The sequence below is a fragment of the Mesoplodon densirostris genome, chromosome 16, assembly GCF_025265405.1.
Source record: "Mesoplodon densirostris isolate mMesDen1 chromosome 16, mMesDen1 primary haplotype, whole genome shotgun sequence".
NCBI lineage: Eukaryota > Metazoa > Chordata > Mammalia > Artiodactyla > Ziphiidae > Mesoplodon > Mesoplodon densirostris.
Genome location: NC_082676.1, coordinates 15,408,182 through 15,550,058, shown reverse-complemented (window position 1 = coordinate 15,550,058; position 141,877 = coordinate 15,408,182). Strand labels below are relative to the sequence as shown.

General features: G+C 48.1%; 6 protein-coding genes and 1 pseudogene across 6 annotated transcripts; 5 read left to right on the top strand and 2 right to left on the bottom strand.

Annotated features, from left to right (window-relative positions):
• The first annotated feature begins 1,190 nt into the window (after positions 1-1,190).
• On the top strand, positions 1,191-5,564 carry LOC132476647 (serum basic protease inhibitor-like). Its single transcript, XM_060078744.1, has 3 exons — positions 1,191-1,284; positions 4,656-4,847; positions 5,536-5,564. Exons 1-3 carry the CDS (start codon positions 1,191-1,193, stop codon positions 5,562-5,564), a joined length of 315 nt encoding a protein of 104 aa, XP_059934727.1.
• Positions 5,565-11,881: 6,317 nt separating this feature from the next.
• On the top strand, positions 11,882-16,255 carry LOC132476646 (serum basic protease inhibitor-like). Its single transcript, XM_060078743.1, has 3 exons — positions 11,882-11,975; positions 15,347-15,538; positions 16,227-16,255. The coding sequence occupies exons 1-3, from the start codon at positions 11,882-11,884 to the stop codon at positions 16,253-16,255; spliced, it is 315 nt and encodes a 104-aa protein (XP_059934726.1).
• A 6,313-nt stretch (positions 16,256-22,568) lies between these two features.
• LOC132476605 (serum basic protease inhibitor-like) lies at positions 22,569-26,943 on the top strand. Its single transcript, XM_060078658.1, has 3 exons — positions 22,569-22,662; positions 26,035-26,226; positions 26,915-26,943. Exons 1-3 carry the CDS (start codon positions 22,569-22,571, stop codon positions 26,941-26,943), a joined length of 315 nt encoding a protein of 104 aa, XP_059934641.1.
• A 6,347-nt stretch (positions 26,944-33,290) lies between these two features.
• On the top strand, positions 33,291-37,694 carry LOC132476528 (serum basic protease inhibitor-like). The gene is made up of 3 exons (XM_060078525.1): positions 33,291-33,384; positions 36,786-36,977; positions 37,666-37,694. The coding sequence occupies exons 1-3, from the start codon at positions 33,291-33,293 to the stop codon at positions 37,692-37,694; spliced, it is 315 nt and encodes a 104-aa protein (XP_059934508.1).
• Positions 37,695-38,538: 844 nt separating this feature from the next.
• On the top strand, positions 38,539-98,595 carry LOC132476897 (WAP four-disulfide core domain protein 2-like; annotated as a pseudogene).
• Positions 43,322-58,103, bottom strand: LOC132476011 (spleen trypsin inhibitor I-like). The gene is made up of 4 exons (XM_060077717.1): positions 58,010-58,103; positions 53,698-53,890; positions 44,205-44,223; positions 43,322-43,417 (listed from the first exon to the last, which is right to left on the bottom strand). The coding sequence occupies exons 1-4, from the start codon at positions 58,101-58,103 to the stop codon at positions 43,322-43,324; spliced, it is 402 nt and encodes a 133-aa protein (XP_059933700.1).
• On the bottom strand, positions 80,736-84,602 carry LOC132476010 (serum basic protease inhibitor-like). Its single transcript, XM_060077716.1, has 3 exons — positions 84,509-84,602; positions 80,995-81,187; positions 80,736-80,748 (listed from the first exon to the last, which is right to left on the bottom strand). Exons 1-3 carry the CDS (start codon positions 84,600-84,602, stop codon positions 80,736-80,738), a joined length of 300 nt encoding a protein of 99 aa, XP_059933699.1.
• Positions 98,596-141,877: the final 43,282 nt, after the last annotated feature.

Below are 141,877 nucleotides of genomic sequence, written 5' to 3'. Positions count from 1 at the left end.
CTAGACGTGCGGGCTTCAGTAGTTGCAGCATGCGGGCTCAATAGTTGTGGTGCATGAGCTTAGTTGCTCTGTGGCATGTTTGAGTCCGGACCAGGGCTCGTATCCGTGTCCCCTGCATTGGCAGGTGGGTTCTTAACCGCTGCGCCACCAGGGAAGCCCCTATTATTCTTATTACAAGGACTGACTTTGCAGGGAGAAGGAATATATGTCTGTTGACTCCACTGCTTCCATAGCAACCCCACGACATGGGCAGCAGGGATCTCAGATGACACCTGACAACACAGGACGGTGGGAGATTTCTGGCCACAGGTCACAGAGTTAGGGAAAGGGAGAGCTGGGATGCAAATTGACATCCTCCGACCCCAAAACCACAGATGGAGAGACCCGAGAAGGGCAGTTGTTGCAGGCGATCTTTGCAGCCTCCCACAGATCACTCCAGCCCCTGAGGTCCGCTCAGGCAGGTAGCTCTCCTGTTGGTGTTACCAGGTGCGGGGTGGTAAGTGGTCGTGCTGTGGAGACGTGTTCAGCTCCCTGTTTCCCCTCTGCCCACGCCCCTTACTCTTTTTTCTACCCAGAAAATCAGGGTTTGTCTCCCAGGAGAACATTGCCTTCCCCCAGCTCAGCTTCTGCTTGGACCAGTGCCAGGTAAATAGCAAGTTCCATCCAGCTGAGAAGCTGTGGCAGTGGTTGCCGGAAGGTGTCCTGTGTCACGCCTGTCTTCTGAGGTTAGTGAATTTGGGGTGGGGGGTGAAGGGCATTGATGCCCAGACGTGATGACGTCAGCAGGAGGCTGAAAAGGAGGACCAGAGCTAATGCACTCCCGTTCATTTATCTGTCCTTTGATTTGCTCTCATCCACTCACTGACCATCCATCACCTGCCACGCGCTGCTCTAGGTGCTGGGATGCTCCCTGAGTCAACCTATTGGACAAAATTCCACCCGTGGAATCACAATCTGTGTTTCCACGAGACCCACAGTCACAGTCAGGTCTGAGAAGTGCTGTTACTGGGCATTTGGCTCCAGCAGGCAGAAGCAGGTTAGGTGGGGAGGTTATGCAATAAACAGGACTGAGCCCAGCTCCACCCCTTCCTCACTCCCCTCCTCATTGCCTGTCCCACCCCTCAGCTGGGATATGAAAAGCTCCGTCAGTCCCCAGCTTCCCTCAGAAGCCCTCCTGCAAGGCCACGAACATGAGCCGGCTCGGCCTCTCCACCGCTCTTCTCGTCCTCCTGGGCACCCTGGTGGCCTGCACCCCAGTGGGTAAACACAAGCGCCATATTAGAGGTAAGTCCCGGCTCACCTCTCCTGTACAGGCTGGGGAGGGATGAGGGGAGTCCATGGAAGGGGCTGGGGAGCAGGGGTGGGGTGGGTGCTGACAGCCTCTCTGGATGTCTCCTGGGAAGTTGGGCATTTGTAACTCCAGGGACATTTCATGACTCTCAAAAGGAATCATTATGTCTCAGCTTTTAATAAAAGTATCCCACCGAACTCCACCTGACCAGGGACCCCATCTCTGAGACTATTCCTGGTCACTGCCTTGTCCCTGACCCTCACTGTAGTGTAATGAAAAGATCCATATTTGATCCTTGTCCTGGCTCCTGGCCCAGATGTCCTGCAACCCTTGGAATTTACTGTCTTCTGTATGGTAATACGATGAGTCAAGGAAGGGGACCCAGGATAGCTTAAGGATGGGGCCCGTCTCCAAAAAGTCTCATCAGGTGCTTAGAGAATTAGAACTTTCAACCTGTAGTACTTCTGGGGAGAGGCTGAGTTCAATCATCAGTGACCAATGATTCAATCAATTTGCTGACCTATTGAAACCTCAATAAAAAACCCTAAACTTCGGGGTTTTGGAGAACGTCCAGAGTGGTGAACTTTCGAGGTGATGTGGGGGAGAGTGTCCTGAGAGGGCACGGAGGCTCTGCACCCCTCAACCCCCCTTTGCCCTATGCGTCTCCTCCATTCAGCCGTCCCTGAGCTTCAACCTTTGTAATAAACTGGGAGCAGTAAGTAAGGGGCTTTCCTGAGTTCTGTGGGTGGTTCTAATAAATTACTGAAAATGGGAAGTGGGGTCATGGAACCTCCGAATTTATAGCAAGGTGGTCACATGTATGGGTGACCCCAGGACTTGTGACTGGCATTTGAAATGGGGGCTGTCTTGTGGAACTGAGCCCTCATATTGTTGAATCTGCACTAACTCTGTGGTTTTAGTGTCAGAAGTGAATTGACTCGTGGGACGCCCAGTTGGCGTTGCAGAATTGGTTGGTGTCAGTAGGGACACCACATATTTGCTCTCAGGGACAAAACCCGGAGTCACTCTCCCCTTTAATTTGGTGACTGTGGCTCGGGGGGCAGGGTTGTGTTTAGTATGCGTCGGTGCTCCCAGAAACTCTTAGCAGTTATCTGTATTTTCAGAATTCCTGGCAGAATCAGGTAGTTTATCAAATGGGTTGTGACATGATAGTATCACGGTGACCTAAATACTTACCTGCTGTGTGTGCTGGGGCAAGTCGTCTGTGGTTTCCTCACCTGACTGGGGACACGTGTTACACAGGTTCTCTGAAGGGATAACCAACCAATCATGAATTTCATAACCAATGATGTCCATTTCCCCCCAAGAGGTATTTATCTGGAAGACTTAGTCTACTTATCTTCCCCTTCTCAGACCAAAATATTTAGGTGTCAAATAATGATTATTTCTCTATTATTAAAATTAATCAGAAAAGTGCGGGGCAGCTGAACTTCTGCTCTGCCTGAGGCAACTACAGGGAGGGCAAGAAATCTAGCACTGCTGTGAGTCTGTTCGTGGACCTAAGGCTGTTTTTCTTCCAGGCGGGAACAATATTAGTCAAAACTCAATGCCCTTCCCCTTGCCCCCCTGTCTATCACTTTACTATCCTCTCAAGATATAGAATGTTAGAGCTAGATTCATAGTTGTATAGACTTGCCTCATCATTAAATAGACTTTTCACTAACAGCAATTCAGTGATATCCATTCTATTCAATGAACGTACACTTAGCATGAGCATGAACTGAGAGGTCAATTCCATTAACAATATTTCTCAAGTCCTTACAAGCATTGTTCTTGATGTGGGGAAACAGCTGTACACAAAATAGCAAACTAACTTGCCTCCTAAGAGGGAGACAGATCACAGAGAAAGGGGAAAATAATATGCCAGGTCGTGATGAATATTTTGAAAAGAGTGATGGGGATAAAGGAGGCTGTGCTCTTTCCACAGACTGGTCGGCAAACCTTCTATGATAAGGAGGTGCTGGAACAGAGGCTTCAGTAAAATGGGCCTGGTGTGTTTGAGCAGCAGCCAGGACCAGGGTGGCTGGAGCTGAGTGGGTGAAGGGGGGCTGGTGCGGAAGGGGATGAGGCAGAGGGGCCATGGGGCAGGTCGTGTAAGATAAGAGTCAGAATTTGACTGAGAGGGATGAGGGCTTGGTCATGGGAGCAATGGGATAGGATTCAAGTTGTCACAGGGTCCCTGCGGCTGCAGTGTGGAGAGTGGCCTCTAGGGGGCCAAGGGCAAAGACAGAAGCCCATGGGCAGGCTGCTGCAGTGGTCCAGGTGAGCCATGACGGAGTGTGTACCTATGTTGTTCCCTGGGTCCATCCCAGTTCTTCTGAAAAACATGAATGCCTTGGTCTGTTGAGGGGTTTATGCAGGTTTCACTACCTAGTCATGGCCACTGGTGATTGTTCAACCTCCAGCCCCTTTCCCCTCCCTGAGCGGGGCTGGGGGAGGCCATGGAGGAGGGTGGGAATGAAAGTTCCAACCCTCTGGTCAGGCAGTTAGTTCCTGTGGTAACCAGCGCCCACCCTCGGGTTACTAGGGGCTTCCCAATAGTCAGTCACCTCCGTCCCATAACAAAAGACAACTTATAGCTCTATTCACTTTGGCAATTCCAGGGGTTTTAGGAGTCTGTTACCAGAAATGGGATGAAGGACAAATATATATTTATTATAAATCACAATATCAATATTACCTCAATATTCCATTATTCCAGTCCCCATGAGGTAACCAAAGCTAACACACTGTTGTGTTTTCTTTCATGCCTTTCTTCATTACATCGTGATTCCTTCACACTTTTTTTTTTTTTTTTTTTTTTTTGGCTGCACCACTCAGCTTGTGGGATCTTAGTTCCCTGACCAGGGATCGAACCTGGGCCCCCTGCAGTGGAAAAACGGAGTCCTAACCACAGGACCACCAGGGGATTCTCTTCACACTTTTTTTTTTTAACACTGGAAACTTTCAACCATTCAATTAACTACAGAGAATAGTGTTACAAACCCCATTTAACCATCATCCAGCTTCAACAACTATCAACATGTGGAGAATATTATTGATGTGGGTCCTCTTTTTTTTGTAGACTGTTTCAAAACTAATCTAAAGTATTATGGCAATTAATCCATAAATACTTCATGAAGAAGATATAATTTTTTAAGGTGATTACCATATCGTGGTCACACCACAATACTAATAGTAATGTGTCGGAGCACAGGCCCTCTACTGGCCTTTTGACACTTCACACCCCTGCACCCCAACATTCTCTATTGCAAACAAGCTGGGTGTTGCTGTTGTTGACCTTATAGACCAAGCTTTGATGACCATCCTCATAACTGACCTAGAGTCCCTCCCATCCTTGCAGACCCACGGCCTGCCTTCTGCCTGGACCCTCCCTACATTGGTCGCTGCCAGGCCATATTTATGAGGTACTTCTACAATGCCAGCTCCGGGCTCTGCGAGATCTTCCAATATGGCGGCTGTGACGGCAGGCAAAACAACTTCCTGACATTAGGGGACTGCATGAAGACCTGTGGTTTTTCCAGTTGGCCCTCGAGTAAGACAGGGGCAGGGCAGGGTGGGAGGGGAAGGGCTGGGGAAAGAGAAGGGGCTCAGGGGACCACCCACCATTCACAGCTGCGCAGTGTCTTTCCTCCTCGCTGCCTCCCAGGAGAAGTGGCTGCAGTGTCCTGTGAAACCACACACTGAGCAGATCTTCCATGGCCCAGCTTGGCAGAAGGTCACCCTAGAAGCCCCGTCATGAGAATCTGAGCCTCCTCACATGCTCCCCTTTTTCAGATGGGAACACTGAGTCAGCCCCCCTACAGAGCAGGTCTGCAGAGTTCCTGAGCACCCCACCTAGGCTTGGAAAACTCACTTCCTTCTTGTTGGTCATCCTGGTTCTGGGAGGACTGTGGTTGCTCATTTCTGGGATGGTCTAGGACCCAACAGAGGGTACCGTGTCCAAGTCTGGGGCTTCAGAGATGTCATTCAGCCAGTCCCTTTCTTTTTGCAGAGGACCAGTGAACTGTGCTCCCTCAACATGCTGAAGTCCAAGGAGGACCCACGCAGGGCTGGCTGTGGCTGCTTCTGAAACAGTTCAGCCTCCCTGGCTTCCTTCTCAACCCCACCCTCCTCAGCAGAACCCTGGCTCTCTCCTTCCCCCCATGGGTCTACTTGCTTTAGCTTTGTCTCATCCAGTCAGCTCTAAGCGCCATGAGAGAAAGTCTTCCCTTTATCCCTAGCACTTAGCACGGTTCCTGTCACAAAGTAGACCGTCCATAAGTATTTGAGGAAGGAAGGAATGAATGCAGGAGCACATTCCTAATGACTGGAGTGACTACAGGGCCTGGGATTTGAAGCAAGTATTCTAGTCCTAACCCTCATCCTCACTGCATCCTCACCTTCATCCCCCTCCCCACCATCACTATTCTCCTTGTGGGTATCGTTGGTATAATTTCTGGAATCGAGTTCTGAGAATCAGTGATGGCAGAAGTCTTTTCATTAAAGAAGTCCCTTTCCCCCACCGTGATGTTGAACATTTTCCTATCTGTCATTTAAAATTCTACATCCTTATAATCAATAAAATAATTTCCTAATTAAGCTAACTTGCGTGGAATCTGATTTTTGCACCTAAGAACCTTATCCAACACTGTCCATGGAGATGGTGGTCCTTCTCATTATTCTGCAGAGCAGTGGACACCTCCCCTCTTTCTGCCCTCAGACTGGGCCCTACCAAGTATTGGAAGAAAACCTATTACAATACCATCTACCTCTTAGTGGGCACCCCAAGCTACAAAAATATCTGGGAGACACCTCAACATGAAAGCTTTCTTTCTTTACTTCTTGGGCCAGGTCAAATTTGGGGGCAAGTTGTTCTCCTGGACTCTTAGAAGGACAGAAGAAGAAGCATGAGGCTCAATAGTCCATTTTTCCAAGGAACTCCCTTTCACAAGGTCATTTGTATGGAGAGGGGGCTTCTTACTTCTGTTAAAGAAGGGCAACTACCCTTTTTTGTGAGACTGGCCATGTGCCAGGCTCTGTGCTTGTCATTTTCCCCAAATTATATCTTTGTATTTTCCAAATGATACTGCGAGGGAGGAAATGGGAGCACGGAGATGTCAGTTAGCTGGAGGATTAGTTTCCTGGGGCTACTGAGGGAGCCGAGGTGAAGGCCCTGGCTGTCACCTGAAGAGGTCAAGGCCAGCCTTCTTGAAGAGGTCAAGGCCAGCTTCTCTGAAGAGATCAAGGCCAGCCTCCCTGAAGAGGTCAAGGCCAGTTTCCCAGAAGAGGCGATGACTGAGCTGAGTTTGGAAGGGTGAGTGGGATTCTGTCAGGTAGAGAGAAGAGGGCAAACAGGAGCTTTGGGGCAAGACAAAGAGGCAGAGATGAGAACAGAGATTGTACATCCATCCATTTCCCAGGTCGGAGTCTGTATTGGTTTCCAAGTAGACTTTAAGCATCACGAGGAGACCCCAACTTGTTCCTCAGAGTCCACCCAGCCCTGAATACAATGAACCTGGGAGTCCCCCTGTACAGAGTAGGGGAACAGAAGTTACCTACGAGAAGTGGGGGAACCACCGTATTTGCATGAGAGCCCTGGTTCCACAGCTTGAGTTTTCTGCTCCCTTCTGCTAGTCCCAGCTCCTGAGGGGAGTGAGGCAGCCGCTTTTATCATCTCTAAGAAGCAGACCCGTTAGAGCTGAGCCATATGGGTGTGTAGAGGTACCAGTGGAAGAGAAATTCGGTTTTGGAAAAACACTGGAGAAGGCTTCTGAATAATTAAATGTTAAAATTTCATAGAAGGTAGCTAGTCAACCAACCTCAGTGTTTTTTACCTCCTGCTAGGGGGAGCTCACTTTCTCTTGGGCAGCAGGTGCCAGCTGGTAGCATTCATGAATAGAACACTCTTCTGTCCTATTGAACCAACAAGAGTCCCCCTCCTCTCTGGCCCTGTGTTTCCACATTGGTCCTGACTCTCTTCCTAAGAACCCTACAGACAAATTCTGCTGTCTTTGTTAGTTCTACAGACATTGGGAGATGGCCGTCAGGGCAGTATCCCTCCACCACCACCCAAGTCTCTTTTAGTTTCTTAACATTTGCTAAGTCCCTTTCACCATCTTTCAGATTCTCAGGACTCAGAGTTAAGGGAATGACTCTTTAGAGCTCCATACAATTTATGCTGCTAGGATGGTTGGCACCTTCCTGAGGTGCCCCCTCACTGGGCTGGAGATGAGGTTAGTGTAAGAATAAGAGGATGGTCAGTAGGATCACAGCTCCCAGGTCACCCTCCAGTCTTTTTTTGTTGTTGTTGTAATTTATTTAATTAATTAATTTTTGTCTGCGTTGGGTCTTTGTTGCTGCGCGGGGGCTTTCTCTAGTTGCAGTGAGCGGGGGCTACTCTTCGTTGCAGAGCACGGGCTTCTCATCGCGGTGACTTCTCTTGTTGCAGAGCATGGGCTCTAGAGCACAGGCTCAGTAGTTGTGGCGCATGGGCTTAGTTGCTCCGCGGCATGTGGGATCTTCCCGGACCAGGGCTCGAATCCGCGTCCCCTGCATTGACAGGCGGGGTCTTAACCACTGCGCCACCAGGGAAGCCCCACCCTCCAGTCTTGCTTTCCCCAGTAGGTCAAGAGCTGTGGCAATCAGATACTGTGGAAATATGAACACCTAAGTGAGGGTGGCTGAGAGGAGCGGGTAGGATGTAGGTGGGGCAGGAATCCAAGGCTTATGGAGGTATTTCCCAGGATGCACCACACTTCAAGTTCATTATTAGACCGTCCCAGCTGCAAGGCATTGTGGGAATGACTTGTTTAGAATCCACTGGGTTCTCAGTCAAAAGGAGGTCCCAGCTCTCCCAAGCCAAGCCACTTTGACAATGTTTTCATGCCCCTGCCTCTAGGAAGACGTGAGCTGGAGAGACCTTTGGAGAACAGTGTCTAACTGCATCACTACAGATAAGGAAACGGATGCATAGAGACTCACATAGCAGGGTCTTTAAATATGAGAAAATAGAAAGAGCTGATTCTGTCACTTACTACCTTATAGTCTTGGGAATATCTCTCCAAATCTCTGAGTTTCTCTTTCCTCTTTTACAAAATAAGACTAATGATTCCACCTGTCAATGTCTCTAGCCACACACCTCCAGAAACACTCCTGTTGCCGGTTGAACCAGTTGGGTTTATTACTCACTACAGCAAGGAGAACACACACCTTGGGGAACCACCTAGCATCTCATTAAGAGGATGTTAGAAAAGACCTAAAGAAATGTGCTATGGTTAGGTGATTTGAGGAAGGTTTCATAAGCTGGCTTTGCTTTGGATGGATGCTGTCAGGAAGTGGGGCAGTTCTCTGACTATGTATCGTAATCTTAACTCTAAGAAGAGAGGACAAGATAGAGTTTAGAGCTGTATTTGGTAAAGCAGCATCAGTCACTCATATGAGGCAGAATAGGGAGATGCTTGGTCATTTTGGTGGCTTGTTAACTTAGCTTGTTTTGTCTGTGTTCAACCATGATTACAGGGTGTCCATTTATTTATTTGTTTATTTATTTATTTATTTATTTATTTATTTATTTATTTCTGGCTGTGTTGGGTCTTCATTGCGGCACGCGGGCTTTCTCTAGTTGAGGTGAGCATGGGCTACTCTTCATTGTGGAGCATGGGCTTCTCATTGCGGTGGCTTCTCTTGTTGTGGAGCATGGGCTCTAGGCATACGGGCTTCAGTAGTTGTGGCTCACGGGCTCTAGAGTGCAGGCTCAGTAGTTGTGGCACACAGGCTTAGTTGCTCCACGGCATGTGGGATCTTCCCGAAACAGGGCTCGAACCCATGTCCCCTGCATTGGCAGGCAGATTCTTAACCACTGTGCCACCAGTGAACTCCCCAGACTAAGACATCGTGCTGGAAATGGATAGCATTGGCCATGGAATGTGAAAATAGTCTTTATGTGATGATGGGTAATCCCTTCCTAGAACCTGCGTGGCAGGTGTCACCTGTCTACATGGGGAAACTGCAGATACGTGAGTGGCCCCTGGTCACTTCGTGGTGAGTGGTAAGTTCAAGTCAAGATACTATTCTGTCAAAATCCAGTCAGTGAAGCACCTGACATCTGCAGGGACTTGGTAACATGCAGATAATGGGTAAGAGTTTCTGGATGCACTGCCCCACACTCATTCCTCCCCTGTCCCGAAGCCGCATCTCAGCCACCAAAGCCCAGCGACGAGTGGGTCTGGGGTTTTTTCCCCCAGACACCAAATCCATGGTGTCTCTACCAACACCAACCAACTCTCCGACACCCACTGGGCATCCCCCAAGTCAATTCCCTTCTGACATTAAATCCCCAGAGTTAGACTAAAGCCCACAGGTGGAAGACTCTGTGCCACAAAACTGCCCCACTTCAAGGGCCAGCCACAAACCCGTCCCGTCCTCTGCAGCTCATCACCCAGCTGTGTGCCTCTGTGACACTTGGCTGGGCTTGCTCCTGGGGCTTCTGGGCATTGAGCCAGCTCCCTTCTCCTTGACCCTGGAAGTGGAGCACAGGGTGTGTGTGTGTGTGAGAGAGAGAGAGAGAGAGTGTGTGTGTGTGTGAGAGTGTGTGTGCGTGTGTGTATGAATGCCTAGAAGGTTAGACTGTGGTCTTGTTTCTACTGCTGATTAGCAGTTTGGTGCTGGGTGATGCCTTCACCTCTGTGTGCTGCATTTCTTCTCCTCTGTGATAGGTGGTAAGGTAGAAATATACCCTAGAGAGGAGAGATTTGATGTGATCATGAAAGGAGATAAAAGATTTACACTGAGGGAATTGTAATCAGCACATCTCGGCAGTGTTAGCTGTTAGTGTGTGTGCGTGTGTGTTAGTGGGAGGATGCTTGTCTGTGTGTGGATGAGTGAGTGTGTATGGGGGGGCCTTGCTGTACATGGTTGTAATTGGGAGTGAATAGATGGGACAAGTGAAGAGGGGAGGGTATGTAAGCCTTCACACGTGCCTGCACTTTATACCTTACAAAGCAGCCGAGTGCATGGTGCGCAGACTCTGAAGCCGGTTTCCTGGGTTCAGGTCCTGTTCCTACCCAGCATGACCTTGGGCAAATTACAGATTTCCTGTGGCCTCAATTTTCTCCTCTGTATTGTTAGGAAATATTAAGATTTCCTCGCCCTCTGTTAGGATTATCGTGAGGATGAGATGGGTTAATATACGTCCAATGCTTAGGATAACGCCTGGCACGTGGAAGGAGCTACTCGTTTACTGCTGTCTTTACTCATTCTTCTTCTTCTTTTTTAAAATAAATAATTAATTAATTAATTTTCAGCTGTGTTGGGTCTTCGTTGCTGCACGCGGGCTTTCTCTAGTTGCGGTGCGCGGGCTTCTCATTGCGGTGGCTTCTCTTGTTACAGAGCATGGGCTCTAGGCGTGCGGGCTTCAGTAGTTGCAGCACGCGGGCTCAATAGTTGTGGTGCATGAGCTTAGTTGCTCTGTGGCATGTTTGAGTCCGGACCAGGGCTCGTATCCGTGTCCCCTGCATTGGCAGGTGGGTTCTTAACCGCTGCGCCACCAGGGAAGCCCCTATTATTCTTATTACAAGGACTGACTTTGCAGGGAGAAGGAATATATGTCTGTTGACTCCACTGCTTCCATAGCAACCCCACGACATGGGCAGCAGGGATCTCAGATGACACCTGACAACACAGGACGGTGGGAGATTTCTGGCCACAGGTCACAGAGTTAGGGAAAGGGAGAGCTGGGATGCAAATTGACATCCTCCGACCCCAAAACCACAGATGGAGAGACCCGAGAAGGGCAGTTGTTGCAGGCGATCTTTGCAGCCTCCCACAGATCACTCCAGCCCCTGAGGTCCGCTCAGGCAGGCAGCTCTCCTGTTGGTGTTACCAGGTGCGGGGTGGTAAGTGGTCGTGCTGTGGAGACGTGTTCAGCTCCCTGTTTCCCCTCTGCCCACGCCCCTTACTCTTTTTTCTACCCAGAAAATCAGGGTTTGTCTCCCAGGAGAACATTGCCTTCCCCCAGCTCAGCTTCTGCTTGGACCAGTGCCAGGTAAATAGCAAGTTCCATCCAGCTGAGAAGCTGTGGCAGTGGTTGCCGGAAGGTGTCCTGTGTCACGCCTGTCTTCTGAGGTTAGTGAATTTGGGGTGGGGGGTGAAGGGCATTGATGCCCAGACGTGATGACGTCAGCAGGAGGCTGAAAAGGAGGACCAGAGCTAATGCACTCCCGTTCATTTATCTGTCCTTTGATTTGCTCTCATCCACTCACTGACCATCCATCACCTGCCACGCGCTGCTCTAGGTGCTGGGATGCTCCCTGAGTCAACCTATTGGACAAAATTCCACCCGTGGAATCACAATCTGTGTTTCCACGAGACCCACAGTCACAGTCAGGTCTGAGAAGTGCTGTTACTGGGCATTTGGCTCCAGCAGGCAGAAGCAGGTTAGGTGGGGAGGTTATGCAATAAACAGGACTGAGCCCAGCTCCACCCCTTCCTCACTCCCCTCCTCATTGCCTGTCCCACCCCTCAGCTGGGATATGAAAAGCTCCGTCAGCCCCCAGCTTCCCTCAGAAGCCCTCCTGCAAGGCCACGAACATGAGCCGGCTCGGCCTCTCCACCGCTCTTCTCGTCCTCCTGGGCACCCTGGTGGCCTGCACCCCAGTGGGTAAACACAAGCGCCATATTAGAGGTAAGTCCCGGCTCACCTCTCCTGTACAGGCTGGGGAGGGATGAGGGGAGTCCATGGAAGGGGCTGGGGAGCAGGGGTGGGGTGGGTGCTGACAGCCTCTCTGGATGTCTCCTGGGAAGTTGGGCATTTGTAACTCCAGGGACATTTCATGACTCTCAAAAGGAATCATTATGTCTCAGCTTTTAATAAAAGTATCCCACCGAACTCCACCTGACCAGGGACCCCATCTCTGAGACTATTCCTGGTCACTGCCTTGTCCCTGACCCTCACTGTAGTGTAATGAAAAGATCCATATTTGATCCTTGTCCTGGCTCCTGGCCCAGATGTCCTGCAACCCTTGGAATTTACTGTCTTCTGTATGGTAATACGATGAGTCAAGGAAGGGGACCCAGGATAGCTTAAGGATGGGGCCCGTCTCCAAAAAGTCTCATCAGGTGCTTAGAGAATTAGAACTTTCAACCTGTAGTACTTCTGGGGAGAGGCTGAGTTCAATCATCAGTGACCAATGATTCAATCAATTTGCTGACCTATTGAAACCTCAATAAAAAACCCTAAACTTCGGGGTTTTGGAGAACGTCCAGAGTGGTGAACTTTCGAGGTGATGTGGGGGAGAGTGTCCTGAGAGGGCACGGAGGCTCTGCACCCCTCAACCCCCCTTTGCCCTATGCGTCTCCTCCATTCAGCCGTCCCTGAGCTTCAACCTTTGTAATAAACTGGGAGCAGTAAGTAAGGGGCTTTCCTGAGTTCTGTGGGTGGTTCTAATAAATTACTGAAAATGGGAAGTGGGGTCATGGAACCTCCGAATTTATAGCAAGGTGGTCACATGTATGGGTGACCCCAGGACTTGTGACTGGCATTTGAAATGGGGGCTGTCTTGTGGAACTGAGCCCTCATATTGTTGAATCTGCACTAACTCTGTGGTTTTAGTGTCAGAAGTGAATTGACTCGTGGGACGCCCAGTTGGCGTTGCAGAATTGGTTGGTGTCAGTAGGGACACCACATATTTGCTCTCAGGGACAAAACCCGGAGTCACTCTCCCCTTTAATTTGGTGACTGTGGCTCGGGGGGCAGGGTTGTGTTTAGTATGCGTCGGTGCTCCCAGAAACTCTTAGCAGTTATCTGTATTTTCAGAATTCCTGGCAGAATCAGGTAGTTTATCAAATGGGTTGTGACATGATAGTATCACGGTGACCTAAATACTTACCTGCTGTGTGTGCTGGGGCAAGTCGTCTGTGGTTTCCTCACCTGACTGGGGACACGTGTTACACAGGTTCTCTGAAGGGATAACCAACCAATCATGAATTTCATAACCAATGATGTCCATTTCCCCCCAAGAGGTATTTATCTGGAAGACTTAGTCTACTTATCTTCCCCTTCTCAGACCAAAATATTTAGGTGTCAAATAATGATTATTTCTCTATTATTAAAATTAATCAGAAAAGTGCGGGGCAGCTGAACTTCTGCTCTGCCTGAGGCAACTACAGGGAGGGCAAGAAATCTAGCACTGCTGTGAGTCTGTTCGTGGACCTAAGGCTGTTTTTCTTCCAGGCGGAACAATATTAGTCAAAACTCAATGCCCTTCCCCTTGCCCCCCTGTCTATCACTTTACTATCCTCTCAAGATATAGAATGTTAGAGCTAGATTCATAGTTGTATAGACTTGCCTCATCATTAAATAGACTTTTCACTAACAGCAATTCAGTGATATCCATTCTATTCAATGAACGTACACTTAGCATGAGCATGAACTGAGAGGTCAATTCCATTAACAATATTTCTCAAGTCCTTACAAGCATTGTTCTTGATGTGGGGAAACAGCTGTACACAAAATAGCAAACTAACTTGCCTCCTAAGAGGGAGACAGATCACAGAGAAAGGGGAAAATAATATGCCAGGTCGTGATGAATATTTTGAAAAGAGTGATGGGGATAAAGGAGGCTGTGCTCTTTCCACAGACTGGTCGGCAAACCTTCTATGATAAGGAGGTGCTGGAACAGAGGCTTCAGTAAAATGGGCCTGGTGTGTTTGAGCAGCAGCCAGGACCAGGGTGGCTGGAGCTGAGTGGGTGAAGGGGGGCTGGTGCGGAAGGGGATGAGGCAGAGGGGCCATGGGGCAGGTCGTGTAAGATAAGAGTCAGAATTTGACTGAGAGGGATGAGGGCTTGGTCATGGGAGCAATGGGATAGGATTCAAGTTGTCACAGGGTCCCTGCGGCTGCAGTGTGGAGAGTGGCCTCTAGGGGGCCAAGGGCAAAGACAGAAGCCCATGGGCAGGCTGCTGCAGTGGTCCAGGTGAGCCATGACGGAGTGTGTACCTATGTTGTTCCCTGGGTCCATCCCAGTTCTTCTGAAAAACATGAATGCCTTGGTCTGTTGAGGGGTTTATGCAGGTTTCACTACCTAGTCATGGCCACTGGTGATTGTTCAACCTCCAGCCCCTTTCCCCTCCCTGAGCGGGGCTGGGGGAGGCCATGGAGGAGGGTGGGAATGAAAGTTCCAACCCTCTGGTCAGGCAGTTAGTTCCTGTGGTAACCAGCGCCCACCCTCGGGTTACTAGGGGCTTCCCAATAGTCAGTCACCTCCGTCCCATAACAAAAGACAACTTATAGCTCTATTCACTTTGGCAATTCCAGGGGTTTTAGGAGTCTGTTACCAGAAATGGGATGAAGGACAAATATATATTTATTATAAATCACAATATCAATATTACCTCAATATTCCATTATTCCAGTCCCCATGAGGTAACCAAAGCTAACACACTGTTGTGTTTTCTTTCATGCCTTTCTTCATTACATCGTGATTCCTTCACACTTTTTTTTTTTTTTTTTTTTTTTTGGCTGCACCACTCAGCTTGTGGGATCTTAGTTCCCTGACCAGGGATCGAACCTGGGCCCCCTGCAGTGGAAAAACGGAGTCCTAACCACAGGACCACCAGGGGATTCTCTTCACACTTTTTTTTTTTTAACACTGGAAACTTTCAACCATTCAATTAACTACAGAGAATAGTGTTACAAACCCCATTTAACCATCATCCAGCTTCAACAACTATCAACATGTGGAGAATATTATTGATGTGGGTCCTCTTTTTTTTGTAGACTGTTTCAAAACTAATCTAAAGTATTATGGCAATTAATCCATAAATACTTCATGAAGAAGATATAATTTTTTAAGGTGATTACCATATCGTGGTCACACCACAATACTAATAGTAATGTGTCGGAGCACAGGCCCTCTACTGGCCTTTTGACACTTCACACCCCTGCACCCCAACATTCTCTATTGCAAACAAGCTGGGTGTTGCTGTTGTTGACCTTATAGACCAAGCTTTGATGACCATCCTCATAACTGACCTAGAGTCCCTCCCATCCTTGCAGACCCACGGCCTGCCTTCTGCCTGGACCCTCCCTACATTGGTCGCTGCCAGGCCATATTTATGAGGTACTTCTACAATGCCAGCTCCGGGCTCTGCGAGATCTTCCAATATGGCGGCTGTGACGGCAGGCAAAACAACTTCCTGACATTAGGGGACTGCATGAAGACCTGTGGTTTTTCCAGTTGGCCCTCGAGTAAGACAGGGGCAGGGCAGGGTGGGAGGGGAAGGGCTGGGGAAAGAGAAGGGGCTCAGGGGACCACCCACCATTCACAGCTGCGCAGTGTCTTTCCTCCTCGCTGCCTCCCAGGAGAAGTGGCTGCAGTGTCCTGTGAAACCACACACTGAGCAGATCTTCCATGGCCCAGCTTGGCAGAAGGTCACCCTAGAAGCCCCGTCATGAGAATCTGAGCCTCCTCACATGCTCCCCTTTTTCAGATGGGAACACTGAGTCAGCCCCCCTACAGAGCAGGTCTGCAGAGTTCCTGAGCACCCCACCTAGGCTTGGAAAACTCACTTCCTTCTTGTTGGTCATCCTGGTTCTGGGAGGACTGTGGTTGCTCATTTCTGGGATGGTCTAGGACCCAACAGAGGGTACCGTGTCCAAGTCTGGGGCTTCAGAGATGTCATTCAGCCAGTCCCTTTCTTTTTGCAGAGGACCAGTGAACTGTGCTCCCTCAACATGCTGAAGTCCAAGGAGGACCCACGCAGGGCTGGCTGTGGCTGCTTCTGAAACAGTTCAGCCTCCCTGGCTTCCTTCTCAACCCCACCCTCCTCAGCAGAACCCTGGCTCTCTCCTTCCCCCCATGGGTCTACTTGCTTTAGCTTTGTCTCATCCAGTCAGCTCTAAGCGCCATGAGAGAAAGTCTTCCCTTTATCCCTAGCACTTAGCACGGTTCCTGTCACAAAGTAGACCGTCCATAAGTATTTGAGGAAGGAAGGAATGAATGCAGGAGCACATTCCTAATGACTGGAGTGACTACAGGGCCTGGGATTTGAAGCAAGTATTCTAGTCCTAACCCTCATCCTCACTGCATCCTCACCTTCATCCCCCTCCCCACCATCACTATTCTCCTTGTGGGTATCGTTGGTATAATTTCTGGAATCGAGTTCTGAGAATCAGTGATGGCAGAAGTCTTTTCATTAAAGAAGTCCCTTTCCCCCACCGTGATGTTGAACATTTTCCTATCTGTCATTTAAAATTCTACATCCTTATAATCAATAAAATAATTTCCTAATTAAGCTAACTTGCGTGGAATCTGATTTTTGCACCTAAGAACCTTATCCAACACTGTCCATGGAGATGGTGGTCCTTCTCATTATTCTGCAGAGCAGTGGACACCTCCCCTCTTTCTGCCCTCAGACTGGGCCCTACCAAGTATTGGAAGAAAACCTATTACAATACCATCTACCTCTTAGTGGGCACCCCAAGCTACAAAAATATCTGGGAGACACCTCAACATGAAAGCTTTCTTTCTTTACTTCTTGGGCCAGGTCAAATTTGGGGGCAAGTTGTTCTCCTGGACTCTTAGAAGGACAGAAGAAGAAGCATGAGGCTCAATAGTCCATTTTTCCAAGGAACTCCCTTTCACAAGGTCATTTGTATGGAGAGGGGGCTTCTTACTTCTGTTAAAGAAGGGCAACTACCCTTTTTTGTGAGACTGGCCATGTGCCAGGCTCTGTGCTTGTCATTTTCCCCAAATTATATCTTTGTATTTTCCAAATGATACTGCGAGGGAGGAAATGGGAGCACGGAGATGTCAGTTAGCTGGAGGATTAGTTTCCTGGGGCTACTGAGGGAGCCGAGGTGAAGGCCCTGGCTGTCACCTGAAGAGGTCAAGGCCAGCCTTCTTGAAGAGGTCAAGGCCAGCTTCTCTGAAGAGATCAAGGCCAGCCTCCCTGAAGAGGTCAAGGCCAGTTTCCCAGAAGAGGCGATGACTGAGCTGAGTTTGGAAGGGTGAGTGGGATTCTGTCAGGTAGAGAGAAGAGGGCAAACAGGAGCTTTGGGGCAAGACAAAGAGGCAGAGATGAGAACAGAGATTGTACATCCATCCATTTCCCAGGTCGGAGTCTGTATTGGTTTCCAAGTAGACTTTAAGCATCACGAGGAGACCCCAACTTGTTCCTCAGAGTCCACCCAGCCCTGAATACAATGAACCTGGGAGTCCCCCTGTACAGAGTAGGGGAACAGAAGTTACCTACGAGAAGTGGGGGAACCACCGTATTTGCATGAGAGCCCTGGTTCCACAGCTTGAGTTTTCTGCTCCCTTCTGCTAGTCCCAGCTCCTGAGGGGAGTGAGGCAGCCGCTTTTATCATCTCTAAGAAGCAGACCCGTTAGAGCTGAGCCATATGGGTGTGTAGAGGTACCAGTGGAAGAGAAATTCGGTTTTGGAAAAACACTGGAGAAGGCTTCTGAATAATTAAATGTTAAAATTTCATAGAAGGTAGCTAGTCAACCAACCTCAGTGTTTTTTACCTCCTGCTAGGGGGAGCTCACTTTCTCTTGGGCAGCAGGTGCCAGCTGGTAGCATTCATGAATAGAACACTCTTCTGTCCTATTGAACCAACAAGAGTCCCCCTCCTCTCTGGCCCTGTGTTTCCACATTGGTCCTGACTCTCTTCCTAAGAACCCTACAGACAAATTCTGCTGTCTTTGTTAGTTCTACAGACATTGGGAGATGGCCGTCAGGGCAGTATCCCTCCACCACCACCCAAGTCTCTTTTAGTTTCTTAACATTTGCTAAGTCCCTTTCACCATCTTTCAGATTCTCAGGACTCAGAGTTAAGGGAATGACTCTTTAGAGCTCCATACAATTTATGCTGCTAGGATGGTTGGCACCTTCCTGAGGTGCCCCCTCACTGGGCTGGAGATGAGGTTAGTGTAAGAATAAGAGGATGGTCAGTAGGATCACAGCTCCCAGGTCACCCTCCAGTCTTTTTTTGTTGTTGTTGTAATTTATTTAATTAATTAATTTTTGTCTGCGTTGGGTCTTTGTTGCTGCGCGGGGGCTTTCTCTAGTTGCAGTGAGCGGGGGCTACTCTTCGTTGCAGAGCACGGGCTTCTCATCGCGGTGACTTCTCTTGTTGCAGAGCATGGGCTCTAGAGCACAGGCTCAGTAGTTGTGGCGCATGGGCTTAGTTGCTCCGCGGCATGTGGGATCTTCCCGGACCAGGGCTCGAATCCGCGTCCCCTGCATTGACAGGCGGGGTCTTAACCACTGCGCCACCAGGGAAGCCCCACCCTCCAGTCTTGCTTTCCCCAGTAGGTCAAGAGCTGTGGCAATCAGATACTGTGGAAATATGAACACCTAAGTGAGGGTGGCTGAGAGGAGCGGGTAGGATGTAGGTGGGGCAGGAATCCAAGGCTTATGGAGGTATTTCCCAGGATGCACCACACTTCAAGTTCATTATTAGACCGTCCCAGCTGCAAGGCATTGTGGGAATGACTTGTTTAGAATCCACTGGGTTCTCAGTCAAAAGGAGGTCCCAGCTCTCCCAAGCCAAGCCACTTTGACAATGTTTTCATGCCCCTGCCTCTAGGAAGACGTGAGCTGGAGAGACCTTTGGAGAACAGTGTCTAACTGCATCACTACAGATAAGGAAACGGATGCATAGAGACTCACATAGCAGGGTCTTTAAATATGAGAAAATAGAAAGAGCTGATTCTGTCACTTACTACCTTATAGTCTTGGGAATATCTCTCCAAATCTCTGAGTTTCTCTTTCCTCTTTTACAAAATAAGACTAATGATTCCACCTGTCAATGTCTCTAGCCACACACCTCCAGAAACACTCCTGTTGCCGGTTGAACCAGTTGGGTTTATTACTCACTACAGCAAGGAGAACACACACCTTGGGGAACCACCTAGCATCTCATTAAGAGGATGTTAGAAAAGACCTAAAGAAATGTGCTATGGTTAGGTGATTTGAGGAAGGTTTCATAAGCTGGCTTTGCTTTGGATGGATGCTGTCAGGAAGTGGGGCAGTTCTCTGACTATGTATCGTAATCTTAACTCTAAGAAGAGAGGACAAGATAGAGTTTAGAGCTGTATTTGGTAAAGCAGCATCAGTCACTCATATGAGGCAGAATAGGGAGATGCTTGGTCATTTTGGTGGCTTGTTAACTTAGCTTGTTTTGTCTGTGTTCAACCATGATTACAGGGTGTCCATTTATTTATTTGTTTATTTATTTATTTATTTATTTATTTATTTATTTCTGGCTGTGTTGGGTCTTCATTGCGGCACGCGGGCTTTCTCTAGTTGAGGTGAGCATGGGCTACTCTTCATTGTGGAGCATGGGCTTCTCATTGCGGTGGCTTCTCTTGTTGTGGAGCATGGGCTCTAGGCATACGGGCTTCAGTAGTTGTGGCTCACGGGCTCTAGAGTGCAGGCTCAGTAGTTGTGGCACACAGGCTTAGTTGCTCCACGGCATGTGGGATCTTCCCGAAACAGGGCTCGAACCCATGTCCCCTGCATTGGCAGGCAGATTCTTAACCACTGTGCCACCAGTGAACTCCCCAGACTAAGACATCGTGCTGGAAATGGATAGCATTGGCCATGGAATGTGAAAATAGTCTTTATGTGATGATGGGTAATCCCTTCCTAGAACCTGCGTGGCAGGTGTCACCTGTCTACATGGGGAAACTGCAGATACGTGAGTGGCCCCTGGTCACTTCGTGGTGAGTGGTAAGTTCAAGTCAAGATACTATTCTGTCAAAATCCAGTCAGTGAAGCACCTGACATCTGCAGGGACTTGGTAACATGCAGATAATGGGTAAGAGTTTCTGGATGCACTGCCCCACACTCATTCCTCCCCTGTCCCGAAGCCGCATCTCAGCCACCAAAGCCCAGCGACGAGTGGGTCTGGGGTTTTTTCCCCCAGACACCAAATCCATGGTGTCTCTACCAACACCAACCAACTCTCCGACACCCACTGGGCATCCCCCAAGTCAATTCCCTTCTGACATTAAATCCCCAGAGTTAGACTAAAGCCCACAGGTGGAAGACTCTGTGCCACAAAACTGCCCCACTTCAAGGGCCAGCCACAAACCCGTCCCGTCCTCTGCAGCTCATCACCCAGCTGTGTGCCTCTGTGACACTTGGCTGGGCTTGCTCCTGGGGCTTCTGGGCATTGAGCCAGCTCCCTTCTCCTTGACCCTGGAAGTGGAGCACAGGGTGTGTGTGTGTGTGAGAGAGAGAGAGAGAGAGTGTGTGTGTGTGTGAGAGTGTGTGTGTGTGTGTGTATGAATGCCTAGAAGGTTAGACTGTGGTCTTGTTTCTACTGCTGATTAGCAGTTTGGTGCTGGGTGATGCCTTCACCTCTGTGTGCTGCATTTCTTCTCCTCTGTGATAGGTGGTAAGGTAGAAATATACCCTAGAGAGGAGAGATTTGATGTGATCATGAAAGGAGATAAAAGATTTACACTGAGGGAATTGTAATCAGCACATCTCGGCAGTGTTAGCTGTTAGTGTGTGTGCGTGTGTGTTAGTGGGAGGATGCTTGTCTGTGTGTGGATGAGTGAGTGTGTATGGGGGGGCCTTGCTGTACATGGTTGTAATTGGGAGTGAATAGATGGGACAAGTGAAGAGGGGAGGGTATGTAAGCCTTCACACGTGCCTGCACTTTATACCTTACAAAGCAGCCGAGTGCATGGTGCGCAGACTCTGAAGCCGGTTTCCTGGGTTCAGGTCCTGTTCCTACCCAGCATGACCTTGGGCAAATTACAGATTTCCTGTGGCCTCAATTTTCTCCTCTGTATTGTTAGGAAATATTAAGATTTCCTCGCCCTCTGTTAGGATTATCGTGAGGATGAGATGGGTTAATATACGTCCAATGCTTAGGATAACGCCTGGCACGTGGAAGGAGCTACTCGTTTACTGCTGTCTTTACTCATTCTTCTTCTTCTTTTTTAAAATAAATAATTAATTAATTAATTTTCAGCTGTGTTGGGTCTTCGTTGCTGCACGCGGGCTTTCTCTAGTTGCGGTGCGCGGGCTTCTCATTGCGGTGGCTTCTCTTGTTACAGAGCATGGGCTCTAGGCGTGCGGGCTTCAGTAGTTGCAGCACGCGGGCTCAATAGTTGTGGTGCATGAGCTTAGTTGCTCTGTGGCATGTTTGAGTCCGGACCAGGGCTCGTATCCGTGTCCCCTGCATTGGCAGGTGGGTTCTTAACCGCTGCGCCACCAGGGAAGCCCCTATTATTCTTATTACAAGGACTGACTTTGCAGGGAGAAGGAATATATGTCTGTTGACTCCACTGCTTCCATAGCAACCCCACGACATGGGCAGCAGGGATCTCAGATGACACCTGACAACACAGGACGGTGGGAGATTTCTGGCCACAGGTCACAGAGTTAGGGAAAGGGAGAGCTGGGATGCAAATTGACATCCTCCGACCCCAAAACCACAGATGGAGAGACCCGAGAAGGGCAGTTGTTGCAGGCGATCTTTGCAGCCTCCCACAGATCACTCCAGCCCCTGAGGTCCGCTCAGGCAGGTAGCTCTCCTGTTGGTGTTACCAGGTGCGGGGTGGTAAGTGGTCGTGCTGTGGAGACGTGTTCAGTTCCCTGCTTCCCCTCTGCCCACGCCCCTTACTCTTTTTTCTACCCAGAAAATCAGGGTTTGTCTCCCAGGAGAACATTGCCTTCCCCCAGCTCAGCTTCTGCTTGGACCAGTGCCAGGTAAATAGCAAGTTCCATCCAGCTGAGAAGCTGTGGCAGTGGTTGCCGGAAGGTGTCCTGTGTCACGCCTGTCTTCTGAGGTTAGTGAATTTGGGGTGGGGGGTGAAGGGCATTGATGCCCAGACGTGATGACGTCAGCAGGAGGCTGAAAAGGAGGACCAGAGCTAATGCACTCCCGTTCATTTATCTGTCCTTTGATTTGCTCTCATCCACTCACTGACCATCCATCACCTGCCACGCGCTGCTCTAGGTGCTGGGATGCTCCCTGAGTCAACCTATTGGACAAAATTCCACCCGTGGAATCACAATCTGTGTTTCCACGAGACCCACAGTCACAGTCAGGTCTGAGAAGTGCTGTTACTGGGCATTTGGCTCCAGCAGGCAGAAGCAGGTTAGGTGGGGAGGTTATGCAATAAACAGGACTGAGCCCAGCTCCACCCCTTCCTCACTCCCCTCCTCATTGCCTGTCCCACCCCTCAGCTGGGATATGAAAAGCTCCGTCAGTCCCCAGCTTCCCTCAGAAGCCCTCCTGCAAGGCCACGAACATGAGCCGGCTCGGCCTCTCCACCGCTCTTCTCGTCCTCCTGGGCACCCTGGTGGCCTGCACCCCAGTGGGTAAACACAAGCGCCATATTAGAGGTAAGTCCCGGCTCACCTCTCCTGTACAGGCTGGGGAGGGATGAGGGGAGTCCATGGAAGGGGCTGGGGAGCAGGGGTGGGGTGGGTGCTGACAGCCTCTCTGGATGTCTCCTGGGAAGTTGGGCATTTGTAACTCCAGGGACATTTCATGACTCTCAAAAGGAATCATTATGTCTCAGCTTTTAATAAAAGTATCCCACCGAACTCCACCTGACCAGGGACCCCATCTCTGAGACTATTCCTGGTCACTGCCTTGTCCCTGACCCTCACTGTAGTGTAATGAAAAGATCCATATTTGATCCTTGTCCTGGCTCCTGGCCCAGATGTCCTGCAACCCTTGGAATTTACTGTCTTCTGTATGGTAATACGATGAGTCAAGGAAGGGGACCCAGGATAGCTTAAGGATGGGGCCCGTCTCCAAAAAGTCTCATCAGGTGCTTAGAGAATTAGAACTTTCAACCTGTAGTACTTCTGGGGAGAGGCTGAGTTCAATCATCAGTGACCAATGATTCAATCAATTTGCTGACCTATTGAAACCTCAATAAAAAACCCTAAACTTCGGGGTTTTGGAGAACGTCCAGAGTGGTGAACTTTCGAGGTGATGTGGGGGAGAGTGTCCTGAGAGGGCACGGAGGCTCTGCACCCCTCAACCCCCCTTTGCCCTATGCGTCTCCTCCATTCAGCCGTCCCTGAGCTTCAACCTTTGTAATAAACTGGGAGCAGTAAGTAAGGGGCTTTCCTGAGTTCTGTGGGTGGTTCTAATAAATTACTGAAAATGGGAAGTGGGGTCATGGAACCTCCGAATTTATAGCAAGGTGGTCACATGTATGGGTGACCCCAGGACTTGTGACTGGCATTTGAAATGGGGGCTGTCTTGTGGAACTGAGCCCTCATATTGTTGAATCTGCACTAACTCTGTGGTTTTAGTGTCAGAAGTGAATTGACTCGTGGGACGCCCAGTTGGCGTTGCAGAATTGGTTGGTGTCAGTAGGGACACCACATATTTGCTCTCAGGGACAAAACCCGGAGTCACTCTCCCCTTTAATTTGGTGACTGTGGCTCGGGGGGCAGGGTTGTGTTTAGTATGCGTCGGTGCTCCCAGAAACTCTTAGCAGTTATCTGTATTTTCAGAATTCCTGGCAGAATCAGGTAGTTTATCAAATGGGTTGTGACATGATAGTATCACGGTGACCTAAATACTTACCTGCTGTGTGTGCTGGGGCAAGTCGTCTGTGGTTTCCTCACCTGACTGGGGACACGTGTTACACAGGTTCTCTGAAGGGATAACCAACCAATCATGAATTTCATAACCAATGATGTCCATTTCCCCCCAAGAGGTATTTATCTGGAAGACTTAGTCTACTTATCTTCCCCTTCTCAGACCAAAATATTTAGGTGTCAAATAATGATTATTTCTCTATTATTAAAATTAATCAGAAAAGTGCGGGGCAGCTGAACTTCTGCTCTGCCTGAGGCAACTACAGGGAGGGCAAGAAATCTAGCACTGCTGTGAGTCTGTTCGTGGACCTAAGGCTGTTTTTCTTCCAGGCGGGAACAATATTAGTCAAAACTCAATGCCCTTCCCCTTGCCCCCCTGTCTATCACTTTACTATCCTCTCAAGATATAGAATGTTAGAGCTAGATTCATAGTTGTATAGACTTGCCTCATCATTAAATAGACTTTTCACTAACAGCAATTCAGTGATATCCATTCTATTCAATGAACGTACACTTAGCATGAGCATGAACTGAGAGGTCAATTCCATTAACAATATTTCTCAAGTCCTTACAAGCATTGTTCTTGATGTGGGGAAACAGCTGTACACAAAATAGCAAACTAACTTGCCTCCTAAGAGGGAGACAGATCACAGAGAAAGGGGAAAATAATATGCCAGGTCGTGATGAATATTTTGAAAAGAGTGATGGGGATAAAGGAGGCTGTGCTCTTTCCACAGACTGGTCGGCAAACCTTCTATGATAAGGAGGTGCTGGAACAGAGGCTTCAGTAAAATGGGCCTGGTGTGTTTGAGCAGCAGCCAGGACCAGGGTGGCTGGAGCTGAGTGGGTGAAGGGGGGCTGGTGCGGAAGGGGATGAGGCAGAGGGGCCATGGGGCAGGTCGTGTAAGATAAGAGTCAGAATTTGACTGAGAGGGATGAGGGCTTGGTCATGGGAGCAATGGGATAGGATTCAAGTTGTCACAGGGTCCCTGCGGCTGCAGTGTGGAGAGTGGCCTCTAGGGGGCCAAGGGCAAAGACAGAAGCCCATGGGCAGGCTGCTGCAGTGGTCCAGGTGAGCCATGACGGAGTGTGTACCTATGTTGTTCCCTGGGTCCATCCCAGTTCTTCTGAAAAACATGAATGCCTTGGTCTGTTGAGGGGTTTATGCAGGTTTCACTACCTAGTCATGGCCACTGGTGATTGTTCAACCTCCAGCCCCTTTCCCCTCCCTGAGCGGGGCTGGGGGAGGCCATGGAGGAGGGTGGGAATGAAAGTTCCAACCCTCTGGTCAGGCAGTTAGTTCCTGTGGTAACCAGCGCCCACCCTCGGGTTACTAGGGGCTTCCCAATAGTCAGTCACCTCCGTCCCATAACAAAAGACAACTTATAGCTCTATTCACTTTGGCAATTCCAGGGGTTTTAGGAGTCTGTTACCAGAAATGGGATGAAGGACAAATATATATTTATTATAAATCACAATATCAATATTACCTCAATATTCCATTATTCCAGTCCCCATGAGGTAACCAAAGCTAACACACTGTTGTGTTTTCTTTCATGCCTTTCTTCATTACATCGTGATTCCTTCACACTTTTTTTTTTTTTTTTTTTTTTTTGGCTGCACCACTCAGCTTGTGGGATCTTAGTTCCCTGACCAGGGATCGAACCTGGGCCCCCTGCAGTGGAAAAACGGAGTCCTAACCACAGGACCACCAGGGGATTCTCTTCACACTTTTTTTTTTTTAACACTGGAAACTTTCAACCATTCAATTAACTACAGAGAATAGTGTTACAAACCCCATTTAACCATCATCCAGCTTCAACAACTATCAACATGTGGAGAATATTATTGATGTGGGTCCTCTTTTTTTTGTAGACTGTTTCAAAACTAATCTAAAGTATTATGGCAATTAATCCATAAATACTTCATGAAGAAGATATAATTTTTTAAGGTGATTACCATATCGTGGTCACACCACAATACTAATAGTAATGTGTCGGAGCACAGGCCCTCTACTGGCCTTTTGACACTTCACACCCCTGCACCCCAACATTCTCTATTGCAAACAAGCTGGGTGTTGCTGTTGTTGACCTTATAGACCAAGCTTTGATGACCATCCTCATAACTGACCTAGAGTCCCTCCCATCCTTGCAGACCCACGGCCTGCCTTCTGCCTGGACCCTCCCTACATTGGTCGCTGCCAGGCCATATTTATGAGGTACTTCTACAATGCCAGCTCCGGGCTCTGCGAGATCTTCCAATATGGCGGCTGTGACGGCAGGCAAAACAACTTCCTGACATTAGGGGACTGCATGAAGACCTGTGGTTTTTCCAGTTGGCCCTCGAGTAAGACAGGGGCAGGGCAGGGTGGGAGGGGAAGGGCTGGGGAAAGAGAAGGGGCTCAGGGGACCACCCACCATTCACAGCTGCGCAGTGTCTTTCCTCCTCGCTGCCTCCCAGGAGAAGTGGCTGCAGTGTCCTGTGAAACCACACACTGAGCAGATCTTCCATGGCCCAGCTTGGCAGAAGGTCACCCTAGAAGCCCCGTCATGAGAATCTGAGCCTCCTCACATGCTCCCCTTTTTCAGATGGGAACACTGAGTCAGCCCCCCTACAGAGCAGGTCTGCAGAGTTCCTGAGCACCCCACCTAGGCTTGGAAAACTCACTTCCTTCTTGTTGGTCATCCTGGTTCTGGGAGGACTGTGGTTGCTCATTTCTGGGATGGTCTAGGACCCAACAGAGGGTACCGTGTCCAAGTCTGGGGCTTCAGAGATGTCATTCAGCCAGTCCCTTTCTTTTTGCAGAGGACCAGTGAACTGTGCTCCCTCAACATGCTGAAGTCCAAGGAGGACCCACGCAGGGCTGGCTGTGGCTGCTTCTGAAACAGTTCAGCCTCCCTGGCTTCCTTCTCAACCCCACCCTCCTCAGCAGAACCCTGGCTCTCTCCTTCCCCCCATGGGTCTACTTGCTTTAGCTTTGTCTCATCCAGTCAGCTCTAAGCGCCATGAGAGAAAGTCTTCCCTTTATCCCTAGCACTTAGCACGGTTCCTGTCACAAAGTAGACCGTCCATAAGTATTTGAGGAAGGAAGGAATGAATGCAGGAGCACATTCCTAATGACTGGAGTGACTACAGGGCCTGGGATTTGAAGCAAGTATTCTAGTCCTAACCCTCATCCTCACTGCATCCTCACCTTCATCCCCCTCCCCACCATCACTATTCTCCTTGTGGGTATCGTTGGTATAATTTCTGGAATCGAGTTCTGAGAATCAGTGATGGCAGAAGTCTTTTCATTAAAGAAGTCCCTTTCCCCCACCGTGATGTTGAACATTTTCCTATCTGTCATTTAAAATTCTACATCCTTATAATCAATAAAATAATTTCCTAATTAAGCTAACTTGCGTGGAATCTGATTTTTGCACCTAAGAACCTTATCCAACACTGTCCATGGAGATGGTGGTCCTTCTCATTATTCTGCAGAGCAGTGGACACCTCCCCTCTTTCTGCCCTCAGACTGGGCCCTACCAAGTATTGGAAGAAAACCTATTACAATACCATCTACCTCTTAGTGGGCACCCCAAGCTACAAAAATATCTGGGAGACACCTCAACATGAAAGCTTTCTTTCTTTACTTCTTGGGCCAGGTCAAATTTGGGGGCAAGTTGTTCTCCTGGACTCTTAGAAGGACAGAAGAAGAAGCATGAGGCTCAATAGTCCATTTTTCCAAGGAACTCCCTTTCACAAGGTCATTTGTATGGAGAGGGGGCTTCTTACTTCTGTTAAAGAAGGGCAACTACCCTTTTTTGTGAGACTGGCCATGTGCCAGGCTCTGTGCTTGTCATTTTCCCCAAATTATATCTTTGTATTTTCCAAATGATACTGCGAGGGAGGAAATGGGAGCACGGAGATGTCAGTTAGCTGGAGGATTAGTTTCCTGGGGCTACTGAGGGAGCCGAGGTGAAGGCCCTGGCTGTCACCTGAAGAGGTCAAGGCCAGCCTTCTTGAAGAGGTCAAGGCCAGCTTCTCTGAAGAGATCAAGGCCAGCCTCCCTGAAGAGGTCAAGGCCAGTTTCCCAGAAGAGGCGATGACTGAGCTGAGTTTGGAAGGGTGAGTGGGATTCTGTCAGGTAGAGAGAAGAGGGCAAACAGGAGCTTTGGGGCAAGACAAAGAGGCAGAGATGAGAACAGAGATTGTACATCCATCCATTTCCCAGGTCGGAGTCTGTATTGGTTTCCAAGTAGACTTTAAGCATCACGAGGAGACCCCAACTTGTTCCTCAGAGTCCACCCAGCCCTGAATACAATGAACCTGGGAGTCCCCCTGTACAGAGTAGGGGAACAGAAGTTACCTACGAGAAGTGGGGGAACCACCGTATTTGCATGAGAGCCCTGGTTCCACAGCTTGAGTTTTCTGCTCCCTTCTGCTAGTCCCAGCTCCTGAGGGGAGTGAGGCAGCCGCTTTTATCATCTCTAAGAAGCAGACCCGTTAGAGCTGAGCCATATGGGTGTGTAGAGGTACCAGTGGAAGAGAAATTCGGTTTTGGAAAAACACTGGAGAAGGCTTCTGAATAATTAAATGTTAAAATTTCATAGAAGGTAGCTAGTCAACCAACCTCAGTGTTTTTTACCTCCTGCTAGGGGGAGCTCACTTTCTCTTGGGCAGCAGGTGCCAGCTGGTAGCATTCATGAATAGAACACTCTTCTGTCCTATTGAACCAACAAGAGTCCCCCTCCTCTCTGGCCCTGTGTTTCCACATTGGTCCTGACTCTCTTCCTAAGAACCCTACAGACAAATTCTGCTGTCTTTGTTAGTTCTACAGACATTGGGAGATGGCCGTCAGGGCAGTATCCCTCCACCACCACCCAAGTCTCTTTTAGTTTCTTAACATTTGCTAAGTCCCTTTCACCATCTTTCAGATTCTCAGGACTCAGAGTTAAGGGAATGACTCTTTAGAGCTCCATACAATTTATGCTGCTAGGATGGTTGGCACCTTCCTGAGGTGCCCCCTCACTGGGCTGGAGATGAGGTTAGTGTAAGAATAAGAGGATGGTCAGTAGGATCACAGCTCCCAGGTCACCCTCCAGTCTTTTTTTGTTGTTGTTGTAATTTATTTAATTAATTAATTTTTGTCTGCGTTGGGTCTTTGTTGCTGCGCGGGGGCTTTCTCTAGTTGCAGTGAGCGGGGGCTACTCTTCGTTGCAGAGCACGGGCTTCTCATCGCGGTGACTTCTCTTGTTGCAGAGCATGGGCTCTAGAGCACAGGCTCAGTAGTTGTGGCGCATGGGCTTAGTTGCTCCGCGGCATGTGGGATCTTCCCGGACCAGGGCTCGAATCCGCGTCCCCTGCATTGACAGGCGGGGTCTTAACCACTGCGCCACCAGGGAAGCCCCACCCTCCAGTCTTGCTTTCCCCAGTAGGTCAAGAGCTGTGGCAATCAGATACTGTGGAAATATGAACACCTAAGTGAGGGTGGCTGAGAGGAGCGGGTAGGATGTAGGTGGGGCAGGAATCCAAGGCTTATGGAGGTATTTCCCAGGATGCACCACACTTCAAGTTCATTATTAGACCGTCCCAGCTGCAAGGCATTGTGGGAATGACTTGTTTAGAATCCACTGGGTTCTCAGTCAAAAGGAGGTCCCAGCTCTCCCAAGCCAAGCCACTTTGACAATGTTTTCATGCCCCTGCCTCTAGGAAGACGTGAGCTGGAGAGACCTTTGGAGAACAGTGTCTAACTGCATCACTACAGATAAGGAAACGGATGCATAGAGACTCACATAGCAGGGTCTTTAAATATGAGAAAATAGAAAGAGCTGATTCTGTCACTTACTACCTTATAGTCTTGGGAATATCTCTCCAAATCTCTGAGTTTCTCTTTCCTCTTTTACAAAATAAGACTAATGATTCCACCTGTCAATGTCTCTAGCCACACACCTCCAGAAACACTCCTGTTGCCGGTTGAACCAGTTGGGTTTATTACTCACTACAGCAAGGAGAACACACACCTTGGGGAACCACCTAGCATCTCATTAAGAGGATGTTAGAAAAGACCTAAAGAAATGTGCTATGGTTAGGTGATTTGAGGAAGGTTTCATAAGCTGGCTTTGCTTTGGATGGATGCTGTCAGGAAGTGGGGCAGTTCTCTGACTATGTATCGTAATCTTAACTCTAAGAAGAGAGGACAAGATAGAGTTTAGAGCTGTATTTGGTAAAGCAGCATCAGTCACTCATATGAGGCAGAATAGGGAGATGCTTGGTCATTTTGGTGGCTTGTTAACTTAGCTTGTTTTGTCTGTGTTCAACCATGATTACAGGGTGTCCATTTATTTATTTGTTTATTTATTTATTTATTTATTTATTTATTTATTTATTTCTGGCTGTGTTGGGTCTTCATTGCGGCACGCGGGCTTTCTCTAGTTGAGGTGAGCATGGGCTACTCTTCATTGTGGAGCATGGGCTTCTCATTGCGGTGGCTTCTCTTGTTGTGGAGCATGGGCTCTAGGCATACGGGCTTCAGTAGTTGTGGCTCACGGGCTCTAGAGTGCAGGCTCAGTAGTTGTGGCACACAGGCTTAGTTGCTCCACGGCATGTGGGATCTTCCCGAAACAGGGCTCGAACCCATGTCCCCTGCATTGGCAGGCAGATTCTTAACCACTGTGCCACCAGTGAACTCCCCAGACTAAGACATCGTGCTGGAAATGGATAGCATTGGCCATGGAATGTGAAAATAGTCTTTATGTGATGATGGGTAATCCCTTCCTAGAACCTGCGTGGCAGGTGTCACCTGTCTACATGGGGAAACTGCAGATACGTGAGTGGCCCCTGGTCACTTCGTGGTGAGTGGTAAGTTCAAGTCAAGATACTATTCTGTCAAAATCCAGTCAGTGAAGCACCTGACATCTGCAGGGACTTGGTAACATGCAGATAATGGGTAAGAGTTTCTGGATGCACTGCCCCACACTCATTCCTCCCCTGTCCCGAAGCCGCATCTCAGCCACCAAAGCCCAGCGACGAGTGGGTCTGGGGTTTTTTCCCCCAGACACCAAATCCATGGTGTCTCTACCAACACCAACCAACTCTCCGACACCCACTGGGCATCCCCCAAGTCAATTCCCTTCTGACATTAAATCCCCAGAGTTAGACTAAAGCCCACAGGTGGAAGACTCTGTGCCACAAAACTGCCCCACTTCAAGGGCCAGCCACAAACCCGTCCCGTCCTCTGCAGCTCATCACCCAGCTGTGTGCCTCTGTGACACTTGGCTGGGCTTGCTCCTGGGGCTTCTGGGCATTGAGCCAGCTCCCTTCTCATTGACCCTGGAAGTGGAGCACAGGGTGTGTGTGTGTGTGTGTGTGTGTGTGTGTGTGAGAGAGAGAGAGAGAGAGAGTGTGTGTGTGTGTGTGCGTGAGAGTGTGTGTGTGTGTGTGTATGAATGCCTAGAAGGTTAGACTGTGGTCTTGTTTCTACTGCTGATTAGCAGTTTGGTGCTGGGTGATGCCTTCACCTCTGTGTGCTGCATTTCTTCTCCTCTGTGATAGGTGGTAAGATAGAAATATACCCTAGAGAGGAGAGATTTGATGTGATCATGGAAGGAGATAAAAGATTTACACAGAGGGAATTGTAATCAGCACATCTCGGCAGTGTTAGCTGTTAGTGTGTGTGTGTGTGTGTGTGTTAGTGGGAGGATGCTTGTCTGTGTGTGGATGAGTGAGTGTGTATGGGGGGGCCTTGCTGTACATGGTTGTAATTGGGAGTGAATAGATGGGACAAGTGAAGAGGGGAGGGTATGTAAGCCTTCACACGTGCCTGCACTTTATACCTTACAAAGCAGCCGAGTGCATGGTGCGCAGACTCTGAAGCCGGTTTCCTGGGTTCAGGTCCTGTTCCTACCCAGCATGACCTTGGGCAAATTACAGATTTCCTGTGGCCTCAATTTTCTCCTCTGTATTGTTAGGAAATATTAAGATTTCCTCGCCCTCTGTTAGGATTATCGTGAGGATGAGATGGGTTAATATACGTCCAATGCTTAGGATAACGCCTGGCACGTGGAAGGAGCTACTCGTTTACTGCTGTCTTTACTCATTCTTCTTCTTCTTTTTTAAAATAAATAATTAATTAATTAATTTTCAGCTGTGTTGGGTCTTCGTTGCTGCACGCGGGCTTTCTCTAGTTGCGGTGCGCGGGCTTCTCATTGCGGTGGCTTCTCTTGTTACAGAGCATGGGCTCTAGGCGTGCGGGCTTCAGTAGTTGCAGCACGCGGGCTCAATAGTTGTGGTGCACGAGCTTAGTTGCTCTGTGGCATGTTTGAGTCCAGACCAGGGCTCGTATCCGTGTCCCCTGCATTGGCAGGCGGGTTCTTAACCGCTGCGCCACCAGGGAAGCCCCTATTATTCTTATTACAAGGACTGACTTTGCAGGGAGAAGGAATATATGTCTGTTGACTCCACTGCTTCCATAGCAACCCCACGACATGGGCAGCAGGGATCTCAGATGACACCTGACAACACAGGGCTGTGGGAGATTTCTGGCCACAGGTCACAGAGTTAGGGAAAGGGAGAGCTGGGATGCAAATTGACATCCTCCGACCCCAAAACCACAGATGGAGAGACCCGAGAAGGGGAGATGTTGCAGGCGATCTTTGCAGCCTCCCACAGATCACTCCAGCCCCTGAGGTCCGCTCAGGCAGGCAGCTCTCCTGTTGGTGTTACCAGGTGCGGGGTGGTAAGTGGTCGTGCTGTGGAGACGTGTTCAGCTCCCTGTTTCCCCTCTGCCCACGCCCCTTACTCTTTTTTCTACCCAGAAAATCAGGGTTTGTCTCCCAGGAGAACATTGCCTTCCCCCAGCTCAGCTTCTGCTTGGACCAGTGCCAGGTAAATAGCAAGTTCCATCCAGCTGAGAAGCTGTGGCAGTGGTTGCCGGAAGGTGTCCTGTGTCACGCCTGTCTTCTGAGGTTAGTGAATTTGGGGTGGGGGGTGAAGGGCATTGATGCCCAGACGTGATGACGTCAGCAGGAGGCTGAAAAGGAGGACCAGAGCTAATGCACTCCCGTTCATTTATCTGTCCTTTGATTTGCTCTCATCCACTCACTGACCATCCATCACCTGCCACGCGCTGCTCTAGGTGCTGGGATGCTCCCTGAGTCAACCTATTGGACAAAATTCCACCCGTGGAATCACAATCTGTGTTTCCACGAGACCCACAGTCAGAGTCAGGTCTGAGAAGTGCTGTTACTGGGCATTTGGCTCCAGCAGGCAGAAGCAGGTTAAGTGGGGAGGTTATGCAATAAACAGGACTGAGCCCAGCTCCACCCCTTCCTCACTCCCCTCCTCATTGCCTGTCCCACCCCTCAGCTGGGATATGAAAAGCTCCGTCAGCCCCCAGCTTCCCTCAGAAGCCCTCCTGCAAGGCCACGAACATGAGCCGGCTCGGCCTCTCCACCGCTCTTCTCGTCCTCCTGGGCACCCTGATGGCCGGCACCCTTGTGTGTGAAAGCTGCAAACAGGCCCAGGGTAAGTCCCAACTCACCTCTCCTCTCCAGGCTGGGCTGGGGGCTGGGGTAGGGTAGGGTGGGGTGGGAATGAGGCGAGTCCATGGGAGGGGCTGGGGAGCAGGGGTGGGGTGGATGCTGACAGCCTCTCTGGATGTCTCCTGGGAAGTTGGGCAGTTGTAACTCCAGGGACATTTCATGACTCTCAAAAGGAATCGTTATGTCTCAGCTTTTAATAAAAGTATCCCACCGAACTCCACCTGACCAGGGACCCCATCTCTGAGACTATTCCTGGTCACTGCCTTGTCCCTGACCCTCACTGTAGTGTAATGAAAAGATCCATATTTGATCCTTGTCCTGGCTCCTGGCCCAGATGTCCTGCAACCCTTGGAATTTACTGTCTTCTGTATGGTAATGCGATGAGTCAAGGAAGGGGACCCAGGATAGCTTAAGGATGGGGCCCGTCTCCAAAAAGTCTCATCAGGTGCTTAGAGAATTAGAACTTTCAACCTGTAGTACTTCTGGGGAGAGGCTGAGTTCAATCATCAGTGACCAATGATTCAATCAATTTGCTGACCTATTGAAACCTCAATAAAAAACCCTAAACTTCGGGGTTTTGGAGAACGTCCAGAGTGGTGAACTTTCGAGGTGATGTGGGGGAGAGTGTCCTGAGAGGGCACGGAGGCTCTGCACCCCTCAACCCCCCTTTGCCCTATGCGTCTCCTCCATTCAGCCGTCCCTGAGCTTCAACCTTTGTAATAAACTGGGAGCAGTAAGTAAGGGGCTTTCCTGAGTTCTGTGGGTGGTTCTAATAAATTACTGAAAATGGGAAGTGGGGTCATGGAACCTCCGAATTTATAGCAAGGTGGTCACATGTATGGGTGACCCCAGGACTTGTGACTGGCATTTGAAATGGGGGCTGTCTTGTGGAACTGAGCCCTCATATTGTTGAATCTGCACTAACTCTGTGGTTTTAGTGTCAGAAGTGAATTGACTCGTGGGACGCCCAGTTGGCGTTGCAGAATTGGGTGGTGTCAGTAGGGACACCACATATTTGCTCTCAGGGACAAAACCCGGAGTCACTCTCCCCTTTAATTTGGTGACTGTGGCTCGGGGGCAGGGTTGTGTTTAGTATGCGTCGGTGCTCCCAGAAACTCTTAGCAGTTATCTGTATTTTCAGAATTCCTGGCAGAATCAGGTAGTTTATCAAATGGGTTGTGACATGATAGTATCACGGTGACCTAAATACTTACCTGCTGTGTGTGCTGGGGCAAGTCGTCTGTGGTTTCCTCACCTGACTGGGGACACGTGTTACACAGGTTCTCTGAAGGGATAACCAACCAATCATGAATTTCATAACCAATGATGTCCATTTCCCCCCAAGAGGTATTTATCTGGAAGACTTAGTCTACTTATCTTCCCCTTCTCAGACCAAAATATTTAGGTGTCAAATAATGATTATTTCTCTATTATTAAAATTAATCAGAAAAGTGCGGGGCAGCTGAACTTCTGCTCTGCCTGAGGCAACTACAGGGAGGGCAAGAAATCTAGCACTGCTGTGAGTCTGTTCGTGGACCTAAGGCTGTTTTTCTTCCAGGCGGGAACAATATTAGTCAAAACTCAATGCCCTTCCCCTTGCCCCCCTGTCTATCACTTTACTATCCTCTCAAGATATAGAATGTTAGAGCTAGATTCATAGTTGTATAGACTTGCCTCATCATTAAATAGACTTTTCACTAACAGCAATTCAGTGATATCCATTCTATTCAATGAACGTACACTTAGCATGAGCATGAACTGAGAGGTCAATTCCATTAACAATATTTCTCAAGTCCTTACAAGCATTGTTCTTGATGTGGGGAAACAGCTGTACACAAAATAGCAAACTAACTTGCCTCCTAAGAGGGAGACAGATCACAGAGAAAGGGGAAAATAATATGCCAGGTCGTGATGAATATTTTGAAAAGAGTGATGGGGATAAAGGAGGCTGTGCTCTTTCCACAGACTGGTCGGCAAACCTTCTATGATAAGGAGGTGCTGGAACAGAGGCTTCAGTAAAATGGGCCTGGTGTGTTTGAGCAGCAGCCAGGACCAGGGTGGCTGGAGCTGAGTGGGTGAAGGGGGGCTGGTGCGGAAGGGGATGAGGCAGAGGGGCCATGGGGCAGGTCGTGTAAGATAAGAGTCAGAATTTGACTGAGAGGGATGAGGGCTTGGTCATGGGAGCAATGGGATAGGATTCAAGTTGTCACAGGGTCCCTGCGGCTGCAGTGTGGAGAGTGGCCTCTAGGGGGCCAAGGGCAAAGACAGAAGCCCATGGGCAGGCTGCTGCAGTGGTCCAGGTGAGCCATGACGGAGTGTGTACCTATGTTGTTCCCTGGGTCCATCCCAGTTCTTCTGAAAAACATGAATGCCTTGGTCTGTTGAGGGGTTTATGCAGGTTTCACTACCTAGTCATGGCCACTGGTGATTGTTCAACCTCCAGCCCCTTTCCCCTCCCTGAGCGGGGCTGGGGGAGGCCATGGAGGAGGGTGGGAATGAAAGTTCCAACCCTCTGGTCAGGCAGTTAGTTCCTGTGGTAACCAGCGCCCACCCTCGGGTTACTAGGGGCTTCCCAATAGTCAGTCACCTCCGTCCCATAACAAAAGACAACTTATAGCTCTATTCACTTTGGCAATTCCAGGGGTTTTAGGAGTCTGTTACCAGAAATGGGATGAAGGACAAATATATATTTATTATAAATCACAATATCAATATTACCTCAATATTCCATTATTCCAGTCCCCATGAGGTAACCAAAGCTAACACACTGTTGTGTTTTCTTTCATGCCTTTCTTCATTACATCGTGATTCCTTCACACTTTTTTTTTTTTTTTTTTTTTTTTTTGGCTGCACCACTCAGCTTGTGGGATCTTAGTTCCCTGACCAGGGATCGAACCTGGGCCCCCTGCAGTGGAAAAACGGAGTCCTAACCACAGGACCACCAGGGGATTCTCTTCACACTTTTTTTTTTTTAACACTGGAAACTTTCAACCATTCAATTAACTACAGAGAATAGTGTTACAAACCCCATTTAACCATCATCCAGCTTCAACAACTATCAACATGTGGAGAATATTATTGATGTGGGTCCTCTTTTTTTTGTAGACTGTTTCAAAACTAATCTAAAGTATTATGGCAATTAATCCATAAATACTTCATGAAGAAGATATAATTTTTTAAGGTGATTACCATATCGTGGTCACACCACAATACTAATAGTAATGTGTCGGAGCACAGGCCCTCTACTGGCCTTTTGACACTTCACACCCCTGCACCCCAACATTCTCTATTGCAAACAAGCTGGGTGTTGCTGTTGCTGACCTTATAGACCAAGCTTTGATGACCATCCTCATAACTGACCTAGAGTCCCTCCCATCCTTGCAGACCCACGGCCTGCCTTCTGCCTGGACCCTCCCTACGGTGGTGACTGCAAGGCCCTACTTATCAGGTACTTCTACAATGCCAGCTCCAGGCTCTGCGAGACCTTTGTATATGGCGGCTGTGACGGCAGGCAAAACAACTTCCTGACATCAGGGGACTGCAGGAAGACCTGTGGTTTTTCCAGTTGGCCCTCGAGTAAGACAGGGGCAGGGCAGGGTGGGAGGGGAAGGGCTGGGGAAAGAGAAGGGGCTCAGGGGACCACCCACCATTCACAGCTGCGCAGTGTCTTTCCTCCTCGCTGCCTCCCAGGAGAAGTGGCTGCAGTGTCCTGTGAAACCACACACTGAGGAGATCCTCCACGGGCCAGCTTGGCAGAAGGTCACTCTAGAAGCCCCGTCGTGAGAATCTGAGCCTCCTCACATGCTCCCCTTTTTCAGATGGGAACACTGAGTCAGCCACCTTACAGAGCAGGTCTGCAGAGTTCCTGAGCACCCTACCTAGGCTTGGAAAACTCACTTCCTTCTTGTTGGTCATCCTGGTTCTGGGAGGACAGTGGTTGCTCATCTCTGGGATGGTCTAGGACCCAACAGAGTGTACCGTGTCCAAGTCTGGGGCTTCAGAGATGTCATTCAGCCAGTCCCTTTCTTTTTGCAGAGGACCAGTGAACTGTGCTCCCTCAACATGCTGAAGTCCAAGGAGGACTCACACATGGCTGGCTGTGGCTGCTTCTGAAACAGTTCAGCCTCCCCGGCTTCCTTCTCAATGCCCCCCTCCTCAGCAAAACCCTGGCTCTCTCCTTCCCCCCATGGGTCTACTTGCTTTAGCTTTGTCTCATCCAGTCAGCTCTAAGCGCCATGAGAGAAAGTCTTCCCTTTATCCCTAGCGCTTAGCACGGTTCCTGTCACAAAGTAGACCGTCCATAAGTATTTGAGGAAGGAAGGAATGAAAGCAGGAGCACATTCCTAATGACTGGAGTGACTACAGGGCCTGGGATTTGAAGCAAGTATTCTAGTCCTAACCCTCATCCTCACTGCATCCTCACCTTCATCCCCCTCCCCACCATCACTATTCTCCTTGTGGGTATCGTTGGTATAATTTCTGGAATCGAGTTCCGAGAATCAGTGATGGCAGAGATCTTTTCATTAAAGAAGTCCCTTTCCCCCACCGTGATGTTGAACATTTTCCTATCTGTCATTTAAAATTCTACATCCTTATAATCAATAAAATTATTTCCTAATTAAGCTAACTTGCGTGGAATCTGATTTTTGCACCTAAGAACCTTATCCAACACTGTCCATGGAGATGGTGGTCCTTCTCATTATTCTGCAGAGCAGTGGACACCTCCCCTCTTTCTGCCCTCAGACTGGGCCCTACCAAGTATTGGAAGAAAACCTATTACAATACCATCTACCTCTTAATGGGCACCCCAAGCTACAAAAATATCTGGGAGACACCTCAACATGAAAGCTTTCTTTCTTTACTTCTTGGGCCAGGTCAAATTTGGGGGCAAGTTGTTCTCCTGGACTCTTAGAAGGACAAAAGAAGAAGCATGAGGCTCAATTGTCCATTTTTCCAAGGAACACCCTTCCACAAGGTCATTTGTATGGAGAGCGGGCTTCTTACTTCTGTTAAAGAAGGGCAACTACCCTTTTTTGTGAGACTGGCCATGTGCCAGGCTCTGTGCTTGTCATTTTCCCCAAATTATTTCTTTGTATTTTCCAAATGATACTGCGAGGGAGGAAATGGGAGCACGGAGATGTCAGTTAGCTGGAGGATTAGTTTCCTGGGGCTACTGAGGGAGCCGAGGTGGAGGCCCTGGCTGTCACCTGAAGAGGTCAAGGCCAGCTTTCCTAAAGAGGTCAAGGCCAGCTTCTCTGAAGAGATCAAGGCCAGCCTCCCTGAAGAGGTCAAGGCCAGCCTCCCTGAAGAGGTCAAGGCCAGTTTCCCAGAAGAGGCGATGACTGAGCTGAGTTTGGAAGGGTGAGTGGGATTCTGTCAGGTAGAGAGAAGAGGGCAAACAGGAGCTTTGGGGCAAGACAAAGAGGCAGAGATGAGAACAGAGATTGTACATCCATCCATTTCCCAGGTCGGAGTCTGTATTGGTTTCCAAGTAGACTTTGAGCATCACGAGGAGACCCCAACTTGTTCCTCAAAGTCCACCCAGCCCTGAATACAATGAACCTGGGAGTCCCCCTGTACAGAGTAGGGGAACAGAAGTTACCTACGAGAAGTGGGGGAACCACCGTATTTGCATGAGAGCCCTGGTTCCACAGCTTGAGTTTTCTGCTCCCTTCTGCTAGTCCCAGCTCCTGAGGGGAGTGAGGCAGCCGCTTTTATCATCTCTAAGAAGCAGACCCGTTAGAGCTGAGCCATATGGGTGTGTAGAGGTACCAGTGGAAGAGAAATTCGGTTTTGGAAAAACACTGGAGAAGGCTTCTGAATAATTAAATGTTAAAATTTCATAGAAGGTAGCTAGTCAACCAACCTCAGTGTTTTTTACCTCCTGCTAGGGGGAGCTCACTTTCTCTTGGGCAGCAGGTGCCAGCTGGTAGCATTCATGAATAGAACACTCTTCTGTCCTATTGAACCAACAAGAGTCCCCCTCCTCTCTGGCCCTGTGTTTCCACATTGGTCCTGACTCTCTTCCTAAGAACCCTACAGACAAATTCTGCTGTCTTTGTTAGTTCTACAGACATTGGGAGATGGCCGTCAGGGCAGTATCCCTCCACCACCACCCAAGTCTCTTTTAGTTTCTTAACATTTGCTAAGTCCCTTTCACCATCTTTCAGATTCTCAGGACTCAGAGTTAAGGGAATGACTCTTTAGAGCTCCGTACAATTTATGCTGCTAGGATGGTTGGCACCTTCCTGAGGTGCCCCCTCACTGGGCTGGAGATGAGGTTAGTGTAAGAATAAGAGGATGGTCAGTAGGATCACAGCTCCCAGGTCACCCTCCAGTCTTTTTTTGTTGTTGTTGTAATTTATTTAATTAATTAATTTTTGTCTGCGTTGGGTCTTTGTTGCTGCGCGGGGGCTTTCTCTAGTTGCAGTGAGCGGGGGCTACTCTTCGTTGCAGAGCACGGGCTTCTCATCGCGGTGACTTCTCTTGTTGCAGAGCATGGGCTCTAGAGCACAGGCTCAGTAGTTGTGGCGCATGGGCTTAGTTGCTCCGCGGCATGTGGGATCTTCCCGGACCAGGGCTCGAATCCGCGTCCCCTGCATTGACAGGCGGGGTCTTAACCACTGCGCCACCAGGGAAGCCCCACCCTCCAGTCTTGCTTTCCCCAGTAGGTCAAGAGCTGTGGCAATCAGATACTGTGGAAATATGAACACCTAAGTGAGGGTGGCTGAGAGGAGCGGGTAGGATGTAGGTGGGGCAGGAATCCAAGGCTTATGGAGGTATTTCCCAGGATGCACCACACTTCAAGTTCATTATTAGACCGTCCCAGCTGCAAGGCATTGTGGGAATGACTTGTTTAGAATCCACTGGGTTCTCAGTCAAAAGGAGGTCCCAGCTCTCCCAAGCCAAGCCACTTTGACAATGTTTTCATGCCCCTGCCTCTAGGAAGACGTGAGCTGGAGAGACCTTTGGAGAACAGTGTCTAACTGCATCACTACAGATAAGGAAACGGATGCATAGAGACTCACATAGCAGGGTCTTTAAATATGAGAAAATAGAAAGAGCTGATTCTGTCACTTACTACCTTATAGTCTTGGGAATATCTCTCCAAATCTCTGAGTTTCTCTTTCCTTTTTTACAAAATAAGACTAATGATTCTACCTGTCAACGTCTCTAGCCACACACCTCCAGAAACACTCCTGTTGCCGGTTGAACCAGTTGGGTTTATTACTCACTACAGCAAGGAGAACACACACCTTGGGGAACCACCTAGCATCTCATTAAGAGGATGTTAGAAAAGACCTAAAGAAATGTGCTATGGTTAGGTGATTTGAGGAAGGTTTCATAAGCTGGCTTTGCTTTGGATGGATGCTGTCAGGAAGTGGGGCAGTTCTCTGACTATGTATCGTAATCTTAACTCTAAGAAGAGAGGACAAGATAGAGTTTAGAGCTGTATTTGGTAAAGCAGCATCAGTCACTCATATGAGGCAGAATAGGGAGATGCTTGGTCATTTTGGTGGCTTGTTAACTTAGCTTGTTTTGTCTGTGTTCAACCATGATTACAGGGTGTCCATTTATTTATTTGTTTATTTGTTTATTTATTTATTGATTGATTTCTGGCTGTGTTGGGTCTTCATTGCGGCACGCGGGCTTTCTCTAGTTGAGGTGAGCATGGGCTACTCTTCATTGTGGAGCATGGGCTTCTCATTGCGGTGGCTTCTCTTGTTGTGGAGCATGGGCTCTAGGCATACGGGCTTCAGTAGTTGTGGCTCATGGGCTCTAGAGTGCAGGCTCAGTAGTTGTGGCACACAGGCTTGGTTGCTCCACGGCATGTGGGATCTTCCCGGACCAGGGCTCGAACCCATGTCCCCTGCATTGGCAGGCAGATTCTTAACCACTGTGCCACCAGGGAAGTCCACTTTTTGTCTTAACCCATCACGGGCACAGAATGACTTTGTCTGATACTGACGTCCTATAAAATAGTTTATACTCATCAGGAGACATAAGTCCAACTGTGGTGCCCAGGCAGCCCCTGGAAATCAGGGCTCAGTAGTTGTAGTTCGTGGGGTTTAGAGTGCAGGCTCAGTAGTCATGGCGCATGAGCTTAGTGGCTCTGTGGCATGTGCTATCTTCCCGGACCAGGGTTCAAACCTGTTTCCCCTGCATTCGCAGGTGGATTCTTAATCACTGCACCACCAGGGAAGTCCCATGGGTTTGTATATTTGTGAGGACCATGTTGGTTATGGTGCTAAAGTGCTTTGAATACCACAGACCAAAGCACTTGCCTAAAAGCACATAGACTTTTAGTTTTCTTGATTCCTGACTCCTTTTTAAATGTGCCGCCTACTGCATTCAAGAAAGGAATAAATAGCCTTTGTTTGTAGTGTCACCCACCTTTCATAAGCCCCCTCAGGGAGTTCCTCAGTGTCCAAGGAGCGTCACTGTCTGTTTCCTGAAATTGTCCCTTTCTTCCTCAGAGGTAACCTAAAGCCCTCTTGCTTCAGTGATAGGTCTCATCCAGGTCAAGTCCCTTGCCCACCCCATCCTGCCCTTTATTTGACCCTCTGGTTCCTCAAAAATGTAGGTGGGGTTGGGGACTTCTGCTGGTTCTCTTTGGGATCAAGTCACCAGTACCTCAACCATTAGGAACCACATTTTAAGGAAGGCCCTTCCTGCCCCCTGGTGGCAGCAGTGGGGCCTGGTGGGATTCTCTGAAGGCTGTAGGGAGGCACCCAGGGCCAGAGACAGAGATATCCTGGGAGACTGAGATTTGTGGTCCTAGGACAGGAGATGGGCATCCTCCGAGACTAGGACTCTGGTCCCTCACTGCCCAGCCGCCTCCCAGGCACAGGAGCAGAGAAATCAGGCGTGTGCCCCGCGCTAGAAGTGGACCTGAACTGCACGCAGGAGTGCCTCTCGGATGGGGAATGCGCGGACAATCTCAAGTGCTGCCGGGCCGGCTGCGCCACCGTCTGCCAGATGCCCAGTGGTAACCCCGGGGGCCTCCACCAGGCAGGATGGGAGACGGTACTGGTAGGAGGTCGGAGCTTCTGGTTCGGGGAAGTGGGGTGCTCCCAACTCTGGGACATCTGGCTGGGTGGAAGGAGATGGAAGCAGTTCAGCTGAGGCACTCCCTCCAGGGACCTTGGGGAGACAAGGCATCTGAAGTGCAGCCGCGGGAAGGGAGACCCCTGCACCTGGCTGGATTCAGTGCTCTAGTGCATGTCTTTGCTTCTGGGACACAATGTGGGGACTTTGTTGCCTGAGGTCTGGGGAGGGCAGCCAGAGGCTGCTGAGGGGACTGACTCCCAAGGCCTAGGACACTCGTCCCACTCCGAGTCCCCCTCTCGGGCCTCCCCCACTCCCAGCACCTGGCCTGGCACCCCTGAATTCCGCCATTCAGGCAGAAAGAGACTTTACAGATTTCGGAGACCACCCAGGCCATCTTAAAGATGTGGAGTGAGCATCTGAGAGAGACAGTTCTTGCCCAAGGTCACACTGCCATCCCTGGCTGGGCAGCAGTCACAGCGAGAAGGTTCAGCTTTTGCCTGAGTGGTTTGAAGAAAGTCGGGACGCCTCCCTGAGCACCCCTCCCCCTTCCTCCTCTTTAACACCCTCTCTTCCACTCTAAGGATTGAGTGAGAGAAAGCATGTGAAGCTTGCCTGTCATAAAAAGCACTTGCTGGAGTTTAAGACTGGCCAGCAGGCCATGGGAGCTCCCATCAGGGAAGGAAGCGTGGAATCAAGCTTTTCATTTTTCAGAGGCAAAAACTGAGGACTAGAAGCAGGGATATGACCTGGGTCCCAAAGTGCTGGGGTCACTGGTCTTTACCCAGAATCCAGCCCCTGTGATGCTCCCTGCTTGTTATTTGTCTGAAGATGCCCCCAGGGGCTGGGATGGTTTGTAATTAGAGAGTCAGTCACTTGAGCAGGGAGATGGGGGGTGGAGGGAGGACAGGCCCCTCGGGGGCCCCTGGGTCTGGGGACTTGTAACCTGGACCAGAGGGAGGAGGACACTGGGAGAGAAAGACAGACACATGAGAGAGGAGGGGGGAGAAAAGAGGAGTCCCTGCTGTTGGGAGGAGTGTCTGCTGTTCCCTGGTCTCAGATGGACAGACTGGGGCAGGAAGAGGGGCAGGACCAGAGGGCCTCCTGAGCTAGAATCCTAGTCGTGCCATCAGCTGGTTGTGGATCCTGAGCAAGTCGCTTTACCTCTCCGAGCCTCTGCTTTCTCGCTGGCAAAATGGGATGAGAATCCCAGATGTTGTAGGGTCGACATGAGGCTAAACGAAATCATACATGTGAAATGTCTCAGGAGAGAGTAGACCCTCCACACACTGTGGCTTGTTTTGCGAGTACCCCGCTCCCTCTGAGGGATTCTCCATCGCTGGCCCTGGTGCCCCCTATGGGCCTTCAGAGAGCCCCACCTCCAGGCATGGGGTCCCTGCACCCCACACAGGAGTGACCTAGCCCTTGGCCTCAGAGCCCTCAATCCTTAGGTGACCCCGCACAGTTGAGCGTCTAGGAGCTTCTGATGTTTAAGTAGGAGGTCCCCTCTCTGGCCACTGAGTCTCAATCCTTAGCCCAGAGCCTGCTCTCAAATGTGAGCCTTCAGGGTCTCCCCACCTCCAGCACATTGGACCCTCCACCCGAAGCTCCAAGGGTCACCAGTTTTAGGCACCAGAGACCCCCAAACTTTATTCACCATGGGTCTCCCCACTCTGGCCCTGGGGATGCTCAGTTCTCTGTTCCCAGAACTAAGCCTTTGCCAAACTGTGCCAGGCCCCTCCCTGCCCCACTCACCTGGGAGCCGAGGGCAGGCCTAGCAGCGGGCCAAGGAAGAGGGCGGCAACGAGGGGACCAGCGCTGCACGTAGGCATGGTGTTTGCTTGCGTGGGCGCAGGACCAAGGGGCTGCCGAGGTGGAGGTTTTAACAGTGTGCCTCGGGGGTAGGTGGCACAGGTCTGAGTCAGCTGGAGTAGTGCGCTCAGCAGACAAGGCAGGCGGGCCGGCTGCCTCCTTTGCCATTTCTCAGTCCCCGAGGATCAGATGTCACCCTGGCCCCAGTGGGAACCAGAAACCTAAGCTGCTTCCAGCCCGGGTGCAGCTCAACCAGCTGCAGCTGGACCCTTGTCCACTCCTGCTTCCCCACCTCCCTCCTGGGGCCTGTGGGCGGGGCAGCAGGAGGCCAAGGGCTAGATCCAGGCCTCTGGGGTTCCCATTCTGAGACTGAGAGGTCCCGTGGGAAGGTCCTACCCAAGTCGCATTTGAAGCTGTAGAGAAAAGGTTTGATCCCAGGTCTCTATCCCACCAAGCCCTTGTTTTTTTGGGGGGGGTATTTTTTTTGCGTTACGTGGGCCTCTCACTGCTGTGGTCTCTCCCATTGCGGAGCACAGGCTCCAGACACGCAGGCTCAGCGGCCATGGCTCACGGGCCCAGCCGCTCCGCGGCATATGGGATCCTCCCAGACCGGGGCACGAACCCGTATCCCCTGCATCGGCAGGCGGACTCTCAACCACTGCGCCACCAGGGAAGCCCCAAGCCCTTGTTTTTTCCCTTCCATCATATATATTGCCCAGGTGTCTTCTTCATGACACATCTAGGGTGCACAGTTGGTGTACAGAAAGTAACGAAAGGAGCCCTCGACACTAGCCTTGGGGTGAAGGGTCTGGGTTTGACTCCCACCCACCTCCACCACCTCGCAGCTGAGGGACCTTGAATGAATCACTTCCTTGTTCTGAGCTGCCACGTTGTCATCTCCAAAGACTGGTGAGTGGTGGGTTTCCCTGGGTGGCGCAGCGGTTAAGACTCTGAGCTCCCAAAGCAGGGGGCCCGGGTTCAATCCTTGGTCAGGGGACTGGATCCCACACTCATGCCACAACTAAGAATTCATATGCCATAACTAAGGGGCTGGCGAGCCACAACTAAGGAGCCCGTCTGCTGCAACTAAGACCTGGCTCAACCAAATAAATAAATAATTAATTAATTTAAAAAAAAAAAAAAGAAAGATGTGTGAGTGGTCCAGAAATGGTGTCTCCTGTTAGTAAGGAGACTGCTGAGTATACACCAAGCTTTAACATGAAGGCTGGTAAATGCCACAACACAATTACCCAGCAAGAAGTGCCTTCAAACTTACTTTCTGACCCAAAAATCTGAGGTCTGGGGACTTTCCTGGTGGTCCAGTGGGTAAGACTCCATGCTCCCAATGCAGGGGGCCCGGGTTTGATCCCTGGTCGGGACACTAAATCCCGCATGCCGAAACTAAGAGTTTGAATGCTGCAACTAAGACCCGGCTCGGCCAAAATAAATAAATAAATAAATAAATAAATAAATAAAGATTTCAAACAAACAGACAAAAACCAAAATCTAAGGTCTGTAAGCCCCAGGAGGTCTTTGCTGCTGGAGGGTACAAGGGGGCGGGGGCAGTGACCATTGGGATGACAGGTGAGTAAGAGTTGGCGACAGAAGCACATCCAGCCACTGTCCCCACAGATGGGTCCCGGGGGAAAGAGGTGAGAATGCCTCCCCAATTCCCAGGTTCAGCCTGGGGACTGGAGACAGGTGCTGGCTGGGAGGGGCCAGGGCTGTTTACTCTGAGCACAGGGAACAGTCCACAGCCATGACGCAGGAGCCAGGTAGGGGCACAGCCCAGGGCGGCTCCTGGAACGCAGTCTAGGGCAGCAGGGGACACTTTGATGAGCAAATGGTCTCAGCCTGTGGACCCAGCTGCCTATGGGACCTTCAGCCTCAGGCACTCCTGCCCACGGATTTCTTCTGGCACCTAGCCAGCTCCCCAGGCCAGGAAACTGCTTGGCCTCACCCCTCCCCAGCACTCTTGGGCTCCCCTGCTGACTTGATCTCTTTTACAAGAATGTGGATTTTCTGAAGCCAAGTGGATGGGGCGGGGCACACGGATGGAGGAGAAAGTTTTTGCTTAAGTGTTTTACTGGCGCCACGGACTCAACATTGACCAAACTGAACTCTTCGCCCTCCCCGCAAGGATTTGCTTCGCCTCCCTTCTCCCAGGAAGCTGCCTGCTGTCCGTGCTGCTTCCCTTTCCTCGCCCCCAGGAGCAATCTCGTAGCAAAGCCTGTTGGTTGTTCCTCCTCACTGCCTCCTCTGCAGCCTCTGCTCTCTGCTGAGTCCAGGCCACTCCTGTTTCCCCCCTGGACACTTGTCACTGAAACAGGAGGAAAGGGGGCAGTGTACAACCTTTAAAAGAATGACATAGTCATAGGACATGACAAAAACTGGTTAGACACAACTAGGTCCAAGATGGCAGAAGATTCGACTCCGAGTAGACCTTGAGCCTCGTTATACGCTCATTGTAATACATTAGCATATGCCAAATGACACACCCACCAGCTCCATGACAGTTCCAAGGCCGACCATCAAAGGTCAAAAAGTGGGTGGTGGCCCAATTCCTGGAAATCTCTGCCCCTTCCCCCAGATAGTTGGAATAATCCTCCCACTTTGAAATTACCCAGCCCATAAAAACTAACCACACCATATTTCGGGGCCTTTTGCTTCCTGAGATGACCCACACTCTGTCTGTAGAGTGTGCTTCTCCCAAGGCCGTTCTCACATTTTGAGATAGACCGCACTCTGTCTATGGAATGTGTGTCTCTCTAAATAAATCCACTTCTTATCTATCACTTTGTCTCTCACTGAATTCTTTCTGTGATGAGACTTAAAAAAACTGAGCTTCATTAAGTCCTGAGACCAGGTGTGTGATTTCAATGAAAAGACCATGGGTTCAAGTCCCAATCTGGGTCACACGGTTTCATCATGACCCCACTGCCTCGGCCCCGCCCCTCCTCTCCATCCTCCACCAGGGTCTCCTAAGATGTCCAGGTCCTTCCTGTGGCCTCGGGTAAAGCCCCAAACTCTTAGCTCGTCTCACAGGGCTCCTCAGGCCTGGTCCTTCAAGTCTACACCCAGTGCCATCTCATCCCATCCTCCCACTCATTCTCACACACCTTCTCCTCCTCCTCATCCATCTCTTGCTTTTCCATGTGCTGAGAACACTTTCCCCACCTTCCTCTCAGGACTCTTGCTCATCCCTCAGGCCTCAGCTGAAAGTTCACTTCCTCAGGGCGTCCCTCCATCCAACTCCCACCGCCTCCACACTTGTCCAGCCCCCTGCTAACCCTCCCTCCATACCCTGTGATTTCTTCTCAATAAAGTGATCGCGTTTCTTTCTTTTTTAAAAATTAATTAATTTATTTATTTTTGGCTGCATCGGGTCTTCGTTCCTGCGCATGGGCTTTCTCTAGTTGCGGTGAGTGGGGGCTACTCTTTGTTGCTGTGCACGGGCTTCTCATTGCGGTGGCTTCTCTTGTTGTGGAGCACGGGCTGTAGGCGAGTGTGCTTCAGTAGTTGTGGCTCACGGGCTTAGTTGCTCCGCGGCATGTGGGATTTTAGTTCCCAGACCAGGGCTCGAACCCGTGTCCCTTACATTGGCAGGCGGATTCTTTTTCCTTTTTTTTAAATTTTAAATTAAATTAAATTTATTTTTTATACAGCAGGTTCTTATTAGTTACCTATTTTATACATATTAGTGTATATATGTCAATCCCAATCTCCCAGTTCATTCCACCACCACCCCCACCCTGCTGCTTTCCCCCCTTGGTGTCCGTACGTTTGTTCTCTACATCTGTGTCTCTATTACTGCCCTGCAAACCGATTCATCTGTACCATTTTTCTAGTGGCAGGCGGATTCTTAACCACTGCGCCACCAGGGAAGTCCCGTGACCACATTTCTTATTTGCACATTATCTCAGAATTTCTTGCTGGAAAATGGACTGCAGGAGAGAAGAGACTGAGTCAGCTTTGTGTACTTCAGTAGCTGAATAAATATTTTAAATTAATTACTTATGTTAACCTATGATTTATAAACCCACATCGTGTACACACAACAACAGCTTTTAAAGGCAGCTACCAAAAGACTTCAATATTCCTGCCTCACAGGGAAGGGGGTGTGCGCAGCTTCAGGTGGAGGTCGCACTTCCTCATGCTGCCTCCAGGGGGCAGGCAGGGCCTTCCTTAAAGTGTGGTTCCTAATGGCTGAGGAACAAGTGACTTGATCCCAAAGAGAATCAGCAGAAGCCCCCAATCCCACCTACATTTCTGAGACACCAGAGCGTCAAATAAAGGGTAGGATGGGGTGGGCAAGGAACTGGAACTGGGTGAGACCTATCACTGAAGCAAAAGGGCTTTAGGTGACCTCTGAGGAAGAAAGGGACCATTTCAGGAAACAGTGACACTCCTTGGACACTGAGGAATTTCCTGAGGGGACTTATGAAAGGTGACATCCCCCCAAATTCTATTTGTTCTTTTTTTTAATTTTATTTATTTATTTTTTTTTCTTTTTTTGCGGTATGCGGGCCTCTCACCGTTGTGGCCTCTCCCGTTGCGGAGCACAGGCTCCGGACGCGCAGGCCCAGCGGCCATGGCTCACGGGCCCAGCCGCTCCGCGGCATATGGGATCCTCCCAGACCGGGGCACGAACCCGTATCCCCTGCATCGGCAGGCGGACTCCCAACCACCGCGCCACCAGGGAGGCCCTGTTCTTTTTTTTTTTAAATGCAGTGGACGGCACACTTTAAAAGCAGTCAGGGGGCTTCCCTGGTGGTCCAGTGGTTAAGACTTTGCCTCCCTGGTTGGGAAGCTAACATCCCACATGCCTCGGGGCCAAGAAACCAAAACATAAAACAGAAGCAATACTGTAACAAATTCAATAAATACTTTAAAAATGGTCTGCATCAAAAAAAAAAAAAAAAAGAAAGAAAGAAAGAAAAAGAGAAAAGAAATCTAAAAGCAGCCAGGAACGAAGGAAACTAATACTCCATGTGCTTTTAAAAACGGGTTGGTCACAGAGCACTGAGCTGATCTCCCTGTGCTATGCGGCTACTTCCCACTAGCTACGTATTTTACATTTGGTAGTGTATGTATGTCCATGCCGCTCTCTCTCTTCGTCCCAGAGGGGTGGGAGGGAGACGCAAGAGGGAGGGGATATGGGGATATATGTATACATATAGCTGATTCACTTTGTTATACAGAAGAAACTAACACAGCATTGTAAAGCAATTATACTCCAATGAAGATGTTAAAAAAAATGTGTTGGTCTGCATGCACAAAAATAAACTCAAAATGGCTTAAAGACTTAAACATAAGACATGATACCATAAAACTCCTAGAAGAGAGCATAGGCAAAACATTCTGACATAAATCGTACAAACGTTTTCTTAGGTCTGTCTCCCAAGGCAATAGAAATTAAAACAAAAATAAGCAAATGGGACCTGATCAAACGTACAAGTTTTTGCACAGCAAAGGAAGCCATAAAAAAAAAAAAAAAAAAAAGGACAACCTACAGAGTGGGAGAAAATATTTGCTAATGATGCAACAAACAAAGGCTTGCATCTTTGTAAATGCAAATCAAAACTACAATGAGGTACCACCTCACACTGGTCAGAATGGCCTTCATTAAAAAGTCTACAAATAACAAATGCTGGAGAAGGTGTGGAGAAAAGGGAACCCTCCTATATTGTTGGTGGGAATGTAAGTCCGTGCAGCCACTACGGAAAAAAGTATGGAGGTTCCTTAAAAAACTAAAAATAGAACTACCATACGACCCAGCGATCCCACTCCTGGGAATATACCCAGATAAAACTATAATTCAAATACATTCAGGGACTTCCCTGGTGGCACAGCGGTTAAGAATCTGCTTGCCAATGCAGGGGACATGGGTTCGATCCCTGGTCCGGCAAGATCCCACATGCCATGGAGCAACTAAGCCCGTGAGCCACAACTACTGAGCCTGAGCTCTAGAGCCTGTGAGCCACAACTACTGAAGCCCACGCGTCTAGAGCCCATGCTCCACAACAAAAGAAGCCACTGCAATGAGAAGCCTGCATGTCACAACGAAGAGTAGCCTCTGCTCCCTGCAACCAGAGAAAGCCCACGTGCAGCAATGAAGACCCAACACAGCCGAAAATAAATAAAATAAATAAATTTATCAAAAAAAGAAAAGACTATAGCCAAAAAGACTTTAAAAAAATGCACACCTATGTTCATAGCAGCACTGTTCACAATAGCCAAAACATGGAAACAACCTAAATGTTCACTGACGAATGAATGGATAAAAAATGTGGTACATATATACAATGGAATATTACTCAGCCATAAAAAGAATGAAATAATGGCATTTGCAACAACATGGATGGACCTAGAGATTATCACACTAAGTGAAGTGAGTCAGAAAGAAAAAGACAAATACCATATGATATCATTTATAAGTGGAATCTAAAATATGACACAAATGAACCTATCTACAAAACAGAAACAGACTCATAGAGAGAACAGACCTGTAGTTGCCAAGGGGTTGGCGGGGGAAGGAGAGGGATAGACTGGGAGTTTGTGGTTGGTAGATGCAAACTATTACATTTAGAATGGATAAACAACAAGGTCCTACTGTATAGCACAGGGAACTATATTATATCCTGTGATACACCATAATGGAAAAGAATATAAAAAAAGAATGTCTATGTGTGTATAACTGAGTCACTTTGCTGCACAGCAGAGACTGGCACAACATTGTAAATCAATTATACATAATTTTTTTTAAAAGTGGGTTGGTCAGAAGTGTTCAAAGATCTTCAGCACCATAATCAATGTAGTTCCCAAAGTACCCATGTTTTTCTTAAGGCAGATACCAGCATCTTATTTTGCAAAGAAAGAAACTGTGGCTCAGAGAGGTGAAGGGACTTGCCCAAGATCACACAGCAATATCCACACCTACTGAAGTCAAATTCTTCTAACTAGTAATAAGTCCTTTTCCATTATACTGTTATAAAATAATAATTATTAATATATTAAATAAATTATTTGTTACAATTTGCAACTTATTTACTACCATTATTGTTATCAGAACAGTCATTCATTGAGGGCTTAGTCTCAACACTTGTGCAAAGCATTTTACAAATATCACATCCTCTTAATTCTCACCATAATTCTCTGAGATTGATAGATAAGGAGAAAAGCAACCTCTGATTCGGGGGCTGACCTGGCACCATCACTGGCCTTAAGTTCTCCTGATGAATGTAAACATTTCACAAGACATCAACATCAAACAAGGCCATCCTGGGACCATGATATATCATGAAAAAAATAGGACACTCTGTAATCATGTTTAAACACAGACAAAACCAGCTAACTTATACAAGCCACTCAAATAACCAAGCATCCCCCTATTCTGCCTCATATAAGTGACTGATGCTGCTTTACCAAATACAGCTCTAACTTCTTTCTAGTCTCCCCTTCTTAGAGTTAAGATAAAGATACCCATTCGGAGAACTGCCCCACTTCCTGACAGCATACATCCAGAGGAAAGCCAGCTTCCTGAAACCCTCCCCAAAAATCACCCAACACAAGCCCACGTCCTGTAAGTTCTTTCTAACATTCTCTTAATAAGATACCATATTGTTTTCCAAGGTGATTCCTATTCCTTGCTGCAGTGAGTAATAAACCCAACTAGTTCAACTAGGAACGGGAGTGATTTTAGTGGTCTCTGTCTAGAGACATTAGCAAGTAAAAGCATTCTCCTTATTTTATAATTAAAGAATGTAAAGCTCAGAGATGTTGAGAAATTTGCCCAAGACTACAAAGAAGTGAGTAACAGAACCAGCACCAATCTGTATCCTTGTTTATTTAAATACTACACTTTTGGTGGTCCCCGTGACTCAATTTCCTCATCTGTAGTGAACCAGATACTCTCTGTTCTCCAAAGGTACCTCCATCCCACATCTTCCCAGAGTCAGGAATATGAAAACATTGTCAAAGTCACTCTACTTGGGAGAGCTTGGACCTCCTGTGTTAGGAAACTCATACAGCAGTTAAGTGACATCGCTATGTCGCCATTTCCTCCCTTGAAGGATTCTTAGGACGATTAATCGAAGAATGCAGGCAAAATGCTAGCACAGAGCCTGGCGCACAAAAAGGGTACTTGCCCTTCCTTAACTGTAGTAAGAATTCCCCTCCCCACGTGTGACCTCAGGCAGGGGGATTCCTTGGAAAAATGGACAATTAAGCCACATGCTTCTTCTTTTCTTCTTCTGAGAGTCCAGGAGAGCAACGTACACCCAAATTTGACCTGGCCCAAGAAGTAAGGAATGAAAGCTTTCATGTTGAGGTGTCTGTCCCACGGATTTTTGTGTAGCTTGGGGTGGCCATTAAGAGGTAGATGGTGCTATAATGGGTTTGCTTCCTATACCTGGTAGGGCCCAGTCTGAGGACAGGAAAAAAGGAGGTGACAACTGCTCTTCAGAATAGTGAGAAGGACCACCATTTCCATGGACCCTATTGGTTAAGGTTCTTAGTTGCAAACAACAGAATCCACACCAGTTAGTTTAATTTGAATATGAATTTATTGGAATATAAGGCAGACAGTTTGAAGCCACAGATAGGAAAATGTGCAACATCACTGTGAGGGAAAGGGGTTTCTTTATTGAAAAGACCTCTCCCACTGTGAGGAATGGGCATCTGCATTCATTCTTTCCTTCCTCTAGTAATTATGGACTGTCTCCTTCGTGCCAGGAACCGTGCTAAGTGCTAGGGATAAAGGGAAGACTTGTTCTCATGGTGCTTAGAGCTGACTGGATGAGACAAAGCTAAAGCAAGTAGGCCCATGGGGGAAGGAGAGAGCCAGGGTTCTGCTGAGGAGGGTGGGGTTGAGACAGACTCAAAGGAGATCACACTGTTTCAGAAGCAGCCACAGCCCAGCCCTGTGTGCGTCCTCCTTGAGTTCAGAGTTTCGGGGGAGCACAGTTCGCAGGTCCTCTGAAAAAAGAAAGGAACTTGCTGATTGACATCTCTGAAGCCCCAGACCTGGACACCGCTCATCTTGAGAGATCCTAGACTCTCCCAGAAATATGCAGCCAAAGTCCACTCCAGAACCGGAATGACCAACAAGAAGGAAGTGAGTTTCCAAGCCTAGGTGGTGAGTTCAAGAGCTCTGCAGACCTGCTCTGTAGGGTAGCTGACTCAGTGTTCCCATCTGAGAAAAGGGGAGCATGTGAGGAGGCTCAGGTTATCATGACGGGGCTTCTAGGGTGACCTTCTGACAAGCTGGCCTATGGAGGATGTGCTCAGTGTGCGGTTTCACAGGACACTGCAGCCACTTCTCCTGGGAGGCAGCGAGGAGGAAAGATACTGTGCAGGTGTGAATGGTGGGTGGCCCCCTGAGCCCCTTCTCTTTCCCCAGCCCTTCCCCTCCCACCCTGCCCTGCCCCTTTCTTACCCCCGGATCCCCACAGAACCACCGCAGGTCTTCACACAGTCCTCTACTGTCAGGAAGTTGTTCTTCTTCGCAAAGCAGCCGCCATATATAAAGATGTCGCAGTGCCCGGACTTGGCGTTGTAGAAGTACCTGATCTTCCGGGCCCTGCAGGGACCCGTGTAACGAGGCTCCAGGCAGAAGGCAGGCCGAGAAGCTGCTGGAATGGGAGGGGCTCTGGGCCAGTTATGAGGGTGGTTATCACAGCTCGGTCTACAAGGTCAACAGCTGAAACCACCAGTTTGCGATAGAGAATGTTAGCGTTCTGGGGGCTGGTCAAATTGAAAAGGCCATTGACAACCTGCTTTCTGGGACATTATTATTAATGTTGCTAGGCGTGACCATGATATGGTAATCAGGTAAAAGTTTATATCTCCTTCATGAAGTATTTAAGGTTAATTGGTATGATGCTTTTGATTAGCTTCTAAAACTACCCATGTTGGGACTTCCCTGGTGGCACAGTGGTTAAGAGTCCGCCTGCCAATGCAGGGGGCACGGGTTCAAGCCCTGGTCTGGGAAGATCCCACATGCGGCGGAGCAGCTAAGCCCGTGCGCCACAACTACTGAGCCTAAGATCTAGAGCCCGCCAGCCACAGCTACTGAAGCCTGTGCGCCTAGAGCCTGTGCTCCACAACAAGAGAAGCCACCACAATGAGAAGCCCGCACACCGCAACAAAGAGCATCCCCGCTCACCACAACTAGAGAAAGCCCACACGCAGCAATGAAGACCCAACGCAGCCAAAAACAAATAAACAAAAAAACTCTACCCATGTCAATTATATCTTAATAAAGTTGGGGAAAAAAAACTCTACCAAAAGAAAGGAGGACACAGGTAAAAAATATTCTCCATATATTAATAATTATTGGAGCTGGTACCTGGGTTTTATAATATTATTCTCTGCACTTACTTGTAAGGTAAAAGGTTTCAACCATTAATAAAAAAGTGTGAAGGAATCAGGCTGTAATGGACAAAGGCATGAAGAAAACATACCAGGGTATTCACTTTTTTTACCTCATGGGGACTGTATAGATTGAATATTGACACTATATTGATATTGTGATTTATAATAAGAAATATATACATTTGTTCTTTGTCATTTTCCTGGCACGGAGTTTCTAAAAACCTTGGTATTTCTTTTTCTTTTTAAAGAATTTTTTGTTTGTTTGTTTTGTTTTATATTTATTTATTCTGGCTGCACCGGGTCTTAGTTGCAGCATGCAGGATCTTTTAGTTGCAGCATGCGGACTTCTTAGCTGTGGTATGCAAACTCTTACGTGCAGCATGCATGCGGGATCTAGTTCCCCAACCAGGGATCGAACCTGGGCCCCCTGTATTGGGAGCACCAGGGAAGTTCCTAAAAACCTTGGTATTTCTTAAATGTTGAGAGCAATAACGGTGTCTTTTGTTATGTGAAGTAGGTGACTTTTGGGAAGAACCTAGTAACCCCAGAGTGGGCTCTGGTTGCCAGGGGAAACCACTGCCTGACAGGAAAGTTGCAACTTTCATTCCTACTCTCCTCCAAGGCCTTCCATCCACAGTCCCCCAACCCCAAACCTCAGAGATTGGAGAGGAGCTGGAGGTTGAATAATCACCAATGGCTAATGATTTAATGCATCATGACTAGGTAATGAAGCCTCCATAGCAACCTAAACACAGCAAGACATTCATGTTATTCAAAAGGACTGGCATCGATCCAGGGAACAACATAGGGACACGTTCCATCATTGCTCACCTGGACCCCTGCAACAGCCTGCTCCCTGGGCCTCTCTGTCGCTGCCCTTCGCCCCCTAGAGGCCATTCTGCACACTGCAGCCGCAGGGATCCTGTTACGACTTGAGTCCTACCCCATTGCTCCCACGACCAATCTCTCAGTGACTCCCCATCTCTCTGAGTCAAATTCTGATTCTTATAAAGTCCTACTTGCCCCCATGGCCTCTCTGCCTCATCTCCTTCCACGTACCCCACCACCCACTCGGCTCCAGCCACCCTGGTAATTGTTGCTGCGCCAACACATCAGGCACGTTCTTTCTGCAGCCTCTGTTCCAATGCCTCCTCATCACAGAGGGTTTCACTGATCAATCTACAGAAAGAGCACAGCCTCCTTTATCCCCATCACTCTCTACCTTCAAAACACTCATAACCTAGCAGAGTATTCCCCCCTTTTGCTATTGTCTGTCTCCCTCCTAGAAGGCAAGGTATTTTACCATATTTTGTCTACAGTTCTTTCCCCACACCAAGAACCATGCTTTGTAGGGACTTAATAAATATATGGCAAGGGAACAAATCTCCCATTTCATGCTCACGCCAAGTGCACAATCACTGAATAGAATGGATATAACTGAATTCCTGTTAGTGCAAAGTCTACTTGATGATGGGGCAGGTCTACATAATTATCAATCTACCTTTAACATTCTGTATCTTAAAAGGATAATAAAATAATAGTCAAAAGGGGACAAAGGAGGGACTTCCTTGGTGGCCCAGTGGTTAAGACTCTGCTCCCAATGCAGGGGTCCGGGTTCAATCCCTGGTCAGGGAACTAGATCCCACATGCTGCAACTAAGAGTTTGAATGCTACAACTAAAGATTCTGCATGCCCGCATGCTGCAAATAAGATCCTGCATGCTGCAGCTAAGACCTGGTACAGCCAAATAAATAAATATTTTTTTAAAAGGTTGGCGGGACAAGGGAAAGGGACTTGAGCCTTTGCTAAGATTGTATCAGCCTTGGTCCCAGGAGCCAACTCACACAAGCGTTGTGTTTCTTGCTTTCCCTGCAGTTGCTCAGCTCAGTGGTCCCACATCTTTCTGATTAATTTTAATACTAAAGGAATAATCATTATTTGACACCTAAATATTTTTTCTTGCCCAAAGGAGGTGGGTAGAGAAATTTTTTCAGATTAAAACATCTTGGTGGAAAACGGACAAAATTGGCCGTAAAATGTGATTAAACTCTTTAAATTCATGACTGGTAAGCTGTTCAAAGAACCCATGTAACATAGTTCCCCTGTTCAGTGAGGAAACTGCAGAAGACTTGCCCCAAGACACACAGCATGTGGGTCGTAAGGTCAGGACAAGATACTATCATATCACAACCCATTTGATAAACTACCTGATTCTGCCAGGAATTCTGAAAATACAGATAACTGGTAAGAGTTTCTGGGTGCAGTGTCCCATGTTCATTACTCCCCTATCTCTGAGTCTCACCTAAGCCCCCGAATCACAGGGAAGAGTGAGTCTGGGTTTTTCCCTGACACAAAATATGTGGTGTCTCTACCACCATTAACCAATTCCCCAAGCATCCACTGGACAACCCACAAGTCAATTCACTTCTGACACTAAATCTGTGGAGTTAGTGCAGCTCCCACAGGTTGAGGGCTCAAGACTGTCCTTACTTCAAATGCCAGCCACGTGATCCCGAGTTACACTTGTAACCGACTGGCTAAAAATCAGACGTTCCATGACCCCATCTCCATGTTCAATAACCAATAGAAGCGGTGACCAAAATCAGGAAAACCCTTTACTTACCGTTCTCATGTTATTATAAAGGATAAAGCTCAGGGACAGCGAAATGGAGGAGATGCGCAGGGCAAAGGGGGAGAAGAGGTGTGCGGAGGCCCTGTGCCCTAGTGGAGCGCACCCCCCCACAGCACCTCCATGTGCTCACCACCCCGAAAGCTCTCTGAACCCCAAGATTTATGGATTTTTACTGAGGTGTCAATAATAGGCATATTGATTGAATCATTGGCCATTGGTGATTGATCTCCATCTCAATACCCTCCCCTCTCCCCAGAGGTGCTGGGATGTGGGGTGATGAAAATTTTAGCCTCTAAACACATGAGTGGGTTTTTCTGGAGACCAGCCCCACCCTGAAGGTCTCCCGGGTCCCATTCCTTTACTCACCTCATTACCATAAAAAAGACAGTAAATTCCAGGAGTTTCAGGAGATCTGTTCCAGGAACCAGGACAAGGATCAAATATTGATCTTTTTATTACACTACACTGAAGTTCAGGGACACGGCACTGACCAGGAATAGAGAGTCTCAGAGATGGGATCCCTGATTTGGTAGAGGTAGGCGGGATATATATTTAAAATTTTTGACTTTTAATTTTTTTCCTATTGAGAGTCATGAAATGTCCCTGGAGTTAAAACGGCCCAACTTCCCAGGAGAAATCCAGAGAGGCTGTCAGCACCCACCCCACCCCTGCTCCCCAGCCCCTTCCATGGACTCCCCTCATCCCTCCCCAGCCTGTAGAGGAGAGGTGAGCCGGGACTTACCTCTGGCATGGCTCTTGTGTTTACCCCCTGGGGTGCAGGCCACCAGGGTGCCCAGGAGGACCAGAAGAGCGATGGACAGGCAGAGCCGGCTCATGTTCGTGGCCTTGCAGGAGGGGTTCTGAGGGAAGCTGGGGGCTGACGGAGCTTTTCATATCCCAGCTGAGGGGTGGGACAGGCAATGAGGAGGGGAGTGAGGAAGGGGTGGAGCTGGGCTCAGTCCTGTTTATTGCGTAATCTCCCCACCTAACCTGCTTCTGCCTGCTGGAGCCAAATGCCCAGTAACAGCGCTTCTCAGACTTGACTCTCCCTGTGGGTCTCGTGGAAACACAGATTGTGATTCCACGGGTGGAATTTTGTCCAGTAGGTTGACTCAGGGAGCATCCCAGCACCTAGAGCAGCGCATAGCAGGTGAGGGACGGTCAGTGGGGGAATGAGAGCAAATTAAAGGACAGATAAGTGATCAGAACTGTGTTAGCTCAGGTCCTTCTTTTCAGCTCCTGCAGGTGTCATCCCATCTCAGCATCAATACCTGTCACCCGCACCCCTACCCCTACCTAACTCAGAAGACAGGTGTGACGCAGGACACCATCCTGTAACCGCTGCCACAACTTCTCAACTGGATGGACCCTTGCTGTTTACTTGGCACTGCGGTCCAGGCTGAAGCTGAACTGGAGGAAGGCGTGTTCTCTGGGGAAGCAACCATGTTTTCTGGGTAGAAAAAGGAGGAAGGGGTGTGGGGAGAGGGGAAGCAGGGAGCTGAGCACGTCTCCACAGCACGACCTCCCACCGCCCCTCACCTGGTTTCAGAAACAGGAGAGCTGCCTGCCTGAGTGGACCTCAGGGGAGCATGGAAGATCTCCTGCAAGAGTCCCCCATCTCCTGTCTCTCTGCCAGTGGTTTTGGCATTCTTGGACCTCAGTTTTGGTCCCAGCTCTGTCTTTTCCTAACTTTCTGCCTGAGGACTTAAACCTCCCAGAGCCCCAGTGTCATCAGGTGTCACCTGATACCTGTGCTGCCCACATCACAGGGTTGCTGTGGAAGCAGTGGAGGCAACAGACATAAATTCCTTCTTCCTGTAAAGTCAAAGTCCTTGTAATACGAATAATAATGAGTAATGACAGCAGAAAAAACGTAGCTTCTTCTATGTGTCAGGCGTTATCCTAAGCACTTGACACATATTAACTCATCTAATCCTAAAAAATCCTGAAAGAGGGGAGAGAAACTGTTGGTATTTCCTCATGTTACAGAGGAGGAACCTGCGGTAACGAGAAATAATTTGCCTAAAGTCATACCTTGTAGAGAGAGGATTTGAACCCAGGGATCTGGCTTCAGAGTCTGTGCACGTGCACTCTGCTGCATTGTAAGCTGTAAACTATAGTGCATGTGTCAGGGCTTACACACCCCCAATCTCTTCACTCACTCCCATATGTTCACTCCCAGTTACAAACATGTAGCACCAAGCCCCACACCCCCTCATTCATCTACACACAGACAAGCATTCTTCCACTAACACACACACACACACACACACACACACCCTGTGCTCCACTTCCAGGGTCAAGGAGAAGGGAGCTGACTCAATGCCCAGAAGCCCCAGGGGCAAGCCCAGCCAAATGTCAGACGGGCACACAGCTGGGTGATGAGCTGCAGAGGACAGGAGGGGCCGTCTTCCTCGCACAAAGACACCCTTTCCCTTGAGAAGGGCAGGAGCTCTCAATACCGAGCTGCCCCCGGACAGAAAGGCATCGGGAGCGGGGTTCTCACAAAACAAGCCACTGTGTGTGCAGGGTCTACTCTCTCCTGAGACATTTCACATGTATGATTTCATTTAGCATCATGTCGACCCTACAACATCTGGGATTCTCATCCCATTTTGCCAGCGAGAAAGCAGAGGCTCGGAGAGGTAAAGCGACTTGCTCAGGACCCACAACCAGCTGATGGCACGACTAGGATTCTAGCTCAGGAGGCCCTCTGGTCCTGCCCCTCTTCCTGTCCCAGTCTGTCCATCTGAGACCATGGAAGAGCAGAGACTCCCCCTAACAGCAGGGACTCCTCTTTTGCCCCACCTCCTCTCTCATGTGTCTGTCTTTCTCTCCCAGTGTCCTCCTCCCTCTGGTCCAGGTTAGAGGCCCCCAGACCCAGAAGCCCCCGAGGGGCCTGTCCTCCCTCCACCTCCCACCTCCATGCTCATGAGTGACTGAGTCTCTAGTTTCAAACCTTCCCGGCCCCTGGGGGCACCTTCAGAGAAATCACAAGGCGGGAACATCACAGGGGTTGTATTCTGGGTAAAGACCAGTGATCCCAACACTGTCGGACACAAGGTCATATCTCTGCTTCTAGTCCTCAGTTTTTCCCTCTGAAAAATGAGAATCTTGGACTCCATGGTATCTAGGGCCCCTTTGTGAAATGGATGGAATGCACCCGGGGCAGGCAGAAGATGTTTATCTGTTTGTGATGCTGTGCTCTGTGAGAGGTACATTCATATCCAAGACATGGGTGGCCACTTTCTGGCTACGTGATATAACAGCACCTCACTCTTTGGAGGTACATAGTCTTCCTCCTTCCTTATGTTAAATTTTATATATTTATTTGGCCTGGTCGCACAGCACGTGGGATATAGTTCCCCAATCAGGGATCTAACCCGCACCCCCTACATTGGAAGCGCAGAGACTTAACCACTGGACCGCCAGGGGAGTCCCTTAGTCTTCCTTCTTAAAAGAGGTGTCATAAGTACTGGGTTTTTTTAGGATTATTTTAAGAATTGAAAGGAAAAGCATAAACCAGAGCTTTCAATCTGGCTAGAATATATAAGCATTTTTAGCCCAACAGTACATTTTATAATTTTGAAACATTTGCCAAGATTTAACAGTGGGTGATTTCATATAAAAGAGAATTTCTAGCATTGTTGGGAAGGTAAATGATTTGGCAACACAGTCCTGCAATTTAACAAGAGCTGTGAGTCTCAAACTTGAGTGAAAATCAGAATCACTTAGCCAGGCGTTCAAACACAGATTTGAAATCTCCCCCCACAGAGTTTTGATTCAGTAGGACAGGGGTGGGACCTGAGTATCTGCATCAGACAGGTTTCTGGGGCTGCTGTTGGTGCTGCTCAAGGGACCACACTTTGAAAACCATGAACTAAGCTAAGTAGAGCTGCTCTCTTCTCATGAGGGGAGTGCTCTCTCCAGTTTCCATAATCCCCACCATTCCTTATTGTCCCCCCAGCCCCACTCCCACTCCAAATACTTCCATCCACATCAATCACCTGGCCTGGAAGGAATTCAAAATTGTGACCCCTGGGGTGGGCTCACAGTAAGTGTTCAGTAAAAGGTAGCTTGTTCTTATTTAACAATCTTCTGAAGTAAGTATTATTATTCCTACTTTACAGATGAAGCAACTGAAATTCAGCTAAGGGAAAGTGACTTGCTGGAGGAAAAACAGAAGAAAGAAGACACTTGCCAAAAACTATAAGTCATGTGGCCCCGGTTATTTCAATGTTACAAATACACAAACACACAAACAATACACAGTCAAATGTATCTGATATTAACATAGATGATGCATCAAAGATTGTGGACATGACTTCATGAGAGTAAAATTATATTTATCAAAAAAGGAAGAGGGCTTCCCTGGTGGTGCAGTGGTTGAGAGTCCGCCTGCCGATGCAGGGGACACGGGTTTGTGCCCCGGTCCGGGAAGATGCCACATGCCGTGGAGCGGCTGGGCCTGTGAGCCATGGCTGCTGAGCCTGCGCGTCCGGAGCCTGTGCTCCGCAACGGGAGAGGCCACAACAGTGAGAGGCCCGCTTAACGCAAAAAAAAAAAAAAAAAAAAAAGGAAGAAAAGAAATAGAAAGGGAAAAGGAAAGGTTAAAATAGGAGGAGACATGAGTCAGCTGTAGACATGCCCACTCTAAGATGACTGTAAACAAGTGAACATGTAAGATCTGAGAAATTCCCAGGAACAAACAGGGTACTTTTCAACATACAATGGAGCATTCCCCTCTTGGACTGTTGGACCCATTCGAACTCCCTTCTCTCCATGGAAGCGTCTCTCTCTGAGGATAGGAGCTATTTTGTTGTTTTGTCACCTAGCGTCTCTTTGTCCTTTTCCTGATACAGTAGCCTGATTTTGCTTGAGGAATGACTCTTCCTCCACCCAGGACTGATGGGATTGGGTGTCAATCAAAGTGCCTGCCCTACCCCCAGACACAGTGGCCAATCAGATGCTCTCCCTGGAATTTAATCATAATCAATGAATCCCAAAAGACCTAAAAATGGTGGTTATTCAGAGGTGGCCTGGGAAGACCTTAATTCTTCCTTGCTTACCATCCTTTCCAAGTTGGGATCTTTTAGCACTACCTTAAGTCCTTGAGCTGAACTAAATCAATTAGTGCTTTGGGTGCCAACAGAAGAGTCCAAAAGGATCTCACTTAAGGGTACAATCAGGAAGGGAGGATGGATGCCCACTACATCCCCACACCATTGTCACAAATTCCTTCTCTGCTTCCAATAACCAGAGTCAGTTTCTGTTGCTCACAACAAGCGAAATCTGATGCCTTCACCAGGGTCACTACCAAGTTCCTCATTTTAAAATCCAGTGGCCTTTTCTCAGCCCTCATCCTCCTCTAACTCACAGCTAAGGCCCTCATGGCATAAATGCGAACAACATTCTTTACCAAAATTGGTTTCCACTTGGTCGCAGCATAAAAAAATGATGAAGGGCAGAGCTATCTATTTGAAGAACTTTGAGTCTCCTCTGGTGAATCATCGGGGCTTTTGAAGGCGCAGCTTTTAAACCTCTTTCAAGGAAAATCATAGGAGACAGGGAGTGTTGAGTTTGAATCCCAGCACCTGCCAGTATTGGTTATGTGACCTTGGAGAAGGGATGAAACCTCTGAGCTTCAGCTTGAATGTCTTTAAAATGGAAAAAAAAGTATTAAGATTGTTGCAATGTTTAGAGATGAAGATGTATGTGCAGGGCTTGGTACATAGTAGGTTGTCAGTAGTAGTGGTGGGTGTTTTACATTATTAATTCTACCTCTCTCAGTTACTTAGACATTCTCATCGACTCAGTGACTTTTACCAGCACATCAGGACAGGGAACTCACATTGCTACTTTCACCCTCTGAGGTACTAGCAATCCCCACTTTCTCTGAACCTCAGGTTCCTCCTATGTAAATGGAAGGATGACTCCCTCTCTGTGGATACCATTCAAAGTTTATCTGCGCTCACAGATGTAAAGCAGTAGCAAACTGATTAGACCACACACCTAGTAAATTGGCAGAGCCAGAGGTTGAAGCCATGGACTCTGAACAAAGGTTTCAGTCATCACATATTTTATACCTAATAAACATTTCATGAACAAGTGAATGAACGAATCAACGTCTACTCAACCTATTTGCCTATGTGTTCTGCAAGCACCATAGACTCAACGTTGACCAAACTGAATTTATTGTCCTTCCTTCTAAAGACTTGCTTCCCCTACCTTCCCCCAGAAGGCTGAGTGTTGTCCTTCATTCTACCTTTTTCTCACTCCCTGTGAGCAATCTCATAGCAAAGTCCGTTGGTTGTACCTCCTCAGTTCTCAGCTGAAAGCTCACTTCAGAATAAGATGAAGACACCTGATCATAGAACTGCCCCACTTCCTGACAGCATCCATACTGAGCAAAGCCAGCTTCCTGAAACTCTCCTGCAAATAACCTCATGGAAACCCACATCCTGTAAGTCCTTCAAACATCCTCTTAATGAGATGCCATATAATTCACTGTCCCTTGCTACAGTGAGTAATAAAGCCAACTCGCTCAGCTTGGAAGGGGACAATTTCTAGTGGTCTGTGGTTGGAAGCATTGACAGGTATAAGCCTTTTTCCTTATTGTATAATTAAGGAATGTAAAAGTCAGAGACATTGAGATATTTGCCCAACACTACAAGGTATTGGGCAACAGAACCAGCTCTATCTGTGTTCTGGTTTATTACACTACCTCTGTTTTTTGGGTTTTCTATGCCTCAATTTCCTCATCTGTATTGAGGCAGTTAGGCTCTGCTGTCCTAAGGTTCCTCCAGCTCACTTCTTCCCAGAGCCAGGAGTATGAAAACAGCGTTAAAGTTGCTCTAATAAGGAAGTTGTGACATCCCTTTGACTCGGGACCACTAGATTATGCATAAGTCATTCCCACAATGCCTTGCAGCTGGGAAGGTCTAATAATGACCTGTGGTACATCTTGGGAAATACCTCGAAGAGTCTTGGATTCCTGCCCACCACCTACCTCCTACCCCCTCCTTTCAGCCACCCTCATTCAGTTGTTTAAATGTCCACACTAGCTGATTGCCACAGATCTTGCCCAACTGGGGGAAGTAAGTTGGGAGGGTGACCTGAGAGCCTTGATCCTAGTGATCATCCTCCTCTTTTTAAGCTAAATTCTTTCCTCCAACCAGATTAGAGGGTACCTTGTGAGGGTGCCAACAATTCCAGCAGCCTCAGCATAAAATGTAGAGAGCTGCAAATAAGGGCTTCCCCCAACATTCAGTTTTGAGTATCTGAAGCTGGTGGTGGAAACTTAGCAAATGTTTTCCAAGAACCTAAAAGACACTTGGTGGGAGAGAGGGGTCCTTCCTTGATTCCCATCTCCCAGTGTCTGTAGGACTGTTTTAGGACAAAGGCAGCAGAATTGGCCAACAGGTTTCTTGGGAGCAGAGTCTAGAACAGTTTTGAATGGCAGAGCCAGAGGGGAGAGGGAATCCTTCTGGTTCAATGGAACAAACCAGTGTTCAAGGTGGTATGAAAACTGAGGCTAGAAGAATCTATAGGAAAGGGAAAATCACAATAAAAATGACAAATATATCGAAGAATTAAAGATCATTTAGATAAAACTGTACATAGTTTAAAAAACAAAAAATTGTAAAAGCAATGATAAGAAATAAACAGTGAAAGGATCGGCATGAAAATGTAAAGTAGGGCATCAAAATCACAAAATGTGGAGAACGGGAGTGTAAAAATGTAGATCTTTTACAATGTGTTTGAACTTGAATGACTTTCAGTTTAAAGCAAGGAGGTATTGTTATGGTTCAACGTACTTGAACTCCATGGTTACCACAAATCAAACACATACAGTAGAGTCACAAAAACTAAAAACAAAGGATCTCAAGCATACTGAAAGAAAATCATCAAACCACAAACAGAAAAACCAAAAGAAGAAATGAACAGAGAAGAACTACAAAAACAACTGGAAAACAAGGATTAAAAGGACAAATCCTATCAAAATACTCAAGACAGTTTTCACAGATCTAGCACAAATAATCCTAAAATTTATATAGAACCGCAAAAGACCCAGAATTGCCAAACTACTCTTGAGGGAAAAAAACAAAGCTTAAGTCATCACCCATGCAGACCATAGAGTATACTACAAAGCTATAGTAATCAAAACACTGTGATATTGCCAGAAAACAGATATATAGACCAATGGAACAGAATAGAGAGCCCTGACATAAACACATGCCCTAAGGTCAATTTATGTACAACAAAGGAGGCAAGAATATACAATGGAGAAAAGAAAGTGTCTTCAAGAAATGTTGTTGGGAAAGCTGAACAGCTACATGTAAATCAATGAAATTAGAACACTCCCTCACACCATATACAAAAATAAACTCAAAATGGATTAAAGACCTAAATATAAGACATGACACCATAAAACTCCTAGAAAAGAACAAGGGCAAAACATTTTTGGATATAAATCACAGCAATATTTTTATGGATCAGTCTCCCATGCCAAAAGAAATAAAAGCAAATATAAATAAATGGAACCTCATCAAACTTAAAAGCTCTTGCCCAGCAAAGGAAATCATCAACAGAACAGCAAGAAAACCTACTGAATGAGAGAAAATATTTGCAAAACATGCAAGGAACAAGGGCTTAATATCAAAGTATACAAATAATTCATGCAACTCAATATTGAAAAAACAGAAAATCCAATAAAAAAATGGGCAGAAGACCTAAATAGACAGTTCTCCAAAGAAGACCTACAGATGGCCAGAGGCACAAAAAGAGATGTTGACATTGTTAAATATTAGAGTACAGCAATGAAAATCAAAACCACAATGAGGTATCATATCATACCAGTCAAAATGGCTATCATTGAGAAGTCTACAAATAATAAATGCTGGAGAGAGTGTGGAGAAAGGGGAACCCTTGTACACTGATGGTGTGAATGTAAATTGGTGCACTCTCCATTGAAAACAGTATGGAGGTTGCTTACAAAACTAAAAACAGAACTACAGCATGATCCAGCAAGCCCACTCGTGGGTATATATCTGGAGAAAAGATAACTTTAGTTTGAAAAGATACCTCCACCTCAATGTTCAGAGAAGCCCTGTTTACAGTAGCCAAGACGTGTGCGTTGTAAGTGCCCATTAACAGACGACTGGCGTAAGAAATGTGGTATGAAAATAGAAATAGACTCACAGTCATAGAAAACAAACTTATGGTTATCAAAGAGGAAAGAAGGGGGGAGGATTTGGGAAAGTGACAAACACAGAGCCTGACAAATGGCATGTGCTCATTAAAGGTGAGCTTGATCCTCATTAGCTGAATTTGAAAGCCACCTTCCCACACAAGACGACAGAGAAGGGGTTTCCTTGGACTAGTGGAAAATTGAGCCTCACGCTCCTTCCTTTCTCTTCTGAGAATCCAGGAAAATAACCTGCCCCAAAGTTTGATGTGGCCCAAGAAGTAAAGGGTAAAAGCAATCTTGTTGAGGTGTCTATAAGCATTTTTTGGTGTATATTGGGGTGGCCATTAAGAGACAGATGCCACTATAAGGGGCTGGCTTCTTATTCCTTGCATGTCTGAGGGCAGAAAATGGGGAGGCACCGGCTGCTCTGCAGAAGAATGAGAAGGACCACCATTTCCATGGAACCTATGCGTTAAGGTTCTTAGTTGCAACAACAGAACCCACTCCAGTTAGTTGAATTAGAATATGAATTTTTTTAAATATAAGGCCAGACTGTTTGAAGCCACAGATGTTCAACATCAATGTGGCAGAGGGTCTTCCTTAGATGAAAGACCTCTCCCACCACCAGTGCTGAGAACAGGATGCCACAAATTTTACTTTTGCCAGCACAAGGAGAGCAGAGATGGGGGGGTGGAGGATGAAGGTGAGGATGCAGTGAGGAAGAAAATTAGGATAAGAATCGTGAATTCAAATCCCAGGCTCTACAGTCACTCCAGTCATGAAGAGCTTTGCTCCTGCGTTCCTTCCTTCCTTCTTCAAATATTTATGGACTGTCTCTTTTGTGTCAGGCTGTGTGCGACGTGTGAGGGATAAAGAGAAGACTTGCTCTCATGGTACTTAGAGCCAACTTGATGATACAGAGCTAAAGCAAGTCGACCCATGGTGGGAAGGAAAGAGGCAGATTTCTGCTGAGGAAGGTGGGGATTAGACGGAAGAGGAGGAGGTGAACTACTTCAGACGCAGCCACAGCCCAGCCCTGGGTGGGTCCTCCTCGGACTTCAGCAGCAGTTTACAGGTCCTCTGCAAAAGGAAATAAACTTGCTGCTTGACCTCTCTGATGCCCCAGATCTGGACACTGTACACCCTGATAGGTCCTAGACCATCCTAGAAATGAGCAACCACAGTCCTCCCAGGACCGGAATGAACAAAAAGAAGGAGGTGAGTTTTCCAAGCCTAGCTGGGATGCGCAGGAACACTGCAAACCTGCTCTGTAGAGTGGATGACTCAGTGTTCCCTTCTGAGAAAAGGGGAAGAGGCTCAGATTATGAAGACGGGGTTTCTAGGGGTGACCTTCTGCCAAGCTGGGCCATGGAGGACTTGCTCAGTCCATGGTTTCAAAGGACATTGCTGCCACTTCTCCTGGGAGGCAGAGAGGAAATAAGTCACTGTGGGGGTGTGAGGGGTGTGGGACCCCCTGAGTTCCACCTCTCTCCCCAGCCCTTCCCGTCCCACGTGCCCTGCCCTCTGTCTTACTCCAGGGCCCGATGGTCCCAGCGCAGGTCCTCACGCAGTCCTCCCCCATCTTGAAGTTGTTGTTCTTAGCATTGCGGCCACCATATACTAAGGTCTCGCAGAACCCGGACTTGGTGTCGTGGAAGTACCTGAAGTACAGGAAGTACCTGATGATTTTGACCTTGCAGGGACCCGTGTATGGAGGCTCTAGGCCGAAGACAGTCTGCAGAGATGGGAGGGCCTCTGGGTCAGATAGGAGTATGGTCATCACCGCTTGCTCTACGAGGTCAACAACTGAAACCACCAGTTTGTTTGCAGTAGAGAGTAGTAAGGGTGCCAGAATGTGAAATGTGAAAAGGCCATTTGATGCCCTGCTTTCCAGGACGTTATCATTAATGTTTTTAGGCATGACAATGACTGGGTAATATTGTAAATAATTACATACCCTTAATGAATATTATAGATTAGTTGGCATGATGCCACTGATTAGGTTCAAAGAACGACAAAAATGGAGGATGTATATTAAGAAAATTCTCCACGTGTGGTCAGTTATTGGAGCTGGGCAATGGGTCCATGGGTTTTATAATACTATTCTCATACTTGTGTGTGTGGTTGAAAGTTGCCACCATTAAAAAGAAAGTGTTGAGGACTTCCCTGGTGGCACAGTGGTTAAGAATCTGCCTGACACTGCAGGGGACATGGGTTCGATCCCTGGTCCAGGAAGTTCCCACATGCCGCAGAGCAGCTAAACCTGTGCACCACCTACTGAGCCTGCGTTCTAGACCCCGCGAGCCACAACTACTGAGCCCGTGTGCCACAACTACTGAAACCCACGTGCCTAGAACCCATGCTCCGCAAAGAGAGAAACCACCGCAATGAGAAGCCCGCGCACCACAACGAAGAGTAGCCCCCGCTTGCCGAAACTAGAGAAAGCCCACGCAGCAACAAAGACCCAATGCAGCCAAAAATAAATAAATAAATAAATAAATTTATTTAAGAAAAAGGTGTGAAGGAATCATGCTGTAATGGAGAAAGGCATGGAAGAAAACACACCAGCGTGTTTACACTGATTAACTCATGTGGGCTGGAATAATGGAATATTGAGGGAAGATTGATATTGTGACTTATATAAAAATTTGAATTTCGTCTTCATCCCATTCCTGGCACAGAACTCCTAAAACCGTTGGAATTTCCTAAGAGATGAGAATGAAAAAGGAGTCTTTTATCATGTGAGGGGGTTGACTTTCGTAAAGCCCCAACCTAAACCAAAAATGGGGACTGGTTGCCAGGGGAAACAACTGCCTCAATAGGGGATGGGAATTTTCATACCCACCCTTCCACCTTTTTCTGTCCCCACACGTCAGGCTCTGGAGAGGGGTTGAAGGTTGAATCAATCACAAACGGGTAAAGATTTAAGGAATCATGATCTGTGATGAAGCCTCCATAGAAATCTCAACAGAGCAAGTCATTCATATGATTCAAGAGAACTGAGATCATTCCAGGGAACAACATAGGTACACACTCCATCGTGGCTCACCTGGACCACAGCAGCAGCCTGCCCATGGGCCTCTGTCTCTGCCCTTGGTCCCCTAGAGGCCACTCTCTGCACTGCAGCCACAGAGACCCTGATAGAACCCTGAGTCCTATCCCATTGCTCCCATGACCAAGCCCTCAGTGACTCTCCAGCTCTCCGAGTCAAGTTCTGATTCTTATAAAGTCCTACAAGGCTCCTCACGACTTACCCCCATGGCCTCTCTGCCTCATCCCCTTCCTCTCCCCTCCCCTTCACCCACTCAGCTCCAGCCACCTTGGTCCTGGCTGCTGCTCAAACACACCAGGAACATTTTTTGTTTTGCAGCCTCTTCTCAACGCCTCCTTATCACAGAGGGTTTCACTGACCAGTCTACAGAAGGAGCACAGCCTCCTTTACCCGCATCACTCTCTTTCTTCAAAATACTCATCTCAACCTGGCGTAGGATTTTCCCCTTTCTTTATTGTCTGTCTCCCTCCTAGAAGTCAGATTGTTTTACTATATTTTGTTTACAGCTGTTTCCCTACACTAAGAACGATGCGTTTTAGGAACAAAAAGCATAAATATTTGATAAATATTTGTCTAAGGAATGAATTTCCCATTTCATACTCATGCCAAGTGCACAGTCATTGAAGAAACTGGAAATAGTAACATTCTTGTTAGTGAAATGTCTATTTGGTGATGGGGCATGTCTATATAATTATGAAACAACCTCTAACATTGTATATCCTAAAAGGAAAATAAAATAGTAGTCTGTTGGGGGGCAAGGGGAAGGGCCTAGAGTTTTGACTAATATGGTACCAGCCTGGAAAAAAGTCTGGGCCCCACGTGCAAAAACACAAAAGTACTGCATTTCTTGCTCTCCCTGCAGTTGCCTCAGAAAGGGAAGAAGTTAGGTGCCACTCAACTTTCTGATTAATTTCATAATAAAGAAATGATAATTATTTGACATAAGTTTCTTTTGGGAGGGTGGTGAAGAAATGCAGGCAGACAAGTCTTTCCAACTAAGATATTTAGGTGGAAAATGGACATCACTGACCATGAAATGGGGAAACTCTTTATACTCATGATTGGTAATCCTTTCAAAAAACTCATGTAACACGGTCCCGCTGTTCAGGTAAGGAAACTGCAGAAGACTTGCCCCAGGACACATGATATGTGGGTGGTAGGATAGGAAAAGATACTACCATATCACAACCCATTTAATAAAGTACCTGATTCTGCCAGGAATTCTGAAAAGCACATAACCAGGACTTCTGAGTATGCTTTCTCACCCACATACAATAGTCCCCTGTCCCCAAATCTCATCCCAGCTGCATATTATAGAGAAGAGTGTGTCCGGGTTTTGTCCCTGACTGCAAATATGTGGTGTCCCTACCAACACCCACTGGGCGGCCCACAAGTCAATTCACTTCTGACATTAAATCTGCAGAGGGATCCCACAACCCACAGGTTGAGGGCTCAGTCCCTGAGGACGGCCCCTACTTCAAGTGCCAATCACAAGGCCCGGGGTCACCCATACACATGACCAACTGGCAATAAATTATAAATTCAGGGGTTCCATGACCCCACCTCCCATATTCAATAATTTATTAGAACCACTCACAAAACTAAGGAAAGCCTTTTACTCAATGTCCCAAGTTATTATAAAAGATAAGACTCAGGGACAGCCCTATGGAGGAGATACATAGGGCAAAGGGGGAGGTGGGGGTGACGAGCCTCCATGCCCTCTCAGAACAACCCCCCCCCCACAATCCCTTGATGTGTTCACCTCCCCTGAAGCCCTCTGAGCCTAATGTTTATGGGTTTTAATTGAGGGTTTGAGGTAGGCAATTTGATTGAATCGTTGGCCGTGGGTGACTGAACTCTACCTCAGTACACTCTCCTCTCCCCAGAGGGGCTGCGGGTTGAAGGTTCTAACCCTCTAATCACCAGGTGGGATCTTCTGGAGTCTGGTCCCATCCAGAAGCTATCTAGGGTCCCATCCCTGACTCCTCTCATGACCTACGAAGTCAGTAAATTACAAGACTTTCAGGAGGTCTGTTTTAGGAACCAGGACAAGGATCAAATATGCATCTTTCCATTACACTACAGTGAGTTTCAGGGACAAGGCAGTGACCAGGAATAGTCTCAGAGGTGGGGTCCCTGGTCTGGTGGAGTTAGGTGGGATACTTTTATTAAAAGCTGAAACATAATGATTCCTTTTGAGAGTCATGAAATGTCCCTGGAGTTCCAACTGCCCAACTTCCCAGGAGAAATCCAGAGAGGCTGTCAGCACCCACCCCACCCCTGCTCCCCAGCCACTTCCATGGACTCCCCTCATCCCCCCAACCCCTCAGCCTGTAGAGGAGAGGTGAGCTGGGACTTACCCTGGGCCTGTTTGCTGGTTTCACTCCCTGGGGTGCCGGCCAACAGGGTGGCCAGGAAGACTAGAAGGGCTGCAGAGAGGCTGAGCTGACTCATCTTCGTGACCTTTCCGGAGGGCTTCTGAGTAAAGCAGGGGGCTGACACAGCTTCTGACACCCCACCTGAGGGGTGGGAACAGGCGAGAAGGTAGGAAGTGAGGAGGGGATGATCTGGGGTCAGTGCTGTTCCTGGAAATCTCCCCACATAACCAGGCTTCCTGCTTCTGCCTGCTGGGGCCAAATGCCCAGTAACAGCACTTCTCAAACCTGACTCTGCCTGTGGGTCTTGTGGAAACACAGACTGTGGTTCCACAGGTGGAATATTTGTCTGATTTGTTCCTCACGGAGCGTCCCAGCACCTAGAGCAGCGCAAGGCACATGATGGCCAGTAAGTGGGTGGATGAGAGCAAATCAAAGGACAGAAATGAGCAGCAGTGTGTTAGCTCAGGTCCTCATTTTCAACCTCCTGCAGGTGTCATCACATCAGGGGATCCATGCCCTTCACTCCCTTCCACCCCGCCTACCTCAGAAGACAGGTGTAACACAAGGCCGCTTCCTGCATCCCTTGAAGCAGCATCTCAACTGTATGGACACAAGCTCTTTACCTGGCACTGGTCCAGGAGAATGGTGAGCTGGGTGAAGACTCTCTCCATCTGGGGGAGAAACCCTGATTTTCTGGGTAGAAAAAATGTAAGGGGCGTGGGCAGAGGGGAAGCAGGGAGCTGAACACGTCTCCACAGCACGACCACTTACCACCCTGCACCTGGTTACACCAACAGGAGAGCTGCCTGCCTGAGCGGACCTCAGGGGCTGGAGTGGGTCTCAGGGGAACTTGGAAGATCGCCCGCAACATTTCTCTTCCCATTCTGGTCTCTCCACCAGTGGTTTTGAGATTGGAGGACCTCAGTTTGCATCTCACATCTCCCTTTTCCTAACTTTGTGACCCGGGGCCAGAAATCTCCCAGAGCCCCGTGTCATCAGGTGCCACATGAGACCCATGCTGCCCACGTCATGGGGTTGCTGTGGAAGCAGTGGAGGCAACAGACATATTCCTTCTCCCTGAAAAGTCAAAGTCCTTGTAATGAGAACAATAGTGAGCTATATGACAGTTAACACTTAGCTCCTTTGACCAGGGGGTCAATTAACGGCAACGTGGTGGTGGGGGAAAGGGCAGGACCGGGGTAAGGTCAGTCACTGAAGCAAGAGGGCTTTCGGTTACCTCTGACGAAAAAGGAGACCCATTTGGAAGAGAGACTGTGGCTCTCCTCTGGCACTGGAGGAACTTCCTGAGGGCGGACTTCTAGAAGGGGACACTGCAACAATCAATGCTATTTGTTCCTTTCTTTACTACCGTTGACAGCACATATAAAAAGTAGTCCAGAGCTAAGGAAACTAAAACTCTATGTGCTTCTAGACAATTTGCTTTGGTAAGTGGTGTGCAAAGAACTTTAGCAGCCTAATCAACATGGTCCTCGAAAGGGCCCAATCCTGGGGATTTCTTAAGGCAGATACCATCATCCTCTTTTACAAAGAAAGAATCTGTGGCTCAGAGAGGTGGAGTGACTTGCCCAAGATCACACAGCAACATAGTGAGTTACTGAAGCCAAACTCTTTTCATGAATACCAAGTCATTTCCCCATTACACTGTTATAAATTAATAATTATTAATAATAATTAAATAACTTACATATTTATAGTATTACTCTTACTGTTATCAGATCTGATATTCATTAAAAGCTTACTCTGCCAATACATGCACAAAGCATTTAACAAATATATCTTTCTAATTCTCACCACAACATTATGAGATTGATAGAGAAAGAGAAAAGCAACCTCTGAGTTCCAAGACCTGACCTGGCATCACAGTGCACCTTGTGTTCTCCTCAACAGAAATATTTCAGAAACCTTCAACATCAGACAAGGCCATTCTGTGTCCATGAAAGATCAAGACAAAACTAGGACATTCAGTAATGATGTTTGAACACTGACAAAGTGAGGTAAATCATACAAACCACCAAAATATCCAAGCATCCTCCTATACTGAGTGACTGCTACTTCTTTACCAAGTACAGCTCTAAACTCTATCTAGTCTTCCCTTCTTAGAGTTAAGATACCCATTCAGAGAGCCGCCCCACTTCCTGACAGCAACCATCCAGAGCAGAGCCTGCTTCCTGAAACACCGCCCCCAAATCACCTAACACACGCCCACATCCTATAAGTTCTTTCTAACATTCTTTTAATGAGACATCATATTGTTTTCCAAGGTGATTCCCGTTCCTTGCTGCAGCGAGTAGTAAACCCAACTAGTTCAACTGGACCAGATTCCCCTCTCTACACTCTATGACTTTAGGCAAAGTGCTTTATTTCTTGTTACCTCAGGTTCCTCCTCTGTAACATGAGAAAATACCAAAAGTTTCTCTCCCCTCTTTCAGGATTTTTGAGGATTAGATGAGTTAGTATATCGCAAGTGCTTAGGATAACGCCTGACATATAGAAGAAGCTAAGTTTTTTCTGCTGTCATTACTCACTATTATTTTCATTACAAGGACTTTGACGTTGCAGGGAGAAGGAATTTATGTCTGTTGCCTCCACTGCTTCCACAGCAACTCTGTGATGTGGGCAGCACGGATCTCAGGTGACACCTGATGACACTGGGGCTCTGGGAGGTTTAAGTCCCCTGGCACAAAGTTAGGAAAAGACAGAGCTGGGACCAAAACTGAGGTCCAAGAATGCCAAAACCACTGGCGGAGAGATCAGGAGGATGGAGGCTATTGCAGGCGATCTTCCAAGCTCCCCTGAGGTCCACTCAGGCAGGCAGCTCTCCTGTTTCTGAAACCAGGTGAGGGGCGGTGGGAGGTCGTGCTGTGGAGACGTGCTCAGCTCCCTGCTTCCCCTCTTCCCACGCCCCTTCCTCCTTTTTCTACCCAGAAAAGAGGGTTGCATCCCCAGGTGGACAGGGTCTTTCCCTATAGCTTAGCTTCTGCCTGGACCAAAGCCTGGTAAACAGCAAGCATACACCCAGTTGAGAAGCTGTGGCAATGGTTGCATGAAGGTTTCCTGTGTCACACCTGTCTTCTGAGGTAGGTTGGGGTAGTCCTTGTGGGGGCCGGACATTGATGCCCAGATGTGATGGCACCTGCAGGAGGCTGAGTAGGAGGACCGGAGCTAACATGCAGCTGTTCACTTATCCGTCCTTTGATTTGCACTCATGCACCCACTGACCGTCCATCACCTGCCATGCACTGCTCTAGGTGCTGCGATGCTTCCTGAGTCAACATATTGGACAAAATTCCACCTGTGGAATCACAGTCTTTGTTTCCATGAGACCCACAGGCAGAGTCACGTCTGAGAAGCGCTGTTACTGGGCATTTGGCCCCAGCAGGCAGAAGCAGGTTAGGTGGGGAGATTATGCAATAAACAGGACTGAGCCCAGCTCCACCCCTTCCTCACTCCCCTCCTCATTGCCTGTCCCACCCCTCAGCTGGGATATGAAAAGCTCCGTCAGCCCCCAGCTTTCCTCAGAAGCCCTCCTGCAAGGCCACGAACATGAGCCGGCTCTGCCTGTCCACCGCCCTTCTCGTCCTCCTGGGCACCCTGGTGGCTGGCACCCCGGGGGGTAAACACAAGAGCCATGCCAGAGGTAAGTCCCGGCTCACCTCTCCTCTATAGGCTGAGGAGGGATGAGGGGAGTCCATGGAAGGGGCTGGGGAGCAGGGGTGGGGTGGGTGCTGACAGCCTGTCTGGATTTCTCCTGGGAAGTTGGGCCGTTTTAACTCCAGGGACATTTCATGACTCTCAATAGGAAAAAAATTAAAGTTAAAATTAAAAAACTATATATCCCACCAAATTTACTGGATCAGGGATCCGATCTCTGAAACTCTCTATTCCTGGTCAGTGCTGTGTCCTTGAACTTCAGTGTAGTGTAATAAAAAGGTCAATTTGATCCTTGTCCTGGTTCCTAGAACAGACCTCCTGAAATGCTTGGATTTACTCTCTTTCACAGGACACGAGATGAGTCAAGGAAAGCGATCCGAGAGACTTTCAGTCTGGCCTTCAAAAACACTCAAACACGTGTTTAGAGGTTAGAACTTTCAACAGCCCGCATCCCAGCACCTCTGGGGAGAGGGGAGGGTATTGAGATGGAGATCAATCACCAATGGCCGATGATTCAATCAATATGCCTATTATTGACACCTCAGTAAAAATTCATACATCTTGGGGTTCAGAGAGCTTTCGGGGCGGTGAGCACATGGAGGTGCTGTGAGGGGGGTGCGCTCCACTAGGGCACGGGGCCTCCGCACACCTCTTCTCCCCCTTTGCCCTGCGCATCTCCTCCATTTCGCTGTCCCTGAGCTTTATCCTTTATAATAACCTGGGAACGGTAAGTAAAGGGTTTTCCTGAGTTCTGTCTCCACTTCTATTGGTTAGTGAACATGGACGTGGGGTCATGGAGCCTCCGATTTTTAGCCAGTCGGTCACAAGCATGAGTGACTCTGGACCACATGGCTCACATTTGAAGTGAGGACAGTCTTGAGTCCTCAACCTGTGGGATCTGCAGTAACTCCACCGATATAGTATCAGAAGTAAATTGAGGGACCTCCCTGGTGGTCCACTGGCTAACACTCCCCCCTTCCAATGCAGGGCTCCTGGGTTTGGTCCTTCGTCATGGAATCAGATCCTACATGCCAGAAATAAGAGTTCCCATGCTCCACTTAAAGTTCCCTCACATCGCAACTAAAGATCTTGCATGCCGCAACAAAGATCCCGCATGCGTAATGAAGATCCAGCAAGCTGCAACAAAGATTCCGCATGCCTCAACAAAGACCCTGAATGCCTCAACCAAGATCTTGCATGCAGCAACGAACATCCCACACCGGGCAGCAAAGATCCTGCACGTGGCCACGAAGATGCCATGAGCTCCAGCTAAGACCTGCCACAGCCGAATACATACATACATACATACATATTTTTTAAAAAAAGAACTAAATTGATTTGTGGGATGGCTACTGGTTATTGGGGAATTGGTTCATGATGGTGGAGACACCACATACTTGGTATCAGGGAAAAATGCAGACTCCCTCTTCCCTGTGATTTCGGGGCTCAGGTAAGGCTTGGGGATAGGGGAGTAATGAACCTGGGACACTGAACCCAGAAAACCCTTACCAAGTTACCTGTGTTTTCGGAATTCCTGGCAGAATCAGGTAGTATATCTAATGGGTTGTGACATGATGGTAGGTTGTCCTGACCCTATCACCCACATGCTGTGTGTCCTGGGACAAGTCATTTGCAGTTTCCTCACCTGAAAGGGGATACATATTACTTGGGTTGTTGGAACAGCTTACCAGTCATGCATTGAAATAGTTTACTCACATTTCATTGCCAACTTTGTCCATTTTCCACCAAGATGTGTGAATCTGAAAAAAACGTCTCTATCTACTTTCTTTGGGCAAGAAAAAATATTTAGGTGTCAAATAATGATGATTCCTCTAGGATTAAAATTAATCAGAAAGACATGGGACCACTGAGCAGAACAACTGCAGGGAAAGCAAGAAACACAATGCTTGTGTGAGTTGGCTCCTGGGACCAAGGCTGATGCAATCTTAGTAAAGTCTCAAGGCCCTTTCCCTTGTCCCCTTTTGACTATTATTTTATTACCCTTCAGGATATAGAATGAGAGGTGGATTGATAATTATGTAGACCTGTCCCATCATCAAGTAGACTTTGCACTAACAGGAATTCCATTATATCCATTCTATTCAATGACTGTGCACTTGGCATGAGCATGAAATGGAAGATTCGTTCCCTGGCCATATATTTATTAAGTCCCTACAGGCTTGGTTTTTGGTGTGGGGAAAGAGCTGTAGACAGAATATGGAAAAATACCTTTCCTTCTCAGAGTGAGACCGACAATAGCAAAAGGGAAATACTCTGCTAGGTTATGAGTTTTTGAAGGTAGAGAGTGATGGGGATAAAGGAGGCTGTGCTCTTTCTGTAGACTGATCAGCGAAACCCTCTGTGATAAGGGGGCGTTGGAGCAGAGACTGCAGAAAGAACATGCCTTGTGAACATGTGGTTCACATGAACATGTGAACCAGCAACAGCAATTACCAGGATGGCTGGAGCTGAGTGGGTGGGAGGGGAGGAGAGGGGAAGGGATGAGACCAAAGAGGCCATGGGGACAGGTTCTGACCAGCCTTGTAGGATGAGAATCGGAGTTTGACTCTGAGAGAGATGGGGAGTCACTGAGGGACTGGTCATGGGAGCAATGGGATAGGATCCCTGTGGCTGCAGTGCGGAGAGTGGCCTCTAGGGGACCAAGGGCAGAGACAGAGGCCCAGGGAGCAGGCTGCTGCAGGGGTCCAGGTGAGCAATGATGGAACGAGTACATCTGCTGTTCCCTGGGTCGATGCCAGTCCTTTTGAATAACATGAATCTTTTCCTCTGTTGAGGTTTCTATGGAGGCTTCATTATCTAGTCATGATGCATTAAATCATTAGCCATTGGTGATTTTTCAACCTCCAGCTCCTCTCCGATCCCTGAGGTTGGGGGTCGGGCTGAACTGTGGATGGGAGGCCATGAGGGAGAGGGTAGGAATGAAAGTTGCAACCCTCCTGTCAGGCAGTGGTTTCCCCTGGCAACCAGAGCCTATTCTGGGGTACTAGGGTCTTCCCAAAAGTCAACTACTTCACATAACAAAAGGCACTTTTATTGATTTCAGCACGTAAGAAATAGCAAGGTTTGTAAGAACTCTGTGCCAGGAAATTACAAAGAACAAATTAGAAGTCACAGTATCGATATAGTGTCACAGTGTCAATATAGTTGATACTGTGACACTATATTATTATAAGTCACAGTATCAATATTATAAATCACAGTATCAAAAAAGAGGTAAATTATACAAACCACCAAATTTTCCAAGCATCCCCCTGTATTGAGTGACTGCTACTTCTTTAACAAGTACAGCTCTAACCTCTATCTAGTCTTCCCTTCTTAGAGTTAAGATACCCATTCAGAGAACTGCCCCACTTCCTGAGAGCATCCATCCAGAGCAGAGTCAGCTTCCTGAAACACACACCCCCGCCAACCAAATCACCTAACACAAGCCCACATCCTATAAGTTCTATCTAACTTTCTCTTACTGAGACATCATATTGTTTCAAAGGTGATTCCTATTCCTTGCTGCAGTGAATAATAAACCCAACTAGTTCAACTAGGAAAGGGAGTGTTTCTAGTCGTCTCTGGTTAGTTAAAAAGTACAAGCATTATCCTTATTTTATAATTAAAGAAAGTAAAGCTCAGAGATGTTGGGAAATTTGCCCAAGACTATAAGAAAGTGAGTAACAGAATCAGCACCATCTGCGTTCGTCTTTATTTAAATACTATGCTTGTTGTGGTCCCCATGCCTCACTTTCCTCGTCTGTAGTGAAGCAGATACTCTCGGTTCTCCAAAGGTGCCTCCATCCCACATCCTCCCAGAGGCAGGAGCATGAAAACATTGTCAAAGTCGCTCTACTTGGGAGAGCTGGGACCTGCTGTGTTACGAAACTCATACAGCAGCTCAGTGACATCTCCGTGTCACCATTTCCTCCCTTGAAGGATTCTTAGGATGATTAATAGAAGAATGCAGGCAAAATGCTAGCACAGAGCCAGGCACACTAAAAGGGTAGTTGCCCTTCTTTAACTGAAGTAAGAAGCCCCCTCCCCACATGTGACCTCAGGCAAGGGGATTCCTACTGCAAATGGACAACTGAGTCTCATGCTCCTTTCTTTGTTCTTCTGAGAGTCCAGGAGAACAACATCTATACCCAAATTTGACCTGGCCCAAGAAGTAAAGAAAGTAGGCTTTCATGTTGAGGTGTCTCTCACCCGGGTTTTTGTGTAGCTTGGGGTGGCCATTAAGAGGTAGATGGTGCTGTAATGGGTGTGCTTCCTATACCTGGCAGGGCCCAATCTGAGGACAGGAAAAGGGGAGTTGCCCGCTGCTCTGCAGAATAGTGAGAAGGACCAGCATCTCCGTGGACCCTAGTGGTGAAGGTTCTTAGGGGCAAACCACAGAATCCACTCCAGTTAGTTTAATTTGAATATGAATTTATTGAAATATAAGCAAGACTGTTTGAAGCCACAGAAGGAAAATGTACAACATCACTGTGAGGGAAAGGGACTTCTTTATTGAAAAGACCTCTGCCACCACTGATGCTGAGAACTGGATGCCAGAATTTCCACCTTGGCCACCCACAAGGAGAGCAGTGATGGTGGGGTGGGGGATGAAGGTAAGGATGCAGTGAGGATGTGGCTTGAGACAAGAATGCTGACATGAGGAATGTGCTCCTAAATTCATTCCTTCCTTCCTCAAATAATTATGGACCGTCTCCTTTATGCCAGGACCTGTGCTAAGTGCCAGGGATAAAGGGAAGACTTGCTCTCATGGTGCTTAGAATCCACTGGATGAGACAGAACTAAGGCAAGTAGACCCATGTTGGGAAGGAGAGAGCCAGGGTTCTGCTGAGGGGGGGGGGATGAGACGGACTCAGAAGAGACCACAGTGTTTCAGAAGCAGCCACAGCCCAGCCCCGCGTGGCTCCTCCTCGGACTTCAGAGTTTCGGGGTGGTAAAGTTCGCAGGTCCTCTGCAAAAAGAAAGGAACTTGCTGATTGACATCTCTGAAGCCCCAGACCTGGACACCGGTGACCTTGACAGATCCTAGGCTTTCCCAGAAATATGCAACCACTGTCCACCCAGGACCAGAATGACCAAAAAGAAAGAAGTGAGTTTTTCAAGCCTAGGTGGGGTGCTCAGGAGAACTTCGGACATGCTCTGTAGGGTGGCTGACTCAGTGTTCCCATCTGAAAAAAGGGGAGCTTGTGAGGAAGCTCAGGTTCTCATGACGGGGCTTCTAGGGGTGACCTTCTGCCAAGCTGGCCCGTGGAGGATGTACTCAGTGTGTGGTTTCACAGGACACTGCAGCCACTTCTCCTGGGAGGCAGCGAAGGGGAAAGATACTGTGCAGGTGTGAATGGTGGGTGGCCCCCTGAGCTCTACCTCTTTTGCTCAGCCCTTCCCCTCCCACCCTGTCCTGCCCCCTTTCTTACCCGTGCGTCCCCACATGACCACCGCAGGTCTTCACGCAGTCCTCTGCTGTCAGGAAGTTGTTCTTCTTCGCAAAGCAGCCGCCATATACAAAGATGTCGCACTGTCCAGACTTGGCGTTGTAGAAGTACCTGACCTTCCAGGCCCCGCAGGGACCCGTGTAATGAGGCTCCAGGCAGAAGGCAGGCTGAGAACCTGCTGGGATGGGAGGGGCTGTGGGTCAGTTATGAGGGCTGTCATCGCAGCTTGGTCTACAATGTCAACAACTGAAACCACCAGTTTGTCTGCAATAGAGAATGTTAGGGTTCTGGGAGCTGGTCAAATTGAAAAGGCCATTTGACAACCTGCTTTCTGGGATATTATTATTAATGTTCCTAGGTGTGACATGATATGGTAATCATGCACAAATTTATATCTCCATCATGAAGTATTTTAAGATTAATTGGTATGATGCCTTTAATTAGCTTCAAAACACTCTACCAAAAAAGAATAAAAAACGGCAGACAAGGTAAAAAATATTCGTCATATGTCAGTAATTATTGGAGCTGGTACCTGAGTTTTATAATACTATTCTCTGCACTTACTTGTATGGTAAAAAGTTTCCACCATTAATAAAAAAGTGTGAAGGAATCAGGCTGTAATGGACAAAGGCATGAAGAAAACATACCAGGGTGTTCTCTTTTGTTGCCTCACAGGGACTCTATAAATTGAATATTGACACTATATTGATACTGTGACTTATAATAAGCAACATATATATATATATATATATATATATATATATATATATTTGTTCTTTGTACTTACCTGGCACAGAGTTCTTACAAACCTTGCTATTTCTTACGTGCTGAAATCAATAAAATTGTCTTTTGTTATGTGAACTAGGTGACTTTTGGGAAGACCCTAGTACCCCAGAATGGGTTCTGGTTGCCAGGGGAAACCACTGCCTGACAGGAGGGTTGCAACTTTCATTCCTACCCTCTCCCTCATGGCCTCCCATCCACAGTTCAGCCCGACCCCCAACCTCAGGGATCGGAGAGGAGCTGGAGGTTGAAAAATCACCAATGGCTAATGATTTAATGCATCATGACTAGGTAACGAAGCCTCCATAGAAACCTCAACAGAGGAAGAGATTCATGTTATTCAAAAGGACTGGCATCGACCCAGGGAACAGCAGATGTACTCGTTCCATCATTGCTCACCTGGACCCCTGCAGCAGCCTGCTCCCTGGGCCTCTGTCTCTGCCCTTGGTCCCCTAGAGGCCACTCTCCGCACTGCAGCCACAGGGATCCTATCCCATTGCTCCCATGACCAGTCCCTCAGTGACTCCCCATCTCTCTCAGAGTCAAACTCCGATTCTCATCCTACAAGGCTGGTCAGGACCTGTCCCCATGGCCTCTTTGGTCTCATCCCTTCCCCTCTCCTCCCCTCCCACCCACTCAGCTCCAGCCATCCTGGTAATTGCTGTTGCTGGTTCACATGTTCATGTGAACCACATGTTCACAAGGCATGTTCTTTCTGCAGTCTCTGCTCCAACGCCCCCTTATCACAGAGGGTTTCGCTGATCAGTCTACAGAAAGAGCACAGCCTCCTTTATCCCCATCACTCTCTACCTTCAAAAACTCATAACCTAGCAGAGTATTTCCCTTTTGCTATTGTCGGTCTCACTCTGAGAAGGAAAGGTATTTTTCCATATTCTGTCTACAGCTCTTTCCCCACACCAAAAACCAAGCCTGTAGGGACTTAATAAATATATGGCCAGGGAACGAATCTTCCATTTCATGCTCATGCCAAGTGCACAGTCATTGAATAGAATGGATATAATGGAATTCCTGTTAGTGCAAAGTCTACTTGATGATGGGACAGGTCTACATAATTATCAATCCACCTCTCATTCTATATCCTGAAGGGTAATAAAATAATAGTCAAAAGGGGACAAGGGAAAGGGCCTTGAGACTTTACTAAGATTGCATCAGCCTTGGTCCCAGGAGCCAACTCACACAAGCATTGTGTTTCTTGCTTTCCCTGCAGTTGTTCTGCTCAGTGGTCCCATGTCTTTCTGATTAATTTTAATCCTAGAGGAATAATTATTTGACACCTAAATATTTTTTCTTGCCCAAAGAAAGTAGATAGAGACGTTTTTTTCAGATTCACACATCTTGGTGGAAAATGGACAAAATTGGCCATGAAATGTGTTTAAACTCTAAATTCATGACTGGTAAGCTGTTTGAAAACCCATGTAACGTGGTTCCCGTTTTCAAGTGAGGAAACTGCAGAAGACTTTCCCCAGGACACATGGCATGTGGGTGATAGGGTCAGGACAAGATACTATCATGTCACAACCCATCAGATAAACTACCTGATTCTGCCAGGAATTCTGAAAGTACAGGTAACTGGTAAGAGTTTCTGGCTGCAGTGTCCAACTTTCATTATTCCCCTGTCCCAAGCCTCACTGGAGCCCCCAAATCACAGGGAAGACTGAGTCTGGTTTTTCCCTGACACCAGATATGTGGTGTCTCTACCAACACCAAACAATTCCCTAAACACCCACTGGGCAACCCAGAAGGCAATTTACTTCTGATACTAAATCCATGGAATTAGTGCACATCCCACAGGTTGAGAGCTCAAGACTGTCCTCACTACAAATGCCAGCCATGTGATCCGGAGTCACTCATGCTTAGACCGACTGGCTAAAAAGCAGAGGTTCCATGACCCCACCTCCATGTTCACTAACCAATAGAAGTGGAGACAGAACTCAGGAAAACCCTTTACTTACCGTTCCCAGGTTATTATAAAGGATAAAGCTCAGGGACAGCGAAATGGAGGAGATGCGCAGGGCAAAGGGGGAGAAGAGGTGTGCGGAGGCCCCGTGCCCTAGTGGAGCGCACCCCCCCACAGCACCTCCATGTGCTCACCACCCCGAAAGCTCTCTGAACCCCAAGATTTATGGATTTTTACTGAGGTGTCAATAATAGGCATATTGATTGAGTCATCGGCCATTGGTGATTGATCTCCGTTTCAATACCCTCCCATCTCCCCAGAGATGCTGGGATGCGGGCTGTTGAAACTTGTAACCTCTAAACACATGACTGGGTTTTTTTGGAGACCAGCCCCATCCTACCGGTCTCTCCGTGGCCTTCCTTTACTCACCTCGTTACCATAAAAAAAACCCAGTAAATTCCAGGAGTTCAGGAGGTCTGTTCAGGATCAGGACAAGGATCAAATATTGATCTCACTACAGTGAAGTTCAGGAGTACGGCACTGACCAGGAACAGAGAGTCTCAGAGATGGGATCCCTGATCTGGTAGAGGTAGGCGGGATATATATTTTTTAATTTGACTTTCAATTTTTTCCCTATTGAGAGTCATGAAATGTCCCTGGAGTTAAAACTGCCCAACTTCCCAGGAGAAATCCAGAGAGGCTGTCAGCACCCACCCAACCCCTGCTCTCCAGCCCCTTCCATGGACTCCCCTCATCCCTCCCCAGCCTATAGAGGAGAGGTGAGCCGGCACTCACCTCTGGCATGGCTCTTGTGTTTACCCCCTGGGGTGCCGTCCACCAGGGTGCCAAGGAGGACCAGAAGAGCGATGGACAGGCAGAGCCGGCTCATGTTCGTGGCCTTGCAGGAGGGCTTCTGAGGAAAGCTGGGGGCTGACGGAGCTTTTCATATCCCAGCTGAGGGGTGGGACAGGCAATGAGGAGGGGAGTGAGGAAGGGGTGGAGCTGGGCTCAGTCCTGTTTATTGCGTAATCTCCCCACCTAACCTGCTTCTGCCTGCTGGAGCCAAATGCCCAGTAACAGTGCTTCTCAGACTTGACTCTGCCTGTGGGTCTCATGGAAACACAGATTGTAATTCCACAGGTGGAATTTTGTCCAATATGTTGACTCAGGGAGCATCCCAGCACCTAGCGCAGTGCATGGCAGGTGATGAGTGAATGAGAGCAAATCAAAGGACGGATAAGTGAACAGCAGTGTGTTAGCTCAGGTCCTCCTTTGCAACTCCTGCAGGTTTCATTACAGCTGGGAATTATGCACTTCACCTCCACCCCTACCACTGCCTAACTGAGAAGACAGGTGTGACACAGGACACCTTCCTGCAACCTTTGCCACAGCTTCTCAACTGGATGGACACTTGCTGTTTACCTGGCACTGGCTCAGGCAGAAGCCCTCCTGGGGATGCAACCCTCTTTTCTGGGTAGAAAAAGGAGGAAGGGGCGTGGGAAGAGGGGAAGCAGGGAGCTGAGCACGTCTCCACAGCATGACCTCCCACCGCCCCTCACCTGGTTTCAGAAACAGGAGAGCTGCCTGCCTGAGTGGACCTCAGGGGAGCTTGGAAGATCGCCTGCAATAGCCTCCGTCCTCCTGCTCTCTCCGCCAGTGGTTTTGGAACCATAGCACCTCAGTTTGGGTACCAGCTCTGCCTTTTCCTAACTTTGTGCCCTGAAGACTTAAATCTCCCAGAGTCCTGTGTTTTCAAGTGTCACATGAGGTCAATGCTGCCAACATCATGCGTTTCTGTGGAAGAAGTGGAGGCAATATACATATATTCTTCTCCCTGAGAAGTCAAAGTCCTTTGTAATAATAATAATAATAATAATAAGTCATTACAGCAGATAAAACTTAGCGTCTTCTATGTGTCAGACATTATCCTAACTACTTGACATATATTAACTCATCTAATCCTCAAAAATCTTAAAAGAGGTGATGAGGAATTTTTGATATTTCCTCATGTTACAGAGGAGGAACCTGAGATAACAAGAAATAATTTGCCTAAAGATATAGTGTAGAGAGAGTATCTGAACCCAGGGATCTGGCTTCAGAGTCTGTGCACCATGCACTCTGCTGCTTTGTAAGCTGAAACTATAGTGCACATGTGAGGGCTTACACACCACACCCACAATCTCTTCACTCACTCCCATATATTCACTCCCAGTTACAACCATGTAGCACCAATGCCCCCTCAACTCACTCGTCCACACATATTCAAGCAATCTGCCATTAACACACACACACACACACACACACACACACACACCCTGTGCTCCACTTCCAGGGTCAAGGAGAAGGGAGCTGGCTCAAGGCCCAGAAGCCCCAGGGGCAAGCCCAGCCAAATGTCAGATGGGCACACAGCTGGGTGATGAGCTGTAGAGGAGAGGAGGGGCCGTCTTCCTTGCACAAAGACACCCTTTCCCTTGAGAAGGGTGGGAGCTCTCAATACCGAGCTGCCCCCGGACAGAAAGGCATCGGGAGCGGGGTTCTCACAAAACAAGCCACTGTGTGTGGAGGGCCTACTCTCTCCTGAGACATTTCACATGTATGATTTCATTTAGCCTCATGTCGACCCTACAACATCTGGGATTCTCATCCCATTTTGCCAGCGAGAAAGCAGAGGCTCGGAGAGGTAAAGCGACTTGCTCAGGACCCACAACCAGCTGATGGCACGACTAGGATTCTAGCTCAGGAGGCCCTCTGGTCCTGCCCCTCTTCCTGTCCCAGTCTGTCCATCTGAGACCAGGTAACAGCAGACACTCCTCCCAACAGCAGGGACTCCTCTTTTGCCCCACCTCCTCTCTCATGTGTCTGTCTTTCTCTCCCAGTGTCCTCCTCTCCTGGGCCTCCTCCCTCTGGTCCAGGTTAGAGGCCCCCAGACCCAGAAGCCCCCGAGGGGCCTGTCCTCCCTCCACCTCCCACCTCCGTGCTCATGAGTGACTGAGTCTTTAGTTTCAAACCTTCCCGGCCCCTGGGGTCATCTTCAGAGAAATCACAAGGCGGGAACATCACAGGGGTTGTATTCTGGATAAAGACCAGTGAATCCAACACTGCGGGACACCAGGCTATATCTCTGTTTCTAATCCTCAGTTTTTCCCTCTGAAAAATGAGAAGCTTGGATTCCATGCTATCTAAGGCCATTTCCAGAAGTGGATGGAATGCACCTGGCAGGCAGATGATGTTTATCTTTTTGTGATGCTGTGCCCTGTGAGACGTACGTTCATATCCAAATCATGAGTGGCCACTTTCTGGCTACGTGATATAACAGCACCTCACTTTTTGGAACCACGTAGTCTTCCTCCTGAAAAGTGGTGTCATGAATACTGTTTTTTTAAGGATTATTTTAAGGATTAAAAGGAAAAGCATAAAGCAGAGGTTCAAATCTGGCTAGAATATAAGTATTGTTAGCCCATACAGTGCAATTTACAATTTGAAACATTTGCCAAGATTGAACAGTGGGGGATTCTTAAAAAAGTAAATTTCTAGTATTGTTGGGAAAAGTAAACGATCTGGCTACACAGTCCTGCAATTTAACAAGAGCTGTGAGTCTCAAAATTGAGTGAGCATCAGAATCACTTAGCTAGTTGTTCGAACACACGTTTGAGATCCCACCCTCAGAGTTTTGATCAGTAGGACAGGGGTGGTACCTAAGTATCTGCATCTAACAGGTTTCCAGAGCTGCTGACGGTGCTGCTCAAGGGATCACAGTTTGAAAACCATGAGCTAAGCTAAGTAGAGCTGCCCTCTTCTCACGAGGGGAGTGTTCTCTCCAGTTTCCATAATCCCCACCATTCCTTATTGCCGCCCCAGCCCCACTCCAAATACCTCCATCCTCAGCACTCAACTGATCTGGAATGAATTTAAAATTGTGACCTGTGGGGTGGGCTCACAGTAAGTGTTCAGTAAAAGGTAGCTTGTTCTTATTTAACAATCTTCTGAAGTAAGTATTATTATTCCTATTGTACAGATGAAGAAACTGAAGTTCATCTAGGGGAAAGTGACTTGCTGGACGAAAAACAGCTGAAAATCACAAGGAAGAACTGCCAAAACATGTCAGTCATGTGGCCCCGGTAATTTCAATGGTATAAATACACAAACACATAAACAACACACAGGCCAATCTATCTGATATTAACATAGATGATGCATCAAAGATTGTGGACACGACTTCATGAGAGTAAAATAATATTTATCAAGGAAGGGAAGAAGGGGCTTCCCTGGTGGCGCAGTGGTTGAGAGTCCGCCTGCCGATGCAGGGGACATGGGTTCGTGCCCCGGTCCGGGAAGATCCCACATGCTGCAGAGCAACTAAGCCCGTGCACCACAACTACTGAGCCTGCGCTCTAGAGTCCGCGAGTCACAATTATTGAGCCCACATGCCAAAACTACTGAAGCCCACGCGCCTAGAGCTGTGCTCCACAGCAAGAGAAGCCACCGCCATGAGAAGCCCACGCACCGCAACGAAGAGTAACCCCCACTCACCACAGCTAGAGAAAGCCCTTGCACAGCAACGAAGACCCAACGCAGCCAAAAATGAATAAATAAAATAAATTAATTTAAAATAAATAAATAAATAAATAAAAGAATGCTAGGGGGAAAAAAAGAACTACTATATGATCCAGCAATTCCTCTCCTGCGTATATATTCGGAAAAATGAAAACTTTAATTTGAAAACATACATGCACCTCAATGTTCATAGAAGCCCTGTTTACAATAGCCAAGACATGTAAACAATGCAAGTGCCCATCAACAGAGGACTGGCTTAAGAAGCGTGGCGTGAAAATAGAAGTGGACTCCCAGGATTTCCCTAGCCATCCAGTTTTTAAGACTCTATGCTTCCACGGCAGGGAACTTGTGTTCGATCCCTGGTCAGGGAACTAAGATCCCACGTGCTGCACAGTGTGACCAAACAGAGAAACAAAACAAACCAACAAAAAACAAAAAAAGAAATGGACTCACCAACTTAGAAAACAAACTTATGGTTACCAAAGTGGAAAGGAGGGGGAACAATATAATTTGGGGAATATGACAAGCACAGAGCCTGACAAATGGCCACTGTCCACTAAACGTGAGCTTGATCTCCTTGAGCTGGAGTAGGAAGCCCCTCCCCGCACATGACGACAGGGAAGGGGGTTCCTTGAGCCCTATGCTCCTTCCTTTCTCCCTCTGAGAATCCAGGAAAATAACCTGCCCCAAAGTTTGACCTGGCCCAAGAAGTAAAGGACAAAAGCGTTCATGTTGAGGTGTCTGTCACCCAGTTTTTTGTGTATACTGGAGTGGCCATTAAGAGGTAGATGTCACCATATGGGGTTGGCTTCCTATACCTGGTAGGGCCCAGTCTGAGGGCAGGAAATGGGGAGGTGCCCGCTGCTCTGCAGAAGAGTGAGAAGGACCAGCATTTCCATGAAACCTACTGGTTAAGGTTTTAGTTGCAAATAACAGAATCCACTGTAGTTGGTTTAATTATAATATGAATTGATTTAAACATAAGCCCAGACTGTTTGAAGACACAGATGTTCAACATCACTGTGGGGAAAGGGGCTTCTTTAGTGAAAAGACCACTCCCACCACCGATGCTGAGAACTGGATGCCACAAATTCTACATTTGCCAGCACAAGGAGAGCAGTGATGGTGGGGTGGAGAATGAAGGTGAGGATGCAGTGAGGAAGAAGATTAGGCAAGAATCCTGGCTTCAAATCCCAGGCTCTACAGTCACTGCAGTCATGATGAGTTTTGCTCCTGCATAATTCCTTCACAATGGGTCCATAGGTTTTATAATACTATTCTCGGTACTTGGGGTGTAGTTGCAAGTTTACACCATTAAAAAAGAAAATGTGAAGGAATCATGCTGTCATGGAGAAAGGCGTGGAAGAAAACACACCAGTGTGTTTACATTGATTTACTCATGGGGACTGGAAAAATGGACTATTGATGGAATATTGATATTGTGACTTATATAAAAATATTAATTTCATCTTCATCCCATTTCTGGCACAGAGCTCCTAAAACTGTTGGAATTTTCTAAGAGATGAGAGCAAAAAGGGACATTTTTATCATGTGAGGGAGGTGACTTTTATAAAGCCCCAACCTAAGCCAAGAATGGGGATTGGTTGCCAGGGGAACCAAGTGCCTCATTAGGGGGTGGGAATTTTCATTCCCACTTTCCCCCTTTCCCTGCCCCCACACCTCAGGGAGGGGAGAGGGGTTCGAGGCTGAATCAATCACAATGGCTAAAGATTTAATGACTCATGATTTGTGATGAAGCCTCCATAGAAACCTCAACAGAGCAAGTCATACATGTTATTCAAGAGAACTGGGATCAACCCAGGAAACATAGGTGCTTGCTCCATCAAGGCTCACCTGGACCACTGCAGCAGCCTGCCCATGGTCTGTCTCTGCCCTTGACCCCTTGAGGCCACTCCCACACTGCAGCCACAGGGATTCTGTTATAACTTGAGTCCTAGCCCATTGGTCGCATAATCAGTCCCTCAGTGATGCCCCATCTCTCTCAGAGTCAAATTCTGATTCATATAAAGGCTGGTCAGGACCTGCCCCCATGGCCTCTCTGCCTCATCCCCTTCCACTCCCCTCCCCTTCACCTACTCAGCTCCAGCCACCCTGGTCCTGACTGAGGCTCAAACACACTAGGCAGGTTTTTCTGCAGCCTCTGCTCAACGCCTCCTTATCACAGAGGGTTTCACTGACCCTCTACAGAAAAGCACAGCCTCCTGTATCCCCATCACTCTCTTTCTTCAAAACGCTTAGCAAGACCTGCCATAATATTTTCCCCTTTCTTTATAGTCTGTCGTTCTCCTAGAAAGCAGATTATTTTACTATGTTTTGTTTACAGCTGCTTCCCTACAACATGACCTATGCTTTTTAGGGATAAAAAGCATAAATATTTGATAACTATTTGTCAAGGGAATGAATCTCCCATTTCATACTCATGCCAAGTGCACCATCATTGAAGAGACTGCATATAGTAAAATTCCTGTTAGTCTATTTGATGATGGGGCATGTCTATATAATTATGAGTCTACCTCTAACATTCTATATCCTGATAAGAAAATAAAATAATAGTCTGAAGGGGGGCAAGGGGAAGGACCTAGAGTTTTGACTAATACTGTACCAGCCTGGAGAAAACAGTCTTCTCCCCACGAGCAAACTCACGGAAGTGCTGCACTTCTTGCTCTCCCTGAAGTTGCCTAAAGAAGGGAAGAAGTTTAGCCGTCACTGAACTTTCTGATTAATTTAATAATAGAGAAATGATCATTATTATTATTATTATTTTTTGCTGTATGCGGGCCTCTCACTGTTGTGGCCTCTCCCGTTGCAGAGCACAGGCTCCGGACGCGCAGGCTCAGTGGCCATGGCTCACGGGCCCAGCCGCTCCGCGGCATGTGGGATCTTCCCGGACCGGGGCACGAACCTGTGGCCCCTGCATCGGCAGGCAGACTCTCAACCACTGTGCCACCAGGGAAGCCCGATCATTATTTGACCCATAAATTTATTTTGGGGGCCTTGGCGAGGAAACGTAGGTAGACAAGTCTTTCAGACTAAGAAATTTTGGTGGAAAATGGCCATCACTGACCATGAAATGGGTAAATTCTTTATACTCATGATTGGTAATCCTTTCAAAGAAGTCATGTGACATGGTCATGTTCAGGTGAGGAAACTACAGATGACTGGTAAGGACTTCTGAGTGCACTCTCCCACATACAATAGTCCCCTGTCCCCAGACCTCACCCCAGCCACAAATTATAGAGAAGAGTGTGTCCGGGTTTTGTCCCTGACTGCAAATATGTGGTATCCCTAACAACACCCACTGGGCGGCCCACAAGTCAATTCACTTCTGACATTAAATCTGCAGAGGGACCCCACACCCCACAGGTTGAGGGCTCAGTCCCTGAGGACGGCCCCCACTTCAGGTGCCAACACAAGTCCCGGGGTCACCCATACACATGACCAACTGGCTATAAATTATGAATTCAGAGGTTCCATGACCCCACCTCCCATATTCAGTAATCATTAGAACAACTCACAGAACTCAGGAAAGCCCTTTACTTACTGTCCCCAGTTATTATAAAAGATAAATCTCCGGGACAGCACTATGGAGGAGATGCATAGGGCAAACGGGGAATAGAGGTGTGCCGAGCCTCCATGCCCTCTCAGAACACCCCCCACAATAATCCCTTGATGTGTTCACCTCCCCTGAAGCCCTCTGAACCCAGTGTTTATGGGTTTTAATTGAGGGTTTGAGGTAGGCAATTTGATTGAATTGTTGGCCGTGGGTGACTGAACCCTACCTCAGTACACTCTCCTCTCCCCAGAGGGGCTGCGGGTTGAAGGTTCTAACCCTCTAATCACCAGGTGGGATCTTCCGGAGTCCAGTCCCATCCAGAAGCTATCTAGGGTCCCATCCCTGACTCCTCTCATGACCTTCGAAGACAGTAAATTCCAAGAGTTTCAGGAGGCCTGGGCCATGAACTAGGACAAGGATCAGATGTGAATCTTTTCTTTACATTAAAGTGAGGTTCAGGGACAAGGCAGTGACCAGGAACAGAGGGTCTCAGAGATGGGGTCCCTGGTCTGGTATGGTTCAGTGGGTTCCTTTTTTTAAAAGCTGAAACATAATGATTCCTTTTGAGAGTCATGAAATGTCCCTGGAGTTCCAACTGCCCAACTTCCCAGGAGAAATCCAGAGAGGCTGTCAGCACCCACCCCACCCCTGCTCCCCAGCCCCTCCCATGGACTCCCTTCATTCCCTCCACCCACTCCCCAAGCCTGTAGAGGAGAGGTGAGTCAGGACTTACCCTGGACCTGGTTGCTGGTTTCACCTTCCAGGGTGCCAGCCAACAGGGTGCCCAGGAGGACGAGAAGGGCTGCAGAGAGGCAGAGAGCCGGCTCATGTTCGTGGCCTTGCAGGAGGGCTTCTGAGGAACGCTGGGGGCTGACAGAGCTTTTCACACCCCAGCTGAGGGGTGGGACAGGGGATAAGGAGGGGAGTGAGGAAGGGGAGGATCTGGGGTCAGTGCTGTTCATGCGTATCTCCCCACATAACCAGGCTTCCTGCCTCTGCCTGCTGGGGCCAAATGCCCAGTAACAGCATTTCTCAAACTTGACTCTGCCTGTGGGTCTCGTGAAAACACAGACTGTGATTCCACAGGTGGAGTATTTGTCTGATTTGTTCCTCACGGAGCATCCCAGCACCTAGAGCAGCGCATGGCATGTGATGGCCTGTCAGTGGGTCAATGAGAGCAAATCAAAGGATTGATAAGTGAACAGCAGTGTGTTAGCTCAGGTCCTCCTCTGCAGCCTCCTACAGGTGTCATCACATCTGGGCAACCATGCCCTTCATCCAGACTTCCCTGATGGTGCAATGGTTAGGAATCCGCCTGCCAATGCAGGGGACACAGGTTTGATCCCTGGTCCGGGAATATTCCAGATACCCCGAAGCAACTAATCCCCTATACCACAACTACTGAGCCTGCGTGCCACAACTACTGAAGCTTGTGCACCTAGAGCCCGTGTTCCACAACTGGAGAAGCCACCGCAATGAGAAGCCCATGCACCCCAATGAAGAGTAGTCGCCACTCGCCACAACTATAGAAAGCTTGTGCGCAGCAACGAAGACCCAATGCAGCCAAAAATAAATAAATAATTTATTAAAAATTTATTTTAACTTATTTATTTTATTTTAAATAATTAATTATAATTATTTAAAATTAATATATTAATATATTTATATTTTATATTATATTATATTAATATTTATATAAATTATATATATTATATATTTATATATTATATATAAATTTTATATATTTATATTTAATAGTATATATAAATAATATTTGTATATTTATATATAATATTAATATATTTATATATATAATATAATATAATATAATTAATAATAAATGAAAATATTTAAAATAATTATTTAAAAATTATTCACCCCTCACCGTAACCCCACCTACCTCGGAAGAGAGCTGTGACACAGGACTGCTTCCTGCAGCCATGGTGGCAGCATCTCAACTGGATGGATAAAAGCTCTTTACCTGGCACTGCTCCAGAGGATGGTGAGCTGGGGGAAGACTATCTCCATCCGGGGCACAAACCCTGATTTTCTGGGTAGAAAAAAGAAGAAGGGGCGTGGGAAGAAGGGAAGCAGGGAGCTGAACACGCCTCCACAGCACGACCACTTACCACCCCGCACCTGGTTACACCAACAGGAGAGCTGCCTGCCTGAGTGGACCTCAGGGGCTGGAGTGATCTGTGGGGAGCTAGGAAGACCACCTGCAAGCCCCCCTTCTCCTGCTCTCCCCCAGTGGTTTTGAGTTCAGAGGAACTCAGTTTGCTTCCCAGCCCTGCCTTTTCCTAACTTTGAGACCTGGGGCCAGAGATTTCCCAGAGCCCCGTGTCTTCAGGTGCCACAGGAGATCCCTGCTGCCCACGTTGTGCGGTTGCTTTGGAAGCAGTGGAGGCAACAGACATATACTCCTTCCCCCTGCAAAGTCAGTGCTTGTAATAAGGATAATAAGTAATGACAACAGTTAGTTCCTTCTTGACCTATATTAACTCATCTAATCCTCAAAATAATCCTAAAACAGGGGACAAGGAACTGTTACTATTTCCTCATGTTACAGATGAGGAAACTGAGGTAATAAGAAGTTAAGTAATTTGCCTAAGGTCATACAGGGTAGAGACAGGATTTGAACCCAGGAATCTGGCTTCAGGTCTGTGTGTCATGCACTCTGCTGCTTTGTAAGCTGTAAAGTACAGTGCTGGTGTGATGGCTTACACACCTCCAATCTCTTCACTCACTCCCACTTACCACCATGTAGCACCAACCCCCCCACCACTCATCCACACACAGACACGCATTCTTCCGCTAACACACACACACACACACACACACACCCTGTGCTCCACTTCCAGGGTCAAGGAGAAGGGAGCTGGCTCAATTCCCAGAAGCCCCAGGAGCAAGCCCAGCCAAGTGTCAAAGAGGCACACAGCTGGGTGATGAGCTGCAGAGGACAGGAGGGGCCGTCTTCCTGGCACAAAGTCACCCTTTCCCTTGAGAAGGGCAGGAGCTCTCAATACCGAGCTGCCCCCGGACAGAAAGGCATCAGGAGCGGGGTTCTCACAAAACAAGCCACTGTGTGTGGAGGGTCTCCTCTCTCCTGAGACATTTCACATGTATGATTTCATTTAGCCTCATGTCGACCCTACAACATCTGGGATTCTCATCTCATTTTGCCAGCGAGAAAGCAGAGGCTCGGAGAGGTAAAGCGACTTGCTCAGGACCCACAACCAGCTGATGGCACGACTAGGATTCTAGCTCAGGAGGCCTTCTGGTCCTGCCCCTCTTCCTATCCCAGTTTGTCCATCTGAGACCAGGGAACAGCAGAGACTCCTCCCAACAGCAGGGACTCCTCTTTTCTCCCCCCTCCTCTCTCATGTGTCCATCTGCCTCTGGCTTTCTCTCCCAGTGTCCTCTGGCTTTCTCTAACCTGGTCCAGGTTAGAGGCCTCCGACCCAGAAGCTGCCCCCGATGAGGCCTCTAATTACAAACCTTCCCGGCCCCTGCGGGCATCTTCAGAGAAATTACAAGGCGGGAACATCACAGGACATGGGGGACCCACGTCATTTACACAAGAGCCCTGGCCCAATAGTTTGAGTTTCCTGCTCCCTTCTGCGAGTCCCAGCTCCTGAGGGGCCTGAGGCAGCCACCTTTGCCATCGCTAAGAAACAGGCCCATCAGAGCTGAATGACATAGGTGTGTAGATGTTTGTATAAAGGAGGGACCCGGTGCTGGAAAAAGAACTGGGGAAGGCTTCTGAATAACTAAAAGCCAGAATTTTACTGAAGTTACCTATCAGGCAGCCTCGGTTTTGATATCTCATCTAATGGGGAGTCTACTATCACTTGGGCAGCAGGTGCCAGCTGGCAGCATTCATCATTAGAACACCCCTTTGTCCCATTGAACCAATAACAGCTCCCCCCCTTCCTTCTGACCCTACTTTGTCACTTCGGTCTTGACTCTACTTTCAATAACACAATTGACCCATTCTAGGTTTTTGTCCTAAGACAGTTCTACAGAGACGTGGACATGGCAATCAAAGCGGTTCCCCTGTCTCCCACAAAGTGTCTTTTAGGGATCCAGTGGTTAAGACTCCACGCTTCCACTGTAGGGGGCACAGTTTCAATCTTTGGTTGGGGAACTAAGATCCCACGTGCCATATGCACGGCAAAAAAAAAAGTGTCTTTTAGATTTTTATGCAGTATTTGCTGAGTCCCCGCCATCAGCTTCAGCTTCTTAGGCCTCAAAGTTCGGGGAATCCCTCTTTTTCACTTCCGACAATTTATGCAGATGTTGATAGGATGGCACCCACCCTCAGGAGGTGCCCCATCACTGGGTTGGAGGAGAGAGGTTAGTGTCAGAAGAAGAGGCTGGTCAGTAAGGTCAGAGCTCCCAACTCATCCTCCGGCTAGCTTTCCCCATTTGGGCAGGAACAAGGAAATCAGATACTGTGGAAATATGAGCTAGTGAATGAAGATGACTGAGAGGAGAGGGTAGGAGTAGATGGTGGGCAGGGGTCCATGGCTCAGGGAGGTATTTCCCAGGATGCACCTCTCTTCTAGTTTATTATAAGACCTTTCAGGTGCAAGGGATTATGGGATAACTTGTTCAGATTCCAGTGGGTCCCCACCGAAGGGAGGTCCCTGCTCTCCCAAGTGGAACCAGTTTGACAATATTTTCATGCCCCTGCCTCTGGGACGACGTGAGCTGGAGGGGCCCTTGTAGAGCAGAACCTAAATACCTCACTACAGATGAGATAATTGAGGCCTAGAGCCTTCAAATAGCAGGGCTTATTAAATAAGAGAACACTAACAGAGCTGCTCTGTCTTCACTACTTTGAAGTCTTGGGCAAATTTCTCAACATCTCTGAGCTTCACTTTCCTTCTATAATAAAGAAGGATAATGCTTATACCTTTCAATATCTCCAGCCACAAACCACCTGAAACACTCCTGTTCCTAGCTGAATGAATCATGTTTATTACACACCCTGGGGAACTATAGGGCCTCTCCTTAAGTGGATTTTAGGAAGGATTTATAGGAGGTGGGCTTGTGTTAGGTGATTTGGGCGCGGTGTTTCAGGAAGCTGGCTCTGCTCTGGATGGAAGCTGTCAGGAAGTGGGGCGGCTCTCTGAATGGGTATCTTTATCTTAACTCTAAGAAGGGAAGACTAGATAGAGGTTAGAGCTGTACTTGGTAAAGAAGTAGCAGTCACTCCGTATAGGGGGATGCTTGGATATTTTGGTGGTTTGTATAATGTAGCTCATTTTGTCAGTGTTCAAACATCATTACTGAATGTCCTATTTTTGTCTTGATCTTTCATGGACACAGAATGGCCTTGTCTGATGTTGAAGGTTTCTGAAATATTTCTGTTGAGGAGGAGAACATAAGGCCCACTGTAATGTCAGCTCAGATCTTAGAACTCAGAGGTTGCTTTTCTCTTTCTCTATCAGTCTCATAATGTTAGGATGAGAATTAAAAACATATATTTGTTAAATGCTTTGTACAAGTATTGGCAGAGTAAACTTTTAGTGAATGTGTGATCAGATAATGGTAAGAGAACACTATAAATATTTAAGTTATTTAATTATTATTAATGATTATTAATCTATAACAGTGTAATGGGAAAATGAGTTGGTATTCATGAAAAGAGTTTGGTTTCAATAACTCACTGTGTTGCGTGTGATCTTGGGCAAGTCACTCCACCTCTCTGAGCCACAGATTCTTTCTTTGTAAAAGAGGATGATGGTATCTGCCTTAAGAAATCCCCAGGTTTGGGCCCTTTTGAGGACCATGTTGATTAGGCTGCTAAAGTTCTTTGCACACCACTTACCAAAGCAAAGAGTCTAGAAGCACATAGAGTTTTAGTTTCCTTAGCTCTGGACTACTTTTTAAATGTGCTATCGACTGTAGAAAAGAAAGGACAAATAGCATTGATTGTTGCAGTGTCCCCTTCTAGAAGTCCGCCCTCAGGAAGTTCCCCCAGTGCCAGAGGAGAGCCACAGTCTCTCTTCCAAATAGGTCTCCTTCTTCGTCAGAGGTAACCGAAAGCCCTCTTGCTTCAGTGACTGACCTTACCCCGGTCCTGCCCTTTCCCCCCCCACCACGTTGCCGTTAATTGACCCCCTGGTCATGGAGCTAAGTGTTAACTGTCATATAGCTCACTATTGTTCTCATTACAAGGACTTTGACTTTTCAGGGAGAAGAAATATGTCTGTTGCCTCCACTGCTTCCACAGCAACCCCATGACGTGGGCAGCACGGACCTCATGTGGCACCTGATGACACTGGGGCTCTGGGAGATTTCTGGCCCCGGGTCACAAAGTTAGGAAAAGGAAGAGGTGGGACGTAAACTTAGGTCCTCTGATCCCAAAACCACTGGTAGAGAGACCAGAGTGGGGGGTGACTTGCAGGCGATCTTCCAAGTTCCCCTGAGATCCACTCCAGCCCCTGAGATCCACTCCAGCCCCTGAGATTCACTCAGGCAGGCAGCTCCCCTGTTGGCGAAACCAGGTGAGGGGTGGTGGGATGTCATGCGGTGGACACGTTTTCAGCTCCCTCCTTCCCCTCTGCCCACGCCCCCTACTCCTTTTTCTACCCAGAAAAGCAGGATCTCTGCCCCAGATACAGAAGGCCGTCCTCCAGCTCAGCCTCTGCCTGGACCAGTGCCAGGTAAACAGCATGCCTCCAGGCAGTTGAGATGCTGCCACAATGGTTGCAGGAAGGTGTCCTGTATCACAATTGTCTTCTGAGTTAGGTGGGGATGGGGCATTGGTGCCCAGATGTGATGACACCTGCAGGAGGTTGAAAATGAGGACCTGAGCTAACACACTGCTATTCACTTATCTGTCCTTTGATTTGCTCTCATCCACCCACTGACCGGCCATCACATGCCATGCACTGCTCTAGGTGATGGGACACTCCATGAGGAAAAAATCAGACAAATAGTCCACCTGTGGAACCACAGTCTGTGTTTCCACAAGACCCACAGGCAGAGTCAAGTTTGAGAAGAGCTGTTACTGGGCATTTGGCCCCAGCAGGCAGAGGCAGGAAGCCTGGTTATGTGGGGAGATGCGCATGAACAGCACTGACCCCAGATCCTCCCCTTCCTCACTCCCCTCCTTATCCCCTGTCCCACCCCTCAGCTGGGGTGTGAAAAGCTCCGTCAGCCCCCAGCGTTCCTCAGAAGCCCTCCTGCAAGGCCACGAACATGAGCCGGCTCTCTGCCTCTCTGCAGCCCTTCTCGTCCTCCTGGGCACCCTGTTGGCCGGCACCCCAGGGAGTGAAACCAGCAACCAGGTCCAGGGTAAGTCCTTGCTCACCTCTCCTCTACAGGCTGAGGGGTTGGAGGGATGAGGGGAGTCCATGGAAGGGGCTGGGGAGCAGGGGTGGGGTGGGTGCTGACAGCCTCTCTGGATTTCTCCTGAGAAGCTGGGCAGTTGGAACTCCAGGGACATTTCATGACTCTCAAAAGGAATCATTATGTTTCAGCTTTTTTTTTTTTTTTGCTGTACGCGGGCCTCTCACTGCTGTGGCCTCTCCCGTTGCGGAGCACAGGCTCCGGACACACAGGCTCCGCGGCCATGGCTCGCGGGCCCAGCCGCTCCGTGGCATGTGGGATCTTCCGGGATCGGGGCATGAACCCGTGTCCCCTGCATCGGCAGGCGGACTCTCAACCACTGCGCCACCAGGGAAGCCCTGTTTCAGCTTTTAATAAAAGGAACCCACTGAACTGTACCAGACCAGGGACCCCACCTCCGAGACCCTCTGTTCCTGGTCACTGCCTGTCCCTGAACCTCACTTTAATGTAAAGAAAAGATTCACATTTGATCTTTGTCCTAGTTCATGGCCCAGGCCTCCTGAAACTCTTGGAATTTACTTACTTCGAAGGTCATGAGATGAGTCAGGGATGGGACCCTAGATAGCTTCTGGATGGGACTGGACTCCGGAAGATCCCACCTGGTGATTAGAGGGTTAGAACCTTCAACCCGCAGCCCCTCTGGGGAGAGGAGAGTGTACTGAGGTAGGGTTCAGTCACCCACGGCCAACAATTCAATCAAATTGCCTACCACAACCCTCAATTAAAACCCATAAACATTGGGTTCAGAGGGCTTCAGGGGAGGTGAACACATCAAGGGATTGTGAGGGGGGTGTTCTGAGAGGGCATGGAGGCTCAGCACCCCCAACTACCCCTTTGCCCTACGCATCTCCTCCATAGAGCTGTCCCTGAGCTTTATCCTTTACAGTAACTGGGGACAGTAAGTAAAGGGCTTTCCTGAGTTCTGTGAGTTGTTCTAATGGTTACTGAATATGGTAGGTGGGGTCATGGAACCTCTGAATTTACAGCCAGTTGGTCACACGTATGGGTGACCCTGGGGTTGATGTTATAAGTGGGGTATTCTTGGGAGACTGTGTCCTCAAATAGTGGGACCTTAGTGCCAGAAGTGAATTAACTTGTGGGATGCTTGAGTGGTTTGGAGAATTGGCTGGTGTTGGTGAAGACTGGACTTACTTCGTTCATAGAAAAAACCCACACCCACTCTTCCCTGTGATTTGGTGGCTGTGGTGAGTCATGGGGACAGGGGAGTAATGAACGTGTGACACTGCATCCAGAAACTCTTACCAGTTATCTGCATGTTAAGGACTTTGGCACAATCGGGTACTTTATCACAGCGGTCTCTAACCTTTTTGACACCAGGGAGCGGTTTTGTGGAAGACAATTTTTCCATGGAAGGAGGGGGCTGGGGGATGGTTGAGACGCACTGCGAGCCATGGGGAATGATGGGGAGCGATGGGGAGCGATGGGGGGTGATGGGGGGCGATGGGGGCAATAGGGGCGATGGGGGCAATGGGGGGCGATGGGGGCAATGGGGGGCAATGGGGAGCGATGGGGAGCGATGGGGGCCTATGGGGGGCGATGGGGGCCGATGGGGGGCCGATGGGGGGCCGATGGGGGGCGATAGGGGGCGATGGGGGGCGATGGGGAGCGATGGGGGGCGATGGGGGCCGATGGGGGGCGATGGGGGGCGATGGGGGGCGATGGGGGCGACGGGGGTCGATGCGGGGCGATGGGGGGCGATGGGGGCCGATGGGGGGCGATGGGGGGCGATGGGGGCGACGGGGGTCGATGGGGGGCGATGGGGGGCGATGGGGGGCAGCAGATGAAGCTTCCCTCGCTCGCCCTCTGCTCACCCCCTGCTGTGTGGCCCATTTCCTAACAGGCCAAGAACCGGTACCAGTCCGCATCCCAGGGGTTGGGGACCCCTGCTTTATCACCTCATTGCGACATGGTGGTCCTGACCCTAGCACACACATGCTGTGTGACCTGGGGCAAGTCATCTGCAGTTTCTCCACCTGACCAGGGGGACCATGTTACACTGACTGGTTCTCTGTAAGGATTACCAATCCCAGATATAAAGAGTTTAAACACATTTCTGAGACAATGATGTCCATTTTCCACCAAGACGTCTTAATCTGAAAAAATATGTCTACCTACTTCCTTTGGACAAGAAAAAATATTTAGGTGTCAAATAATGATGATTTCTCTATTATAAAAATTAATCAGAGGGACTTTCCTGGCTGTCCAATGGTTAAGAATCTGCACTTCCTCTGTAGGGGGCATGGGTTTGATCCCTGGTCAGGGAACTACGATCCCACAAGCTGCACGGTAAGGCCCCCCCCCCAAATTAATCAGAAGGACATGGGACCACTGAGTTGAGCTTCTGCTCTGCCCAAGGCAACTGCAGGGAGGGTGAGAAACACAACACTTCTGTGAGTTGCTCACAGAACATGGGGCCAAGGCTGGGGTTTTTTTCCCAGGCTGGTACAACATTAGTAAAAACTCAAGGTCCTTTCTCTTGTCCTCCTGTTTAACTATTATTTTATGATCCTACCAAGATATAAAATCTAGAGCTAGATTGATAATTATGTAGATGTTCCCCATCATTAAAAGGCATTTCACTAACAGAAATTTTATAATACCCACTCTATCCAATGACTGTGCAATTCCCATGAGCATGAAATGAGACATTCAATCCCTTGACAAATATTTCTCAAGACCCTACAAAACATTGTTCTTGGTGTGGGAAAATAGCTGTAGACAAAATAGAGCAAAATAACTTGCTTTCTAGGAGGGAAACAGAAAATAGCTAAAGGGGTAAATACTACGCCATGGTATAGGTCATGACAAGTGTTGTGAAGAAGGGGAGTGATGGGAATAAAGGAGGCTGTGCTCCTTCTGTAAACTGGTCAGCGAAACCCTCTGTGATAAGTAGGCGTTGAGAAGAGCCTGCAAAACAAAAAATGTTCCTGGTGTGTTTGAGCAGCAGCCAGGACCAGGGTGGCTGGAGCTGAGTGGGTGAAGGGGAGGGGAGAGGAAGGAGATGAGGCCAGAGTGGCCATGGGGCAGGTCGTGAGGAGTCTTGTAGGACTTTATAAGAATCAGTACTTGACTCGGAGAGCTGGAGAGTCACTGAGGGCTTGGTCATGGGAGCAATGGGATAGGACTCAAAAGTTGTAACAGGGTCCCTGCGGCTGCAGTGAAGAGAGTGGCCTCTAGGGGGCCAAGGGCAGAGACAGAGGCCCATGAGCAGGCTGCTGCAGGGGTGCAGGTGAGCCATGATGGACTGCTGTTGAACCTCTGTTTGTTGTTCCCTGGGTCTATGTCAGTTCTTTTGAATAACATGAATGACTTGCTCCGTAGAGGTTTTGACAAAACATAATGGAAAAGAATAAGAAAAAGAGTATGTATGTATAACTGAGTCACTTTGCTGTCCAGAAGAAATCAATACAACATTGTAAATCAACTCTACTTCAATAATTTTTTTTTAAAGATACTGTTAAAGAAGATGAAAAAACAAGCCACAGACTGGAGAATAAAGAAGCATAAAGGTTTTTCTGGCTGCTTCATCTTCCAATCATGAATATCAAATCATTAGCCATGGTGATTGACTCAAAATCCATGCCCTGTCCCCCCCGAATATTCACATTTCACACCCCGACACCCCACCATTCTCTATTGCAAACAAACTGGTGGGTTCAGTTGTTGACCTTGTAGACTGAGCTGTGATGACCAGCCTCACAGCTGACCCAGAGCCCCTCCATCCCTGAAGCCCTGCGACCTGACTTCTGCCTGGAGCCTCCCTACCGGGGTCCCTGCAGGGCCATGATAATTAGGTAGTTCTTCAGTGCCTGTTCTCAGCTCTGCGAGCCCTTTATATTTGGTGGCTACAAATGGAAGAAGAACAACTTCGAGAAGGAGGAGGACTGCACGTTGCTATTATCCCCTTCTCTGGTAACACAGCGGGCAGGACAGGGCAGGAGGGGAAGGGCTGAGGGAAGAGGTGGAGCTCAGGGGGCCACACACCTCATGCCACTGTGTCTTTCCTCCTCGCTGCCTCCCAGGAGAAGTGACTGCAGTGTCCTGTGAAACCACACACTGAGCACATCCTCCATGGGCCAGCTTGGCAGAAGGTCATGCCTAGAAGCCCTGTCATGAGAATCTGAGCTTCCTCACATGCTCCCCTTTTTCAGATAGGAACACTGAGTCAGCCACCCTACAGAGTAGGTCTGCAGAGCTCCTGAGCTCCCCACCTAGGCTTGGAAAACTCACTTCCTTCTTGTTAATCATCCTGGCCCTGGGAGGATTGTGGTTGCTCATTTCTGGGATGGTCCAGGTAGGACCTGTCAGGACATACAGTGTTCAGGCCTTGGACTTCAATGATGTCAATCAGCAAACTCCTTCTTTTTGCAGAGAACATATGAACTGTGCTCCCCTGAAATTCTGAAGTCCAAGGAGGACGCACACAGGGCTGGGCTGTGGCTGCTTCTGAAACAGTGTGATCTCCTCTGAGTCCGTCTCATCCCCACCCTCCTCAGCAGAACCCTGGCTCTCTCCTTCCCAACATGGGTCTACTTGCTTTAGTTCAGTCTCATCCAGTCAGCTCTAAGCACCAGGAGAACAAGTCTTCCCTTTATCCCTAGCATTTAGCACAGTTCCTGTCACAAAGGAGACCGTCCATAATTACTTGAGGAAGGAAGGAATGAATTTAGGAGCACATTCCTCACAACCTGAGTAACTATAGAACCTACAGTTTGAAGCCAGGATTCTTGTCGTAACCCTCATCCTCACTGCATCCTCACCTTCATCCCCCACCCGACCATCACTGCTTTCCTTATGGGTACCCTAGGTGGAATTTCTGGCATCCAATTCCCTCAATTTTTTTTTTTAAGCCATGCTGTGAGGCTTGTTGGATCTTAGTTCCCTGACCAGGGATTGAACCAGGGCCCTCGGCAGTGAAAGCGTGGAGTCCTAACCACTAGATGGCCACGGAATTCCCTGATGTTGCAAATTTCCTGTCTGTGGCTTCAAATAGTCTGGCTTATATTTCAATAAATTCATATTCCAGTTACACTAACTGGATTCTGTGGTTTGACCCTAAGAACCTTCACCACTAGGGTCCATGGACATGGTGGTCCTTCTCACTATTCTGCAGAGCAGCGGGCACCTCCGCTTTTCCTGTCCTCAGACTGGGCCCTGCCAGGTATAGGAAGCAAACCCATTACAGCACCATCTACCTCTGAATGGCCACCCCAAGCTACACGAAAACCCGGGTGAGAGACACCTCAACATGAAAACGTTCTTTACGTCTTGGACCAGGTCAAATTTGGGTGCAGGTTGCTCTCCTGGGCTCTCTGAAGGAGGAAGGAAGGAGCATGAGACTCAGTTGTCCACTTTTCTGAGGAACCTCCTTCCCTGAGGTCACGTGTGGAGGGGGGCTTCTTACTTCAGTTAAAGTAGGGCAACTACCCTTTAGTAAGCTCTGGCCATGGGCCAGGCTCTGTGGTCGCATTTTGCCTGCATGATTTCATTTAATCATCCTAAGAATCCTGGGAGGGAGGAAATGGGAGCACGGAGATGTCACTTAGCTAGAGGATTAGTTTCCTGGGGCTACTGTGGGAACCAAGGTGGAGGCCCTGGCTGTCACCTGAAGAGGTTAAGGCCAGCTTCCCTGAAGAGGCGATATCTGAGCTGAGTTTGGAAGGGTGAGTTGGATCCTACCAGGTACAGTGAGGGTGAAATGAGCTTTGAGGCCAGACAAAGAGGTGGAGATGAGAACAAAGATTCTACTTCCATCCATGTCCCAGGTCGGAGTCTGTATCAATTTCCAAGTAGCCTTTGAGCATCATGAGGAGACCCCAACTTGTTCCTCAAAGTCCACCCAACCCTGAACACAGATGGACCTGGGAGTCCTCTCTGTACAGAGTAGGGGAGAGGAGTTACCTGGCAGGGTAGGGGGAATCAGCTTATTTACATGGGAGCCCTGGCCCCAAAGCTTGAGATTCCTGCTTTCTTCTGCTAATCTCAGCTCCTGAGGGGAGTGAGGTAGTCACATTTATCATCTCTCAGGAACAGACCCATCAGACCTGAGTGACATAGGTGAGTGGATGTTTGGACAGAGGAGAAATTTTGTGTTGGAAAATACATTGGAGAAGGCTACTGAATAAGTGCTAACATTTCATAGAAGACAGTTGTCACCCAGCCTCAGTTTTTATACACCCCGCCATGGGAACCTCATTTTCTCTTGGGCATCAGGTGCCAGCTCACAGAATTCATCAATAGTACACTCTTCCCATTTAACCATAAGAGTTACATGGAAAGGCCCCTAGGCCCTGGCTTTCCACATTGGTGCTCAGTCTGCTCCCAAGAAACCTTCTGACCAGTTCTACTGTCTTTGTCCTAAGAGAGCATACAGACTTTGGGAGATGGCAATCAAAAAGTAACCCCTGTACACAAAGTGTCTTTCAATTCCTTGTGCAAAATTTTGTTAAGTCCCCTCCACAAGCTTTCAGATTCTCAGGACTCAATTTGAGGGAATCCATCTTTTTCACTCCCTACAATTTATACAGAGGCTAATAGGATGGTAGCTACCTTCATGAGGTGCTCACTCACTGGGATGAAGGAGAGACGTTGGTGTAAGAATAGGAGGGTGGTCCGTAGGGTCAGAGCACCCAAGTCACCTTCCCAACTTCCCTCCCCCAGTTGGGCAAGAGCTGTGGCAACTGGATATGTGGAAATATGAACAAGCAAAAGAGGATGGCTGAAAGGCAGGGCAGGATGTAGAGGGTGGGCAGGGGTCCAAGACTAATGTAGGTATTTCCCAGGATGCACCGTATTTCAATTTCATATTAGACCTTCCCAGCTGCAAGGCACTGTGATAAATGACTTGTTCAGAATCTAGTGAGTCCTCAAAGGGAGGTGCCAGCTCTCCCAAGTAGAGCCACTTGGACAGTGTTTCATGGTCCTGCCTCTGGGAAGATGTGGAATGGGGCACCTTTGGAGAACAGAGTCTGTCTTATTACATACAAGGAAATTAAGGAATAGGGACCTCAAAAATCATAGCAGTTAAATAAATGAGGACATAGGTGGTGCTCGTTCTGTTACTCACTACCTCGTCCTCTTGGGCAAATTTCTCAATGTCGCTGAGTTTTACTTTCTTTCATTCTAAAATAAGGATAATGCTTGTACCTGTCAATGTTTACAGCCACAGAGCACTAGAAACACTCTTGTTCCTAGTTGGATGAGTTGGGCTTATTACTCACTACAGCAAGAAACAACAGTCACCCTTGGGAACCACATGGTGTCTCATTAAGAGAATGTTAGAAAGGACTTACAGGATGTGGGCTTGTGTTAGGTGATTTTAGGGAGGGTTTCAGCAAGCTGGCTTTGCTCTGGCTGGATGCTGTCAGGAAGGGGGGAAGTTCTATGACTATCTTAACTGTAAGAAGGGACAACTAGATAAAGGTTAGAGCTAGGTTTGGTAAAGAAGCAGCAGTCATTCATATTAGGCAGGATAGGGGGATGCTTGGTCATTTTGGTGGCCTGTATAATATAGCTCATTTTGTCTGTGTTCAAGCATGATTACAGGGTGTCCACTTTTTGTCTTAATCCATCATGGACACAGAATGACTTTGTCTGCTGTTAATGTTTTGCGAAATATTTATGTTCAGCAAGGGAACATAAGACCAACTGTGGTGCCAGGTGAGCTCCTGGAAGCCAGAGGTTGCTTTCTCTTTCTTTATCAACCTCATAGCATTATGGTGAGAACTAAAAGGATATGAAGGACTTCCCTGGCGGCCCAGTGGTTAGGACTCCATGCTTCCACTGCAGGGAGCACAGGTTCGATCCCTGGTTGGGGAACTAAGATCCCGCAAGCCGCGCAGTGCAGCCAAAAAATAAATAAAATTTTTAAATAAATAAATAAATGAAAATAAATAAAAGGATATGATATTCGTAAAATGCTTTGCACAAGTGCCTGGCAAAGTAACCCCTCAATGAATGACAGTTCTGAAAACAGTAATAGTAATACTATTAATGATAAGTTATTTAATTATTATTAATAATTATTAATTTATAACAGTTTAATGGGAAAGAACTTGGTACTAATTAGAAGACATTGGCTTCAGCAGCTCTGGATGATGCTGTGTGATCTTGGGAAAGTCCCTTCATCTCTCTGAGCCAAAGGTTCTTTCTTTGCAAAATAAAGAAAATTCTTCTCCCTTAAGAAATTCACAGTTTGTTGCTTTGTGAGGACTACATTGATTATGGTGCTGAAGTGCTTTGAACACACCACAGACCAAAGCACTTGCCTAATAGCACGTAGGATTTTAGTTTCCTTGCCTTCTGACTGCTTTTTAAAAGTGCCGTCCACTGCATTAAAGCAAGGAGTATATAGCATTGTGTTTGTAGTGTCACCTTTCATAAACCCCCCTCAGGAAGTTCCTCAGTGACCAAGGAGTATCACAGTCGGCTTCCTAAAAAGGTCCCTTTCTTCTTCCAAGGTAACCTAAAGCCCTCTTGCTGCAGAGGTAGATCCCAGCTAGGTCCAGTCCCTTGCCCACCCCACGCCCTTTATTTGACCCTCTGGTCTCTCAAAACTGTAGGCCGGAAGCGGGGGCTTCTGCTGATTCTCTTTGGGATCGAGTAACCTGCTCCTCAGACATTAGGAACAATTCTTTAAGGAAGGCACTGCCTGCCCCCTGGTGGCAGCATGAGGAAGTGCGACCTTCGGTGGAAGTTGCACGTACCACCTCTACTGTGATGTGGCAAAATTGAACTCCTAGGTTTTGGTTTTTAAAAGTGCGTCTGTGGGGAATTCCCTGGCGGTCCAGTGGTTAAGATTCTGCACTCCCAATGCAGGGGGCGGGGGTTCAATCCCTGGTCAGGGAACTAAGATTCCTGCAAGCTGCAGCGTAACCAATAAATAAATAAAAAATAAGTGTGTGTGTCCCCGTGTCTATGTGTGCCTTAGTTAATATAAACAATTAATATAAAATCTCTACGAAGCATCTATAATACACAGGACAGACACAATCTCGAGTTCAGTTTACTAGAAATCGTGTGAGATACTTAACAAGTGATTAGTGAGAAATGCAATGTCCCTTAGTGAGAAGAAAGCACTGGGGTGTGATGGGAGAGTTAGCAGGGGACTTGGCTAAGTGTGGAGGTGGTGGGAGTTGGGATGGGAGGAATCCTCTAGAGGACTTGAAACAGAGGAATATCGGGATCTGATTTACTTTTAAAAGGCCACTCACTGTCCACCGGAGAATGTGTAACATGCCAAGAATGGAGGAGGTCAGTCGGAGATGGAGATCTGAGATTATTCACCTAATGGAAAATGGTATAAGAGGAGTGGATGACGTAACCAGGGAGTGTGCAGAATAACAATAATAGGAAGAATACAGCTCTGCTCTTGCCTCCCCATGGGACCCTGGAGGTGGGTCGACCCTGGAGGTGGGTCCATTTACAAGGGAGGCTGGTGCCTGGTACTGTGTAATAATGCAGATGAATAACAACCACTGTAAAAATCGGGTTTACAAGGATGCTCCGATCTAAGATGATTTTGTGAAGCATTCCACATTAATTCTTGGAGTACTGGCTGTGTGTGCACTCTGCCCCTGCCTGTCCTGTGTTGTGCTCCCTGGACTCAGGATGCCAATTCAGCCTCTGTTTTCTCCTCTATAAAGTGGGCATGATGAAATCTACCCTGCCCACCTCTCATGACTATATGGAGGATGAGATTAGATAAACCCTGGGAAGGGATGCTGAAGGGAGAAAGGGAGGTTCTTTCTTTCCTTCATTTCTCTTTTATTTCTTTCTTTCAACTACTTCACATCATGGATTATATGTTTCTTTTAACTCTGTGTTTTGGCATATGCTCTTTATTTACTCATTATCAGATTTCACTGGAGTCAGTTTCCTAGAATTTCATGTTTGATTCTTTGTTTACTCTTAAAGTGCTAAATATTTATTATTGATCTCCATCCTAAGAGCACATAGACAGCCTTATACTGACAGATTTCTCAGGTATATATTTAATGGCTCTTTTTAGGAGAGAGTTTGTTGCCACACACAACATCGAGCTTTCTTTCTTAGGAAGGAAGAAAGAGGAAAGGCCGTTGGGTAGATACCTGGGAGAGTCTGTTACAGTTTCTCTCCCTGTGGAGACCAGGCAGAGAAACCATAATGCCTGACTTTCCCAGGCAAAGACAAAATACTTTCAGGCACCCTGAACTGCTGGGAGGGCAGGCACAAAGTGTCTTTGGTCCAGAACCTGAGCTGCCAGAGCGTGAAGGTAGATGACATCCTTGGAGCCACTGGGATGAAGCAGGGCCAGGTAAACAGAGCTCAGAGCATCTACGGGGCATTTTGAAAACAGCTGTTGATCGCGAGTTGGTGCCGTCTTGATGCTTTGAAAAAAAAATTGTCTCCTAATCCATGTGGACTTTATGAGGGTAGAAGTAATTTTTTTTATTTATTTATATTTTTATTTATGGCTGCGTTGGGTCTTCATTGCTGCGTGCCAGGTTTCTCTAGTTGCAGCCAGTGGGGGCTACTCTTCGTTGCAGTGTGTGGGCTTCTCATGCGGTGGCTTCTCTTGTTGCGGAGCACAGGCTCCAGGCACATGGGCTCAGTAGTGTGGCTCGCAGGCTCTAGACCGCAGGCTCAGTAGTTGTGGCGAAAGGGCTTAGTTGCTCCACAGCATGTGGGATCTTCCCGTACCACGGCTCAAACCCGTGTTCCCTGCATTGGCAGGCGGATTCTTAACCACTGCGCCACCAGAGAGGGTAGAAGTATTATTTCATGTTATTGATGAAGAAACTAAAGCTTAGAAGGATAAAATAACTTTGCCAATGTCACTGAGCTAGGAAATGATAGAGCTGGGATTAATTTCTTTTCAAAGGTCACATAACCAATAATGGCAGGAGTTGGGTTTCGAACTCAAGACTCTCTGACTTTAAAGACTGACCTCTAGGGCTTCCCTGGTGGCACAGTGGTTGAGGGTCCGCCTGCCGATGCAGGGGACATGGGTTCGTGCCCCGGTCCAGGAAGATCCCGAGTGCCGCAGAGCGGCTGGGCCCGTGAGCCGTGGCCGCTGGGCCTGCACGTTAGGAGCCTGTGCTCCGCCACGGGACAGGCCACAGCAGTGAGAGGCCCGTGTGCCACACACACAAAAAAAAAAGAAATCTAAAGACTGACCTCTAAAAGAGGTTTGAGAGCAATGCCATCACAGACTCTGTAGATTCACAAGAGGGGACTCAAGTTACATCACATATGGATGCTCTCCTTTTCATAGTTTTTTGCACTGAGAGGATATAGAAAATTTTTTTTCTGTGAAGACTTTGCATTTATGCCATAGGACCCAACCTGTGAGTTAGAGGAGGCTGAGGGCTGGGAAAAGGTCACTGGATTTGGAAATGAGGAACTTGATGGTGACCCTGGTAAAGGCATCAAATCTCCCTGGCTGTGAGCAACAGAAACTGAGTCTGGCTATTGGAAGCAGAGAAGGAATTGGTTAGAATGGTGTGGGGATGTAGTGGGCATCCCTTCACTCTTCCTGCTTGTACCGTTAAGTGAGATCCTGTTGGAGTCTTTTGCTTGTAACCAATAGCGCCGATTTAGTTTATCTTTTGGAACTGAAGGGAGTGCTAAAAAGAACCCAGCTTGGAAAGAATGGTAAACAAGGCAGAACCAAGGTCTTCTCAGGCCACCTCTGAATGAGCTCCATGCATTTTCAGGTTTCATCATTCACTGCTCAAGATTAAAGTTCCAAGGAGAGCATCTGATTGGCCATTCCTGGTCTGGGAGTAAGTCAGGAACTCTGATTGATGAGCCCCTCAACCCCTCTTGTTCTGGGTGGAGAAAGAGTCATCCCCCAAATCAAATATCAGGCTACTATTATCAGTAAAAGGACAAATGGATGCTAGGTGCCAAAACAGCAGAATAGCCCTTACACTCAGAGAGAGAGTGGTTTCCATGGAGAGAAGGGAGTTTGAATGGGTCAACATCCCAAGTGAACAAAGCCCTATTGTATGGTAAAAGACACTGTGTTTTTCCTGAGACTTTCTCAGATCTTCAATGTTCCCTTGATCACGGTCACCTTAGAGTGGGCATGTCTGCAGCTGACTCATATCACCTCCCATTACAAAACTTTCCTTCTTTCCTTTCTACTTCCTTTCCTCCTTTTCTCCATGATAAACATGATTTTACACTTAGGAAATCATGTTCAAAATTTTTGATGCATCATCTGTGCTAATCTCAGATAGGTGTGTGTGTGTAGCATTTAAATAACTGGGACCACATGACTTGCTTTGGCGAGGTCTTCACTCTGCTTTTCTGCCTTGTTTCCTCCAGTGAGTCACTTTGCCTAGATGAACTTCAGTTTCTTCATCTGTAAAAATGGGAAAAATAACACCTAATGCATAAGATTGTTAAATAATAAGTTACCTTTTATTGAACACTTACTGTGAGCCCACGTCAGAGGTCACAATTTTAAACACCTTCCAAGTCAGATGAGCAATGAGGATGGAAGTACTTGGAGTGGGATTGGGGTCAGGGGAGACAATAGGTTATGGTGGGGATTATGGAAACTGGAGAGATCGCTCCTCCTTATAACAAGAGAGCAGCTCTACTTAGCGTAGCTCATGGTTTTCAAAGTGTGGTCCCTTGAGCAGCACCATTAGCATCCCTGGAAACCTGTAAATGCAGATTCTCACGTTTCGCGCCAGTCCTACTGAATAAGAGCTCTGGAGGGTGGGATTCTCGAAATCTGTGTTTTAGCAAGCCCTCTAAGTGATTTGATGCTGGCTGAGATTTGAGACCCACTTCTCTAGTTGAACTTTGCCATGGGAGTTTGCATGACTGTGTTACCAAATTGTTTACTTTTTCCAACAGACGCTAGAAATTTACTTTTATGTGAAATCCCCCAATCTTAAATCTTGGCAAGTATTTCAAAATTTTTAAATGTACTATGTGGGCTAACATTACAATATTTTAGCCTGATTTCCAACCTCTGGTTTATGCTCTTCCCTTTAATCCTTAAAATAAGCTTACAAAACAGTTATCAGGGTACCACTTTTAAGGAAGAAGACGTAGGTCTGAAAAGTGAGGTGTTGCTCCAGGTCCCATAGACAGGGAGTAGCCAACCCCTGATCCGGATCTGAATGTATTTGGTTTTAAAGGCTCTGTTCTTTTTATTTTTTGTGCAGAAGCAAAAATATATGAATGTACCTAGCACAGAGCCTAACATCACACAAAGCTAACAGGCTTTTGCTTGCCTCTGGCCACTGACCTAATAAACTTTCTTCTCCAAACTTCAGCCCTACCCTATCCTTCTGACTCAGACTAATCCACATTCCTGTAAGATAGAGTCAGCCTGCAGGGGGGCCCAAGAGTGCTGGGGAGGGGTGAGGCCAAGCAGTTTCTTGGCCTGGGGAGCTGGCTAGATGCCAGAAGAAGGCTGTGGAGAGCAGTGCCTGAGGCTGAAGGTCCAGTAGGCAGCTGGGTCCACAGGCTGAGACCATTTGCTCATCAAAGTGTCCCCTGCTGCCCTAGACTGCGTTCCAGGAGCCGCCCTGGGCTGTGCCCCTACCTGGCTCCTGCGTCATGCCTGTGGACTGTTCCCTGTGCTCAGAGTAAACAGCCCTGGCCCCTCCCAGCCAGCACCTGTCTCCAGTCCCCAGGCTGAACCTGGGAATTGGGGAGGCATTCTCACCTCTTTCCCCCGGGACCCGTCTGTGGGGACAGTGGCTGGATGTGCTTCTGTCGCCAAGTCCGACTCACCTATAAACCCAATGGTCACTGCTCCCGCCCCCTTGTACCCTCCAGCAGCAAAGACCTCCTGGGGCTTAAGGACCTCAGATTTTGGATCAGGAAGGATGTTTGAAGGCTCTTCTTGCTGGGTAACTGTGTTGTGGCATTTACCAGCCTGCGCGTTAAAGCTTGGTGTATACTCAGCAGTCTCCTTACTCACAGGAGACACCATCTTCGGACCACTCACACGTCTTTGGAGATGACAGTGTGGCAGCTCAGAACAGGGAAGTGATTCATTCAAGGTCCCTCAGCTGCGAGGTGGTGGAGGTGGGTGGGAGTCAAACCCAGACCCTGTCACCCCAAGGCCAGGGCCGAAGGCTCCTTTAATTACTTTCTCTACACCAACTGTGCGCCCTAGATGTGTCACAAAGAACGTACCTTTAGGATGGAATGGAAGAAATAAGGGCTTGGAGGGATGGAGACTTGGGATCAAACCTTGTCTCTAAGATTCTCATGGGACCTTGGGTGGGAGGGTACCCCCTCTGCACATCCAGTCCATCTGTCAGGCACAGCTGAGGACAACAATATCTGTCTGTTCACAGGTGTCTGGGAAGATCCATGACTCCGTGAGACACTGGACACAGCACTGCACGCGGTGAGCCCTGAGAGAGTGTTGGTGTGGAAAAGAGAGGGAGCGAGGAACACACATGAAATGGCTCTAGATGTTAATAGGTCTTTCACCTTCTTTGGCCTCAGTTTCTTGTGTCCAGTCGGTTCATTCATGACTCATTTTTCCTGCAGCTCCTACTATGTGCTCTGTATCCCCACACAACAGCTCCACCATGAATCTCTAAAGAGCAATCTGCACTCTGATCTGCTGACCCCAAACCCAACCACTTCATCCTCAGGCTCCTCCCTGTGGGGCCTGCCCTTTCCCCCTCCTTTACCGACAGCGGGCATTACCGGGAGAGCCCTGAGTCTCGGAATGGGAATCCCTGAGTCTAGCCCTTGGCCTCCTGCTGCCCTGCCCAGGAGCCCCAGGAGGGAGGTGGGGAAGCAGGAGTGGACAAGGGTCCAGCTGCAGCTGGTGGAGCTGCACCCCGTTCCTGGTTCCCACTGGGACCAGAGTGACACCTGATCCTGGGGGATTGTGAAGTGACAGGAGGTGGCATCCTGCCCCAGGTGCCTGTTGAGTCCTCTACCCAAGCCAGCTGGGCCCCGCCAACACCTCACGCCTCCAGGCACACGGTTAAGCCTCCCCATCCGGAGGTGCCTCACTCCTGCACCAGGCCTGCCCGCCGCTACCTCGGTCACCTTATTGCCACCCTCCTCCTTGGCCCGCTGCTGCTGCTCCTCCTCCTCTGGCCCCAGGTGAGTGGGGCGGGGAGAGGCCTGTTCCAAAAAGGGGCCGAACCAGGAGCCCCAGGACGGAGCCAGCAGAGGCTTAGCCTCTCTGGGGACAGAGAAGTGAAGATTCCTGGCGTGGAAATGGGGAGACCAATGAAGACAAAAATGCGGGGATCCCTGGTGCCTAAAGGTGGTGACCCTCGGACTGGGAGGTGTGAGGTCCAATGTGCTGGAGGTGGGGAGACACGAAAGCTGAAATCTGGGGAGAGACTCTACGCTGAGGCTGGAGACACAGTGGTAGGAGGGGAACTCTGCCCAAGCTCCAAAGCTCAGCTGTGCGGTGTGGGTATCCGTGCAGGGGTCCCCTAGGGACTGAGGGCTCTGAAGCCAAGGGTTGGGTCACCCCAGCCCTCCCAAGTGTTGGGGACCCCTGCCTAGAGGTGGGGCTCTCTAAAGGCCGTAGGGGGCGCCAGGGCCAGAGACTGAGATTTCTCAATTCCTCCCGGGAGATTGAGATTTCTCAATTCCTCCCGGGAGATTGAGATTTGGGGCCGTCAGACAGGAGGCGGGCATCCTCTGAGAGCGAAACTGAGTCCCCCACTGCGCGTCCGCCTCCCAGGCACAGGAGCAGAGAAATCAGGCGTGTGCCCCGCGCTAGAGGTGGACCTGAACTGCACGCAGGAGTGCCTCTCGGATGGGGAATGCGCGGACAATCTCAAGTGCTGCCGGGCCGGCTGCGCCACCGTCTGCCAGATGCCCAGTGGTAACCCCGGGGGACCCACGCGGGATGGGGGCTGGAGTGACTGCAGCTCCCGGTTCAGTAGCAGGGGTGCTCCCGACCCAGGAGTCCCTGGCCAGGTCAAGGCGGATGGAAGGAGTTCCGCCCGGGGCTCTCCCTCCCACAGCCCTGAGACAAAGTCATCGCTGAAGCTCAGCAGGGGAAAAGAGAGGCATCCCCACTCCAGGCTGGTCCTTCCTAGAAAAGGACCCACTTCCAGGACACACTGCGGGGACATTGTTCTCAGAGGTCAGGGGACCTCCCCTGCCAGTTGCAGCTGCAGGGCCGTCCTAGTGAGAGAGCTGGATCCCAAAGCCTGGGGAGTGCATCCTTATCAGCATTCTTCCCCTGGGGTCTCCCCCAGCCCTGGGGGTAAGACTTGGGGTGCCTGGCCTGGCAAGACTCCCTGGATTCCTCTGTCCAGATGGAAATAGACTTTACAGATTTAAAAGAGCATCTTAAAGATGTGGAGTGAACATCTGAGAGAGAAACGTTGTTGCCCAAAGTCACGCCGCCATCCCTGGCTGCATAGGGGTCTAAACAAGGAGGTGCAGCTTTTGCCTGAGTGGTTGAAGAAATCAGGACCCCTCCCTGAGCACCCCTTCCACTTCTTTTTTTTTGCTGTACGCGGGCCTCTCACTGCTGTGGCCTCTCCCGTTGCGGAGCACAGGCTCCGGACACACAGGCTCCGCGGCCATGGCTCGCGGGCCCAGCCGCTCCGCGGCATGTGGGATCTTCCGGGATCGGGGCACGAACCCGTGTCCCCTGCATCGGCAGGCGGACTCTCAACCACTGCGCCACCAGGGAAGCCCTCACTTCTTCATCTTTAAAACACTCTCTTCCACTCTAAGGATTCAGTGAGAGAAAGTATGTGAAGCTTGGGTCTCATGAAAAGTACCTGCTAGAGCTCAAGACTGCCCAGCAGGCCATGGGAGCTCCCATCGGAGCAGGAAGGGGCCTTAGAGAGCATGGAATTCAAGCTTCTCATTTTTCAGAGGGAAAAACTGAGGACTAGAAGCTGGCATATGACTGGGGGTCCCAAGGTATTATGATTACTGTTCTTTATCCAAATACAGCCCCTGTGATGTTCTCTCCTTGTGATTTCTCTGAAGATCCCCGCAGGGGCAGGGAATGTTTGTAATCAGAGACCTCAGTCACTCATGAGCAGGGAGGTGGGTGGTGGAGGGAGGACAGGCCCCTCGGGGGCTCCTGGGTCTGAGGGCCTCTAACCTGGACCAGAGGGATGAGGCCCAGGAGAGGAGGACACTGGGAGAGAAAGACAGACACATGAGAGAGGAGGTGGGGAAAAAGAGGAGTCCCTGCTGTTAGGGGGAGTCTCTGCTCTTCCCTGGTCTCAGATGGACAGACTGGGACAGGAAGAGGGGCAGGACAAGAGGGCCTCCTGAGCTAGAATCCTAGTCGTGCCATCAGCTGGTTGTGGGTCCTTAGCAAGTCGTTTCACCTCTCCGAGCCTCTGCTTTCTTGCTGGCAAAATGGGATGAGAATCCCAGATGTTGTAGGGTCGACATGAGGCTAAATGAAATCATACATGTGAAATGTCTCAGGAGAGAGTAGGCCCTCCACACACAGTGGCTTGTTTTGTGAGAACCCCGCTCCCGATGCCTTTCTGTCCTGGGGCAGCTCAGTATTGAGAGCTCCCGCCCTTCTCAAGGGAAAGGGTGTCTTCGTGCCAGGAAGACAGCCCCTCCTGTCCTCTGCAGCTCATCACCCAGCTGTGTGCCCGTTTGACATTTGGCTGGGCTTGCTCCTGGGGCTACTGGGCATTGAGCCAGCTCCCTTCTCCTTGACCCTGGAAGTGGAGCACAGGGTGTGTGTGTGTGTGTGTGTGTGTGTGTGTGTGTGTGTGTGTGTTAGTGGAAGAATGCATGTCTGTGTGTGGACGAGTGATTGGGGGGGTGGCTTGGTGCTACATGGCTGTCACTGGGAGTGAATTTTGGGGAGTGAGTGAAGGGATTGTGGGTGTGTAAGCCATCATACCAGCACTGCACTTTACCACTTACAAAGCAGCAGAGTGCATGGTGCACAGATGCTGAAGCCGGATTCCTGGGTTCAAATCCTGTCTCTACCTTGTGTGACTTTAGGCAAATTACTTACTCTCTTAATGCCTTGGTTTCCTCATCTGTTACGTAAGGAAATATTAACAATTCCTCTCCTTTTCTTTTAGGATTACTGTGAGAATTAGATGAGTTAATATACGTCAAATGTTATATGCCTGGCACATAGAAGAGGCTAAGTAAGCATTAACTGTAGTAATTATTGCAACAAAGGACTTTGTGCAGGGAGAAGGAATGTATGTCTGTTGCCTCCACTGCTTCCACAGAAACCCCATGACATGGGCAGCATGGATCTCATGTGGCACCTGAAGACACGGGGCTCTGGGACATTTCTGGCCCCAGGTCGCAAAGTTAGGAAAAGGCAGAGCTGGGACTGAAACTGGGGTCCAATTATCTCAAAACTGTTAGTGGAGAGAGCAGAGGGGAGAGGTTTGCAGGCAATCTTCTTGCTCCCCTGAAATCCACTCAAGTAGGCAGCTCTTCTGTTTGTGAAACCAGGTGAAGGGTGGTGGGAGGTCATCCTCTGAAGCGTTCATCTCCCTGCTTCCCCTCTGCCTGCGCCCCTTACTCCTTTTTCTACCCAGAAAAGCAGGTTTCTTGCTCCAAGCTGGACATCGCCTGCCCCCAGCTCAGCCTCTGCCTGAACCACTGCCAGGTAAACAGCACGTATCTGGCCAATTGAGATGCTGCCACAATGTTTGTGGGAACGTGTCCTGTGTCACACCTGTCTTCTGAGGTTGCTGGGGGTTCGGGGAAGCACACTGATACCCAGATGTGATGACACCTGCAGGAGGTTGAAAAGGAGAACCTGAGCTAACACACTGCTGTTTATGTATCTGCCCATTGATTTACTTTCATCCGCTCAACAACTATTCACTGAGTCTCTATCACTTGCCATGCACTGCTCTAGGTGTTAAGATGCTCTGTGAGTGAACATATCAGACAAAAAATTCTCTCTAGGGGGTTTATGCACTACTGGACAATAAACAAAATAAATAAGCAAGTATATTCTGTGGATGTTAGAGGGAGATCAGGGTCCTGGAGAAAAAAGAAAACAGAAAGGGCATAAGGAGTACGAGGGTGGAGGAAGGGGGCAGGGAATGGTGTTGCAGTTTCTACCTGGGACCACGAGTGAGGGCACCACCAAGAAGGCAGCTTATGAACAAGAGAGTTGTGCAAATGCCAGAGGGAGACATGAGGCCATCAGGGGAGAGTGTTACAGCTAGAGAGGGCAGCAGGTGCAAAATGGGAGCATCTCTGGTAAGTTTCAGGAAAAGCCAGAAGGCTGGCTTTCTTTTCCTAGAATAATTGTGGACATGTCCACTGAATTCTGCCATGGAGTGTTGCTATGAAATGGTCTAAATATTTTTCTCCCTTAAAGGTTACTTCTTTGTACCGGAATGCCTAAAACCTCTTTGCTTATCTTTGAGTTTCAGTAACTGAACAAGGATATTTTGGTACCATTCTGCATCATTTTTTCTTTTTTTTACCGGATCATGGAATGTTTATTCAATCTACAGATTTTTTTAAGGAAGTTTTCTTGTATTACGTCTTGAAATAAATTTTCTGTTCCAGTTGTTGAGTTTTCTATTTGAGACATCAGTTATGTTAGATTATCTTCACTTGTCATCCAGTATTTGTTAAAAGCATGTCTACAGGAGAGATTTAATTTCCAGCTTTGCCTTTTGCTATCTGTGTGATCTCAGACAAGTTATTTAACTTCTGTGGATATAGTTTCTATTTGGAGATAACAATGGAAACTACCTGTGTTTGGAATCCCCAAGACCGCACTCAGGTTTAATTCATAAAAAGACTCACGGGACACTAAGGTATAATATTTAGGTTTACAGGAAATTGATACAGAGTCAAATCAACAAAGGGGAAAAATGCACGGGGTGAAGCTGGAAGGACACAGGCACAAGTTTCCACATGTCTCTTCCCTGTCCAGTCACAAAGAATCTGCTTGCTTCCCTCAGCCCAATGTGTCCGAGCAGTTGCCAACCAGGGAAGCTCGCTCCTGCCTGGGAGTCCGGTTTTTACTGTGGTCAGTCACATGGGCGTATACTGCCTGCACGGCTGACCTCAGTTTGGGAAGCCCCAGACCCCAGAGGGAAAGCAGGCACTTCCCTTGTTTAAAATGATTAAAGAAGACAATTTAGGTGATACTGACTTTATTTCACACTTCATGAAGTGGGAAGTCTCCATCCCCGAGGGTCCAGAGAACTGCAGAGCACTTACAAGGACCCAGAGTTAGGTTTTGGTTTGCTGACATGGCACCCCAGGCCAGAGTGGTTCATCTTGAATCTAGATATTTATTTCAACACAGGCCTGAGGTCAGATCCAGACATTCCTACTGGGAGTTGGGTATCATATTGATGATCACAAGAGGAGACCTGAATCTTTGAGTATTTACCACCCAGGGGCACAGAGCTGAGCATTCTCTATTCATTAGTCTCAGATGCGTTCACAGCATCCCAAAGAAATGGAGTTGATTTTATAAACATTTTACAGGTGAGGGCACCAAGGCCCAGGAACACTAAGTAATTTGCCAAACCCAGGTCCTCCTACTGTTGTTGGGGAGGAAACCTTTCCTTGCTTCCCTTCTAGGTTCCTTGGTTTGTTTGGTAAGACAAACTAGACATAAGACAGATGAACAGGAGAAAAACAAATTTCATACGTACAGCATCCCCAAAGACCTGGGACCAAAGATAGTCAGGCAATTGAGGCTTATATGCCATCCTGAGTGAAGGAGAAGGAAGTGAGGATTGGGGCTCCAAGGGGAGGAAGATAAATTCCAGGAAGATGAGAGAAGCAGATATCTGATTAACAAATGTTTGACATGCTGGGCAGGTAGATAAGTGTTACTGATACTAAAAGTTGTCTGGGATTAGCTCTCTTCCTGATACAGGCCCTCTATCTAAATCTTTTAGGCAGTTAAGGGAATAGTGATCGTCTCTTCCTGAGTCTTTTGGGCCTTGAATGTCTTCAGCTCAAAATAACCAACACGCCATGTGGTATATTTTGAGGGGGAGCACGTAATCCGTTCCCCCTCATGGTGAAACATGCAGTTATAATGCCATGGGGTCCGACATCCCAGGTAAGTTTTTCTCCAGCATAAGATAAGAATCGAGGTTTTCCTCTCCCAAGGGTGCTTGCCACTGGTCTGAGGGTCCTGGCAATTCACTCACATCCAGACCCGAGGGTCTCGGTAGTAACTGGGCGGGGGCAACATGGTCGTTCCAAGCCTACAAACTTGTGCACACAGCGTGGTGTGGTGCCAGCACGTGGAGATCTAATCTATCACTTCATCCTCAGGGGATGGGGAGAGACTCATGTTTGTTTCTGCAAAAGTAGGCCAGTGACTTGTACTTGTCATAGGCTACCAGTGTGTGATCATTGCAAAGAATTAAGGTGAAGGCAGAGAATTAGGCAGAGGCGCAGGTTCGTGGCAGAGAACGTGGGGCTTTCTGAGATCCAGCTCTTCCCGACCTTGGCTTCTCTGAACTACTTCCCAAGGTGCGTGGGAAAGGCAGCTTTTCTCTGCACCTGCTACCCTTCTCCTCCACCCCGGTGAGTCTCCTCCAGGCTTGCTATCAAATTGTGGTCCTGTGGACCATCTCATAGGAGGGGAAACTGGGACTGGGGACACACCTGTAACGGTGAGCCTGTTAGGAATGCAGCTTCTCAGACGTCACCCAGACCTGGGGGATCAGAATGTGTATTTACTTCCACAAGACCCACAGGGAGAGTCAAGTCTGAGAAGCGCTGTTACTGGGCATTTGGCCCCACCAGGCAGAAGCACGTTAGGTGGGGAGATTACGCAATAAACAGGACTGAGCCCAGCTCCACCCCTTCCTCACTCCCCTCCTCATTGCCTGTCCCACCCCTCAGCTGGGATATGAAAAGCTCCGTCAGCCCCCAGCTTCCCTCAGAAGCCCTCCTACAAGGCCACGAACATGAGCCGGTTCTGCCTCTCCACCGCTCTTCTCGTCCTCCTGGGCACCCTGGTGGACGGCACCCCGGTGGCCGGCACCGCGGTGGCCGGCACCCCGCGGGGTGAAACCAGCAACCAGATCCAAGGTAAGTCCTGACCCACCTCTCCTCTACAGGCTGGGGGGAGGGGGGAGTGAGGGGAGTCCGTGGAAGGGGCTGGGGAGCAGGGGGGGGCTTGGTGCTGCCAGTCTGCTCTGGATTTCTCCTGGGAAGTTGGGCAGCATAAGCTCCAGGGACACTTCATGACTCTGAAAAAGAAATCATTACACTTTCAGCTTTAAAACAAATGATCCTGCCTAACTCTACAAGACCAGGGACCCCATCTCTGAAACTCTCTATTCCTGGTCTCTGCTGTGTCCCTAACCTCACTGCAGTGTAATAAAAAGGTCAATATTTGGTCTTTCTCCTGGTTCCAAGCCCAGGCCTCCTGAAACCCTTGGAATTTACTGTCTTTTGTATGGTAATGAAAGTGACCTCAGATAGCTTCAGGATGGGGCTGGACTCCAGAAAAATCCCATTTGGTGATTAGAGAGTTAGAACCCTCAACCCCCAGCAACTCTGGGGAAAGGAGAGGCAACTGAGGGAGAGTTCAGCCACCAGTGGCCAATGATTCAATCAAATTGCTTACCTATTGAAACCTCAATAAAAAAAAAACCCTAAACTTTGGGAATCGGAGAGCTTCCAGGGTGGTGAACATTCGAGGTGATGTGACGGGGGGACTGTCCTGAGAGGGTATGGAGGCTCTGCACCCCTCAACCCCCCTTTGCCCTATGTATCTCCTTCATTCAACTGTCCCTGAGTTTTATCCTTTCTATCAATAATAACCCAGAACTGTCAGTAAAGGACTTTCCTGAGTTCTGTGAGTCGTTCTAGTACGTTACTGAAAGTTGAAAGTGGGGTCCCAGAGCCCCCAGATTTATAGCCAGTTGGTCAGAAGTATGTGTGACCCAGGGACACGTAGCTGTCATTTGAAGTGGTGGCTACCTGATGGCATTGAGCCTTCAACCGCTGGGGTCGGCGTTAACTCCGCGGATTTAGTGTCTGAAGTGAGTTGACTGGGGGGCCGCCCAGTTGGCGTTGGAGAATGGGTGGGTGTTGGTAGAGACACCACATATTTGGTGTCAGGGAAGAAATCCAGACTCATATATCCCTGGGCTTTGGTGGCTGGGATGAGGCTCAGGTACAGGGGAGTAAAAGTGGGGGGCAGTGCTCCCAGAAATTCTTACCAGTTATCTATATTTTAAGAGTTCCCTGCAGATGTCAGGTGCTTCATCAAATGGGTTGTAACAGGATCATATACTGACCTGACCTTACTACTCACCTGCTCTGGGACCTGAGGTCAGTCACTTTTCTGCAATTTCCCCACCTGTACAAGAGATAACTATCAAACAAGTTCTTACAAGGGATTATCCATCATGAATATAGAGTTTTTTCACATTTCATGCCCAATAATGTCCTTTTTCCACCAAGATGTCTTAGTCTGAAAAGATTTGTCTACCTACCGCCTTCCTTCAAGAAAAAATATTTAGGGGTCAATAATGACATTATTTCTCATTATTATTGTAAGAAATGAAACACTTCTGTGACTTTGCTCTTGGGGTCAAGGCTGTGCTTCTCCCAGGCTGTCAGAATATTAGTAAAAACTCAAGGCCCTTCCCCTTACCCCCATGTCTGACTATTATTTTATTATCCTCTCAGGATACAGAATATTAGAGCTAGATTCATAATTATCCAGGCGTGCTGTTACCAAATGCACATTTGTGTGCCTGACGCACAGTGAGGCCAAACAAATGGAAACATGTGAGTTTGAAGCAGAGAAAGGTTTATTGCAGGGCCATGCAAGGAGACTAGGCTGGCTTATGCCTTAAAAACCCCAAACTCCCCCATGGTTTTCGGGGAGGGAGGAGTTTTTATAGGCAAAATTTGGGATGAGAGCTGCAGGGTGTGTGACTTTCTTCTGATTGGTTGGCGGTGAGGTAACGGGGCAGTGTTCCAGGAATCTTGTGCTCAGCCAGACGTTACCATCCTCCACCTGGCGGGGGGGGACTTAGTTCCTGCAGAAGAACTCAAAGATATTGATAAGTATATTCCTTCTGGAGGAACCTGGACTTTTTGCGGTACACGGGCCTCTCACTGTTGTGGCCTCTCCCGTTGCGGAGCACAGGCTCCGGACGCGCAGGCTCAGCGGCCATGGCTCACGGGCCCAGCCGCTCCGCGGCATGTGGGATCCTCCCGGACCGGGGCACGAACCCGTGTCCCCTACATCGGCAGGCGGACTCCCAACCACTGTGCCACCAGGGAAGCCCTGACACTATTGTTTCTTGAGTGCTTCTCCTTTGTTTCTGCATTCCCTCACAACCCTGATTAGCAACTGTTTGAATCTGCCGTTTGGTATTCTGGAAGGTCTAGGAGGCCTTTTTCCTGCAAATAAGAAATGGAGGTGCAGGGCAACACAGAAAGCTTTTGTGCCCAGAACCCCACAGGGTCCTGCTCAGTTTCAGTGCCCCCTCATCAAATAGACATTTAACTAACAAGAATTTAATTATATTCATTCTACTCAGGGTCGGTGCACTTGGCATGAGCATGAAATGGGAGATTCATTCATTTGACAAATACTTATCAAGCCCCTACAAGCCACTGTTCTTGGTATGGGGACGCAGTTGTGAATAAAACATAGCACAAGAACCAGTGCCCTCTAGAAGGAAGACAGACAATTGAGTAGGTGGAATAGGATACCAGGTCATGGCAAGTGTCTTGAAGGTAGAGAGTGATGGGGGTAAAGGAGGCTGTGCTGTTTCTGTAGACTGGTCAGTGAAACCCTCTGTGATAAGGAGGCGTTGAGCAGAGACTGCAGAAAAACGTGCCTGGTGTGTTTGAGCAGCAGCCAGGACCAGGGTGGCTGGAGCTGAGTGGGTGAAGGAGAGGGGAGAGGAAGGGGATGAGGCAGAGAGGCCATGGGGGCAGGTCCTGACCAGCTTTGTAGGACTTTATATGAATCAGAATTTGACTCTGAGAGAGATGGGGAGTCACTGAGGGATTGGTGACGGGAGCAATGGGTTAGGACTCAAGTTGTAACAGGATCCGTGTGGCTGCAGTGCGGAGAGTGGCCTCTAGGGGGCCAAGGGCAGAGACAGAGGCCCATGGGCAGGCTGCTGCTGTGGTCCAGGTGAGCCACGATGGAGTGTGTACCTGTGTTGTTCCCTGGGTCGGTCCCAGTTCTCATGAATAACATGAATGAGTTGCTCTGTAGAAGATAATTCTGTTCCTTAATTAAACAGTTAATTATCTTTCCTTTGCTGTTACCTGATACATAAATGCAGTAGTATGTGTTCATTATCTAAAACTTAGACAATAAAGAAAAACATGAAAAAGTAAATCAAGATTTCCAAATCCTGCAACCCAAAGATTATGGATACATCCTTCTACTCTGAGGTCCTCATGTACAGGAACTAATTGACTTGCTCATCCAGAGATGAGGAGGGAACAGTGCAGCCCCGTGTCCTCTGGAAGCGCAGCCTTCCCTTTCCTTACCTCCTCAGCCTCCAGAGACGACATGCTCCACCTCCGTGGCAGGGCTGGGAATGGGGCGAGGTGAGAGGCACTCACCTCCAGCCCAGAATTTAAAGGGAGGCTAAAAAACCTTATAATGCAGATAAATCATAATTGATTGCAATAGTGTAAAACATCAAAAATTAATGCAAAAATCCACCATGCACTCAATGTGAATGTTTTAAATAAAGACAGGATGTGACCCTGCACCTGCCTGTTTGCTTCACTCTAATCCTGGCCCTGCTCGGCTGAGACCAAGACCTTTACATTGAGACCTGAATATGCCTCATTCCTGATTGCAAGTTCAAGTGAAAATATTATCTTCTATCAGATGTAATTTTCTGCTTCAAAGAGGAAACTCTTCTTTTAAATAGAGAATTGACATTCCTTATGTTTAAGAAAGCAACTTTCTAATCGATGCCAAGGTTTTCTCATAAATGAGAGCTTTCCCTCTGCTCTCTGGACATTTATGTGATTAGCCTGTGTTTCACAGGGTTTTCTTTTTGGATAATTGAAGGGATCGAGAAGTCTGTGGCTGAATAGACACATTGAATAATTCAGAGAATTTGAGTTCCTATCTTAAATGTTCATCAAGATATTTTACATTTTGACAACTTATGTTTAAAATATATAATTATTTTTCCAATTTCTAACCAATGCACATTTTAAAACATTACATAGAAATGTGTTCTTGATATACTACAGTTCTAAAAGGAAGCCATTTACTTAATCTGAGACTCCAGAAAAGAAGCATCATATGTCCCAATGTTGGAAAACCTGACTGTGTTGATGTCCAGGGTGGTCCCTGGGGACTCGTCTGTTGAGCATTGGTGTGGATGGGTTGCAGGGCTTTAATGGGCAATTGTGTCCAGAGGTGATTTTTAGCTTGGACACTGCCCTGGAACATTAAATTAAAATTGAATGAGTACATCTAACAATTACTCTAATAACTAATATTTATTGAGTATTGATCGATTGCCAGTTACTTGACGGACATCATCTGTAATCCTCTCAACAAGTCCCTAAGGTTGAGATTATTATGCTCATTTCTATGATTAGGATTCTGTGGCTCAGAGTGGTTACTTGTCTTCCCTAAGGTCACACAGCCAAAGAGTGTGTCCTCTAAGACCTTAAAGAATATAGTCCAGGGATTTGCACTAGATGTTCCTTGAGACTTGGGGGTACTGGGGTAGGAAGGGGTGAGAGAATGGCTGGGGGTAGGTAGTGAGAGGGCTGAGGATGGGGCTCCAACCCAACACCCAGGTTTCTTTTTATAAGTTTTTCTTTGAAAGAAGGGATCTGTTGCTAAAAAAGGGATTGACACTCATATCTTCACGGCAGGAGTTTTAAGCTTTACAAAACTAATATGTCACTGGATGGAGTGCTTCTTTTCCTCCACAATAGGCTGCCACCATTTTCTGATGTCAATACATATTCTTCCACAATATAAGTTTACTCATTATAAAAATTGTGGTATATTTTATTTTAAATATTTCTTCTTTCATAATTGCAAAAGGAATATATGCTCATAAGAACTTGAGAGGATATAAAGATGTGTAAGGAAAGTTTTAAGACTCCTCTTCTTGCTATGTGTTTGTTTTTCCAAACCACCAAGCAATTCTCGAATCCTCAGGGAACACTGACTGGCTTTCCTACCATCATACCCGTTCTAAGGCTAGGAACCTGGAAATAGTGTCAGATTCCACAGGTTAAGGACTGTGTCCCACAGGTCTCCTTCCATCTTCAGATGCCAATTACAAGTCCAGCTTGTCACTCATGCTTCTGACCAACAACTACATATCAGAGGTTCCCACAAATGCCGTGGAGTTAAATTAATTTGCTAGAGCGACACAGACTCAGGGAAACGTTTTACTTACAAGATTAACAGTTTATCATAAAAGGATATAGCTCAGGACAACCCTATGGAAAGGCTGCATAAGGCAAGGTAAGGGGAAAGGGCACAGAGCCTCCATGCTCTCTCTCATCAGCACACACTCCCCAAATCTGCTCCTGTTTGCCAACCAGGAAACTCTCCAAATTCAATGCTTTTGCGTTTTATGGGAGGCTTCATTACATAATCATGATTGATTAAGTCATTAACGGTTGGTGACTGATAAACTTCCACCCACTCTCTTCTCCCTGGAGGTAGGCGCTTTGGAGTATCGGGGTGAGAGTTCAACCATCTGATCAGGCACTTGTTTCCCCTGGCAACCAGTCCCCATCCTTGGGTTACCTAGGGGCTTTCCAAAAGTCACCCTCTTCACATAACTGAAGACACCTTTACTGCTCTCCTCACTTAGGAAATTCCAAGTGTTTTAGAAGCTCTGTGCCAGGATAAAACAAAGACCAAATATATATTTCTTATTATAAATCACCATATCACACTCCTCAAAATTCTAGTATTCCCGCCCCCATGAGATAGCCAAAGTAAATATACTGTATGTTTTTCGAAGTCTTTCTCCATTACAGCATGATTCTTTCACACTTTTTTTAATAGTGGAAAATGTCAACCATACTCAAAAGTACAGAAGATTATATAGTAAACCCGATGTACACATTGTTCACTTTCAGCAATTATCAACATATGGAGGATATTGTATGTCCTTTTTTTCCCCCAGAGTTTTGTTTCTTTTGTTTTTTGTTTTTTGCGGTACGCGGGCCTCTCACTGTTGTGGCCTCTCCCGTTGCGGAGCACAGGCTCCGGACGCGCAGGCTCAGCGGCCATGGCTCACGGGCCCAGCCGCTCCGCGGCATGTGGGATCCTCCCGGACCGGGGCACGAACCCATGTCCCCTGCATCGGCAGGCGGACTCTCAACCACTGCGCCACCAGGGAAGCCCATGCCCCAGAGTTTTTTAAAGCTACTCTAAGGCATCATGCCAGTCATTCCATAAATACTTCATGAAGGGTGTCTGGTTTTTTACGTCATCACCATGTCATCCTCACACCTAACAACAGTAAATAATAATGCCTCAGAATGCAGACCATTAAATGGAGGTTTCACATTTCAAGTTCTGCTAATGCCCCACCCCCAGCCCCATCATTCTATTTCAAGACACTGGTGGTTTCAGCTCTGGTCTACCCCTGTAGACCCGAGCTGTGATCACCATTCTCATAACTGACCCAGAGCCTGTCTCAGTCCTTGCAGCCCAGCGCCCTGCCTTCTGCATGGAGCCTCCCTACACGGGTCCCTGCAGGGCCCTGTTCATCAGATACTTCTACAACGCCAAGTCTGGGCTCTGCGAGACCTTTGTTTATGGTGGATGCAGAAGGAAGCAGAACAACTTCGTGGATAAGGAGGAATGCATCAGCACCTGTGGTGGCCGCAGCAGGGTCCGGGGTAAGAAAGGGGGCAGGGCAGGATGGGAGGGGAAGGTCTGGGGAAAGAGGTGGAGCTCAGGGGGCCACACACCATTCACACCTGCACAGTGTCTTTTCCCCCTCACTGCTGCCCAAGAGAAGTGGCTGCCATGTCCTGTGAAACCACAGACTGAGCACATCCTCCAGGCACCAGCTTGGCAGAAGGTCACAACTGGAATCGCCCTCTAGATCATCTAAGCCACTCATCTCCTCTCCTTTTTCAGATGGGAACGCTGAGGCAGCCACCCTGCACAGTGGGTCTGCAGTGCTCCTGAGTGCCCCACCTAGGCTTGGCAAACTGTTTTTTTTCCTTGTGGGTCATCCTAGTGTCAGGAGTACTGTGCTTTTGCTCATTTCTGCGATGGTCAAGGCTCTGTCAGGGTGTAGACTATCAAGGTCAGGGGCTTCAGTGATGACAATCAACAAGTTCCTTTCTTCTTGCAGAGAGACGGGCAGCTGGGCTCCCCTGAGATGGTGAAGTCCTGGGAGGCCCCACACAGGGCTGGGCTCTGGCTTCTGAAAGAGTTGAGCCTCCTCCTCTGCTTCCTTCTCAGACCCACCCTCCTCAGCAGAACCCTGCCTCTGTCCTCACCTTCATCCCACCCTCCACCATCACTGCACTCCTTGGAGGGGGCAGCGATGGAAGTCCTCGCATCCAGTTGTGAGCATCAGTGGTGGCAGAGGATTTTTCAATAAAGAAACCCCTTTTCCGCACAGTGATGTTGAGTATTTTTCTGTCTGTGGCTTAAATCTTATATTTAATAAGTTCTTTTCCTAATTAAACTAACTGGAGTGGATGCTGTTGTTTGCAAGTAAGAACCTTCACCAATAGGGTCCATGGACATGGTGGTCCTTCTCATTATTCTGCAGAGCAGCCGGCACCTCCCCTTTTCCTGTCCTCAGACTGGGCCCTGCCAGGTATAGGAAGCAAACCCATTACAGCACCATCTACCTCTTAACAGCCACCCCAAGCTACACAAAAACCTGGGTGACAGACACCTCAACATGAAAGCTTTCGTTCTTCACTTCTTGGACCAGGTCAAATTTGGGGGCAGGTTGTTCTCCTGGACTCTCAGAAGGAGAAAGGAAGGAGCATGAGACTCAACTGTCCACTTGCCCAAGGAACCTCCTTCCCTGAGGTCCTGTGGTAGGGTGGGGATTGCTACTTCAGTTAAAGAAAAGCATCTATCCATTTAGCGAGTGCTTGCCATATGCCAGGCCCTGTGCTTAGCATATTTCTGGCATCATTTCATTTAATCTTCTGAGAATCCTTTGAAGATGAAATGGAGGTATGGAGATGTGAGTCGGTTTCCTGGAGTTACTGTAACAAAGCACCATGAACTGAGTGGTTTATTTATTTATTTTTATTCTCTTCCACTTCTGGAGGCTGGAAGTCTGAGATCAGGGTGTCAGCAGGGACATGCTCCTTCTGAAGGCTCTAGAGAATGATCTAGTCCAGGTCATTCTCCCAGCTCCTGGAAGGCCTGGCTTGTGGCAGCATAAGTCCAGGCTTCACATGGCATTCTCCCTGTCTGTGACCTACTTTGCCCTTTTTATCAGGACACCAGTCATATTGGATGGGGGCCCACCCTAATGAACTCTTAACTTAATCACCACACTAAAGATCCTATTTCCAAGTAAGCTCACATCCTGAGTTGGTGGGGTTAGGACTACACCATCTCTTTTTTGATGGGGGACACAGTTGAACCCATCACAGTGAATAAATGGCAGGACCCTAACCATGACAGCCTAGCAGACTGCCCCAAAGCTTTTGTCCTTTGCAGGGAGGAAGATAGTTAAGAGTCCAACTCCCCAGCCAGTCTGTAAAGATCCAGAGCCTGGATCTGCCTTGATTTGCAGTTCCTAAGAAGCGGAGGGAAAGTAGTTTTTTGGGTAAGATGGGGGCGGGTAAGAAAGGGCAGGAAAGGCAGCCAAATAACATTGAGTGAGCAAGCCCACTGGCACTGCTAGTGATGAGTTCCCATGGGGGATGGGCCAGATGGGGTCAACACCTTCCTTGTGGTTGCCTCCCTTAAGAGGTAAAAGAGCACTGACATACCAACTCCCTGTCATTCATTGGTTGGGGACTTCTGGCTTCCTCTGTGCACAGGCTTCTTGTGTGCCTCCAAGAAATCCCTCAGGCAAAGAGCTGCAGACACTGGCAGTTGGAAGTCAGCCAGCAACACTGAGGGTGGCAGTGGTCAGGTGGGTGTACATCTGCCACACCATGTGGCTTTGAACAAGTTTCTTAACCTCTCTGCACCTGTCTTCTTCCTGCGTGGGGTTGTTGTGCCGATAAATGAATTAGGACCTGCTGAGCCCTTAGACCAGAGAGCCTGGCATGTAATTAGTGCAATAAACACTTGCTAGGATAATTACTGACTAAATTATGCTGTCCTCCCCTGGACGAGTGACTCCAACCTCACCTAGAAGAATTAATGCTGGAAGGCATGTGGGACAGAAACTGATCCAAAGTGCTTATTTCATAGGTGAGGAATTTAGGGCCTAAGAAAGGGAAGTATCTTGCCCAGTGTCACCCAGCTAAGAACTATGAGACATTATAAGAGACTAAATCCAGGCAACATTACTCATTCTTTCGTTCATTCATCACTCTAACATGTACTGATATTTAGTGTCTGTTTTGTGATAGGAACCAGGGAAACAGTAATGACCAAATCTCTGTGAGTAGCTTCAAAATCTATGTGATCACTCACACCCACATCAGTAAATATTCTGAGTGTTCAAATCCCATCTCTATATTACAATTATATGCACCTTGCTGCACTAGTATGTACACTTGAAGTATTCAACTATATCGTTTTTTTTTTTTTTTTTTTTTTTTTTTGGCCACACCACACGGCATGTGGAATCTTAGTTCCCCAACCCGGGATCGAACCCATGCCCCCGGAACTGGAAGTGCAGAGTCCTAACCACTGGACCATCAGGGAAGTCCCAATAATATAAATTTTAATAAAGGGTAGGCTAGAGAGAAATAAGTAGAAAATTGTAGATGTTTTCTCCTGTCCCCCAGTGCACCCCACTTAGAGTATCTCTGGACCAGGAGAGTCTTGACCTGCAAAGAGCTCCCTGCCCAGCCTAGAAGGCAGACATAGAGTTTCAGAAACATACATGCTGTGGAAGCCAAGGTGGAGGCCCTGGCTGTCACCTGAGAGGTCAAGATCAGCCTCCCAGAAGAGGCAAGGCTTGAGCTGAGTTTGGAAGGGTGAATTGGATTCTATCAGGTAGAGAGAAGAGGAGAAACATGAACTTTGGGGTAGACAAAGAGGCAGAGATGAGAACAAAGATTCTACTTTCATCCATTTCCCAGACTGGAGTCTGTACCGGTTTCCAAGTTGCTGTTGAGCATCATGACGAGACCCCAAAGTGTTCGTCAAAGTCCACTCAACACTGAACAGAGATGGACCTGGGAGTCCCCTCGCTAGTGAGCAGAGGAAGAGGAGATACCCAGGAGACATGAGGGAAGCACCTCATTTGCATGAGAGCCCTTGTCCTAAAGCTCGAGTTTCCTGGTCCATTCTGCGAGTCCCAGCTCCTGAGGGGAGTGAGGCAGCTGCCTTTATCGTCCCTAAGAAACAGACCCATCAGAGGTGAGTGACATAGGTGAGTGGATGTTGGAATGAAGGAGGGATTGGTGGTGGGAGCAAAATTGGGGAAGGCTGGGCTTCCCTGGTGGAGCAGTGGTTGAGAGTCCGCCTGCCCCCGGGTTTGTGCCCCGGTCCGGGAAGATCCCACATGCCGCGGAGCGGCTGGGCCCGTGAGCCATGGCTGCTGAGCCTGCGTGTCCAGAGCCTGTGCTCTGCAACGGGAGAGGCCACAACAGTGAGCGGCCCGTGTACCGGAAAAAAAAAAAAAAAAAAAAGGAGGTCCCAGATGTCCCAGGTAGAGCCACTTTGACAATGTTTTCATGCCCCTGCCTCTAGGAAGATGTGGGTTGGATGGGCCTTTGAAGAGCAGAGCCTAACTGCCTCACTACAGATGAGGAAACTGAGGCATAGAGACCCTAAACAGCATAGGTAGTTAAATAAGAAGGCAGAACTGATTCTGTTACTTACTACCTGATGGTCTTGGGACAATTTCTCAACATCTCTGAGTTTTACTTTCTTTAAATATAAAATAAGGATAATGTTTATACTTGTTAATGTTTCCAACCACAGACCACTGGAAACACTTCCGTTCCTAGCTGAACAAGTTGGGTTTATTACTCACTGCAGCAAGGGAGAACTCCCCCACCTTGGGGAGCCATATGGCTCTCATTAAGAGGATGTTAGAAAGGACTTACAGGATGTGGGCTTGTGTTAGGTGATTTTAGGGAGGGTTTCAGGAAGATGGCTTTGCTCTGAATGGATGATGTCAGGAAGGGGGCAGTTCTATGAATTGGTATCTTAACCTGAGAAGGGAGAACTAGATAGAGGTTAGAGCTGTATTGGGTCAAGAAGCAGCAGTCACTTATATTAGGCAGGATAGGGGATGCTTGGCCATTTGGTGACTTGTATAATTTAGTTTATTTTTTCTGTATTCAAACATGATTACAGAGTATCCTATCTTTGTCTTGATCCATCACTGACACAGAATGGCCTTGCCTGATGTTGATATCCTGTGAAATACTTATGTTCAGCAAGGGAACATAAGGCCAACTGTGAGTGCCAAGTCGGCTTCCAGATTTCAGGGGCTGCTTTTCTCTTTCTCAAAACTTCTCATAGAATTATGGTGAGAATTAAGGATATAATATTAGTAGAATGTTTGTGTAAGTGCCTGGCAGGGTAACCCTTTAATGAATGGCAGCTCTGATAAGGGTAATAGAAATACTATTAAAAGATAAGTTGTTTAATTATAATTAATAAATATTAATTAATTGCAGTGTAATGGAAAAGTACTTGGTTCTAGATAGAAGTGATTGGCTTCAGTAACTCTGAATGTTGCTGTGTGACCTTGGGCAAGTCCCTTCACCTCTCTGAACCACAGTTTCTTTCTTTGCAAAATAGGGTGATGGTATCTGCCTTAAGAAATTCATTCCTTTGGGTGTTTTTAAGAGCTATGTTGATTATGATGCTGAAGTGCTTTGAATACCACAGACCAAAGCGAATTGTATAGATATAGAGTTTTAGTTTTCTTGGCTCCTGACTGCTTTTTTTTTTTTTTTTTCTTTTTGCGGTATGTAGGCCTCTCACTGTTGTGGCCTCTTCCGTTGCGGAGCACAGGCTCCGGATGCGCAGGCCCAGCGGCCATGGCTCACAGGCCCAGCCGCTCCGCGGCATATGGGATCCTCCCAGACCGGGGCACGAACCCGTATCCCCTGCATCGGCAGGCGGACTCTTAACCACATGCGCCACCAGGGAGGCCCCTGACTGCTTTTTAAATGTGCTGTCAGCTACATTAAAGAAAGGAGCAAAAAACATTTTTTTTGGTAGTGTCATCCCCTAGAAGTCCGCCCTCAGGAATCTCCCCCATTGTCCAAGGAACGTCAAAGACCTCTTCCAAATTTGTCCCATTCTTCCTCCCACTGAATCTAAATCCCTCTTGCTTCAGTGACAGGCCTCACCCAGATCCAGGCTCATGCCCACCCCACCCAGCCCTTTAAATGACCCTCTGGTCTCTCAGAAATGTAGGGGGAACTTGGGGGCTTCTGCTGGTTCTCCTTGGGATTAAAGCCCCAAGGAACCAGACCTTAGGAACCACTCTTTAAGGAAGGCACCGTCTGCCCCCAGTGGCCTCTTCCTGGATCCCAACAAACCCTCCCCGCTCTTTTGGTACCTGGTTTTTTAAAATTTATTTATTTAGTGGTTTATTTAGGCCATGCAGGACAGCATGTGGGATCTTAGTTCCCCGACCAGGGATCGAATCCACATCCCCTGCACTGGAAGCATGGGATGTTAACCACTGGACCACCAGGGAAATCCCAGTAGCTGGTTCTTAAAAGACTCTGTGTGTGTATGCGTGTGTGTGTGTACACAAAGTGGGTTAATAAATCATCAGTTAATATGAATAATTACTAGAAAATATTTACTGGGCTCCTAGAGAACACAGGGCAGACACAGTCTCTGCTCTCTTTTTTTTTTTTTTTTTTTTTTTTTTTTGGCGGTACGCGGACCTCTCACTGTTGTGGCCTCTCCGGTTGTGTAGCACAGGCTCCGGATGCACAGGCTCAGCGGCCATGGCTCACGGGCCCAGCCGTTCCGCGGCATGTGGGATCCTCCCAGAACGGAGCACGAACGTGCGTCCCCTGCATCAGCAGGCGGACTCTCAACCACTGCGCCACCAGGGAAGCCCTCTGCTCTCTTATACTCTATTTTCTAGCAGGAAATTATGTGAGATATTGAACAAGTGATTACTAAGGAATGTGATGCACAGGGTGTGAAGGGAGGGTTAGCAGGGGGCTGGGCAAGTGTGCAGGTGGTGGGAGTTGGATGGAGGGACGCCCTGAGGAAGTGAACTTTCAGCTGAGGCCTGAGGGATGAGCAAGAGTCCTGGGAGGAAGGTGGGGAAAGTGTTCTCAGCACATGGAAAGGCAAGAGATGGATGAGGAGGAGGAGAAGGTGTGTGAGAATGAGTGGGAGGATGGGATGAGATGGCACTGGGTGTAGACTTGAAGGACCAGACCTGAGGGGCCCTGTGAGACGAGCTAAGAGTTTGGGGCTTTACCCAAGGCCACAGGAAGGACCTGGACATCTTAGGAGACCCTGGTGGAGGATGGAGAGGAGGGGCGGGGCCGAGGCAGTGGGGTCATGATGAAACCGTGTGACCCAGATTGGGACTTGAATCCATGGTCTTTTCATTGAAATCACATGCCTGGTCTCAGGACTTAATGAAGCTCAGTTTTTTTAAGTCTCATCACAGAAAGAATTCAGTGAGAGACAAAGTGATAGATAAGAAGTGGATTTATTTAGAGAGACACACATTCCATAGACAGAGTGCGCTCTATCTCAGAATGCGAGAATGGCCTTGGGAGAAGCACACTCTACAGAGAGAGTGTGGGTCATCTCAGGAGGCAAAAGGCCCCGAAATATGGTGTGGTTAGTTTTTATGGGCTGGGTAATTCCAAAGTGGGAGGATTATTCCAACTATTTGGGGGAAGGGGAAGAGATTTCCAGGAATTGGGCCACCGCCCACTTTTTTTTTTTTTTTTTTTTTTTGCAGTACGCTGGCCTCTCACTGTTGTGGCCTCTCCCATTGCGGAGCACAAGCTCCGGACGCGCGGGCTCAGCGGCCATGGCTCACGGGCCTAGCCGCTCCGTGGCATGTGGGATCTTCCCGGACCAGGGCGCGAACCCGTGTCCCCCTGCATCGGCAGGCGGACTCTCAACCACTGCGCCACCAGGGAAGCACCACCGCCCACTTTTTGACCTTTGATGGTCGGCCTTGGAACTGTCATGGAGCTGGTGGGTGTGTCATTTGGCATATGCTAATGTATTACAATGAGCGTATAACGAGGCTCAAGGTCTACTCGGAGTCGAATCTTCTGCCATCTTGGACCTAGTTGTGTCTAACCAGTTTTTGTCATGTCCTATGACTATGTCATTCTTTTAAAGGTTGTACACTGCCCCCTTTCCTCCTGTTTCAGTGACAAGTGTCCAGGGGGGAAACAGGAGTGGCCTGGACTCAGCAGAGAGCAGAGGCTGCAGAGGAGGCAGTGAGGAGGAACAACCAACAGGCTTTGCTACGAGATTGCTCCTGGGGGCGAGGAAAGGGAAGCAGCACGGACAGCAGGCAGCTTCCTGGGAGAAGGGAGGCGAAGCAAGTCCTTGCGGGAAGGGCGAAGAGTTCAGTTTGGTCAATGTTGAGTCCATGGTGCCTGTAGAACATTTATGGGAAGATGTTGAGTAGACATTGACTTATCCAGGCACACGTTAAGGAAACGCTGATTAGGGATAGAATATGTGGTGATCGAAAGCTCAGTCCAGACTCCATGGCTTCAAACTCTGGCTCTGCCAACTTCCTAGCCATGTGGCCAAGTCACCTCACTTCTGTCATCGTCTGAGTTCTCTGCTCAATGCGAGTCGTAATAACAGCACCTACCTCTTTGCTCAGTAGTAAGGACCAAGGGGGTGACTCCATGTAAAGACTTTAGAATAGTGCCTGCACCCAGGAAGGACTGAATAACCATGTCCTGTTTGAGTGCCTGCCGTGTGTTCCAGGCACTGTCCTAGGCTTTGGGTCACAGCAGTGAACACACAGCTCCCCGCTCTGTGGGAACTGACATTGTAGATGGTGGATACACACTCAATGATAATGAACAAGATATGTTTCACATAAAAATCACTGCTAGGCAGAAAATCATGCAGAGTCCAGGGCAAAGCAAAGCAGGGCTACTTAAGGCAGGTGGTTGTGAATGGAAGGAGGGAAGGAGCCATGTGAGTGGCCAGGGGATGCAGAAAGAAGAGTGAGTGCAAAGGCACCAGGGTAGGAACAAGCTCGATGAGGTGGAGAACAGAAAGGCCTGTACAGTAGGAGAAAGTATGAGGGAAGTAGGCAGGGATTTGCTCACAGGCCATCGTAGGGCATCTAGATTGTGATTCCAGGTGCAGTGGGAATCCTCTAGAGGACTTGGAGCAGGGGAATATCATGATCTGATTTAATTTTTAAAAGGCCACTGGCCAACAGGAGAGAATGTAACACACTAAGAATGGAGAGAGGTCCATGTTGGAGACGGATATCTGAGATTATTCACCTGATAGAAAATGGTATAAGAGGAGTCGATGACGTAATCAGGGAGTGTGCAGAATAACAATAATAGGAAGAATACAGCTCTGCTCTTGCCTCCCCATGGGACCCTGGAGGTGGGTCGACCCTGGAGGCGGGTCCATTTACAAGGGAGGCTGGTGCCTGGTACTGTGTAATAATGCAGATGAATAACAACCACTGTAAAAATCGGGTTTACAAGGATGCTCCGATCTAAGATGATTTTGTGAAGCATTCCACATTAATTCTTGGAGTACTGGCTGTGCGTGCACTCTGCCCCTGCCTGTCCTGTGTTGTGCTCCCTGGACTCGGGATGCCAATTCAGCCTCCATTTTCTCCTCTATAAAGTGGGCATGATGAAATCTACCCTGCCCACCTCTCATGACTATATGGAGGATGAGATTAGATAAACCCTGGGAAGGGATGTTGAAGGGAGAAAGAGGGAGGTTCTTTCTTTCCTTCATTTCTCTTTTATTTCTTTCTTTCAACTACTTTACATCATGGATTATATGTTTCTTTTAACTCTGTGTTTTGGCATATGCTCTTTATTTACTCATGATCAGATTTCATTGGAGTCAGTTTCCTAGAATTTCATGTTTGATTCTTACTTTGTTTACTCTTAAAGTGCTAAATATTTATTATTGATCTCCATCCTAAGAGCACATAGACAGCCTTATACTGACAGATTTCTCAGGTATATATTTAACGGCTAGTTTTAGGAGAGAATTTGTTGCCACACACAACATCGAGCTTTCTTTCTTAGGAAGGAAGAAAGAGGAAAGGCCGTTGGGTAGATACCTAGGAGAGTCTGTTACAGTTTCTCTCCCTGTGGAGACCAGGCAGAGAAACCATAACGCCTGACTTTCCCAGGCAAAGACAAAATACTTTCAGGCACCCTGAACTGCTGGGAGGGCAGGCACAAAGTGTCTTTGGTCCAGAACCTGAGCTGTCAGAGCATGAAGGTAGATGACATCCTTGGAGCCACTGGGATGAAGCAGGTTCAGGTAGACAGAGCTCAGAGCATCTACGGGGCATTTTGAAAACAGCTATTGATCATGTGTTGGCACTATCTTGGTTGCTTTTTAAAAAAATTATCTTAGGGCTTCCCTGGTGGTACAGTGGTTGAGAGTCCACCTGCCGATGCAGGGGACACGGATTCGGGCCCCAGTCCAGGAAGATCCCACATGCCGCGGAGCGGCTGGGCCCGTGAGCCATGGCCGCTGAGCCTGCGCGTCCGGAGCCTGTGCTCCGCAACGGGAGAGGCCTCAACAGTGAGAGGCCCACGTACTGCAAAAAAAAAAAAAAAAAAAAAAAATTATCTTAGTTCATGTTGACCTTATGAGGCTAGAAGTACTATTTCATGTTATAAATGAAGAAACTGAAGCTTGGAAGGGTTAAATGACTTTGCCAAGGTCACAGAGCTGGGAAATGATAGATCTGGGATTAACCTCTTCACCAAGGTCACATAACCAATACTGGCAGGAGTGGGATTTGAACCCAAGACTCTCTGACTTCAAAGACTGTCCTCTAAAAGAGGTTTGAAAGTTGTGTCCTCTAAGGCCCTGGTGATTCAAGAGGTGGGACTCAAAGTACTCAAATAGGAAAGCTCTGCTGTTCATAGTTTTTAAAGTTAGATGATGCAGAAAAAAATTTTTTGTATAAAGAATTTGATTTGCATTTATGCCATGAGGACCTTACCTGTGAGTTAGAGGAGGATGAGGGCTGAGAAAAGGCCATTGGATGTGGAAATGGGGAATCTGATGGTGACCCTGGTAAAGGCATCAGATCTTGCTGGTTGCGAGCAACAGAAACTGAGTCTGGCTATCGGAGGCAGAGAAGGAATTTGTGACAACAGTGTGGGCATGTAGTGGTCACCCATTCTCCCTTCCTTTTTTGTTTGTTTGTTTGTTTCTGGTTTATTTTTATTTCTTCCTTAGAGATAATGGAGACTTCCATCCCTTGGAGAGGGAACACATGAAGATGAAGGGGAATGAGAAGACAGGGAGTATGGAATGGAAAGAAACCCCTGGTGGAAGAGTCCACCTTGGAAAAGAAGGGATTCTCCTCTTCACAGGGTTCCCTCAGAAATATACTCACTGACAAGGATGGAATTTGGAAGAAATTTCCATGGAAGGGACTGAAGGAGATAGGTCATTGGCTAAGGTAGAAGCCAAGTGTGGCTCTGGAGATTTCCATAGAATGGAAATGATTCTGAAAAACCACGGGGGAAAGATGGGCTAAAGTTGAGAATGAAAAAACAAAGAGAGGGCTTCCCTGGTGGCACAGTGGTTGAGAGTCTGCCTGCCAATGCAGGGGACGCGGGTTCGTGCCCCGGTCCGGGAAGATCCCACATGCCGCGGAGCAGCTGGGCCCGTGGGCAATGGTCACTGAGCCTGCACGTCCGGAGCCTGTGCTCCACAACGGGAGAGGCCACAACAGTGAGAGGCCCGCATACAGCCAAAAAAAAAAAAACGAAAAAACAAAGATATGCAAGAGCTTTGAGGCTTATCTTATTTAATGAGAGGAGCACATATGCCAATTTTGAACCAGACTTAAAATTAGATCAATATGCTATACAAATGCTTTAGTTATATAAACCTAATACTAGTTGTTGAAGGCATCTTCTTTCATTGGTAGCAGCAAGGGAAGCTATAAATCTTCATTAAAGTGATGTGTTGGGCTTCCCTGGTGGCACAGTGGTTGAGAGTCCACCTGCTGATGCAGGGGACACGGGTTCGTGCCCCAGTCCGGGAAGATCCCACATACCGCGGAGCAGCTGGGCCCGTGAGCCATGGCCGCTGAGCCCGCGCATCCGGAGCCTGTGCTCCGCAACGAGAGAGGCCACAACAGTGAGAGGCCCGCGTACCGCAAAAAAAAAAAAAAAAAAAAAAAAAAAAAAAAATGTGATGTGTTAATTAAGTTCCCCTTAAAATTCTTGCTTGGATGAGGGATGCAGAAAGAAGAGTGTCTGTTGCAGCAAGTGATCATAAAGCGTCCTTCTGGGACTTCCCTGGTGGTCCAATGGCTAAGAATCCACATTCCAACGCAGGGGACGTGGGTTCAATACCTGGTTGGGGAACTAAGGTCCCACATGCCGTGGGGTAACTAAGCCCATGTGCCACAACTACTGAGCTCGTGGGCCACAATTAGAAAGCCCATGCATCACAACTACAGAGCCCATGCACTCTGGGACCCGCATGCCGCAACAACTGTGCCCACACGCCACAACTAGAGAGAAGCCCGTGTGCCTCAACAAGGAGCCCACATGCCGCAACTAAGGCCTGACACAGCCAAAAATAAAATAAAATAAAATAAAGGGTCCTTCCATTTGTCTAGTGCTTTTCAGTTTAGAAAATATATTCACTCATATGACCTCACATACTAAAAGGATAGGAAGGGATCTTGAATCCTGAATATAAATCACACTGGAAAAATATTTCCACAGAAGGAGAAGAATCTCTTCATACTGAGACTGGAAATGAACCACCATTTCCAGAAAAGGTGTGTAGGAAAGCATTCTCCCTTCCTAACCATACCCTTAAGTTACATCCCACTGGAATCTTCTGTTGGCAACCTATAGCGCTGATTTAGTTTAGCTCACGAAACTGAAGGTAGTGCTAAAAGAACCATGCTTGGAAAGGATGGTAAACAAGACAGAGCCAAGGTCTTCTCAGGCCACTTTTGAATGAGTGCCATACATTTTCAGAACTTTTGTCATTCATTGGTCAGGATTAAAATTCCAGGGAGAGCATCTGATTGGCCACTCCTGGTCTGGGGGTAGAGCAAGAACTCTGACTGGCAGTCCCCTCCAGCCCCACCTGTCATGGGTGGAGGAAGAGTCATTTCCCAAATCAAAATCAGGCTACTGTTATCAGAAAAAGGACAAAAGAATGCTAGCTGACAAAACAACAAAAGAGCCAATACACTCAGAGAGAGAGGTTTCCTTGGAGTGAAGGAAGTTTGAATGGGTCCAACAGCCCAAGAGGACAAAGCCCCATTGTATGGTTAAAGACACCCTGTTCATTCCTGGGAATTTCTCAAATCTTCAATGTTCACTTGTTTACAGTCATCTAAGAGCAGGCATGTCTGCAGCTGACTCATATCACTTCCTGTTTCAACCTTTTCTTCTTTCCTTTCTTCCTTGATAAATATGATTTTACACTCATGAAGTCACGTTCAAATTTTTTGATGCATCATCTATGCTAACCTCAGATAGAGTTCTGTGTGTATGTGTATGTGTGTGTATGTGTGTGTGTGTAACACTGAAATAACTGCAGCCACACAACTAAAAGGCTTTGCAAGCGTCTTCCTTCTGATTTACTGCTGTTTCCTTCAGCAAGTCACTTTCTCTTAGCTGCACTTCAGTTTCCTCATCTGTAAAATGAGAATAATACCTAATTATTAAGTGTGTTATAAGATTGTTCAATAAAAACAAGTTACCTTTTACTGGACACCTACTGTGAGCCCACCCAAGAGGTCACAATTTTAAATTCCTTCCAGGCCAGGCGAGTGATGTGGATGAAAGTATTTGGCGCGGAGTGGGGACAGGGGGGACAATGGTGGGGATGGTGGGGATTATGGAAACTGGAGAGATCGCTCCTCTTTATAACAAGAGAGGAGCTCTACTTAGCTTATTCATGGTTTTCAAAGTGTGGTCCCTTGAGCAGCACCATCAGTGGCCCCAGAAACCTGTTAGTTGCTGATTCTCACGTTCCTCCCCCCTCCTACTGAATCAAAACTCTGGAGGTAGAGCTCTCAAAACTGTGTTTGAACAAGTCGTCTAAGTGATTCTGATGCTTGCTCAGGTTTGAGGCCCACGGTTCTAGTAGACGGTTGCCATGGAATGTTGCAAGACTGTGTTCCCAGATCGTTTCCTTTCTCTGAAAGAGGCTAGAATTTTACTTGCATGTGAAATCCCCCACTCTTAAATTTAGCAACTAATTCAAACTTTTAAAATGTACTCTGTGGGCTAACAATACAATATTCTAGCCAGGTTTGCAACCTCTGGTTTATGCTTTTCCCTTTAAACCTTAAACGAACCCTACAAAACACTTCTCATGATACTCCTCCCGCCCCTTTTTCTGGCCTCGCTGCGCAGCTTGTAGGATCCTAGATCCCTGACCAGGGATTGAACCTGGGCCCTCA

Bases quoted from the DNA above. Each gene is read 5' to 3' on its own strand.
- LOC132476528 (XM_060078525.1), top strand. From the start codon at position 33,291: ATGAGCCGGCTCGGCCTCTCCACCGCTCTTCTCGTCCTCCTGGGCACC. The intron at 33,385-36,785 runs GTAAGTCCCAAC...CCATCCTTGCAG, and splicing joins AAGCTGCAAACAGGCCCAGG to ACCCACGGCCTGCCTTCTGC. The intron at 36,978-37,665 runs GTAAGACAGGGG...CTTTATCCCTAG, and splicing joins TTTTTCCAGTTGGCCCTCGA to CGCTTAGCACGGTTCCTGTC.
- LOC132476010 (XM_060077716.1), bottom strand. From the start codon at position 84,602: ATGAGCCGGCTCTGCCTGTCCATCGCTCTTCTGGTCCTCCTTGGCACC. The intron at 81,188-84,508 runs GTGAGTGCCGGC...CCATCCCAGCAG, and splicing joins ACACAAGAGCCATGCCAGAG to GTTCTCAGCCTGCCTTCTGC.
- LOC132476646 (XM_060078743.1), top strand. From the start codon at position 11,882: ATGAGCCGGCTCGGCCTCTCCACCGCTCTTCTCGTCCTCCTGGGCACC. The intron at 11,976-15,346 runs GTAAGTCCCGGC...CCATCCTTGCAG, and splicing joins ACACAAGCGCCATATTAGAG to ACCCACGGCCTGCCTTCTGC. The intron at 15,539-16,226 runs GTAAGACAGGGG...CTTTATCCCTAG, and splicing joins TTTTTCCAGTTGGCCCTCGA to CACTTAGCACGGTTCCTGTC.
- LOC132476011 (XM_060077717.1), bottom strand. From the start codon at position 58,103: ATGAGCCGGCTCTGCCTGTCCATCGCTCTTCTGGTCCTCCTGGGCACC. The intron at 53,891-58,009 runs GTAAGTCCCGGC...CCATTCCAGCAG, and splicing joins ACACAAGAGCCATGCCAGAG to CTTCTCGGCCTGCCTTCTGC.
- LOC132476605 (XM_060078658.1), top strand. From the start codon at position 22,569: ATGAGCCGGCTCGGCCTCTCCACCGCTCTTCTCGTCCTCCTGGGCACC. The intron at 22,663-26,034 runs GTAAGTCCCGGC...CCATCCTTGCAG, and splicing joins ACACAAGCGCCATATTAGAG to ACCCACGGCCTGCCTTCTGC. The intron at 26,227-26,914 runs GTAAGACAGGGG...CTTTATCCCTAG, and splicing joins TTTTTCCAGTTGGCCCTCGA to CACTTAGCACGGTTCCTGTC.
- LOC132476647 (XM_060078744.1), top strand. From the start codon at position 1,191: ATGAGCCGGCTCGGCCTCTCCACCGCTCTTCTCGTCCTCCTGGGCACC. The intron at 1,285-4,655 runs GTAAGTCCCGGC...CCATCCTTGCAG, and splicing joins ACACAAGCGCCATATTAGAG to ACCCACGGCCTGCCTTCTGC. The intron at 4,848-5,535 runs GTAAGACAGGGG...CTTTATCCCTAG, and splicing joins TTTTTCCAGTTGGCCCTCGA to CACTTAGCACGGTTCCTGTC.